Source organism: Haliotis cracherodii, unplaced genomic scaffold (genome assembly GCF_022045235.1).
Source record: "Haliotis cracherodii isolate W230 unplaced genomic scaffold, xgHalCrac1.p SCAF_9, whole genome shotgun sequence".
NCBI classification, from domain to species: Eukaryota; Metazoa; Mollusca; class Gastropoda; order Lepetellida; family Haliotidae; genus Haliotis; species Haliotis cracherodii.
In genome coordinates this window covers 32555582-32699760 of record NW_027266343.1, presented here as the reverse complement: position 1 = coordinate 32699760, position 144179 = coordinate 32555582, and the positions used below count along the sequence as shown (strand labels likewise).

General features: G+C 42.3%; 1 protein-coding gene across 10 annotated transcripts; it reads left to right on the top strand.

Annotated features, from left to right (window-relative positions):
- The first annotated feature begins 25332 nt into the window (after positions 1-25332).
- LOC139452837 (5-hydroxytryptamine receptor 4-like) lies at positions 25333-143427 on the top strand. 10 transcript variants are annotated; one of them, XM_071234463.1, is made up of 4 exons: positions 25333-25403; positions 25620-25749; positions 98167-98227; positions 140525-143427. In XM_071234463.1, the coding sequence occupies exon 4, from the start codon at positions 141301-141303 to the stop codon at positions 142333-142335; it is 1035 nt and encodes a 344-aa protein (XP_071090564.1). In that variant the 5' UTR covers positions 25333-25403; positions 25620-25749; positions 98167-98227; positions 140525-141300; the 3' UTR covers positions 142336-143427. The 10 variants fall into 10 exon arrangements, with proteins under 10 accessions (XP_071090564.1, XP_071090565.1, XP_071090569.1 ...); XM_071234464.1 differs by having other exon boundaries at positions 98167-98232; XM_071234468.1 differs by lacking the exons at positions 25333-25403; positions 25620-25749 and adding an exon at positions 76591-76687 and having other exon boundaries at positions 98167-98232.
- Positions 143428-144179: the final 752 nt, after the last annotated feature.

Here is a 144179-nt window from a genome sequence, read left to right as displayed (position 1 = left end):
GTGTTATCCGCCTATCATTAAAGTCCTAACAAGAGTATTGAGAGAACGGGTTTTATTCACTGCCGCCCTTTATCAATCACGAGTCGGTGGCGCCGCTAGATGGCGTTGTGTGGACGGTTGATGTATGTGTTGCACGTTCAGGGAGTGCTGATGCTGGATTAGAACAAAGACAAAGTCACTTCCACTTTTATTGGTATTAGCAACCGATCAATCAAACTAAAATAGATGTTTTTCTTATTGCAACGACTCTGGTGTGTTATGAAGGACAGCAAGGTTGGAATAAACTCCTTTATTCAAACTGTTTGTCAATGGATCTTGTGATATTAAAGAACGTATTATTAATAAATTGGCCAAATTAAATCATTAGGTACAGAAAGGACAGATATGTACTTGAAGCTTGTCAAACAAATAACCGTTTACTGTTGAAATAAAGTGTAACTTGTCTTCAAGGACTGGTGTCCACTCATGATATATGTCTCCACGTTTTTATTATTGTGACATAGAAACACTGTCTCGAAGATGGATAACGTTCATATTTTATTGCAGTATAGATCTAAACAACATAAATTGGGAAAACTCTTCAAAACTTGCAAGGGTTACACAATTGAGCCCAACCGTGACTACCTTTCAGACACGCTCATCGATATGCTTTCCTAACATAATGCTGAGGTACAGAATATCATCAGGAAAAGCTATTGCCCTTTTCTTACAAATGCCATGGCGCTCATCGTCATCCTGCACAGCGGAACAACAGGACTTGACTTCATTACATGGTGCAGCTTTAAACTACCTCTACTTCTAGTACTCGCATACGTGTTTCTATACTCCACAGAACGGGAGTCGCTGAACACATATGGGCAGGTGGTGAATGGTTGATCACAATAGCCTGTGCTTATGGACAGAATGATGTAGAATGGCTAGCCGCGTTAGTCTCTGTATGTGGACACATGTAGAATGGTTGATCACAGTAGCCTCTACGTATGGACACATGTAGAATGGTTGATCACAGTAGCCTCTACGTATGGACACATGTAGAATGGTTGACCACACTAGCCTCTACATATGGACACATGTAGAATGGTTGATCACAGTGGCCTCTACGTATGGACACATGTAGAATGGTTGACCACAGTAGCCTCGACGTATGGACACATGTAGAATGGTTGATCACAGTAGCCTCTACGTATGGACACATGTAGAATGGTTGACCACACTAGCCTCTACATATGGACACATGTAGAATGGTTGATCACAGTAGCCTCTACGTATGGACACATGTAGAATGGTTGATCACAGTAGTCTCTACATATGGACACATGTAGAATGGTTGATCACAGTAGCCTCTACGTATGGACACATGAAGAATGGTTGATCACAATAGCCTCTACGCATGGACACATGTAGAATGGTTGATCACAGTAGTCTCTACGTATGGACACATGTAGAATGGTCGATCACAGTAGCCTCTACGTATGGAGACATGAAGAATGGTTGATCACAATAGCCTCTACGCATGGACACATGTAGAATGGTTGATCACAGTAGTCTGTGCTTATGGACATGTGTCGAATGGTTAGCAGCATTAGTCTCTACGTATGGACACATGTAGAAAGATTGACCACAGCAGCCTCTGCATATCGATAGGTGTTGATCTCTCTGCAATGAAATTGCATCACAATGCTTTGCAGGCCATTGTGAAGTTACCATGACGTCACAGTCAAATAATCTCACAGACTTCTCTTCTTTGACTCTCATTTGCTGTCAAAAGACACTCGGGTGAGATTCTCTTTATATCAACCTCCACGCTGTAACATTATTCTATTTACCCCCATGACAACCTCTGTACCAAACTGTATGAGAAGAGGGGTGATTTCGATTTACTGATCTCCAGTGTCCCTGTCTGTCGAGTCATATACCATCAGTTCCAGCTTACGGTGTCTACATTTCTCAGTTGCTCCGATACTTCAGCATGGAGTATGCATTCAGTGGAGTTTACAGTCCCAAATATGACATTCACTTGTTAATATGAAGCGCGATGCCACCCCACACTATTACAGTTTCCAGCTTCTCACTCACTGGCATACTTAAATGGTCAGGCTTGGTGACTTGTTTGGCGACCCGACGACGTGGGACAGTGCTCATGATATCAATCACTGGCTTGTCTTGACGTGACTCGTTTGTTAACTTGCCACCGTCATATGGCAGGAGTATTTCTGGATGCGGCATTGGGCAAACAAACAACCACGTACTCTTTATTCAAATTGTGAGAGTGGTGTGTGTTAGGAGCGGAGCAGGACATGCTTACCCTTTTCGAGAACAGACCGCCTCAGTGGTCTAATGGTAGAGCGTCCGCCCGGAGAGCGGAAGGTCCGGGGTTCGATCCCCGACCGCGTCATACCAAAAGACGTTAAAAGATGGTACTTGTTGTTACCCTGTCTGGCGCTCGACATTAAGGGGCTAAAACAAGGAGTGGTCGCCTCGGAGTCAGTATACTGTGTCTGAGTGGGGTATTCATGTTAATCTGCGGCATATTATCTCAGTGAGCTAGCACAATAAATCGGCATCAGTCCGGACTAGTACAAGCAGCCACACACATACATACACGTGCATGCACATCGCTATATAAGTGCAATAATCTTGAACGTTAAACCCCATTTCACCACACCTCACCTTTTCGCGAACACCTGGTTGTCATCACTATTTATCAATGATCCATTCATATAATTTTCATCACTATTTTGACGTTTGGAAACTGGCAGAGTTTGGAAACTCGCAGATAATCGAGACTGGCTGTCCTCCGGCTTTGATCCTTTGTATGATAATCATTATACTTATGTTCATAATATGTAACATAATATGTTTACATTCAAATTGATAATATGGAATCATAATGTTAACTTCAACGTATTTTGTCAAACCACAATGATAAAACATTGCATTCACTCACTCATTCATTCACTAACAGCGTGCCATCCTATTGACGCTCACCGCATCCGTGGTCTAGTGGTAGAGCGTCCGCCCGGAGAGCAGAAGGTCCGGGATTCGATCCCCGACCGCGTCATACCAAAAGACGTTAAAAGATGGTACTTGTTGTTACCCTGTCTGGCGCTCGGCATTAAGGGGCTAAAACAAGGACTGGTCGCCTCGGAGTCAGTATACTGTGTCTGAGTGGGGTATTCATGTTAAACTGCGGCATGGTATCTCAGTGGGCTAGCACTATAAATCGGCATCAGTCCGGACTAGTACAAGCAGCCACACAAACACACACATGTACGTGCACATCGCTATGTAAGTGCAATAATCTTGGACGCGACGTTAAACCCCATTTCACCACACCTCACCTCACATTGACGCCTGTGTAAACAGAAGCGTCTGCCGAGTGGAAACAGTAAATACCAAGTACCTGGATGTACAGTACACATGTCGTGGTTTTTTCAGAAACAATCATGCCTGTTACCCAGTTTTATTCCAATAATTCAACCTCGCTAGCTCTTATTAGGCTCACAGTAAAACCCTTCTACACAATTCCAACCACATAAAAAGGATTTGATTATATTATTTCTTTTCCGAGAAGACCCGTTTCATTGCCGAACGCCGTGACTCAGTGCCGATTTTCTTGGAGTCCTATTTGACTTTTAATTTCAGTGACCAAAAAGAAATTTATCCATATTTCACGAAGGAAATCCTATGGCATTTCCCTTTTGTCGTTTCCACTGTGTTCTCAAAGGAGTTTAGTGGTCCCGACAAACCGCTAAACCCTTCCAGCCTCCCATACATATTAAGGGGAATTTTCAAAGACCAGTGTTGCAGTTCTACAGGCCCCATTTCACTAAATATGGTAACGGATTAGATGCAGTTGTTCAAACGGCTCCAGGAATCGCTTGTCCCCTCTCATACAATCAGTGGGTCATCGATTCCTTAGCGTACCGTTCCTCAACCCACGTGGATTTTCGCCATCAATCAATACAGTTAATCATAAGGAAAGACGTGTTCCTTTGTTGCTAATGAATACAGTGCTGTTTTCAGAGTGCCTAGCTGCGTATTATTCCGACCAAGTCGATGTTTATAGTATGACCGCCTATGCGGTCAGTGCTCCATCCCGGAGCTTCTCTCGGAGTGCTAATACACGGTAATTAACAGATAATTAGGCCAAGATGCGACGGTCGGCTTTGATACAAAAACTTGATTACATCTCTCGGTGTTTACTCCGCATTGAAAGTTGTTTTTTAGGCGTGACCTATGACATTACCAACTCACTTGAAGGTTTCAACCATTTTTAAAATCTCAGATAAAACTTCACATCAATCATCATTAAAATCGCTCCACTGAACTGTCCTATAGTATCGATCATCTCCTCTTATTTTGTTATTGCTCCTTAAGCCTTGATGTGTCCATTATGTTCAATTCAGTCTTGAAGTCTGGAGAGAACACTAGATCATATGTTTATAACCTTCAATGACTACCATATTATGTAAACCATACACCGCCATCAGCCGTGGTTAGAAGGGCAAGAAGATTATATTTCAATGATGATGCTTCAATGAAAGAATAATAACTATTAACATTGTTTTCATTTTCTAAAGACCCATTTATTATATACATTGTTAACTCAAATATGCATATGTGGTAACCTTTAATACTGAAGCATCCCAACAAACATCGGCATTCCAATACGGTCTTAACCTCCATCTTGAAACTGTCACCTACATCAGTACCTCTTAGCAATGATGGCGCCTCGATAACCGTATTAAGTTGCTACTGTTATCTGATCCCAGCATCCTTGAGATGTTTTCATATGAGATACGTGTCTCATTATCAAATCCTATCTGCTTACTTTTGGAAACTGTTTTTGTGAATGTTTTTCATGGATATATGTAGGCGTTCGAGTAGGATCTATTGTTGTAGTTCGTGTTCTGATACTCGTGGAGGAAATCCCCAAATCTTATTTGAGGCTGTTTTTTTCATTGGTTTGTGTTTGTCACACATCACGTGTGGGGATCAGCTTTCCCTTCCTGGGGTCACCTTCCCTTGTCTGGAAGAACTATCGTTACGTTCCTTGGACAAGGACATTTTCTTTCTGTGAACGACACCTTTTGAATTTCCAGAATCTATTTTCCTTCAACATACGTTTGATAGAGAGTGAAAGTCAGTGAAAGTTGTTTAACGCCACGGTCAACACTATTCTATCTATAGCCCGTCAGTCTGTATATAACTGAGACGAGACAAGGCAAACCACTGACTGAAAACATGAGCAGCGACGTCACAGAATCTGATCAACTGATCCATTTTGTTAACACTTGCGACATGCAGATGATACTAGGGACAACTTGGGACAGACATTTTCTGATTGAATCACAGTCGCCAAATTAGATACCACCTTCTCTTTCCGGGAACCAAGAGTATTGGATAGAGTCCTTCCAGGACATTCCCACAGTACCTCAGTTGCACCTGTTCATATACTACTTAACAAACAACAAATAACATAATAATAATTTTACAAAACATTCCGCAGTAATATTTAGATATTAATTTAAGACCTGCCTTGTAACAACCTTCACCCTCCTAGACGTTAAAAGATAAAATTCTGTCTATCCTTGCTGCCCCGGGCTGCAATCAGGACTCTTCATCTCCACGGTTTCATCCCAGGGTTTTTGGATTCGGTTGAGATCTGGAGATCTCGACGGCCAGGGCAAGTCGTTGATGATGGCATTATGTAGGTAGTCTACCGTGACACGAGCTGTGTGCGGTGGGCCGTTGTCCAGCTCCCTCTGGCGGTCAATGATTGAAAGAAGGTGAGGTTGAAGAATTTAATTCTTGTCACGATTTGCTGTCAAATATCCCTGAACCACAACCAAGTCAGATCTCGTGGTGTAGGATATGCCCCCCACACCATGCCTCTACCGCCACCGACGTTGTTGAATTCACATACACAATAGGGAGCAAAACGTTCATTTCGACGACGATAAACACGTTGTCTTCCATCTCGCCAGTGAAGAAGAAATCGTGATTCTTCGCTAAACCACACTCGTCTCCAGTTGCGCAAATTCCAAGGCTGTAAGGCATGGTACTAACATTTTCCAATAACATATTTCCAATGTACATGTATATACCGGATTTGTGTGTAGTCAGGTTCAGTGAACTAGCTGTGCGTTTCTTTTTTTGAAGAGTGTAGATACCATCTTTCCTTACACTAAATGCACCAGTATTGCACACACACCCACATCTATTCTATTTCAACACCGACATATTTTTTTATGAGCCTTGAGCCACGAATAACAGGGGATTCTAGCACATTGGCCATGTCAGATAATAAACCAGTAACATAGCATCCCTCAGCCGGAAGTACACGAACTTACCAGAGACCTATATACGTTGGCATTTCCTGTCATCAAGTACATTCTTCTACCCGACTCCATTGCCCATACGATATGTCAAATCAATCTCCTTCAATTGATGGGTGAAAAATACTCGACGTCGGGGTGAAAATACTTGACAATAACCTAAAACTGTCAGCGGAATTGATGTCAATTTGTGCTCGCATTGACGAGAAACCTTTGCGGAAAGAACGTCGCCATCTTCACGTGGCATCTAGTGGCTTATTGGCTGGCCAGAACGAGACTCCTTTCAAATGGTGTTAACACCAGGAAATGAAAATAAAAGCTCTAATCGGGAGAGGAACTTGTGAAGGTCAAACATTTACACGGTGACAAACGAAAATATGGTGATGCTTTTAACGCTTTTTTCCATAAAAATGATTCTTAACAGAATCGCGTGAAAAAGGTTTACTTTTCGATCTATAGTGTTTTATATTTATCTGCTCATGATATTGATTAAGAAAATGTCAGATGAGAAATCTCATAAAATGCTAATCGAAGGCTTCAGCTGACCTGGTATGCATAAGTAATCAATCCATTGCCCTTGAAAGTCATTGTCCGTTCTCGTCCTCTCAGCTGTCAAAGCGACTGACGGGCCATGGCAATCTGTATTGTACTGATTCAACAGAGGTCATCACGAATGTTAGGCCACGCAGAGGAAACGATGGTCGAGATGCATCTGTCATATTTAAAAAATATTAAGCACCAAAAATCATTACAATACAACAATATCTAAGTTTTCATTACCGAACAGGGCGGTCTGTCTAGTGGACAAGGACTTTTCGATATGAAGAATTGTTTCCCTTTGTCGTAATAAAATCCACTGGTCAAGGGTAAGAACAAGATTCGCCGCTATTGTATTACTGGGTTTCTCAAACATGGTCAAGATCAACGACCTGGGTAAGTTTGGACTTTCTTTCCAGAAAGCTGGCATACTGTGATATATTGTTCGAATGGACACCAACAAGTAAACACAACCAGCTGTCTTACTTGTATGACGTCTTTCATGGAATTAAAAAATATGTTTCATAGCGCAAGGAACACATTCTATTTATGTTGGCCGATCATGTAACTGAGAGTATAGGTGTGAACAACTAACCCATGGGCAGTCTTTGCATTACGCAAACCTCTGGGCAAAAAAGTATACACTTGAAAATTGGATTTGACAAACAAATTGCAAACTTTATCAAAATGTAACTTGGCTGAAAATGGTCGCCGAAACACTGCAAACTTAAGGCCAAAAACACAACTATGATACCCGTATCAAATAAACCAATGTCCAAAAGAAACGATACCACACATTTTTCTAAATATTTTATTATGAAGTGTTAATTTTCGTCTGAAAAGGTACTTTTGTGTATCCTACGTTCCAAACCAAACGTATTCGGTCGATAAAATCGGGAACATTTGATCAATTGAGAAAAAAACGTGCAATTTGCCCAAATGACGTTCCGGCCAGTAAAACGAAATGCACGTGCATATCTTCTGTATAAAACTGCTGACCCGACACGTTGGGATCACAGCAACAAAAAGCACACAAAAGAAATGCCACGTTTGACAGCGATTGAGAGAGAGTGAGAGAGCCTTAGGAATGCTCCAACAGGGAGCTACGCACCGCGACGTCGCCAGAAGGTTAGGATGCGCGCATAACCGTCACCAGGTTAATGCAGCGGTTGCGTCAAACAGGTCGGACAGCAGACAGGCCGAGAACTGGGTGACCACGCCTATTGAAGACCGCCACATCCGGGTACTTCACCTTCGGAACCGCTTCGTAACGGCGACGTTAACGGCACGGACGGCACTGGGACACGTGATAAGTCGACAAACCGTGTACAGGAGACTGCGGGCACATGGTATCCGAGCACGTCGCCCCTACCGCGTTCCTGACATCTCAACATCGACTCAACAGACGGATATGGGCAAGGCGACCTCGACGGTGGCAACGGTGGAACTTGGCACGTGTCATGTTTTCTGACGAAAGCAGATTTTGCATCTTCAGGAACGACGGCCGGCAGCGTGTGTACCGAAGAGAAGGTGAACGTTTGGCACCGAACTGCATCCATCAAGTCAGGCCATATGGAGGCGGAGGTTTAATGGTTTGGGGTGGAATCTGCGGTGACGTCAAAACGAGACTCCTCGTTATTCGAGGAAACCTGAATGCGCAGCGTTATCGTGATGACATCTTACAACCAGTTGTGGTGCCATTCATCCAACAACAGCCCAATGGTATCATTTTCCAGCACGATAATGCGAGGCCTCACACGGCAAGGCTGACCCAGAACTTCCTAGCAAACGCCAACATTCACGTTTTACCATGGCCGGCATGTTCACCGGACATGAACCCAATCGAACACATGTGGGACATTCTCGGCCGCAAAGTCAGGAATCGCCCTGTGCCTCCAGTTAACCTCCAGGAATTGGAACAATGCCTCCTCCATGAATGGCAACGCATCCCCCCCCCCCCCCCCCCCCCCCAAACGTCATCAGACGTCTGACGTCATCAGCCCGTAGTCGTGTACTAGCTTGTATTGACGCTCACGGTGGACATACCCGGTACTAACGTGACTTTGAGACGTGTGTTGTGACATTTTCCACACTTGACTCATCAACTGTGTTCAAATGAAATTTACATTTTGGACCCCCGCGTCTTTGCACCTCTGTCCTCATGATTGTAAAGGATTGATTACAATGAATTTTTGTACACATACTGTGAAAACATTACTCACAAGTCATATACCAATTTGAAATGTCTGTATCGTTTAGTTTTTTTGTAATGTCCTTTCAAACACGTGGTATCGTTTCTTTTGGACATCAGCATCAAACGACCATTTCTTGTTTGTTTCATTTTTAGTCACCATCAAACATGGGTGTATACTTGTCAATTTTAGTTTGATGACGTATGAGAATTTTATTTTTTAACAGTATATGTATGAACAATCTAGGTAGTGAACAAGGGACATATGAAAATTCTACACATGGAATCTACATATGAACACAAAATGTATTAAGTGCATATGTGTAAAGAATCTGTCTGGAGACGTTACATGTTGACGGTGTACCAACGAACGGTCTACGTGTGAACATATCTACGTACGAGCACACTACGTATATTTAAACGATATATATGAAAAAGGTATGTGTGGACAGTATTCCTATGAACAACCTATGTAATTCTACGTATGGACAGTATTCCTATCAACAACCTATGTATAGTCTACGTGTGAACAGTATTCCTATGAACAAACTATGTAAGTCTACGTGTGGACAGTATTCCTATCAACAACCTATGTATAGTCTACATGTGAACAGTATTCCTATGAACAAACTATGTAAGTCTACGTGTGGACAGTATTCCTATGAACAACCTATGTAATTCTACGTGTGGACAGTATTCCTATCAACAACCTATGTATAGTATACGTGTGGACAATATTCCTATGAACAAACTATGTAAGTCTACGTGTGGACAGTATTCCTATGAAAACAAATATGTAAGTCTACGTGTGGACAGTATTCCTATGAACAATCGATGTAAGTCTACGTGTGGACAGTATTCCTATGAACAACCGATGTAAGTCTACGTGTAGACAGTATTCCTATGAACAACCTATGTAAGTCTGCGTGTGGACATTATTCTTTTTTCGTACGTTGCAATGATGGCACTGTAGCTTCACCTCGTATCGTCATGGCACCACATATACCATGCAGTATGATGTATTTGCTGTGTTTTGTAAGAATTATACAACCTATGCCATGCATATATTAGTTATTGTTATGCGATCCTTCGACAGCTGTCAATCGCATAAAACAACACACTGAGGGTTGCATGTGTGTTCCATGGATGCATTGGTAAACTTGCAATATGAGGCCAGTTCATTTTCTGGGAGGAAAGATGTATCAAATCGTGCTTAGCTCTGGAGGGACCGTGTTGGAGGGTTCCTAACTCTCGTTATTCCCTAGTTATGCAATAAGTGGAGGCTGAAGGGGAACACGTGTGGACCAGATGGGGAACGCCGATGTTGCTGCAATATTATTCCTTTCCTTTCCTCAATCCATCATGTTTGAGTCATTACTAATAGGACGGTTGTCTATTTCGGTTTCAAGTAAGTTGTTTTTTTCGGCTAGAAAAAGGGTGAATTCATCAGAAGAAATCACGGAAGCGATTGCACGCTATATTATCGTGTCTATTGACTTGTGTGTAGTTCATTAAATGATTTATGTGTATGTAGAAACGTTTGTTAAAATTAGTTCCATGTTTACTTTACAAAGAGCGCATGGTTCGAGCATTGTGGTATGTTTGTGATCTATTCAAGTCCAAATATTTGGCAAAAGAAAATTTGCATTCACTTACGTCGTCAACGTCAGGGACTTAATGCTTCAAAAACAATTCTGGGCGTCTTCCAAAACTTCGGCTTTGTACTGAAACATCATCTGTATAAATATTTTGTCTCTTCCTGTAGCACTGATGGCCAAATTGTCTGTTCCCTGTGTGAGTTTGTCCCTTAGGTGATAGGATCTGCTGTTCTCTGGTTCGAATCCAAGACTCTCTCGAATTATGATTCTTGGTATGTCCGCACCATACCTGTGCTCGTTGGTTTCACGAAAGTCTTCGACTGGCGATACGTTCAGCTTTTCCCAAAATATAACTGACATGCTGTGATGTAAGGGAAATGCTGTCTGAATGCATGTTTAAAATCACTCCCTCTACCATTAAAACATGGACTTTGGCGGCAATATTAATATTTTCAGTAATATCTGATTGTTATTCTACTTTTCCATTAGTGTTGACATGTGGTCACATGTGAAGGACATTTCTAAATTTGGTGCATCGGTGACAAAAATAATGTCCGATGCAATTCTCTATTTTGACTTGCACCACATGTTCCCGTGTTTTTTCTGGTGAGTAGTTGACTTGCCTTGGCGTTTGTTTGTGAAGGTGCCAACGGTGGGGCTAACCTTTTCGCTAACCTTTCCGCGAACACCTGCTATCATAACTATTTGATAGTGATTCATAAACACGCTCATGATATAGTTGGAGTGAGTGAGTAAATGAGTAAGGTTTTACGCCGCTTTTAGCAATATTCCAGCAATATCAAGGCGGGGGACACCAGAAATGGTCTTCACACATTGTACCCATGTCGGGAATCGAACCCAGGTCTTCGGCGTGACGAGCGAACGCTTTAACCACTAGGCTACCCGACCGCCCCTGATATAGTTGGAATACAATGGACGCTGTTTGTTGCAGACATTTCTTACGAATATGAAAGGGGTTTTGACGCTTTTATAATCACAGTCAAAGAAACTATTGCTGTACAATTGCGACACAATTTCAAGGCGCACCTGCACCTCCCTCCAGCGTAGATGTCTTTGCATTCTTTGACATGATAACACCTAACACTGCAGAGTGTTGAGGCAAATGTAAAGAGCATCACTGGATGCTTATGAACATTTTCTGAATTGATACCCTCTTGTCCCTTTAAAGAAGGTATACATTGCACAACATCGGGTGGAAGAGTAAATGACTAAATGTAGTTTTGTTTTTGCTAAATTTTAATATTTTAAATGCTTGTAGACGTACTGCCTTCGAGCCATATACAATGGCATCTATATTCGGATCAAACGTTACGGTCCTAATCGACACCAGCTTGTATAGGAACAGGTAACTATTGTCATAGTTAAAACACTATTGCGATGCCATTACAAAAGTCAAAACATAGTTGCGATACTCTTACACATGATTTAAACACTTTTGTGTCACCATAGCAATAGTTAAAACATTAGTGTTATACAACAGTCAACATACAACAATATCATTGATGACCGTCACATTATACATATTATCATTATGATCAGTTATCTTTCTTTCTACACTATCCTTGCTACATGTTGTACTAAACAGTACAGTACAGCCACACACACACACACACACACACACACACACACACACACACACACACACACACACACACACGTCGCTATATAAGTGCAATAATCTTGGACGCGACGTTAAACCCAATTTCACCTCACCTTTATTGCATTTAGCGACCTATCAATGTGGATCGAAACGTTGAAACGTCGCTAAATACAACACACCAGAAGTTGTCATCTATAAAGTATGTTTTCTAATTTACTTCCAACTTCTAGAATTCAAATCAAAGTGTTAGTTTTGTGATACTCTTGCAACAGATAAAATACTTGTTTGCTACTATTGCAATAGTTAAAAGAACTGTTGTGATTATCTTACAATACACGTATATACAACGCCATTGCGATACTCTCGCAACAGATATAAACACATGTGCTCTGCTATTGCAATAGTTAAAACACGATTTCGGTACTTGTTAAGCTTTATGGATAACAACTTCTGGATTATTGCATTAGCTGTGTTTCGAATCTTCGACGTTTCGATCCACTTGTGTACTCTTGCCAAAGTTAAAACACCATTGCGATACTCTTGCAATAGTTCAAACACTGTAATGATTCGCTTGTATACTCTTGCAATAGTTAAGACGCTATAACAATACTCTTGAAATAGTTAAAACGCTACTGCGATACTCTTGCAATAGTTAAATCGCTGTTGTGATACTCTTGCAATAATTAAAAAGCTATTGTGATACTCTTGCAATAGTTAAATCGCTGTTGTGATACTCTTGCAATAGTTGAAACGCTATTGTGATATTCTTGCAATAGTTAAATCGCTGTTGTGATACTCTTGCAATAGTTAAAAAGCTATTGTGATATTCTTGCAATAGTTAAAAAGCTATTGTGATACTCTGCAATAGTTAAAACGCTATTGTGATATTCTTGCAATAATTAAGAAAGATGTGATGAGAAAATGTTTGAGGCGGATCAAGGCGGGCGGTAAGTTAAATGTCTCCACAATCTTTCACGAGATAATCTGCACGAATTTACGCACTTTCGCTCGTATGTATATTCAATACGAGTAAACGACAAAAGGTAACAAGTTATGATTTGTTTATAAGCAAGGATAATGCTTTTAACAGAAAATCATTTTGGATTTACGTGTTTTGCCCATATCGGACATTGAATTATCAGGCCATATTGCTGAAATGAGGCGCGAGACAGACACGACACATTGTCAACAAATAGGAGAGTGATCTCATTTCGGTTCGAGCAAATGAAAATTGTACTAAAAACTGTTTATAATGTACACCAAAGTACAATATGGTGGATATTACTGTCCGCTTTGTTATATATTAATCTTATTATCACATGTGTTCATGCATGTTTGCAGTTTTAACATCACAAAAACTCGCAATAGGCCTCTTTATTATTATTGCAATTTACTCGAGCAGTACTATTTTTTTAAACATAAATCTAGTTATTGCCAATGATTTTCGACGGAAAGTCTTTCAAAATGGAATCTGTATGGAATGGACCCAGTACTGAAATCATGGATCCTGGTTGTGAATGGAAGCGGGGGCACGGGTGGCCCAGTCGTCTAAGGCGCCGCGATTCGCTGTGCAGAGTTGCGTCCCTTAGGCCCACCAGAAACCTATGATTGTGGGTTCGAATCCCGGTTCGCCCCGATTATGTTTCTAGGTTTGTCAGCACCATACCCGTGCCCGTGGGTTTCACCGTAGTGGTAAACGTCTGAGACCTGCATCACTTCAGGGCTTTCCTCCCACATTAAGCTGACACGCCGCGATATAACTGGAATACCGTTAAAAGCGGCGTTAAACGAAACTCACTCACTCACTTTGAATGGAAGCAACCCCAGGTGATCACGGTTAGAAGGAAGAGGACATTTATGTGAGAAGAACACTGAATTGCCGGAATATTTTAACAGATTGAAAAAAGTGTATTTCTTAGTTATGAGAAAACTATTTTAGATGTTTTTCACAACATTAGTTATTTAGGAGATAAACACAGCTTTTTTATCTCCATTCTACTATGACGAAATAAAACGCGAACTCTTTGGTGTGTATTGAGTGAAGCGGCATGGGTTGAGTCCAGTGTTTTGAGTGGGTTGTCGATCTGAATTACGGAATCTGCGACGAAAACCTTTCAAGAAAATATGGTGCTGTATATGCTCAAGCAGTTTGTTTGCACCGTAATACGTCACTCGAACATATGACAGGCAATGAAAGCATATAAGTACGGTAACATAAGGTTGGCACCCCTTAAAAAACTAAGCAAACTTTGCAAAGCTTTCGTTCCGCAGCGCACATAACTCAAAAGCGCCACATTCCAATTTCTCTGTTGTCCCCAATATAAACTTCATTTTACATTCTCTTTATAAAATGGTATCGTGTTTTCTTAACGAGTGAGTGAGTTATGTTTAACGCCGCTTTAACAGTATTCCAGTTATATCGCGGCGTGTCAGCTTAATGTGGGAGGAAAGCCCGAAGTGATGCAGGTCTCAGACGTTTATCACTTTGGTGAAACCCACGAGCACGGCTAAGGTGCTAGAAACATAATCGGGTCGAACCGGGATTCAAACCCACAATTAAAGTTTGGCGTGACCAAGAGACGCAACTTTGCTTAGCGAATTGCGGCGCCTAAGCCGACTGGGCCTTAATTCATACAATTCTTGAACGTGTCCGCCTTTTTCTGGAAGATGGATCCGATTGTTTAGCCGTAACCATGGCAATTACAGGTGCTGACTTGGTGCCTCTCAATGTTTTCCAATGTTGTCACATACATATATCTAATACTGGCAATTCATTTAGTTTAATATTTCAGAAGTGTGACAAATGTGAAACAAACTGGAAAAAAACCCTGATTTACTCGAAATTGGGATTTTTTATTTATAGTTTCCTTAAATTTTGAGTTATGTTGGGATGGAATACACAGGTTAAAACTTGAGGGAACGTTTATTGACATTTTCCGCTGTTGTGGGTTGAATACCAGCTTCTAAGCAAGTCTAGATCCGCCCCTGGTGACATACCCAATCACATGTTTCAGATGCCCAAATAAAGTATAATGTCTTATTCGTTACAAAAAAAAACGCTCAATGATGCAGAGATTGGAAATAATTTACTGCTCTGTGTTTATTAACTAGTCTATTATGTTTATTCATTTAATTTTTCCAGGTTTTTGGTTTAACTTAGAGCACCAGAAATACAACGTTGGAAATGTTGTAACTATTGAAAATCAATTTATAGATCTCAACATGATATGCAAATTGCTTGTGCTTTGTTTAGTTTCCATAAAATGACGATGGAAAGTGAATTACAAAATTTGATTTCCTTCCCACGGAGAAATAACATATTATTGTCTGATGCGTGCCCTGCCAGACATGAGCGGTCCAAGGTATACGCATCTCACTCTGCAGCAATGGTATCTTCCTCATTGACCGATATACTATTATTACATCGGATATATGCCTCATATATGCACTCATCATATGCAGTTTGACAAGTAAAACATCACCCAAAACAAAAAATACATATAACCCCCCTCTTTAGATATTTCTCGCAAACTATTATTACTCAAATATCCACTGCCAATTCCTCGCCCGCGCAATCAACTTTCGTTGGCTGTGACGCCATAGCCATTAGCCAATTTAGTGATTGTCCCCCATAACGTCTGAAACGAGGGCGGAAACAAGGGGGCGGGGCCTATCGACCGGAACTGGATCGGTCTATAGTTAAAACACTTTTCAAATGATATTAGTGTTACAGCTAATGCATTATACGAACTTCCTAAACCCCTCTCACAATGTAGATCTCGTTCCATTATTCGACATGCCGCACACGTAACGCGTCCGCCATGCCCAATGTATGCAAGGTTGTGAGTGAGTGAGTGAGTGAGTTGGGGTTAATGCCGCTTTTTACAGTATTCCAGTTATATCACGGCGTGTCAGCTTAATGTGGGAGGAAAGCCCGATGTGATGCAGCTCTCAGACGTTTACCACTTCGGTGAAACCAACGAGCACGGGTATGTTGCTGACAAACCTAGAAACATAATCGGGGCGAACCTGGATTCGAACCCACAATCATAGGTTTCTGGCGTGCCCAAGGGACGCAACTCTGCACAGCGAATCGCGGCGCCTTAGACGACTGGGCCACCCGTGCCCCCTGCAAGGTTGTGGAATAAGGGAAATACCTCTAAAAAATTTCTGATACAACTGTATGGACATATTCTGAATGAATAGCACAGATTGTGTCGTTTGAAACAAAATGAATGGAAATTTTAATGTGAAACAGTACATTCGTCATTCCGTTCTTGTCTCTCAGGATTATTCACAGTGTAGCGGTGTTGTGTGGCGGCGGCAGTGTGAAATATTGATGTTAGAATTTGTCACCAATGAAGCATATTCCAGTTACTGACAAATGTCATGCATCAATTGTTGGATTAATCATTACGTCCCCATTCGATACTGTAATCGGCAATTGGCGAAATGCATCGACGATTGCCTAACAAACATTACGACACATCGCCATACCGCTGAGTGAACGATATTTGGTCTTAGGTGTCTAAATTTGTTAAAAATATGACTGCGAAACAAACTTCCTCGGGTATAACATTGATTTCCGGCACCTCGTTTCACATATAAATTTCATGGTTTCAAACAGTGGTAGAAAATTGTCCCCGCCTCCAGCAAGAATCCTAGAGCAACTGCTCTTTCCTGTCTTGTGCGTTGTTTTGACTTCTATGCCATGAATACATTGTTTGATTGTTTGTTGTTTAACGCCGCACTCAGCAATATTCCAGCTATATAAATAATCGAGTATGGACCAGACAATCCAGTGATTGATATCATGAGCATCAATCCACGCAATTGGGATACGATGACATGCATCAACCAAGTCAGCGGCCATGTATATAAGCCGCGCGTCTTTAAAAACATAATTTCATCAATATGTTTCATACCGGCACCAATGTGTCTTAATGAAGGTCGTGTCGCAATATCCGGCGATACATCGTATCGAAAACCAACTAGTATTGCAGCCTTTTTTATTTAACAAATTCGTACTATAGAGGCTATTGATTAGCACATTGGACAGCGTGTACGTCGTCAAGACCAGGGTTCGATGCTCGATAATGTTATGGATCATGGAGCCAATGTTCCATGAAAGATTGCACAGAAACACTGGTACAATACCAGACTATGGTATCGGTCATGATTTGACAGCGGGAACCGGTGGTCCTTTCGTCTAACACGTCACAATTCGCTGTCTAGAGTTGCGCCAAATATATCTTTCGTGATCCTTGTTCGATGGTTCGAATTCCACGTTCGACCTGATTATGACTGTTGATTTGTTAACACCATGCCTCTTTCCGTGGGTTTACGTGGTAAACATCAAAGACTTACATAATTTAAGGCGTAAACATCAAAGATTTGCATAAAGGAAGGCGTAAACATCAAAGACTTGTATAAATCAAGGCGTACACATCAAAGATTTGCATAAAGTAAGGCGTAAAAATCAAAGACTTGCATAATTTAAGGCGTAAACATCAAGCACTTGCATAAATTAAGGCGTTCCTCTCACATTTGATTAATAAGCCGTGACATGACTTAAATACTTCAATACCGGCGGCCCACTCGTCTTAGGCGCCGCGATTCGCTATGCAGAGTTGCGTCCCTTGGGCACGCCAGAAAAATTATCATTGTTGGTTCGAATCTCTGTTCGTCCCTATTATGTTTCTAGGTTTGTCAGCACCATACCCGTGCTCGTGGATTTCACCGAAGTGGTAAACCTCTGAGACCTGCATCACTTCGGGCTTTCCTGCCACATTTAGCTGACAAGCCGGGATATAACTGGAATACTGTTAAAAGCGGCGTTAAACCCAACGCACTAATTGCCCCTTATTCAACAACTTTCAATTACTGTTAAAAATTCCTTATTTCCGAACACAATTACCTGCATGTGAGGTGTGGTTGTTTCTGGGACCCCTCCTTGCCCTGATCCTGACCTGTTGCCCTGAGTCCTCATGTGTCCTACAGCGGTGTAACAATGGATTAAATAATGAAATACTATTCGAAAAATGAAACTGAAAAATAAATACACATTATATATATTTATTTACTAGCAAACTTTTGAAGGTGAAACTTCTGGGGTGGGTGTGGATTCATAGTCTAATCATATTTGAAAGATTAAATTTTATTAAAACTTCATATCAATGGCACACGGTATTGAACTGTTAATAATGAGCTCTGATTTTGTATGTTATCGTTAATTATTTAAACTAAACTAAACAACCAGGCTTTAATGTCTATACAAGCTATTCACTTGAAAAAGCCCAAACGGCTCCTTAGTTGGTCGGTAACGCCGATCTCTTCCTTGTCGCGATATGAATATTTGCACACATCTCATTATATTTTAATAATTTCTAATTCTGAAACAGGAATTCGGTCGATACGTCGATAGTCATATAGAAAAGTAGAATGTTCCGTTTCAAAGTTCAGCAAGTAAATGATATAGCTACATACGCCTAAAAGAGTATTTTGTTGTCACGTGGTGCATCTGCTGAGAGGAAAGTAAAACATTATAATGCAGGTAGTAGGCGTTTTCACTTCTCTAAAACCAACATGTACAAACCAAGGGTTATAATCGGGGCTTATGAGAACCCTGGCACTGCTTATAAATAAAATAGACAAAGCCCTTTCCATACTCTTTCAAATCTGTGATAAACGTCCATTGTACGATTTCGACAATATGATGAGCATGTGTTTATGGACCTAATCGTGATGGTACCGGGTGTTCGCTAAAAGGGGAGCGTATCCGGTGGCACCCGTCACAAACACATGCACAGTCAAGTCAATTTTTCACCTAAAAAAAACCCCGAAATGCTGACCTCGTGGGGATTCCGGGGGTTAGAACTGGTTCCTAGCAACGTGTGCTGGTTGTAAGAGGCGACTAACCAGATCTGGTGATCAGGCTCCGAGACTTGGTTCATAGCGTGTCCTCGTGCCCCCACGGATTAGATCCTCGCTCACATTATCGATCACTGGATTGTTTGGTTCAGACTGAATTATTTACAGGCCGCAGTCACATAGGTGGAAGAATGCGACGTTAATCAAACAAACAAACAAACAAAATAACGGCTGGTATTTTATGGTATGTTGGTACACTGGGACCCGAAAGCAGCTTTGAGATGTTTGGATTAAATTTTATATTACATGCATTGATGAAGATGGGATCGATGGATCTTATCGATCAGTTCGTTTTATGACATAAATTTGTCTATGTGATAACTGTGATCGAAATAATTGAAATGGTTTCACCTAAATACCCCACACATCAGAGATATCGTAAAGAGAAGATGTTAAGGGTAAAGATAAGTATTTTTGGGAAAACAAATTCAGGAATTAGGAAATAACTCCAAATCATGATCATAAACATGAATACTAATCTTAATTAAAGGAATGCTTTAATAATACATGTAACAAATGCTTTGCCTATGCGTTTATTGTCGGAATCAGATGTTGCAGAAACATTGTTATCAGCCATAAAGCATTAGAATGTCGTGAATATATAATGTATATTAAATGTATACCCAGCGAGAGAAGAGTTGGTAATTAGGCGGAGAGAATGGTTCTGTAGGAGTAGTTTCACTCCAGTTCACATGAAAAATCTAAGAATAATATTATCGATTTTAGATAGATTAATACTCACACACATCCTACCATGTCCGTTGAGACATACACTTTTTTACCCATTTCATTAGAGAGATTTGTTGGTGCGCAATGTCCCAAGACTTTTTCAAACATTAATCCTCATATTAGGAGACGTATCGAGTGCACAAATACTACCAATTAGTATTGTGGAAAATAGTCTTTATTACCAATTTCTTGAATTAGAGTAAACACAGTAATTCGTATGGTGAAAGAGACCGACATTATTTGTTTTAATGAAAGCGAAAATTTGATATGAATACTACTATTAGCGATCACGGTAAAATAAAAAGCTTAATTAGAGGCTAAATTGACAGAAGGTGAATTAGCATGTCCTTCATTAACGTGAATGTCCCCCAATTATTACAAGCACATTGGTGAGTGATTGAGTGCGTTGGAGTTAATGCTGGTTTGTGAGTTAGGTATTTTCTTTAGAATAGAAACCGGGTGTTCGACGTGGCGGCCAACGCGTTACCACTTGGAACACAGACACACACACACACACACACACACACACACACACACACACACACACACACACACACACACATGGTGATGTATTTGGTATGGGTATCATATTAGTGTTTTTCACCTTCAGTTTTCAGCCGAGTAACGTTTTCATAACGTTTGTAATGTTCTGGTCCATCTAGAGAGGATGGGGGCTAGTTGGGGCTGGGGGTTTATGCATGTGCTGGCGACAAGTTCAGCATGAATTATTTGATCGTCGAGATATCTATTAAAATGTTGACTGTGGGCCAATTATTCAGGAAATAGCAATTTATTCCAAAGCAGTTTTCAATTCAAAATTGACTTTGTCTGGTGAATGGATCTTATCCATATTTCTAATACTTCAACAATGTTTTGCCATCAGTATACAAAAAGAGTGCTGATTCCGATAGTGTGTTGACCTACTACATGTCATATCTATACCTACTGTACATAAAAAAGACAAAAGCCGCTTATACCACTTACATTATACGCCGCAAACAACGCTATTCACAAATATTTATGTCCATACGACGAGACATGCGTCTGTATGTTCGAGAGTAACATTATATCCGTGGAGATTCGACTTTGATTTTTTTGTCTTCCATCCGTTGTAAGGATTGACTGAGTGAGTTAAACGCCGCTTTGAACAGTTTGTCATTTCTGTGGGAGGAACGCCCTCGGTCATGTGGGTAAAAAAACAGTGTGAAAAAAAGGGATGACTTCAACTTTCCATTAGTCAACTTTCCCGTTATGCCGAGCAGTGAACCAGCTGTTCCGGCCTTTGGTTTCCACGTGTCATCACTTTTGAAATACAAGCCAAGCATGATCCTTCAACGAAGATCTCAAAGAGCATCACACGACACTTGCTCAAAAGTTTTTTGATCAAGCCTCATTTATCTCATGTATTTTCCTTTATCAAAGTTACAACATCAAACGCTTTAGTGAAGCTGTCAAAAGGTTTTATGGTAGACACTTCCAAATTTGACGCTTCAGTGACAAAATTCATGTCCAATTTTACATTTTCAGACAAACAACCGGCTTGCCTTTGCATGTGTTTGTGACGGGGGCCATCGACTGGGTAGAATACGCCTCTTCGCGAACATCTGGTATCATCACTATTTGATAGTGACTCATAAACTCTTCATAACTGCATATGGTATACAGTAGACTACGGTTATAACGAACACGCTTTTAACGAACTGACGGATATAACGAACTAACGTTTTAGTCCCGACTGTTTGCTGTAGTTATGCTGTATATGTGCTTAAAACGAACTACGGTTATAACGAACTAAAAAAGTAGTCCCTTTGAGTTCGTTATAACCGTAGTTTACTGTAGTCGGAATCGTTTAATGCTTGTGATTATAGAAAGGAATTTGCCGCTTTCATTTAGATGGTAATCACTTTGGTGAAATTCACGAGCAAAGGTGAGGTGTAGAGAAACAAGGGCGAATCTGGGATTCAGTAAAACGATCCTGGCATTCATCGAACTGTAGCGACAGAGACGACTGAGCCACACACATGATGTGGAGGTGTTCCTGGTTGTCTGGAAATCACCACCAAACACGATTGAGATAACATGTTGTGATTTCAAATAACAAACATTTAATTTGTAGTGGCCTCTCTGTGCTCAGGCATGAATTTCTGGTAAAATGTGTAAATACAGGTGACTTGGTATAGGATAGAACACGCCTCCGAGGTTTTTGGAGAGGGACACGCCCTACAAGAGCCGGAACCCCCCGGGCTTTACCCCGAGTTCAGGGTTTTCCATTTTCAACAAATACCGAGGAGGAGTGTTTTGTCCAACTTATGAACCGTCTAACTGCAAAAAATACCAGAAAAAAAAGAAATCATCGACATACCTTATAGTGAAACTATACAGTGTATGAAAGGAATTCGCGCGTGAGAGAAACCACGTGCAGCATGGTTGGTTGTTGGTTTGTTGTTTAACGTCGAACTCAGCAATATTCCAGCTATATGACGGCGGTCTGTAAATAATCGAGTCTGGGCCAGACAATCCAGTGATTGGCATCATGAGCATCGATCCACGCAATTGGGATCGATGACATGCATCGACCAAGTCAGCGAGCCCGACCACCCGATCCCGTTAGTCGCCTTTTACGACAAGCATGGGTTGCTGAAGACCTATTCTATCCCGGAATCTTCACGGGTCGTGCAGCATGGACTAGGTGGAGTCATGACATGATAAACTGAACAACTTCTCATCACCTTTCCCGGAAGCTCAGTGGGTTACAAAACTTAACACGATATGCCAGGTTGCAGGTTCGATACACGTCATTGAATTTTCTTGTTTTTTTTGGCACTTATAGCCAATCATAAAACACAATTGTTTTCCCGTCAAGTGACAAGTTTATGAAACCTTAATTGTAAAACCTAGGTTTGACAATTGAAATGTATTCACCACGTGTCGGGCATTGTTGATATTGCCTGCCTTGGAAGTTCATCAACATTTAGAAGAACCTCCTTCTGTTACTGGGGCGGTCGGGTAGCTTAGTGGTTAAAGCGTTCGCTCGTCACGCCGAAGACCCGGGTTCGATTTCCCACATGGGTACAATGTGTGATTCCCATTTCTGGTGTCCCCCGCTGCGATATTGCTGGAATATTGCTAAAATCGGCGTAAAATCAAACTCACTCACTCACTCCTTCTGTTACTGGAGTGTGATCATCGAATGTTTATAAATATGTCTGTACGCAAAGTATGCCGGGTGAGCTCACACATGGCTTAAACTCGCTTTGGAAATATTTCAACAGGAAACACAAGGAATAATCATAGGTTGGTTTCGAACCGGGTGAATACGTCACCCACAGAACCACGAACGAACAGATATATGTGATAGGGAAATCTGCATGTTTGCAAACATCATTACTCCGTTACAATGATTCGTTAATCCAGATAATATTTATTTCATTGAGAACGGTACGTTCTGGATTAACGAGGTTCCACTGTATCCACCTGTATACACTGTACGTGTTTTATTGTGTGTTGGGGCACGCCAGAAACCTATGATTGTGGGTTCGAATCCCTGGTCGCCCCGATTATGTTTCTAGGTTTGTCAGCAACATACCCGTGCCCGTGGGTTTCACCGAAGTGGTAAACGTCTGAGACCTGCATCACTTCGGGCTTTTCTCCCACATTAAGCTGACACGCCGTGATATAACTGGAATACTGTTAAAAGCGGCGTTAAATCCAAGTCACTCACTCACTATTGTGTGTTGTGATCGAACAAACCTTCCCAGTTCAACTCAATCGTCACCGTCGCGTGAAACCCTTATACGGCCTGGAAAATCTACAATTGGAAAATGACTAAGCTTACCCTTGATAATCCCTGATAGTTCAGTATTAATGAGTACAGTTTGTAGACCGTAAAAATACTCAACTTTAATCACAGTATATGTAATGTATCTTCTTCAATCGATAGAGTGTCAGCTTCCCGTCAGTCCGCGGTGGTTCCACGACTGGTCCAGACGCACTTGGCAGACAGTTGTATTAACTATTCAAAATGTGTTGCCGTATTTTGAAACGGGACCTATAAGGTGGGAAATAAATAAAATATGTCCAGGAATTTCAAGATAGATTTTAGTCTATTCATGATCTGTTAGTAAGATGTATGACATTGAAAATGAACATGTGAAATCTGTTTTTCGTCCGACGTGGCTGCTTTATCATCTTTCTAGCTTCCTCATCCGACGGGTTCAGTTGGGATAAAGCACTGCATTTCTGAAAATCCATCTCAAAACTATGTGGAATCGTTTTGGTGTACTTGGGGGCGTCTTTGACTTTCCATATTTTCACACATCATTAAACTGATATTTTGTCGAGTCAGGTCTTTTCTCCTCGCTGCTGTTGTGGCAGTGAACCGACCCACTGACCCATCACTGCTGTTGGTGTTGTGAACCGACCCACTGACCCATCACTGCTGTTGTTGTGAACCGACCCACTGACCCATCACTGCTGTGGATGAATACATCATTACCCCATCACTGCTGTTGTTGTGAACCAAGCCATTGACCCATCACTACTGTGGATGAATACCTCATGAACCCATCACTGCTGTTGTTGTGAAACGACCCACTGACCCATCACTGCTCTTGTCGATGTAAACCGACCCACTCACCCACCACTGCTGTTGTTGTTATGAACTAATCCACGGACCCATCACTGCTCTTGTCGATGTAAACCGACCCACTCACCCACAACTGCTGTTGCCGTTGTGAACCAACCGACGGACCCATCACTGTCGTTGTTGTTGTGAACCGACCCACTGTCCAATCACTGCTCTTGTCGATTTAAACCGACCCACTCACCCACCACTGCTGTTGTTGTTATGAACCAACCCAAGGACCCATACCTACAGTTCTCGTACCGACACACTGACTCCAATACAGCTGTTTTCCATGTGGATAGACCAACTAACTGACTCACCAAGGCCGTGAACGAATACCGACCACAATAGGCTTGACATGCGTTTTGATGAAATGTATCAAAAGAGAAAAAATCACGGTACATAAAGATGAATTCCAAGGTCCATTGTAAAACATTATCAGCTTTCCAAGCCACTGCCCAGACTAATAGGACCCACTGCGAATTTCTTTCCACATTTGCTCAAATCGATATGATTAATATTGCAAGTGTAATATCCCCCCGCAAAGTAGCGCTCTGATTGTTGCCGATTTTGAACAAAGTGTTGAAGCGAATAATTTGGAATATGTCATTTTGTAATATAATCAGGAATGAAAATATGATCTGTCTGAGGGCTGTACGAGTGTCCTGCACTGTTCAGGAAGATAGTGAAGTAGGAGCACGTGACACGCGCTCTCTCCCGCCTTCAAGTCAAGTACTCTAACTGTCGTCTGCTGTGTTTTCTAAAGGATAACTATCGTTTGGTTTGGCGGCATTGCAGCATCCCATGGATACTGGATCTCTTCTCTGCAGAGGTAAAAGACATTATTTCCAAGTTTAGCACCAAGGTCTAGTTTGATGCTTTCTGCATGTGTGATAGGAGAAGCAGTAGACGAAGCTTGTGATCAGTAATCTGCTCCTCTCATTCCTCAACCCCTGAGCCATCTCTTTCACTCAGCCCGCTCGCCAATCTCGCATGCTCAAAGAGAACTTGCAACTTTCTGGCATTTGTGTTGATTTCTTCCTTTCAGAAACTGCCGGTTGTCAGATCATGCGTGACAGGCGCTGTGTCATCTCGCGCCAACTTTAGGAGCAGACGATTTCCGGCACTGTACAGAAAACAGGGAGAATCCAGTGGAGTAGTACCTGTTTCTGTGGCAGGTAGGACAATACGTTATTTCCACTGTGTTGGTGTTGTATATTATATTTTAACAAGTGTAGATCTGTGAACTAGCGTATCGGTCCACGTCATTGTGTATCATTTGCCTCGAAGCGGGTCTCGGTAATTAGACTAATGACGTTTGTCTTCACATCGCGTATCGATATCTTTTTGCACCCTTCCTTCACAGGAACACGTCCAAAGGTAACAAGCCCTCCTTCAAAGGGTATCAATTTGCTCATTAGCACACGTTTTTTATTGTTTTTTTCTTATCCATGAAGAATAACCCACATTTGCCAATATTTCGGGAATGTATGACTGCGTAAGAACGAGCAAGAATTTCTTATTTGTTCGACAGCATGTTCCATATATTCAACGTTGTACATGGCAGATATTATCGACATGTCAGCTGAGACCCGTGAAGATCCGGGGTAGAAAAGGTCTTCAGCAACCCATGGTTGTCGTAAAAGGCTATTATGCGTGCGGTAAGAGGTGACTAACGGGATTGGGTGGTCAGACTCGCTGACTTGATTGATGCTGTCATCGTATCCCAGTTGCTCGATGGTCATGATGTCAATCACAGGTAGTCTTGTCCAGACTCGATTATTTATAGACCGCCGTCTTATCGCTTGAATATTGCTGAGTGCGGCGTTAAACAACAAACAAACAAACAAACAAACAAACACAGATGTCAGCTGACATGATGGAAAGACATACAACAACAAGTTTAAACAGTGGTTTGATTATACATATTGTGAAAAGGGTGTTTTTCGATTGCCCACAGGAACAATTTATCGTTGTTAAGATGCGTTGTTCAGATATATTTTACATTTTGGATGTGTTTGTATACTTTATTACCAAAATCGATTTTAAAATATTCTTTTCCTGCCAAGTTCATACAATTTTCTGTAATTTTGCATGTTTGTTGTGTCAACAGTATTCCTGCTGTTACACGAGGGCCTGTAAATAATAGAGTCGGGGCCAGATAAACCAGTGGTTGATATTATGAGGACATTCCCGGGTAGTCGGGTTGCGATGACTGGCAATCAAGCAAGGCACCAAGCCTGACAAACAGATCTGATTTAGTCCCCGCTCACGACAAACACGAGGCTAAGGAACATATTCTAACCGGGGTCCCCTAAGGTTCAACTGTATGTAGTCAGCGCTGAGTTTTTGTTGTAAGATATGTGACTCATGCTCCTGAAAGCTATACTGATATCAATGATGATGACATACTAGCTGTACATCGTACTGTGCATTATGGGGATTGTTTGGTCAGATCATCAGTACCCCAGTGTGCGACACAAACACTGGTCCGCTGGTCCGGGTCTAGTATATTTTCTTAAGGACTAGGAAAATTAAGTAAATGCTGGTCCCTTGTGTTATTATGGACACGACCAAAGTAATCTAACTATGTATAACTTTTGAAATCAGCGACTGACTCTGAACAAAACCAGTAGCTTTAACACCCCTGCGCGGTACAGTGATTACCTTCTTGACTGGTTTCTCATTCTAGTTACGCATGCTCCTTTGTTGCATGAACAATCATGATAAAGCATCTGCGTCTTAAAACCTTTCTTGGTCAGCACCATTAGGTCTAGTAGAGATCAAACAAACCCAGGACACGTTTCTATGTGCTGGTCCTTTGGACCACTGACGAATTATGGTCAGTGTCAAACTCTGTGCCCGTCTCAGTCGCACGAATTGACAGAAATGGGGATGATTGGCTGGTCGGGCATCGTCAACTGATGGCTTTGATCGGTGCTCATGCTGTTAGTCACTGGTTTGTCTGGTCAAAACTCGATTATTCACAGGCCGAGGTGGCATAGCTGGAATATTTTCGACTGGAGAATGGAAAACACTTTGTGGTTCGCTTTTAATTTAGGTCAATGGCATTGTGCTTGTCAAACATGAACTAAATCCATTCATTACAAGATTTGTTCAAATGAATTTCGTGTTTATCATGACCCGCCCGACCCTAAAAATGCTGCCGCGCCTAATATTGTTATATATTTTTCACTGTATTGAAGCGACGTTTTCGCTTTTGCAACGTATTCCGACTTTTTGCACCAGGAGCCGCATGTGGCGTGGCCGAAAGAGGTCACGTGGTAGTTAGAATCAAGTTTACAAAGTCAGTTTTAAATAAGTCACGAGAAACAAGACTATTTTTTTCTGGTCTATCATATTGGCAATGGAATTAATACGGAATGAATAGATTAATCTGCGATAGAGCCGACAGGGTGTTTGGTATTCAGCGAGTTTTGAATGGGTTATTGATTTGATATGTATCTTCATGTACACAAACAGCTGAATTGTCAGATTTAACAAATACATTGTATGCTACCACAATGCACGCCAGTCACGAGGTCGGTCTTTACCATCACGCTACCAGATCATTAACTCATTGCTGGACAAATATTCTATCATGTCATCATTTGCATATATAGAAATAGGATGCTCCTAAATACTATACATTTACGAAAATGGCAATAATGTCACAATAAAATCACCTGTCATCGTGGAAATCAATCTAATTGTAATGCATCTCAAATATTCCGAATCACTTAAAGAATCCAGGGGCCGTCCATGTTGGCTGGAGGACAAGGGAGGTGTTGGGACTCCGAAGAAATCTCGTGATAAAGTCTCGTATTCCACGTCTTGAACAATCCATGCGTGCGACACGGACCTTTGTTTCTCCGTGCTGGTGTGGCCCCAGCTGCGTTACGTAAAGGCACCATCAATAATTTACTTCAGTCAAACATGGTGTAACTGATATGTTGTATTTTTGCCATTCAATAATTCATCCCGAACCCTTGCCTGTGTTATTTAGGAGTGGAGCTTGAAGACTTTATGTCCATGTTTGCAGCGTACACGTCTTGTACTTGTCTTGTCTTTGTGTGAATGATTATGCTTATCATGCACAGAGCATTCAATCTCTGTGATTTAACAGATTATATTATTTTTTTATGAATACTTGCACTATCCTTTATTCTTTGCCAAACAACATTACTGTCAGTTGATATCTTGTCCTTTCTACATGGTCAGAAAGTTCTTTATGTTCGATGCCGTTATATCGCAATCGCCCCTTTGGGCTTAAGGGTTCCCATAGGCTCCAGATAACTATGCTGGTCATAAGAGGCGAATAAATGGATCGAGGGGTCAACTTGGTTGATTGAGTCACCAGTTTGTCTGGTTCAAACTCAAATATTTACAGGCCGACGCTGCAATTGGAATAATGTCGAATGCGGCGTTAAACAACAAAGAAACAATTGATGTCTTAAAACAATGACCAAAATAAGTCTTTGATGTTTTTGGAGGTTGAAGATAGCAGATCGGGAGTTGTTTTAAAAAGGCTCCGCTGACGCTAACTGTAAATCATGTTTTAGTTTATTTATAAAAATTGTCGCAATGATTGAAATATATGTCTTAGTGAAAATATAATACGCTTATCATATTCGTCCTTAAAACCTCTCACATAATAATCCGTTGGTTGAATATGAAGTATACATTTCTGTTTGACATAGGGAATGTTTTTGGACGTGGAAGATTTTTGAACACTTCAGAATAGGGCAAATATATGCACACAGTATTTTCATATTTCTTTATAATCATGCGTGTCATTCAGTTTCAAAAGGCATGTCGTCATCCAACATGGACGTGTCAGATGCAGTGTTCTACTGATGAAATGAACGCCATGAAGGAACAATAAGAATACACGGTGTATTCCTAATGCGGCACTTTGAAAACTACGATTATGTTTAAAACGTTAATCAGAATTGCTATATGGAACCTGAGTGGTTTACTATATCGGGTGCTCAGGCTCGGTGACCTGGTTGATTGCGTGTCATCGAAACTCGACTGACGATTGTTGTTCACAATATCAATCACTGGATTGTCTGGTTCAGACTCAATATTTATAGAACGCCATCATATAGCTGGAATAGTTCAACAACAAACATACAAAAATGATTTTCAAATCAACTTCGGATATATCGATGTCGATGTCGAATAATCTGTCATTATAAACCCATTCGCAACCCCCTGGGGTGGTAATATTGGTGGTAGTGTTGATGTGAATAACGAACTTCGGATAATACGAAATGATGTTTATGGTTCCTTGGAATGCTTAATATCCGAAGTTAATGAATGTCATTCCTTTCAGGGAGAACTGACCCCCTCCTGGGCCAACTCCAGCCACAGGCCGACGTAAATCAGCCATAGGAAGGTCACATACGTGGTTAATCACGTGCCCAGTCAGTATCTAAATTAAATCCCTTCTTTTATAACTGGATCCTGTCCAGTCTTGTCGCGTAATTGGCCCGTGTATTGTGTTTGACTTACTGTGGTCAACTTCATTTAGCACCGACTGGCATCTACTGATTGTAGTTAGTACATTTTGACCCTGATTGTTCCTGATCGGACAAATCCTGGATCACACCTGTCTTGGAGTGTCTGAATGTGTGTGTACTCAGATGATTCGTCGCTCTGAAGTAGCTGGGTCCCGCTGGGAATTATTCTTTAGATCTTTAGAGTAACCCGTTGGAGAGATAGTCCAGACGTGCTTGTCGCGTGTGTGGGTTGGTGGGTGAAGTGACTAAGTACAACCTGGTGACGTTATTATTACGCTTTATTGCGGGGTAGCCCAGCGGTTACAGCGTTCGCTCGCCTTCCGGTGACCAGGGTTCGATTCCTGACATTGCTCCAAAGTGGTCCAGATGCCGCATCACGCTGTTCAGAGTTGCGCCGCTTAGCCGTGCATGGATCTCCTGGTCCGATGCAATTTGCCCGCGATTATTATGCTTGGTCTTGTAGAAGCATGCACGTTTCCGTGGGTTTTACCAAAGCGGTAACGTGTATGACCATGAATTCCCACCTGAAACTGTCATTGATATTACTGAATGTCTATCCAAAGGGGCTCTGAACCTGTCTCACTCAATATCATGGAAGATTTCAGTTTCAGTTTATTACATCAATAAGTTCAAGAATCAGCTATCACCAAACTGCTTGAGGAATATTTCAAATGCAACTATTTTTCTATTATCGCTTTACGTTGACCAGAGATTATCATTGAAGTAATTCTATAGTTTATGGCAAGTATTCAAGTCGTTGCCAGTAACTCTGGTGGACAATTCTCCACTGATCGACCCCTTACCGGACAGCGACTATTCCTGTAAATACGTGACTAGCGTCCTTAGAGTGGGGTAGAGAGGGCAAGGTTACACGTATCGTGGACTGTAGATACCACCAAGCCGACACTATATCTGCTCCAGATAACCTGGCGCCAGGGTCTTAGAAGAGTTGCCGACTCAGAGGTACCTGCACAATGAAGACGTTGGCCTGATACGCCCACTGTGGTCAGATGCAGCAGGGTTCAGTTACACCGTTACAATGGTCAATCTCGCCGGCTTCTGGTCAGCTGCGTCACGACGGTGAGCTGGCCTCTGGTATACATCGTTGATGTCCACGGTGCGTGTGTAACAGGAGGTGTCCATCTGATGTTATCGTGTTCAGAATAGGTCCCCAGCAACCTATGTTGGTTGTAAGAGACGACTTAATTGACCGAGTGGTCAATTCTCGGCGCCTTGGAAGATTGCAAATATATGTTGTGTTCGTGAGGACAATGTTTTAATGACCAAAGGCGGATCCAGAGGAGGAGCAGCCCCACTCCCTCTTGAAAGCCAAATCCAGCATGTTGAGAGGCAGTTAAATTATCGGAGAAAGGATTTTGATATTTTGAATTTTAAAATGTGGATCCGCCCTTTGTGAATTTTAATAGAATTAATTACCTTAGGGTATATAGTCTTGGGTGTTATATTGTAGGTTAATGAGGTTAAAGTGTTGAAGTTATAGTTTTCGGTTAGTTTAAGTACGGTTACAGTTTAAATCATTTGTTGTTTAACACCGACCCTGGCAGCCCAATCCCGTTAGTCTTACCACAAGCCTGGGTTTCTGAAGACCTATTCTAACCCGGATTTCCAAGGGTCAGATCATATATTGTGTTGGATTTGTCTGTTTTCATACATGGGGGGTTGAACTTTTGGGGTTTAAGTGCTGCATAAGTTTTCATTTGTGAGTGTAACGTTTTGTGTCAGCTGGATATTGCTGTATTAGTGGGGTAAAAGACGATACACTGGCTGTGGTTTGTAGATCCAGGAAACTCGGCTGTGCACTTGAGAAACACTATTACGAGAGCGTTCAACTCTCCATACGGATGTGCTAGTTCTTCTGGCTCCTCGGCAATTGGCCATAGTTCCCTTGTCAGGAAATGACATTTCTGTGTTTTTAAAGGTTCGTTGAGGTTTAGTCTATCGATTTATCAAGTATGCCCCATTACCGAACTCAAAACCACATGAGCCATCCCTTGTCTTCAACAATAAAACATGACGGTAGGTTTGGACATCTTGAGAATAAAAGCGATACAAAACATTTCCATAATCCTAAGAAATCATTACCATACGCAGAGTCGAGTCCACGATTCCGTTCACATCAGCATAATGTTTGTGAATCACTACCACATAGTAATGATACTAGGTGTCCTCGAGAAGATGAGTGTATCCTTCCAACCCTGTCGACCATCACAAATACAATGTACATGCAAAGACAAGTGAATTGTTCACCTGAAAAAACACAGGAACTTTGGTAAAAGTCAAAATAGGGAATTGCATCTGACATCATTTTTGTCACTGATGTGTCAAATTCTGAAATGTCTTCCACATGTCCACCAGAAAACTTTTTGAAAGCTTTACTATGGCCTTGAGTGTTGTAACTTTGATAAAAGAAGATACATGTATTATGATAAAGGGTGTGAACTTCATATTTCTATCCCTAGGGAGTATATCCAAGCTGCCTGACAATTGGGCGCTAGAGGCTTAACAATCATATCCTAACGGGTAGCCATTTATTGCTGGTGAACAGGTATATTTGAACAAAGTCACTTGCCTAGGGAGACATCACATGTGCTACATGTGCTTCTGTGTGGGGAAGGACCGAAGCCCTAGAAACTTCCAGGAACACAACCACCCATCCAACTCCTCTCCGCAACCAATGTTGCTTGCCTTCCCTGGATTTGTGGCCTTCGCGCTGTGCACAGGCCCAAGTCCAACTCTCCTCATTACTTCACAACCGCGCAACCGTCATGATTTCCACCAAAAAGCGCAGACCGCCTCCGTGGTCTAGTGGTAGAGCGTCCGCCCGGAGAGCGGAAGGTCTGGGGGTTCCATCACCGGCCGCGTCATACCAAAAGACGTTAAAAGATGGTACTTGCTGTTACTCTGTCTGGGACTCGGCATTAAGGGGCTAAAACAAGCACTGGTCGGCTTGAAGTCAGTATACCATGTCTGAGTGGGGTATTCATGTTAAACTGCGGCATGGTATCTCAATGGGCTAGCACTAGAAATCGGCATCAGTCCGGACTAGTACAAGCAGCCACACAAACACACACACGTACATGCACGTCGCTATATAAGTGCAATAATCTTGGACGCGACGTTAAACCCCATTTCACCGCACCTCACCAAAACGTGCAACTGAAAACAACTCCAGAAGAGGAACCTAATTTAGTATGCAATCAGTTATAAAGAGTCGGGTCGATTTTTAGTTTAGGTCGGCAGTAAAGAACTATAAAGGTGTCCTATGTGGCCTAAAATAACAGAACAGGTTTGGAGAAAGCAATAAAAAACAGTCGGTCTTTACTACTTCCTCATCACATTTGGCACGTGCAATGTATAGATGCTTCAAATAGCCACGACGTATAACCGTGCTTCTCTCGGTCTAAAGGGAATCTCGATAGACCTGATTCATGGTCTGGTATTCTCCTTAATGTGTATATGTCTTGTTTACGGTTTTTGTATGCTTGTACTATACCGGTATGCTTGCACTTCTCAGCCAAGGGTACTCCAACCACTCTCTGGATGCACTGGTCATGGCTAATATATGCTTGTAAAAAAAGCAATTCAGCAATGTATTTAAAAAAACTGTTTTGGTAAACCCACATGTGGCTCCAAACTGAATTGATATTCGGTTTGGAAGAAAGGAAAGCGCAGGTGACCACATAAATTATGAGCTAAAGTACAGTTAATGGATATGTACTCTTGGGCTCTCTGAACAAGTCCTGGCTTGTTATCAAAAACAGACCACGGAGCCTCGTTCTGGTACGGTTCCCTTACTGAACTTAATACTGCACGTGCATCACGTTGAGTGAACTACAACACCGTCAGTATGGTAATTATGGATTAATCATAAATAACCCATATTTGCAGACTACCAGCTTCTGTAATGTTCTGCTAATATATGCCACACACTTTTATATATAGACAAGCATGTGCGAGCATTAAAGTTTTAAAATAACTCTAAAATCTTAAAATATCCGCACATTACAGGAATTTCGTATTGTGTATGTGGGATAATTAGTATCTGATCTCATGCGTTAAAAGTGGCAGTCGTAAGCTCATCTCCATCGAGAATTCACTCTGCATTCATATCAAGGGAGCGAGTGAGTCACTACCCCGGTGTACAGTACATACACCCTGTGCACTAAAAAAACCACTCGTCCGATAATAGATGACCAGATGGCTGAAACACGAATAAGTACACACACCGGAAACACCCTGGGCATGTGACTAAGTTCAAATGTACCTCTGTTCACCCACCAGGGAATGGGTACCCGATATGTGAGGTGGATGTAAACACCTTCTAGCGCCCCTGGGCAGCTTGGGGTGTATACTCCCAAGGGAGCTGAAATTGATAACTGGAATGCAGCAACCCATGCTTGCCGTAAAAGGCGACCATGTTTGTCGTAAGAGGCGACTAACGGGATCGGGTGGTCAGGCTCGCTGACTTGGTTGAAACATGTCATCGTATCCCAATTGCGTGGATCGATGCTCATGATGTCAATCACTGTATTGTCTGGTCCAGACTCGATTATTTACAGACCGCCGTCATACAGCTTTGCTGAGTGCGGCGTTAAACAACAAATAAACAAAATAATAACTGGAATGCAAACGGATCTGCATGCCGGGGTACAAAGAGCAGGTACCTAGATACCCATATAAATGTATAATATGATGATAATATAATGTTGCGGACTGCCATAAAACACTATTCACTCACTAAGTACATCGCTGTTGTAAAAATGCTGGAACGTTTCTTAAAGCTGGGTAAAGCCCTAGCTATTCATTCGGGACTGTTAAATATCTTTCACTTGGCGAGTCATGAACATAACGTGATTTGTTCAGACAAGAACCACCCGAGTAGAAGAGGACAAATCAAAGCATCCTTCTACAACCGACAGGGATGGTGCGGTTTAAGTAGCTCAATATGCCCGTATGAGCCCTTAACCGTTCTTTTACATTCCGTGCCTATGTACCAGTAAATGTTGTGTCATATTTCAAATTTGAAAATGTTTTTCAATCAATAGTTATCAGCAGTGATGCCACGCTGCTTCTGGACGTTCTGTTCTGATGATTTGGTACTGTTTATTTTTTAGTAGAAGTGCTGCATCCTCCCGGGATGTCGAGGACAACTGATACGGTGTATTGTTCTGGTGCACGGTTTGGTTTGGTTTGTTGTTTTACGCCGCACTCAGCAATATTCCAGCTATTTGCCGGCGGTCTGTAAATAATCGAGTCTGGACCAGACAATCCAGTGATTTACATCATGAACATCGATCCACGTAATTGGGTTCGATGACATGCATCAACCAAGTCAGCGAGCCTGACCACCCGATCCCGTTAGTCGCCTTTTACGACAAGCAAAGTCGCCTTTTACGGCAAGCATGGGTTGCTGAAGACCTATTCTACCCCGGATCTTCACGGGATGAGACAAGCATGGGTTGCTGAAGACCTATTCTTTCCCGGAATCTTCACGGGTCTCTGGTGCACGGGGATCGGGGTATAGTGCCTAACGGTGTTTAGTTGAGGTAGCCCATGAGGATTCTAGGTTAGACTTGGTCCTCAGAGTTCTGCGTTGGCCGAAAGAGGAGACAAAAGTGATTGGATGGTCAGGCGAGTGACTTCGTTGATGGCGTGTCATCGTATCCCAACGGCGTGGATCGTTGTTCATAATATCAACCACTGGTTTGTCTGGTCCAGACTCGATTATTTACAGAATTCTACAGCTGGAATGTTGCGACCTGCGTTAAACAACACACAGATACACACACGCAGTTTTATAATAATATCAGACACTGGTTTGTCTGGTCCAGACACAATTATTTAAAAGCCGCCGGGTTTGAATCCCAACAAGTGTGTGTGTGTATGTGTGTGTGTGGGGGTGGGGGGGGGTGGGGTGGCATTACCGAATGAGCTCTTTTATGTGCGCTCGATCAACGCAATTGGGATACTGTGACATGCATCAACCAAGTCACATAACGACCCGATCCACTAGTCACCCCTAACGACAAGCATGGGTTGCTGGGAACACGTATTCTAACCCGTAGTTCCCACGGAGCCTATCATATTATAATCACAGCACACACAAAATAATCCACACACATAAAAAAACAAATCCTTTACAGAATCACCTTAGAGTCCATTCAATCGACCAATTAATCAATTTGCGGTGGCCGTTTTACCAAACGTGAACATTTGACGGTATCTTTTGCTGCCTCCAGCAGCGTGCCTTTTGGAACACACACGATGCGTTTAACCTGAACCTGGGTGCAGGATGCGTTAGATGATTTACAGCCAACACTGCTGACAATGACAGCGTTTCCTAATAACCGCCTGTGAGTGTTATGCTGGTAATAAGTATGCGACCTGTATATGATTGAATAATATATTCCTGCAACTGTACGTCAACCTCCTTGCTCCGCTGAGCAAATTGTGTCAGCGGCTGTTGTGCGATAGACGTTATTATCACACCTACCGTGAGTTAACTCGTATTGTCCTCGTGACAGTGTAAGTTATCATGGCAAATACTGACCCGCGTTGTTCATCAACACAAACAGGTAGGAAGGCAATGTGTTGAGGAAGCGCTTCCGATTGATTTTGAATACCGTTTGGCTACTGCAAGTGACCCATTACCTGTGGGGTTTTACTGCACAATTACCAAGGGGATGGGGTGGGGGGGTGGGGGGGGGGGGGGTAGTAGTGAACAGGCGGCAAGGCACACATGCAAGTGAACGTGCATATGTGCACCTAGACGAACACACACACGCACATACACACACGCTCTCAAAGACACGCACACACGGATATTCTTTTTTTCTTTTTGATATTTGTGGTATTATTCCACACATCCACCTCCGTGGTCCAGTGACAGAGCGACCGCCTGGGGAGTGGAAGGTCGATGCCTTGGCGCGTCATACCAAGACACGTTAAAAGATGGTACTTGTTGTTACCCTGGCGCTCGGCATTAAGGGGCTAAAACATGGTCGGCTCGGAGTCAGTATTCTGTGTTTGAGTGGGGTATTCTTGTTAAATGTAGTCATGGTATCTCTATGGGCCAGCCCACAAAAAAAGGCATTACTCCGGACTCGTACAAGCAGCCACACAACACACACACGTGCATGCACGTCGCTATGTAAGTGCAGTAAACTTGGACGCGACGTTAAATCACATTCCACCTCACCTTTCTCTCACCTCACCTCACCTTTCTCTCACCTCACCTCACCTCACCTTCACCTCCCCCATAAACAATACACAGTAAAGATTTACGCATCTCATGTTATATTGTTATATCTATTCACAATGGGCAACAGTTATCACAACTTAGGTCGCCCACTCCCATAGATTTACAATAATACATCATTGATTCAATGACTGGAATGAAAGAAAGAGAAATAGAGAAACATCACAGCTCTCTGAAACCTTTCGTTTCCTTATATATGTTTGTACACTGTTAAGTTTTTGTTGAAATTCGGGAAATTGGCATGGACAAACATCAAGTGAGTTGGGTTGGGTTTAACGCCGCTTTTAACAGTATTCCAGTAATATCATGACATAAGCTTAATGTTGGAGGAAAACCCAAAGTGATGCAGTTCTCAGACGTTTACCACTTTGGTGAAACCCACGAGCACGGGTATGGTGCTGATAAACCTAGAAACATATTCGGGGCGAACCGGGATTCGAACCCACAATCATAGGTTTCTGGCGTGTCCAGGGGACGTAACTCTGCACAGGGAATCGCGGCGCCTAAGAGCCTAAGTTTCTGTGGACCAAGTCTAACCTAGAATCCTCATGGGCTACCTCAACCAAACACCGCTAGGCACTATACCCTGAGATGCATCTTTCATAATCAACAATACTGGGTGTGTCTATTCCTTTCTGGCTACTTAACTTCCAGTTAAAAGCTTATTTTTCCATGGTTGCCACATCGGCAATTTAAGATCCTGGTTTAAACAAATAATACCACGTCATCAATTATTTCACATCTATTGTAAATAACGTACCGGAAAGACATAGATGACACTATCTTAATCGATTCCATTCGTCGTGCACCTATTGACATCGCGCTATTGTGTGAGCAGCAATTGTCGATGACACCAGCACTTTCTTACTTAAGACCGATCTGAAATATTAGCTCATGTCGAGTCCCAAACCAATAGTTGCCCAAGTCGCTTATTGTCCTATATGTTTCAATATATATGGTTTTCTGAGCATGGATTGGGATACCCGAGGTTCATTCAATTTGGCTTAAGTGCCAAGCGACGCCTTGCGTTCATTCAACCGTTGCCATGTCTACATCTACTCGTTGTATTTTCACTACAGCCACGTGGCGAACGTTAGCATCCTCATCCAACACATATGTCAGTGTCATATTCAGCGGACATTATTTGTTCCTCGTTTGTCGATACATCTTCATCACGCTGTAATTGTGTCAAAGGCTTCAGTCCGTGATTGGCGTGCTTCCTCTACTTGCCGTGCACGTGAACCGTTATGTGGACCCGACTTACTAATGTGTACAATTAATATAACATAGTGATTGGACGGGAATAGATTCCCGCTTAAACAGTCCGTTTTATTGATTACCCTTGCACTATTGTTGCAAATACCTGTACTGAATTATCTGATTAAAGAAAGTGCATATGTCTCGATGGCGAGATATCTTTAGTGCTTGTTTCTCCATGGGGATTCCAGTGTTATATATCCAGGAAGTATATGTTCTTTGTTTATAATACCCGTTGTTGTCTCTTATGGCACCTAAGTACTCGCCGCCTAATGCCCCATGGGCCTCTCACTACTTATTGTAGTCTCACCTTTATACTCGCCGTTTTTATTATCTGTGCTTTATGCACACGAAGTCGAGTTTTCAATGACTGGGGGGCGGTCGGGTAGCCTAGTGGTTAAAGCGTTCGCTCGTCACGCCGAAGACCCGGGTTCGATTCTCGACATGGGTACAATGTGTGAAGCCCATTTCTGGTGTCCTCCGCCGTGATATTGCTTGAATATTGCTAAAAGCGGCGTCAAACCACACTCACTCACTCCAATGACTGGACACGGGTAGGTTAATCCCCCTGGTCTACTTCCTGAGATTTGTGCAAATAAAGGCTGAGCGGTACCATGTCGCATGTTGTTGTAAGCCGTTAGTCCGGATTACACACATCACTAAACACAAAATTGTGGCATTTCTGATTTTTATTTACCATTTTATATATCATTATCATATCACAGTCACGCACACAAATACATATATTTATACAATCACTAAATACACCACACTTAATTTTCTAAATCTAGATGAATGGCATGTGAAGCTTATCATGCGACAAATACAGTGTCATTGTTTCCAGCAGCAAGATCACGCTTTATCGATGCCAGGCGGGTGTCGATCTCTCTGTATTTCCTTCTCCTCTTTGGTTTTTTTTCTAGCCTGCTTCGAACTGAATGAGTTTCGTCTCTGTGGAGTTCTGGATGCTGGTGTTTTCAAAAGATATTGATAACAGCTCACCAATACTGCATCTATCAAATCAGCTGAACGGATATCGGTGAAAAGAAATATCAATGAACATCTCAGCTGCTAAGTGCTAGACCGACGTTAATCCTTATCAAAACACTTTGTAACCGACGTTAATCTTTTATCAAAAGACGTTGTAACAACAACGAACATCAAGGAAAATCCTCTGTTCGACTTCCTGGGAAGAGTGTCACATCGAAAGATCGACTTCCTGGTCATACACTTTATCTTAATGGCTCCCAACTTCCCACTAACACAGTCATCGTGTCACCAGTACACAGTTCATGTCCCCAACACTCACTCACGTCGATTCCACAATTAAGGGGAGGTGAAATGGGGTGTAATGTCGCGTCCAAGATTATTGCTCTTATGTAGCGACGTGCATGTGTGTGTGTGGCTGTTTGTGCTAGTCCGGACTGATGCCGATTTATAGTGCTAGCCCACTGAGATACCATGCCGCAGTATAACATGAATACCCCACTCAGACACAGTATACTGACTCCGAGCCGACCAGTCCTTGTTTTAGCCCTTAAATGCCAAGCGCCAGAGAGGGTAACAACAAGTACCATCTTTTAACGTCTTTTGGTATGACGCGGACAGGGATCGATCTCCGGGCGGACGCTCTACCACTAGACCACGGAGGCGGTCACCACAATTAATGTGTGAAACTGACCTGTACTTGGTGTTGATGAAATATTGGCCACTCTCTCTTACTCACTCGCTCGCTCATTCATACCCTCACCCACCGTCCCATCCACCCACTCACTCACTCACTCAATCACTCATATACGCGCACGTACATATTGTCCACCTTTGAATAGTAACTAGATAAGTATGGTTCTGACGCCATTGGTAAGTAATATTCATTGTCTGCCTCGAAATATGCGTTAGATCGGTTATGCCTTTTATCCTGGGTCGCAAGGGTATGCTTATTTCACAAAGGGCATTCTTAAAGTTGTATGAAGCAAATGCACTGCGTTGAAATACATGCAGACGTTTGCAGAAGTAAATTGGCCACGCCCCTGCCCTGAAGATCCCTCGATATTGGGGGAACCTTAGAGATGGGGGAGTGTGGACTACCTTTGGGGTACGGAGAGGGAGGATGACTCCCATTGCAGCATTACGTCATTCCTTTGCAGCGGTGGTAGCAGTAGCAGTAGCAGTAGCAGTAGCAGTAGCAGTAGCAGCAGTAGCAGTAGTAGTAGTAGTGATATTAGAAGCAGTGGAATCCACAGCAGTAGCAGAATTAACAGAAGTAGCTGTAGAAGTAGTAGCAGCAGCATAAGTAGTAGCGGCAGCTTTTGCAGTTCTAGTAATATTAGTAGCAACATGGTAGCAATGATAGCAATGATACTGTTTGTAATCATAGAGTATACCGTATCAGTGCTGGTACTTGTAGTAGTGGGACTGGACATGGATAGGAATCCATGACTGAGGCAGTACTCTTGGCGTGCGACGTCGGTGCTGTGGAGGATTATTATTTTCGGCGTTGAGGAAACGACTTAAGACATGAAGTTGCTGATGTGTGTAGGCAAGATACCGGCCGGGATAAGACAGTAACTATATACCCGTCCATCCATGTCTGCAAGGTCTGTGTGCGAGCTTTGCAGCTGAGTTTAATCCACCAAATATTCAATCTAATTACGTGATGCTTATAGGAATGGGCTACAGAACATACCAGGGACTCCCCTTTCAACAAGTTCAAATTTTCTTGCACATGTAGCTTCACTTAAACTATTCCCCGTCGAGAGGAGTTTGAACTGAAAATATCTTGAAGAAACTGGAATTAAAAAGGAAATTATGTGAAATCTTCTTAGATTGTACAGGTGCAAGATTGTACGTGTATTTCATATACGTATAATTAGGTAAACGCGTCTCTAGATTTGACGGGAGTTTCAGTGGCAGTAAGTTACTCTTGTTCTCAGCATGTAACGGAGGAATTTGCAAAGGCAGCCAAACCTGCATAGCATCATACAGTATGAATTATTGCCCATGTTCTGTCCTTGGGACGTCGCCAGGGGTATGAGGTATAGGCACGCCGTAGATGCGTTGATGGTAATTGTGTCCATTCAATAGTAACGTCGTTCATGACTTTGTCAAACCGGCTACATGCAGTCATCTTAATGATACATTCTTCCCTACAACGCACGTTTACAAGAACCTACAGTCTACAATACAACGCACGTCTACAAGAACATACAGTCTACACCACAACACATGTCTACAAGAACACACTCTACTCTGCAACACACGTCTACAAGAACATGTAGTCTACACGACACCCCACGTCTACAAGAACATACAGTCTACACTACAACACGTTACAAGAGACTGTCTATACTACAACACACGTCTACAAGAACATACAATCTACACTACAACATACGTCTAGAGGAACATACAGTCTACAATACAACGCACGTCTACAAGAACATAAGTCTACACTACAACACATGTCTACAAGAACACACTCTACTCTGCAAGACACGTCTACAAGAAAATACAGTCTACACTACAACACGTTACAAGAACACAGTCTATACTACAACACATGTCTACACGAACATACAATCTATACAACACACGTCTAGAAGAACATAGGTCTATACTACAACACACGTCTGCAAGAACATACAATCTACACTACAACATACGTCTAGAGGAACATACAGTCTACACTGCAAAACATGTCTACAAGAACACACAACCAACCCTACAACACACGTCTATGAGAACTCATAACCTACCTTACAACACACGTCTACGAGAACACATAACCTACCTTACGACACATGTCTACAAGAACACATCCTACCATACAACACATGTCTACAAGAACACAGTCTACCCTACAACACATATCCACAAGAACACACAACCTACCCTACAACACATGTCTACGAGAACACATAACCTTCCTTACAACACATGTCCACAAGAACACACAACCTACCCTACAACACATGTCTACAAGAACACAGCCTACCCTACAACACATGTCTACGAGAACACATAACCTACCTTACAGCACATGTCTACAAGAACACACAACCTACCCTACAAAACACGTCTACGAGAACACATAACCTACCTTACGACACATGTCTACAAGAACACATCCTACCATACAACACATGTCTACAAGAACACAGCCTACCCTACAACACATGTCTACAAGAACACATCCTACCATACAACACATGTCTACAAGAACACAGCCTACCCTACAACACATGTCTACAAGAACACAGCCTATCCTACAACATTTGACTACAAGAACACACAGCCTACAGTCTACACTGCAAAACATGTCTACAAGAACACACAACCAACCCTACAACACACGTCTATGAGAACTCATAACCTACCTTACAACACACGTCTACGAGAACACATAACCTACCTTACGACACATGTCTACAAGAACACATCCTACCATACAACACATGTCTACAAGAACACAGTCTACCCTACAACACATATCCACAAGAACACACAACCTACCCTACAACACATGTCTACGAGAACACATAACCTTCCTTACAACACATGTCCACAAGAACACACAACCTACCCTACAACACATGTCTACAAGAACACAGCCTACCCTACAACACATGTCTACGAGAACACATAACCTACCTTACAACACATGTCTACAAGAACACACAACCTACCCTACAAAACACGTCTACGAGAACACATAACCTACCTTACGACACATGTCTACAAGAACACATCCTACCATACAACACATGTCTACAAGAACACAGCCTACCCTACAACACATGTCTACAAGAACACATCCTACCATACAACACATGTCTACAAGAACACAGCCTACCCTACAACACATGTCTACAAGAACACAGCCTATCCTACAACATTTGACTACAAGAACACACAGTCTACCTTGCAACACACGTCTACGAGAACACATAACCTACCTTACAACACACGTCTACAAGAACACAGCCTACCCTACAACACATGTCTACAAGAACACAGGCCACCATACAACACACGTCTACAAGAACACAGCCTACCCTACAACATATGACTACAAGAACACAGGCTATCATACATCACACGTCTACAAGAACACACAGTCTACCCAACAACGTATGTTTAAAACGACACTGTTGGCACAGAGCACACAGTCTAAACAGAACAGCCAGTCTACCCAGGTCATATAATCATGTCTCACCAAGGCCAAGGGTGCCCAGTCGCCTAGGACACCGTAAATTGTGCCCGTGGGTTTCACCAAAGTGGTAAAATTCTGGGACCTGAACCACTTTCCTCCCACATTAAGCTGACACGCCGTGCGTAATATAACTGGAATACTGTTCAAAGCGGCGTTAAACCCAACTCACTCACTAACTCACCCAAAGTCCATTAACGAGTTTTGCACTGCGAGTACTTCCCCTTAAGCCAATGGGCCACCCTCTCATCTGTGTATAGTTTATATACTAGATCTCGTTGTACAGATGATAAAAGATATGTCACTAGAACAGATGCTTGTCATACGACTGAGGCGAGGTGTAATGGTAAGTGGGGGGCACGGGTGGCCTAGTCGCCTAAGGCGCTGCGATTCACTGTGCAGAGTTGCGTCCCTTGGGCACGCCAGAAACCTATGATTGTGGGTTCGAATCCCGCTCCGCCCCAATTATGTTTCTAGGTTTGTCAGCACCATTACCGTGCTCGTGGGTTTCACCGAAGTGGTAAACGTCTGAGACCTGCATCACTTGGGGCTTTCCTCCCACATCAAGTTGACACTCCGTGATATAACTGGAATACTGTTAAAAGCGGCGTTAAACCCAACTCACACACTGTAATGGTTAGTTCCTGAAAGTGGTTTCGTTTTCTGTTAAAAAAGGAAGATGAAAAGCAAGCGACGTTACAGTACCCAATTTGTAAGATATGTAATAGTACAGGAGTCTTCTCGAGGTGGCCCTGACCTCAATGCTACAGTCACAAGGAAGTCAACTGACTCCAAAGAGAAAGACACAGTGCAAAGTTTCGTACACTTCCATACAAAGTTCAATGAAGGAGTTTTAATTGAGTATATCCGTTCGCAAGTGCAAAGGTTTTATTTGGATAGGATGGGAAGGTTTGTGACTGCCCCTTCGCCAACGCATGTGCCAAGTAAGTACTTATAAGTACTTATTAATCATACACTGGGGTGTTACTGACCTTATTTATTCACAGGTTATATTTCAATAATAGGCGTACAATCACAAATCGCACCAACAGTGTTAGATGATTGGTTTAATGAGCAATATTTCAGCGCGGGATCGAAGTTGTATTTCATAGACGGATCTAAGTCAATCAAATACGTCTATTGTGGTGCCTTGAAACTGCATAATATGCTTGTGATATTGTTAGCTAAGATGCAATATGTGTGATATTCAATAACAGCCAAACTGATTGAGACATCGCGTCACGCTGGCCGGTACATGTATTTCAATACAGTTTGCGTCATTAGATCTATGTCCAACCCTGATACAAATCAACTAATTACCAACGTGGCGTGCTTGCCTGACAGATTTAGCACAAACAGATACTGGTCTTTTTCTTGTTTGCATGATTGTTTCTGAATAATAAAGAAAACAGCCTCCGTGATAGGAGCGGAACGGAGGCCGTGTCATGTTTTGACGCTACTGGTTCGGTTCAGTGTCATTAGTCTTGTTGTTGACGTTCCTGGTCGATATCACTGGCGCCGTGCCAGTACTTTTATTTCCGTGTTGTGTTATTTGCAAGTGTTTTCCTCCAATATGTACACGTTGTTTGAACTGTGCTATATTTGGAATCTATTTTTCGAATTTTATAGTAATAACCAATTGTCTTCAGCGGTGATATCGTAGCGTTATGTATGCTTGGTAGCATTTGGTGTTTTAGTAGACTGGACACAGATAAACTTACTTCTGCTGTAACTGCTAGTACTGCTACTCATACAGTGGCAAGTACTACTACTTAGAAATACACTAACTACTACTACTACTACTACTACTACTACTACTACTACTAATAATAATAATAATAATACTATGAGGGGCAGTCGGTGGCTGGAGATTAAATTGTTCGCTCGTCACGCCGGAGACCCGGGTTCGATTCCCGAAATGGGTACAATGTGTGAAGCCCATTTCTGGTGTCCCCCGCCGTGATATTGCTGGAATATTGCTAAAAGCGGCGTAAAACCATACTCACTCACTCACTCAATAGGGTCAAGCCACTGCACGGGCAAAACTAGTAGTGATACAGAAGATTTTAAGATGCTCGTAAAACCATACTCACACACTCACTCACCTACTCCCTCAACCACTCAACCACTCACTAGTCCAGACCTTATTTTGTTTAACGGATTGTTGGACCAGAAATTCATGTTATAGATCGAAGAAATAAACATTAAAATGATCCAATTTCAAACAGATTTTCCTCCTTCAAATTGTTAAATGTCTTGGCTGCATTAACGACAGTAAATGATTTGGGTTTTGCAACATTTTACTTGTAGTTCCTCAAAGTGATCTTAGCGCTACGACTATCTTATCGTATATGTGCCAGTGTTGAAGTATGGGAGTTAAGATCATCTTAGCGCTAAGATGGCTTTGTGGAACGGGGCCCTAGGTGGCCGAGGCGTCTTTGGATCCGCAGTTTGCTGTGCACAGTTGCGTACCTTACTTATGCCAAGATCCGAAAATCGTGGGTTGAATCCCAAATTCGCCCCCATGATTCTTGGTATGTCAGCACCAAACCAGTGCTAGTGGATTTCCCCAACTTGGTAAATATCTAAATCCTGCATCACTTCAGGGTTAAAATACAGTAAAGTACGGTTATAATGAACTCAAAGGGACTACTAATTTTAGTTCGTTATAACACTAGTTCGTTATAAGCATATATACAGCATAACTACAGCAAATAGTCGGGGCCAAAAAAGTAAGTTCGTTATATCCGTAAGTTCGTTATAACCGTAGTTTACTGTAATCACATTACATGAAGCCCTGTCTTTTTGTAACATGAGTTTACATGTGCCTTATTTTATACAGTAAAGTATTTCTTAACTTGCAAGCTGATACACTATATAACATTACCATTGCGTTAACGAAGTCTCCGCTAATAAATGTTCCAGATTGTTCCTTTCCGATACGGGTTCATAAAAAAACGTGTTAAGAGAAATACCGATCGCAATGACAACCAGAGTCGAATACGTACATTAAAACGACTTCCTTATCCCGAATTACCTGTTATTCAACTTATAGTGGACCCTTGAAGATCAGGGTTAGACTTGGTCTTCACTGACCCTTGTTTGTCGTAAGAAGCGACTAACGGGATCGGGTGGTCTGGCTGGCTGATGCTTGTCATCGCATCCCATTTGGGTAGATCATTGCTCACATGATGTCAATCACTGGATTGTCTTGTCCAGACTAGATTATTTACAGACCGCCGTCATATAGCTTCGATATTGCAGAGTGTGGCGTTAAACAGCAAACAAATAAATATTAAACATATAGTTTGGTCCATTGCTACTGATATATACACAAAACAATACAGGTCGGACGCTGTATACAGGTATACACATCTTACCGAGGCAAGAGAGTTAACTGATCTTAAAAGTCCAGTTTCCACCCTTTCCGAACTAGGGTGGAATTCCTGGGCTCGATCGTAGCGCCACCAGTGGCTATTATGAGTAATGTCCTTTCTATACCTCTCCTATTGACCAATCAGATTCAACCTCTCGTATCACTTGCATTTGCTTCAAACAAAACGGTGGCGCCCAGTCAAGACGATCTGATCGAAAATCAAGATCTATATTGTGATCAAACGAGTCTTACATCGCGAAGTGCATCAAATCACGTGAGCACCTTGATTAAAAACATGAAAAGATTTAGAAAATATCTGTTGACAACGAGTTAGCGGTGCACATGCTTTGCAAATCCTGCAGTCGACCGAAATCTGCATGACACTTTACGAACCGGATTTCGATTTCGGTGTGCGATTTTGATTGGACTATGCATAGATTCGTTAGTCCAGCCAAAATGTAACTCCATAATACCAGCCTAGTACGGCAAGGGTGGAATCTGGACTTTTATAGTCAGTTAACTCACTTGCCTCGGGAAGATGAGGTATACACAGTGTGCACGGTATTATACAAGAGCACTTATTTGACACTGCATTAAACCGCTACATGTACATTATGGCGTCATGACATATGACGTAATTACTTCAAGCATGATTTCTAGTAATTGGTAATAGAACTAATTCACGATCCAATCAGTTGCAGTGTACATTGATATCCACGACCTTTTAACATGTAATAGCAGGCTTGTCAGTGCACATTCGCCGTACCGGACAGGAAAGGAAACAATTATTGACGTAAAATGCAGTGTCGGTAGCCTAGTTAGTTCAAGCGTTCGCTCGTCACGGCGAAAGTCCGGGTTCGATTCCCCACATGAGTACAATTTTTAAAGCCCTTTCCGTGAGATTGCTGGAATACGGCTAAAACCGATGTAAAATCATACTCCCTCGCTCACTCGACTAAAGGGGACTTTTCATGACATTGTATGTTCTTGTTGATTTAGGAATCATTTTTTAATTTAAAGTTTACACGATATAGAGCTTTTCCATTGGACGAGAGGTTGGTCACATGACCGCGATATTGACGTTCATAAGTGTATAAACATCACAATTTGACGTTCATACGTTTTTCACGAGACCGTGTTCTTGAAATGACGTAAACATTGGCGGACTACTTCCACATACTTTGGGAGGACCCCTGGGAATTCCCTAGCACGAATAAATGCAGAAGCGTTGTTTCTCATCATTTAGACCCTTTAGTCTTGAACTTAGCGTGTTAACATACATTGGGATCAGTCACTGAGTTTGATTGCATGTCCGTTCAAGGATATCCTCGCTACAACTTATTTTACAGAACAAAACGAAGAAAAGCACAAGTCATTCAACTACCGTGGTATCAACTCGATCAGTGTCTAGACTATAGCAATATATGAATGTTCCTTAGTATCAGTTTGACATATCTCTACAATCACCCTTCAGTAATCAGCCATCTGATCAGTGATGACTAACACTTGTAATAGCCACAGGTTCATTAAAAACTTCGGAAATCTCTCCCGTCACGTTTATCGTGTCGGCCATCTTGACGTCTTGGACTTGATGTAAATGTATTACGACGCGCTGTTATTGTGACTGACTTACTGAGGTAGTTCTTAACAGACCTTTCACATCTAATGGGGATCCATTTGAGCACATTTGTTTACAGAAACTACAAAAGTTTTTCCCGTAGAGCATGTTGAGCATGCATAAGCTCATGTCACCTCTGGGTTAGAGGAACTATTTTATTACGCGATACAGCTAGTTGTTGTATGGCTGTCAGTGTAAACATGAAGTCACACGTACTAAGTATAAGTGTTTATAGATCAAAGTCTAAGTCCTTTGAGGTAAAATAATGATATACAAATTATAAGCATTGACTTTCACTTTGTGTGAAAGTCAGTTCTTAATTGTTGTTTTGTGTATGTACACAAAAGATCGCGGAATTTCGAGGTGAATGTTGTTTACTGCGTATTCAACAATGTTCCAGCAAAATCACCGCGCTCTGAACCCGACACGCCACCGGTTCACAACACAAGTTACTGTGGTGTACAACGCAAATAACTGTCACGTGAAGATCCGAGTGAGAACTGATTTTCAGCAATCCCTGCTTGTCATAAGAGACGACTAACGGGATCGGATGTCAGACTCGCTGACTTGGTTGATACATGTCATTGCATCCAAGCTTGTAGATCGATGCTCATGACGTTAATCACTGGATTATGTGGCCCAAACTCGATTATTTACAGACCTCCGACACATAACTGGAATATTGCAGAATTCGGCGTTAAACAACAGACAGAAAAAAAGTAGTCAAGTCATATATTCGTATGAGTGAGTGAGTATGGTTTTACGCCGCTTTTAGCAATATCACGGCGGCATATTCGTAGGAAGGCCACTGGCTCATATACAGAGAAAGTGCATGTATACATATTACCTCAGCGGAAGATGAATTCTTACTTAACTTACATAATAGTGTTCCAGTCGTTGCTAAACTTTGTCTCATTTCATAACTTTGAGATAGATATTTACATAAGTCTTTTAGTACCCTTACATCGTTCAAAGACCATAAAATGCATGATGGTCTACAAAATGAGGGAGGGCACATTGAGACCTTTTTATGCAGCTACATGTGACTTTCTAGAGTTATGCAATACTGCTATTATATATATGATATTTTATATGGCTAGATACGGATAGTATATTGGACATACCCCTTTTACACCAAATTTAACACATATAATTATGCTGTATATACTGTGATATATATTAAGTCTCTCGTAACCCATCTACTGCGCCACAAATCGCTGTGGGGTGTAATGCCCCTTAGGCCAGGTTTACACAGTGCCGATTATGGCTCCCGTTTGAGATCAGACAGCGCTACGACACGAAACGTGAAAAAGTCGGATTACTATCCTCAATGATCTGGAATATCCTGTGATTGTCTGAACGCAGACGCATACGTTCGTAACAGTGTCCTATGGATCGGGAAAGGTCCAGAGAGGTCGGCCAAGCACTCCCGACAGTATGGTGCGACTCGGCCGATTTTGTCTAGTCGGATTACAATCGTGACTATGTCGTGAAAGATTCTGCTGTATCGGATCAAAATCGTAACAATGTCCTGTGTTGTCTGGACGGTATCCTGTGGATCGGGATGCTGTCGTTATGAACGGGCATGAATTGTTTATTGCGTTTTCTTGTCGATTAAGTCCAGATTGCGTCGAAATCTTGCCGAATGCGAACCGTCTTTGTCGGTTCAATGTCCGATCACTGTCGGATCTGTCAGATCGCATTCGGGGGAATCGGGACGCTGTCGGGACAGATTCGGTCGATTTGTACCATGCGGAAGAAACAAATCGGATCAGATTCGGACTGAGAACGGGAGAATCGGGACGAAATCGGCTGGAAACGGCTGAATCGGGACGCTTCCTGAAAAAATATCTGATTGTTTGTGAATTTCTCGCCACGAATCACAGGATCTTGATCAGACTTTTGACAAATTTTAATCGGGAAAGGTCAAGGGAATCAAGGACGGCAGTAAAAATCCTGAATGTGTGACTGAGCCCTAAGATTCGACCCCCAGGTTCGATCCCCGGTCGCGTCATACCAAAATACGTTAAAAGATGGTACTTGTTGTTACCCTGCCTGGTGCTCGGCATTTAGGGGCTAAAACAAGGACTGGTCGGCTCGGAGTCAGTATACTGAGTGGGGTATTCATGTTAACACTGCGGCATGGTATCTCAGTGAGCTAGCGCTAGAAATCGACATCGGTCCGGACTAGTACAAGCAGCCACACACACACACACACACACACACACACACACACACACACACACACACGTGCATGCAGGTCGCTACATAAAAGCAGTAATCTTGGACGCGACCTTAAACCCAATTTCACCTCACCTCACCTTTCCCTTTTGAATCAAGCTGACACGCATTAATATAACTAAAAATACCGTTCAGAATAGCCTCAAACCAAACACACACACGTTATCTAATTATTGACGACTGAAAAAGTTATGTATCAAATGATTGATACTTTTTCGAATTCGAATCACATTTTAATTTGAAAATACATAAGTACTACCGCTTTGAAGTGTACCTATTTAAATAATATTTGTCTCTTCTGGATTGTCAATACTTACAAAATCTGCATCAATGTGATTTCATTTGTGAATTAGCTCTGTAAAAAATCACTCAGTAGAGACGAAGTCTGAATCAGAATCACAAAAACCTGTAGTATTGAAAAGTAAACGTGACTCGTTTCTCCACACAGTGATTACTATTGTATTTAGAAGCGTCCGTCGTTCTCTAATTGTTCATTTGGTAGAATTACTTTTTCGCGTGAAAATTATAAACCCTGAAATTATCCAGAGATAGGCTGGTCTGGAAAGGCTGAAATATAGTACAGAATGATGCTACACAGTGCGGCTTCATCAGACGAATCTCACACTCTTTCTCTCTGTCCTGGGAAATCCTTAGCATTAAGTCAGCGATCAGCCAGCCCACCGGCTGCAAGCAGGCGTTAATGTAAGCACGTAACCCAATCACTGCGGCCCTTTCGATTCGCACTTCAATTGGGAAAATATGAATAGCAAGGAGGCTCCGTTTTTTGCATGAAATATGAAGAAAAGCCGAGGCTTAAGGAGGCTCGGCACGAAATGGTCTTAAATTAATGTTTAATAATAATGGCGTGAAATATCACCTTTGGGTTAAAAACGGAAGCTAAAAGAATCGGTTTTCTATGAATTGTACATGCGATACGATGGCCTTGAGAAAATGATGGCATCCCTACAAGACAGGGTTTGTTAAGGAGTCGATTACATTTTACACCAAATCAGAAAATTTAGTTGGCCTTGCAATAACAAATGCAATTCCAATAATAATAGAATCACGTCGTTTCATAATTCCCATCGTCGAATGTGTACACCTTGAATATCGATTAATTGCATTAATACATCACGGAGTGCATGTCAATTAATAGCGATGTAACTTCAGGGTGTCTGTTTTCTCGATAAGGCGCCGACTAAACACTGAACGCGTGCATTTTGAAACATTCTAAGCCTCGTTGTGACAAAGCTGTCAAATAAGCGTTAAGTTAAAATGTCTGTATACAAAATATTGTCAAGCTGAGGAGGAACACGCCGGCTTGAGGCCTCATCTGCTGAGGGTTTTTTGGTGTTCTATTTTAGAGGCAACTCGATGCGTGTCGTCATTTAACTACCCTCGTTAACGCAGGGAAGTTGGCGAGAGGCACGTAGCGCTCCGCTCAAAAGGTATTAACGAATGAAAGGACTTTGCGTTATCATTAAATTGATATTTGATGGTTTCTACTGTTTTACCATAGGGACAGTTTTTATTCCGTACGTTATACCTGAACGTTGACTAAAATATATTAAAACTATGTTTTACGAGCATCTTAAAATCTTCTGTATCACTACTAGTTTTGCCCGTGCAGTGGCTTGACCCTATTGAGTGAGTGAGTGAGTATGGTTTTACGCCGCTTTTAGCAATATTCAAGCAATATCACGGCGGGGGACACCAGAAATGGGCTTCACACATTGTACCCATGTCGGGAATCGAACCCGGGTCTTCGGCGTGACTAGCGAACGCTTTAACCACTAGGCTACCCGACCGCCCCTTGGCCCTATTGTCCTGTGACACTGTACCGTGTGTTGAGGAGAAATGTGGTTTAACGTGGCTTTCAATATTATACAGCAACGTCCATGCGCGCTAGTCCCTGAGATACCATGCCGCAGTTTGACGTGGACACCCCACACAGAACACTGACCCCGGGCCTCCAGTCCTTGTTTTACCCAGCCTTATACAGCAACGCCCATGCGCGCTAGTCCCTGAGATACCATACCGCAGTTTGACGTGGATACCCCACACAGAACACTGACCCCGGGCCATCCAGTCCTTGTTTCACCCCCTTAATGCCGAGTGCCAGGCAGGGTAACAACAAGTACCATCTTGTAACGTCTTTTGGTATCACGCGGGCTCCGGGCAGACGCACTGTCCACTGGACGTAGGGCCCAAGCTTCATTGCGGAAGACACGAGGGCGACTTATGAATGTGACCTGTTCTTGTGGCTGACGTTACGCGTATATCTGGACGCATGGAGTCGAGGCCGTGTCATGAGGCGACACACGTAAAGGTTCATTTTTTAAACATAGCCTCACAGTCCAAATTGTACCGCAAAAAAACAAGCTCTGTTTTTCTCCGACATAATATAAATGAATGTGTCACATGGCCACGCCATGTTTGTCGTATTAATTGGTTGAACTTTTCAAGGAAGTATTCAGTGACAAATTGGCAATGTCCGACATCGACAGTGTGAGTGGATGAAACCTGGTGGTCAGGTCGACTCGTTGTCTTCAGTGCAGTTTGATCGGGTCCATATAGCAGCGATCTGTCTCCATCCAGGTTATGTTCGCTGATTTCCTCCGCCTCATATGCTTGTTTGTTTGTTCGTTGTTTAACGCCGCACTCACCAATATTCCGGCTATATGACGGCGGTCTATAAATAATCGAGTCTGGACAAGACAATCCTGTCATTGACATCATGAGTATCGATCCACGCAATTGGGATACGATGACATGTATCAACTAAGTCTGACCACCCGATCCCGTTAGTCGCCTCTTACGACAAGCATAGTCGCCTTTTACGGCAAGCATGGGTTGCTGTGGACCTATTCTACCCCAGATCTTTACAGGTCCCTCATATGCTAGACTAACATCTAGTGTCTGAAGTGAACATATCGTACAGAAAAAAACAGTTGTTCAATTATCTTAACAAAAGTATAATAAAAGGGAGCCCTGAGACTCTTTTCATTTTCCTGATACTGCAGTAATCTAGACTTGCAAAACATTATATACTTGCATGGGCTGTATTTGATATATATGTATCTGAGTCTTTATGACAGACTACTCATATGCATGCATAGCGTTTAGTTGGTGATTATAACTCTTGGTGATGTGATGGTGATGATTACATTCTGTGGAATCATATTTATTTCTCTTTCGAGAACATTATTTCATATGTATAATCACGTCTTACTATATAATGAGTTTTCGATAAGTGTAAAGGGGCGGTCGGGTAGCCTAGTGGTTAAAGCATTCGCTCGTCACGCCGAAGTCCCGGGTTCGATTCCCGACATGGGTACAATGTGTGAAGCCCATTTCAGGTGACCCCCGTCGTTATATTGCTGAAATATTGCTAAAAGCGGCGTAAAACCATACTCACTCGATAAGTGTAGTTTCAACATATCAATAGTAAATATAACGATGGTGTGTTGCTCTATAACAGATCGAGATAGCAATTCTTAACTGCATTACGTTTCCTCACGCTCTATAACATTTCGACACAGCAGTAGATGTATGTTAGTACGATGCCTCTCGCTCCGTAATACTTCGACACAACAGTAGTTGTATAATAATACGATGCATCTCGTTCTATAACACTTCGATACAACAGTAGTTGTGTAATACGATGCCTCTCGCTCTATAAAAATTCGATACATCAGTAGTTGTGTAATACGATGCCTCTCTCTCTACAACACTTCGACACATCAGTAGTTGTGTAATACGATACCTTTCGCTCTATAACACGTCGACACATCAGTAGTTGTGTAATACAATGCCTCTCGTTCTATAACACTTCGGCACATCAGTAGTTGTATAATACGATGCCATTCGCTCTATAACGCTTTAGAAATTACAGTACTTCCCGTTATACAAGATGCCTCTCGCGCCATAGAAGCCTCGACTCCAGTACTGATCCTGTTCCATCCGGTTTCATTAGTCTCCGCCCTACAAACTAAACTGTAAATATTCTCCTGTCACGTGACTAACAGTTCGTTCAAGCCACCATGAATCATTCTTAAAAACATCGATATACAGGCGCCCATGCGTTTATTTCAGTTTTATTTTCATAAGAAAACAATCTTTAAAAGATAGCTCAACTCTGTGCTGTTTATCACGATCGTTGATGTAATGTGTATGCGTACCCATATAGAGCCCCTTTGAAGTGGAGTTGAGATGGCTTCCCTAACCATTACTAATGGCTGTTTGCGAAGGGGAGCCTGGCGCTAAGTGACAGCCATTGAAATACAATGACAACTGGAAATGAACAAATGCAGAACAGGCAAAATATTGCAAAGCATCTAAAATGTAAATGAATGTTTTAAACTTCAGAACAAAGACAACACGTGCGGTGTTACCGGGGAATAAAAAATGATTATATCCAACAGCGACTAGCAAACGAGCGTTGTTGTAATGTCAACTTATAAATTACCAATTTAAAACACTGTACAGTTTGCTGCGGTCCCCACACTTTTCAAGCGCACCTGTAGAAACCTCATTTAGTTAGATTTATTTCCCCTACTTCCTATAACTCCCTACAGTATGCCTATCTGACGACGCGGTAAGGAGCTGTCGAAAATGCAGATATGCTTTAATTGGAGGTTAAGCATTCGCAGCATTTGTTATCGCCGCAATGCAACATTTTATGCCCGAGGACTACGTAAATGTTAGACAGGGAGGTTCTCAATGACGTTGAAGCTGTGTTAATAGCCTTCGTACATTTTTAGGCATGCCACTTTCCGATCTGAAGACATTTTGCTGCTTGATAAAGGTTTTATTTTAATAGAAAAGAATGTTTTGACTACATTAGGGAGTCACGTAATACGTTCTCATTTGATTTTAAATTAGAAGGTAATGCAATGTTGCAGTGGCGTCCTTATCATACCCGAGACTGCTGTTCTCCCAAACTATTTAAGCATGCTCCATCCCTGACGCCGATAATGAAACTGCTATTTTAACGAACAGAATGTGAATCAAGTGAGTTTTCTTAAGTCGACAGATCTTGAAATTCAAGCATAGCTGGCTACATGAAGCACAACCATTGCCATTAAGTCTCCATCGGCATAATCAGCTGGGGATATTGACGTTTCTGGCCTTCACCAATGCTTCATTTGGCTCGACATGACTGGGTCATTTTCATAACATCCTGTTTTGTTCACAATATCTTTGATTTTCTGCGCATATTTGGTTGCCGTGAGACGGTCGTAGTTGTTTTGGAGCAAACATCGTTTGCGTCTTTACGACAACTACGTCGTCGATGAGATCAACAACAACACCGATATCGGAGAAAGTGAGTTTTCCTTATTCTGACTGTTTATTGTGTAAGATGGGTACTAGCGTTATAACGAGGTGTTTACACTGTCCTGGCATGCCTTCAGTATAGAGCAATTACCCTTGATTCAATGGCCATGGTTCTTGAAGAGACATCAATTGGTTCATGACAACGCAAGGAATGACAGTGAGCATAAACAGTTGTTTATACTACGCAGTGAGAGAAGATGGCACTGATATATCGGAACCCGCTGTTAAAAGAATATACATATTTCTGTAATTTTCTAAGTTGGCTTGTTGCCCAACTCTGAATTACCTTGACTAATCATGTGTGATTCGCGAGTTTGTTCTGGCTTAAGTGACATCTTATTTTAACAGTTATTGCCTCAGTATTTCACATGCAGTTAAAGCAATTACACAAACTATTAATATACTATAAGGAAATACGTACTCGTCGTTTAATTAACCGGTGCAAATGTGCACAATAAATCCACTTAATACCCAATTTATGACATCTGTCTGACAAAAGCATATAAAGGTCTTCCTTTTGCCGAATTTCGTTAATTGGGCCTGTAAAATTCACTAAGAGGCGGGATGAGCACGATGCACTTAAGTAATATATCGCATTGACGTGATGGTCTCGTGTGGACTTGACATGAAGACAGAATCGATGTACGATGTCCCCTGCAATAAGAGTTGATACCATGCGAGTTCCATGCTGCCACGACCCCGACAAATGAGGGCTCTAAACGGGTTGTACATCTTCTGGGAGATTTGCTTGTGTCTAGTAATATCAACACTGGTCGGAAAGATACCTCCTCTAACCCATGCACTTGTCTTAATTACCAGTTACTGCCAGGGAGACACGGCGAGAGGATTAGATGCGTCAGACATATGCCAACACAGAAACTTATAGCCCAGCCGGGAGATATCTTCCATATTGACCGGAGGATTGGGTCTGTATGGAATAACAGTGTCACTGACCAGTGCGATCATAGGAGAACAAGTTCAATTTACGAGTTACGAGGAGATTGAGGGAATTGCAAAATATGTCGCGACCAAACTTCATTTTGCCCTATTTGTATGAGAGTAAGGAACATGATATATCAACACCTGTTCCTATTATAACCCTTCTTTGTTCAGCTGGAGGAAAATCAATTTCAGTACCAGTCTCATACCAGGGCTTTACATGAAGGTGACACTGACGAATACGTCTGGCCAAAAACACAGTAACTAATCTATCTTAGAACCTCATACAATACCCAAAAGAACAGTGCTGTTTCACAAGGTGTAGCAGTTCTGCCAAGACTCATGTAACTTCAATACTTTAACACAGACCGACTGACGTCGTGATGCTATGATCTATTATCTCACCTTACACATAAATGTTATATTCGTTCTGATTGGCTGAGACCCATTCTTTTGTTTTCAGTGTACCCAGCTAACATGTGAGGTACGTTTCTTGTATTCCCCGTTCGAATTGCCGAACTGTCGGCATTAAATTTGAAAGATACCAACCGTATTTTTGTATGTCGAAATAATGATGTTGGGAGCCTTTTTCCGATATTTAGATATTTTCCGAAAGAAATAGATCTGGGGAAATATAACTCCTGATGCGTTTATTTCCTGTCGTCTGCCATTTTGCCTAACTGTGGCATTCTTGCCGATTCGGACAAAGCATGCCAGCATGAGACATACAATTTGGTGTGCGGTAAGATAAATTCGTTGTCCACCGGTCCTTTGGGTGACATTCGATGTTCCCTCTATGTTGTTTATGTTCAATACTCGTCCCTTTGGGCTCGGGAAACAGGAACTAACATAGTGGGTACATCAGCCTATGTGCCCCTGGAGACCGTGGATAACTTATAACTGTTGTCAGCCTTAAGGAAGCTACTATAGATCAAGCTGCTGGTGTCCCAGGTCCCCATTACCGCTTGCTGTTTGTAAGAGTTGACTAAACTACGGATCTAGTGGTCAGGTTGTGTGAGATGACAGGAAGTGTGTCATCGTGGCACGATGACGCGGATCGTCGCTCATGCTTTCAGTCACTGGTTTGCCAAGTCACCATTCGGATACTGTGCGTCAACACTTTAGAACAAGCTACCAACAGAACTTAAGCTCTTACCACCACTCCCGTCATTCAAGGCACATCTAAAGATTTACCTTTTCAAACAGTTCGACCGCCTGTGTGGTCTAATGGTAGAGCGTCCGCCCGGAGAGCGGAAGGTCCGGGGTTCGATCCCCAGCCGCGTCATACCAAAAGACGTTAAAAGATGGTACTTGTTGTTACCCGGTCTGGTGCTCGGCATTAAGGGGCTAAAACAAGGACTGGTCGGCTCGGAGTCAGTATACTGTGAGTGAGTGGGGTATTCATGTTAAACTGCGGCATGGTATCTCACTGATAAGTGCTATAATCTTGGACGCGACGTTAAACCCATTTCACCTCACCTTTCAAACAGTTCTATTCAGTCCAGCTTCAACACCCTTCGCCCCCAAGCGACGTTTTCCTTGCTATAGCATAACCTGCATGAACGTATGTAAAGCCTTGAGCATTAACTTGTTGCATGTAAATCTGGCGAATTTATAAGTGCACGTGTACGCATGACCATGGTTGTATTCTGATACCGTGTTGCGTTCTTTGGTCACGCCAGAAACCTATGATCGTGGGTTCAGATTTCGAATACAGATTTGCCCCGAATATGTTTCGAGGTTTTGCAGCACCAAACCCATGCTCGTGGGTTCACAAAAGCGGTAAACGTCTGAGACCTGCATCACTTCAGGCTTTGCTCCCACATTAATCAGAGACGTCGTGATATAATTGGAATACTGTTCAAAGCGGCGTTAAATTCACTCACTCACCATAAGACTACAGTGCACCAAGAAACAATCAGTATGAACACACCATGCGATATACCTAGAGTACAAACACATACAGGCCACACAAACATGTGTACCGTATCAGCACTTTTCGTTTGCCTCTTGACGGTAAACCATCAATATCCTTAATCGGTTATTGGTTTCAAAATAGTTTTCGGTGAAAACCTTGTTATGATTTGCAGATTTATCACCATATAATTCACAATTCTGATGAATTCTGTCCAGCTCATGTATAGCAGCGTAAATAAATACATGAGCAAGTCATCAATAAACAGAAAATGTCTATTGGCGTAGGGTACATTATGGCCAGCAATCAATCAGTCTTTATTTTCTCGTTAAACACCAACGGCGGTACACGAGCCGATTTTTCAACACCCTGAACGAGAAACTGCACGGCGAGATAGAATATCTGATATCCTTGTCCTGGAGAGTCATGATACTGAAGACAACAAACACGTTTAGATTAACATAGTAAGTGAGTATGGTTTTACGCCGCTTTAAGCACTATTCCAGCAATATCACGGCGGGGGACGCCAGATATGGGCTTCACACATTTTACCCATGGCGGGGATCGAACCCGGGTCTTCGGCGTGACGACTGAACGCATTAACCACTAGGCTACCCGACCGCCCCTGATTAACATAGAAGTTCTGAACGTATAGAGATGAGGCGAGGTGACGGAAATTGGATTTAACTTCGCGTCCAAGATTATTGCACTTCTATTGCGACGTGCATGTTCTTGCGTGTGTGTGTGAGAGTCATCCGGTCCTTGTTTTAGACCCTAAAGGCCGAATAAGTACCATCTTTTAACGTCTTTTAAAGAGCTGGCGGATGCTTTACCACTAGACCAAGGAGTCGGTGCTCTAAATGTTGTGATTCACACTTACATAATCAAGGCCTTTTTAACACAGCGGTCTAAGAGTTGCGCTCCATTCAGGTGCCAGGATCAGGTGATCATTGATTTGAGTTCCCGATGCGGGCAGTTTATAATCCCCTGGCTGTCCGTCGTCACGCCAAAGACCCGGATTCGATTTCCCACATCTGTACAATGTGTGAAGTACATCCACTGCCGTGATATGCTGGAATATTGCTAATAGTGATTGAGTGAGTTGGGTTTAACGCCGCCGCTTTTAACAGTATTCCAGTAATATCGCGGCGTGTTAGCTTAATATGGGAGGAAAGCCCGAAGTGATGCAGGTCTCAGACGTTTACCACTTCGGTGAAATCCACGAGCACGGGTATGTTGCTGACAAACCTAGAAACATCATCGGGGCGAACCGGGATTCGAACCCACAATCATAGGTTTCTGGTGTGCCCAAGGGACGCAACTCTGTACAGCGAATCGCGGCGCCTTAGACGATTGGGCCACCCGTGCCTACCGTAGATGATGAAAGGTGATGAAGCTCTACTCGGTATACGCGAATTTAGGAAAATTAATAAGCAAAGCTGAGCCACGTAGATTTAAAATCACTATCAGAGAAATCTCTGCACCGCAGGTTAATACAGCGTTCTCCTACCGCCAGACAGCGTGCACCAGCTTGCCTCCCATGATGCTCCTCACAGAACCATATCACCCATTCCTCTCTACCCTCTGGTAACCTCATCAATTGGACTCTGTGTTGGAGACATTCGGGTCCATTCGTGTCATTCCGGGACACGCCATATCAGGTTACGGAGATGGTCGAACATTGACGAATGCGGCCAGACCTCCCCAAAACAGTGATTTGGTCCGTAGAGTCTGCTTCTGAGCAGTCATTGTCTGCATCCACGTTTACACAATGCGTATGGGGATATCTCTGGGCCAGTGGGATGTTAGTATATCATAATGCATAGTTGCCCTCAGCAACTTGGTGATGGACGCGACTGAAATGGGAACGCACATCGCTATAATCCCCAAACACCGCCTCGGAACACTAACATTGACTCTTTAAAGTTGCAAACTCTTTGCCACATCCGTATTTGTTCTCATTTATCTCCCGACTTCCCCACGAAACATAAAAGTCGATGTAGCATGCTTTGTAGAGGAAAATTTCTTGTAGGGCAAGAAACAGTGGCCCGTTTCAGCAAAAACCGCCGTTCATTACCATAGCAATTTGCTTGGATGTGATTTTCATTTGTTAAAGATTGCATTTTAAACTGATCGTCAATGAATAGTGATTTTAAAAGGGCCATTACGGGAATATGTGGAGATACATAAAAAATAATAATATTCGGCAGCGTGTGGATGGTGTTTTAATCGTAGTTAATAAAGCTACCTGCGCCACAAAGCGATCTTAGCTACGACTCTCGTACGACTAATATTAAGGTATTGGATTTACGATTGTCTTAGCACTTAAATAGCTTTGTCAAACGGCCCATGTCAATAATGGGAGCAGACCAGTTTCATTAGCTCTTATATATAGTATGGAGACTTCCATCTTCTCGAGGAAAGAGTTTCCACCTGCGTGTATGTAGGGAAGTCTAATTTTTACCTTTGCCATTTCAAGCTTACTGGCCTGTGCATATATCCATATTCCAATCAGAGAACGTTTTCCAAACTTAACTTCCGTGTTCCCAAAACGTGGTCGCTGCTATGGCCACAAAGACCGCCTGTCGAATTTGCGCTGAATTTCTCCAAAACGTCAGCGAGACAAATGTTTTTTTTAAGCGTTTCAAAGTTTTCAATCAACTCACCCAAACACTTTAATTTATAAATATGAGCGCAAATTTCAGTGTTTTTTAACTCGACCGACTAAACGCTTATCGCTGGGACTGAGATGCAGTGTAGGCTTTAGACGACGTTTCATGTTACTGCGAAGTGCAACATTACCTGATACTGTGTGGTCTGTTTGCCTCTATTACGGTAAGAGCGATGTGCGCCAGTAATAAGTATCTCAACTGTATTACTGTCATTTTGTTTGTCTGTCAATGAAGAAATCTCAAATCCTTTCGTTATCTAATCGAACAGATCGTCTGCTGTGGTAGTCATCTTTGTGAAACCATACGAAATGAGAACAGCGATCTGATTGGCTATCTCGTTTTGTCACAAGGGACACAACTCCACGATCGCCACGATGGCGCCACGATCGAGCCAAGAAAAGTGCACTTAAAATGGCACGGGTGGAAACTAAACAACAACAACAACAACAACAGCAACAACAACAATAACAAGAAGAATACATTAATTTTGTAACTTGGTACATTGGTAAACTAGGCATTGATAAAGGCTGGTGTATACTCTTGCCTTGGGAAGATGGGCGACGTCGGGCCTGCTTTGTACTGGCAGGTCAACGAAGGTAGTAGATGTTTCCTTTGAAAAAATGCAATCATGTGGAGGCACGATGACGGAGCGTGTATGAACTGAAAGTTGAGCACACTGTGGACGATCAGGCTTCGAATCCCCGAAAATGACATACTGAGTAAAGGCCAATGTACCTTCACTGTAAAATAACAATCGCAACGCGTCTCCATCATCGTGTCTAGTCACAGCAACTGACTGGGGTCTTAGTCCGCTATCAGGAATGCTAAAACATTGCCGGGTGTCGAGTCTGGCACAGGGAAACCAGTTCTTGTGCAATCACCATCAGTCACGCCACAACAGGCAATCCACAGCGGAGAGGGTCAGATGGCACCCATCCAGTCGTTGGTCACGTTCGCATTCCATTGTACCCACACAATACTCCCATTCGACAACATTGCTATATAGGCCTATTCTGCCCCATAAATCCCACGGGGGATCGGATAAGGTCTATCTCAGCACTTCCGCGTTGGCCTCACACCCCTAGAGCACCATGTACCTGTCAGTTCCACCACAATCTAACTGCACATGTAAATACTCTGTTTCTTTGAATCAACGGTTTTTGTTTTGTATGTCGACTGCGTATCAACATCTGCTAGACGCTTGTCTGTGTTTTTGCCTTCGCTGATGTATATATTCACATGCAACTTGGATGGGCGGCAAGTGCACATTGATTCCTTGCAGTTACTGATGTGATGTGTCATTATATGATAACATACACCTGCACTACATCAAGGTGCAACGCCCGTGCTGTATTTCATCTCTAAATGTCCTGTGTGGGGAAACGGTGGAGTGCCTCAGCTATTTCATAGTACGCTGTTTCTTCACGTTCAAGGTCTCGGGTGTATTCTCTGTAGCAATAATAAACTGTCGGGCCAAAGAAAATATCAAATTGGATTTAATAAAAAAACGATGAACGTTATGAAAACGTTACTAGTATGAAAACAGTCACCGAAACACTGCAAAAAAAGGTCCATAACACATGTATGATACCCTTTCAAAAACATCACCATCGAATAATCATTTCATGTTTGTTTCATTTTTTGGTCCGGCTGTTTATGTTTGAAAATTAGTTAAAGTAACCACGCCCCTCCTCCCCCTTCTTCCCCCGCTCCACATGTAAACTACACCCACGCAGACTCACCACACTCAGCACCCAACATCCACACTCAACACTCCACATCCTAATCCACACTCAACACCCCACACCCCACATCCACATAAAACACCCAAGCCCACACTCAACACTCAACACTCGCACTCCACGCTCCACACCCACGCTCCACATCTTCTCTCCACATCCACATCCAAGTCCACTCTTCACACCAACGCTCCACACTCGCACTCCACATCCACACCCACACTCCACATTCACACCAACGTTCCACACCCACACCACATTCACACCAACGTTCCACATCCACATCCACACCCCACATTCACACCAACGTTCCACACCCACACCACATTCACACCAACGTTCCACATCCACATCCACACCCACACTCCACATTCACACCAACGTTCCACATCCACATTCACACCTACACTCGCGTTCCACATCCACATCCATGCTCCACACTCGCACTCCACACCCACACCCACACTCCACATTCACACCCACGTTCCACATCCACACTCCACGCTCAACACCCAATTACCATTAGCCATTAATTATCCTTACCCCATCATCCAATAGAAAACTGGAGTATCGTTCCTTCCCTTCACACAATCGCACGCACACACACCAACAAGCATGTGCTTTATGGCACGAAACGAAAACTTAGGAAATCCTGGAATTCCTTTCATGAAATAAAGTGACTTAATAAATATTATTTCTTTTTCAGTCTGAAATGAATTAGGTAAAATTGTATCTGATCAAGTAATTAGGAGAAAAGGCGCAATCTACAAACTGATGAAGCTAATATAGCTCAGTTGTACATGTGTGTTCGTGACCAAATCAAACCGGATAAAGACTCCCATCCTCTAGTTCTGTGAGTGATGTATGTCGGGCCCGCTACAGCGTCCCTCCTATGCGTCCGACATCCGTCTTCGCACCACTGCCCTGCATCTATGTCATCTTTTTTGTTTAACACTGTACATTACGTGATCTTTTCTGTTATAAATCGATTCAAGATGAAAGCCCAAAGCGAATGACTGTATTGACACATTGTAACAGCCTATATGTAGACATGTATTTCTCTGAAGATATATATTTAGACATGCATTTGTCTGAAGCAATATGCCAAGTCTATATACGTCTCACGGAGCAGAACGCCATATGACGTTTGATGAAAAAAATGCGTTCCTTTTCGCTAAGGAAATCTCATTGAAATTCAAAGAATACTTTTAGCTTGCGTTGTGTTTTGTTGCCGTGAAATTTTTCCTCTTGGGTTTAATCACGACTCCATGCCGTGCGCTGCGGCGTCATCGATAGGCTGCCGTTACGTCTATTGCTTCCATTTATGGGCTATATTCAGAATAATTTTTCTGAAGGCGTTGACAACGTTGTTGATGTCGAGACCATTCTCCAGCTGGTCAAGACATCGCTCCACGTGGGCGTAACGCTTACGTCAGTCTTGATATAACCACAGAAACAATCACAGTATTGGAAAACAGACCACTTTTTTCTAGTTATTAATAATATTTTTAGCCAAGGAAGTATATTCAGAAAGTAATTTGAACATCAATCTCCCCTAGACATGAAATGTTTTCCTTTCTTTCAACAGCGGAAGAAGCTCCATAAATAGGGGGCCTAAAAGTGACGCTTGCCACATCAGGCTTCCGGCAACTTGAAGGTGCCGATGCTATCTATACACCAATGGTCGTCATCGACCACATAACTTCTCTGTTTATTGTAAACAGTATCAGAAGTAGTAAACATGCATGTGTGCACAAAGGTATATTTGTCCGACATTACCTGGTATGTTTGTTTTTTACCCTCTTGCGTCGTTCTCATGCTTAATGAGATATCAAACAAGTTTGCCTGGCGTTATATGATATAGATTAGTATCATATTTGTATTTTTACTGTTATTACATTAACAATTTCCTTTTGCCAAAACATCAAAGGTACTACATGTTTAAAATAGCTAAACCTGATTGAACAATGATGTAATCAGTATCATAAATAAGTGGACGCCATGTTCATTCACTATTTATTGTGAACATTAAAACTAAAAATAATATAAAATAAATTGGAAATGTCGTTGGAGGTTTATTTGACATGTACGCGTTCCATGCATCCCTGTACGATGGATTAGCCTACTAGTTTATGTGTGCAAGTCACTTCGAATATCCCGGTTTGATTCCACGCCCGCGCTCAATTCATTTTTGGAGCTGACCTGTACTTGATGGAATATGTAAAGTCATTCACTCACTCACTCACTCACTCACTCACTGCACCCACTCACTCCCGTGAAGATTCCGGGGTAGAATAGGTCTTCAGCAACCTATGCATGCCGTAAAAGGCGACTATGCATGTCGTAAGAGGCGACTAACGGGATCGGGTGGTCAGGCTAGCTGACTTGGTTGATGCATGTCATCGATCCCAATTGCATGGATCGATGCTCGTGATGTCAATGACTGGATTCTCTGGTCCAGACTCGATTATTTACAGACCACCGTCATATAGCTGGAATATTGCTGAGTGCGGCGTTACACAACAAACAAACACTCCAAGTTAACTGTCACATTATCGCGTTTCTACTCACTAGTTCGTGTGCGTCCCATTCCCTGTCGTGGATGCTAGTTACAGATTGCCTTCCGAATATGATATTTGATCTTGGGTACCAACTTATACCAAGTGTTCGACAGCTGATCAATACCACAAGACATCTCTATACTTCACTTCCTGGTTTTTGAAGGGTGACACAGTGTAATACAACCAGTGAATGATGTCTGTGACATTTATACAACAAACAAACAAATCGTAAAACCCGAAAAACTTCCTCTCATTTCTCTACTATATTTGGGTAATAATCTTTCAAGTTGACCCAAACCCTGTTCTATATGTAACACACTCCGTCACACACCCATTATATCATACAGTCTGTCACGCTGGCCTACACTCTTTAATATGCATCACAGATACTGCCGTGCCGACTCACGATGTCCGTGCCAGACAACCTTGCAACCTCCCAAATCGCCCTCTTCCTACTGATGAACAATGTCACTGACATTCACACATTATGCAATGTTTATCTGTTATTGTGATTCAGCGTGCGCCAACAAGAACCCCCTCCCCTCGTCCCCCTGTCTGCTCTGCCTGATGTTGCACCAGTACCAATTACCAAAACCTTCAGAGCAAAAAACAGAGCCACACACGAAAACCTCTTCCGCCAGACACTTGGAAGGAAAAACCTTCTGCGATTCAGTCTCCGATTGGCAAGATTGCCTCTGAACTATCAATCAGCGGAACATCACACGTGGAACAGTAATAAGATGATGTTATGTCTAGTTTAATTAGCGTTAAACTAATATAAGATGTTACAAATGTGCACGTGTGTGCAGCATGCATGTGTGCTTCAATGAACCTTTCATACACGCCAATCTTCATACACCCCTGTGTGTTTTTGAAACTGTGTATGTTTCAGATTTTTAGGTGTTAGCGTTTAAACTTGCGTTTCAAAGAATTTGACATTCGCCTAACGGATATTATTTTTACTCCTGAAGAGTATTCCAGATTGTCAGGCTAACCAACGAAAACCAACAGCGAGCTATCAAACTCTAGAATATAAATAACATTTTAAAAAGAAATTGTCACATGGTGTGCATCGTCGTATTAAGAAACCCGCACATTTTTAATGATTACATCTGCGTGATTTATTGTGTGGGCCTGAGTGTGATATACCATTCAATAATAAGCTATAACTTGTGCGCATGCGCATCATGGCAAAAAGTCATCCCGCAATTGACATCTTGAACCGTATATCTAGTATCTTATCATCTGTACACTGTACGACTAAAACATGTCATGTTTATAAATAAATTGTATTGAATCGCCACAAAAGGTTTGAATGTGCATCCTCAATGCCATCCATAGTCCCATTCGTGACCAAGTCGTGTTATTCCGGGACAAGCCGAATAGCGACTCGTGTCCCTCTCGTGGCCATTTTTGCGACCGGGTTCTGTCTTAGCGCAAACGGGCATACCTAAAACAATTGTCAATTCGTTGCGTAATGGTTTACATGTATTTCCCCATATATTATATATATTTCAGATGCAATTTAAAGCGCATCGGGACGTGCGGAATTATACAGTATTATTGAACACATTTAACTGTGTCTTGGGTATATTTTTAGATATAGATTTTTAGACACATATGTAAAATCAAAAATTATTTCTGAGGGATTCTTTGACGATGTACTTGAAATCATACGCGCATTTGATTGGTTTGTCGTATTTTCGCACATAACATTCATCGATAGGGGGACGAGTCTTCTTGCATGTTACGGAAAGGGGCGAGTGGTGACGAATGCCATAGTCCTTTTCTGCCTGCCCGAATGATAGCATTATTTTCAGTAAGTGATCGAGTGTTTCCGTACGCTCGACAGTTTCCCGAGGGTCTCCGAATGAATCATGCTGAACGTTCGGTGTTGGAAAACCGTTCTTAATCTGCCCTGACATGCACGACAACAACCGCATACCACTAGGTAGTTCAACTTCACGATTTATTACAGAGTGTAATAAAAGTTGTTCTGCATTGTCATTCTTTAGCACAACTTCCTTTTTTTCTTCCTCGAAAAACAACCATCGGTAAAATATTTGAAACGCACAGGCGTAAAAAGACGTACTGCTGCATTCCAGTTAAAACATATATGTACTATTTGTTGCAGTCGGAAGACGTTTGTTTGTATGGCAACGTTCTATTATGAGAACAGCTACTTGGGCACTGTTAACTCAACATTGCCATATCGCTTAGCAGTATCACGTGTCAGGAAGTGAAATACATGCTTCCTGGTATCATTTCTGCAAAACAAACTAGGCACATACACGTTTGATATATCCCAAACATGTCACCTGCTCCTTCTGCTGGGATGTCATAGCAACTGTTTATATGTATTTATCATCACAAACTGTCGTCTTCTCGTTGTCGGATGATGTTTTAACTGGTGTCCACTCCAGGCTTTTACTGTGATGGCTAAAAGGGTGTCCTTGACGTTCAATCTGTCCAGTGTCCTTGACGTCCCAACTGCCCCGTGTCCTTGACGTACCGACTGCCAGTGTCCTTGACGTCCAACTTCCCTGGTCCTTGACGTCCAACTGCCAGTGTTCTTGTCGTCCCAACACCCCTTTTCCTTGACGTTCAATCTGTCCAATGTCATTGACGTCCCAACTGTCCCGTGTCTTGACGTACCCACTGCCAGTGTCCTTGACGTCCAACTTCCCTGGTCCTTGACGTCCAACTGCCAGTGTTCTTGACGTCCCAACTGTCCGTGTTCTTGACGTCAAATTGCCGGTGTTCTTGTCGTCCCAACAACCCTTATCCTTGACGTTCAAACAGTCCAGTGTTATTGACGTCCCAACTGCCCGTGTCCTTGACGTACCGACTTCCAGTGTCCTTGACGTCCAACTTCCCTGGTCCTTGACGTCCAACTGCCAGTGTTCTTGTCGTCCCAATACCCCTTTTCCTTGACGTTCAATCTGTCCAGTGTCATTGACGTCCCAACTGTCCCGTTTCCTTGACGTACCCACTGCCAGTGTCCTTGACGTCCAACTTCCCTGGTCCTTGACGTTCAACTGCCAGTGTTCTTGACGTCCCAACTGTCCGTGTTCTTGACGTCAAATTGCCGGTGTTCTTGTCGTCCCAACAACCCTTATCCTTGACGTCCAAACAGTCCAGTGTTATTGACGTCCCAACTGCCCGTGTCCTTGACGTACCGACTTCCAGTGTCCTTGACGTCCAACTTCCCTGTTCCTTGACGTCCAACTGCCAGTGTCCTTGACGTCCAACTTCCCTGTTCCTTGACGTCCAACTGCCAGTGTCCTTGACGTCCAACTTCCCTGGTCCTTGACGTCCAACAGCCCTTGTCCTTGACGTCCAAACTGCCCGTGGCCTCGACGCCCAAACTGTCCATGTGTTTGGCGTCCCAACTGCCCGTGTTCTTGACGTCCAACAGTCCTTGTCCTTGACGTCCAACTGCCCGTGCCCCTGACGTACCGACTGCCAGTGTCCTTTACGTCCAAACTGTCCGTGTCTTTGACGTCCACACTGCCCGTGTTCTTGACGCCCCAACAGTCTTTGTCCTTGACGTCCAACTGCCCGTGCCCCTGACGTACCGACTGCCAGTGTCCTTTACGTCCAAACTGTCCGTGTCTTTGACGTCCACACTGCCCGTGTTCCTGACGTTCAATCTGTCAAGTGTTCTTGAAATCCATTCTAACCGTGTTCTTGACGTTCAATATGCCCGTGTTCTTGTCGTACCTACTACAAGAGATTTTGAATGGCATGGTGTTCCTCACATCCGACCCTACCCTATCTGGCAATACGGACAACATTTTGGTCATCGTTTGATCAGATGTCAGTTGCTATTTTCCACGGTCACAACTACTGCATCTTCCATCGAGTGTGTTACATCTGGGTAGTCACAGACGACAAATACCGGGCAAGACAAGGGAAGCAACTCGTTATCACACTATTCTCATAATGTTAGCGGGAGTTAGTTATAACGTTCAATAAGTTTGCTTCTTTGTTGTTTCGATCGACGTTTTTGCTGCCTGAAACCACGGACCTATTTATACAAGTCCGTGCTGAAACTACCTTCCCATTAACAATTTTGAATTCCTTGTTTAATCTATTTTTTATTCACACATATCTTGTGAATTTGTTCGCAATTATATAGGATCATGAAGTCTCTCTGTTCTGAGTTCGGTCCTTTTAGATTACCACTGATAGAGTGTTCCTGAAATTCCCATAACCAACTCCCCGATTTAAATACGTGATTTTCCCCGCCATACTCGTAAATGTTTCCACGATGATAGCTTTCCTCCCGCATGGACACGCCCTAATATGTCAAACATGAGTTAAACCTCATTCACTAACCCACTTAAAAGTTTAAAGTCGCCGTTGTGCCTGATGTCAGTCTTAACTTAAAACAGGGAAACAAGTTGAGCAACTATGAATGTTTTTATACGATTTCTTTAGATTCAGATCTAACGTCTTCGCTTTGTCAGTAAATCTCGTCGTGTGTCCTTGTGTGTCGCCATGGAGGTATATAAATCAGCAGATGCTTTGGACATTAATCAGATCTGTGTATTTATTGGTACAGTCAGAGACTAAATAGAACACGATTGATCTGAGCAGCTAGAACTCCGTTCTTTGATTAGTTCACAGTGCCCCTGATCAAATATATTTCAGTCACGCAATATCAAATCACAGAAATGCCATCCATGATTACCACATCTCTGGTATCAGCTACACAGGAAATTATGCTGAAATAGAAGTTATCAAAATATTCCGTCAATTTAGCCCTACTCACAGGAGTGGCGATTTATTTGGTTATATCCGAAGGTCATGACGTCATACGATGTCCAACAATACTCACAGTCTACATCAGATCCATATCTACAATCACAGAGACTACGTGTCATAAATTACACGCTGTTATCACAAGACTCGCATCCGCGATGTGTTCCTGCCATAGCTATAACAGATGACTATTTTCGTAACGACTATCCTTACTTTGTCATCTAAGTAAAGCTGAGCCTATTTTATGGCCCTCTGTTACCATTAGATCAACAATGGCTGCCTCTTTACTTCAATAACTGCCTTCTTATTGAGTCTCCTAGTTAGGATTGACCCTTTATCTCGTCAGGATGCACTAACAGTATGATGGATCGCCACAAGAGGAGTCGAATCCAAGGTAGACCACTCTGGAGATACTTCCGCTTTTCAGTGATTCGAGGTATCATGGGTAATCTATAAAATTTGATTTGAGGTCTCTTTATCCGTTGGTGCATTAGCGCCTCCATCAGCGTCGTATCTGATCATTCAGGCTGAACTCCCCTCTGCCATCACCCCTCCCAGCGTCCCCTTCTTCTCACCTCCCCCTCCCCAAGCTCCTTCTCAATTTATCAACATGGCTTCTGTGGATTTACAGTCGCTGAGTAATATGTGGAACACCCTAGTATATTAGTGTCGGTGGGAAATAAATGACGCTAAATTGGCTCTTCTCTACCGCCCACACTACCTCAATTCAAGAGATTGGCAATGAAGACAATCATTTAGTTTGAACCTAAATACTATATTTTGGCGTATCAACAAATACGGTGTTGATTTACTGAGAGTGTTTAGGGCCTAATCACCTGAGCATCCCTGCAATTAGATTGCTCTTATGAAATACGGATACATTTACATGCTTTATTATAATGATTAATATCGCTGCGTATTTGCAGAGGTAATTTCGTTTGTAGGTGATGACAGGTATAAATGTGTCTAGACTCATTGATGAGAATATACTGTGGTAATGATGCTATGGAATACTGCTGAATAATTATAAGCTTATCATATGAATTTATTTGAATATATTTTAGTTATATTCCTTGTGGAAACATCCCTGTTGTTTCAGTATATGATGACATTTGTGTTTGGGCTTTCTAATGACGTACGATGGATATGTTCATTTCATATCAACTATGTTATTCATAAATCAATAAATCGGTTACCTGTCGATGCGCCGCCAAACAAGCTTTTATTTCTGAAATTGTCAAAATGTCAGGAACATGACACGGTAAATATATTAAAGACTATTAACCCTTTGTTGTTGGTGTGTCGGCATGCCTTGTATGAGGGCTTGGGAGTTATTTGATTGTTTGTTGTTTAACGCCTTTTGAAAGGGAAATAAATTAGATGTGCCATCTGGGTGGGGTTGGGGGGTTGAGGGTAGGGGGTGGGGGTTAACCACAAGCTAGGCCAACCCAACGGCATTTAGCTACCATGGTCGTCCTCGACCAGTGATTCGTCGTGAACGCAATTTCAACAATAATCGCTTTGTAAAGAAATGTAGTACATATCATAAAAACATATAGATCAAATCATTCCATAGGCTATTATTAATGCTTTTCGTATGTATATTGAAATACTATGTATATATTATACATATTATATGTGACGCAATATGTGTGATATGGTGACGCATAGTTTATTTACACATTAATTTATATATTGACCTGGCACAATGCGACATGCATGTGTTACAGGTACAATGGGGGCGGTCGGGTAGCCCAGTGGTTTAAGCGTTCGCTCGTCACGCCGAAGACCCGGGTTCGATTCCCGACATGGGTACAATGTGTGAAGCCCATTTCCGGTGTCCGTGATATTGCTGGAATATTGCTAAAAGCGGCGTAAAACCATACTCACTCACTCACTACAGGTACAATGTCACATTGTTGTTCTACGTGTACAAATGTAAGACAATAGGCAGTTGTAGTTGTCGGAATTTCATTTTTTGTGGAGGGCCTCGGTGGCTGAGTAGGTTATGGGATGAAACTCAACCCCAAAAATACTAGAATCTGTACTTTACTAAGAAAGTGTTATCCAAAATATGACATTTGTTACATTTGACCACTTTCTAAATGGCACTGTGTGTTCATAGCTTTCGGCCATGGAAGCTGTGCTTATTTACACTTGTCAGCCGGGTACTCAAAGTACGTGATCAAGACTACCAGCTGTCGGACTTTCATTTTTTGTCGAAGCCTCGGTGGCTGAGCGGGTTAGATAGCTGACTTTAGATCGCTGTGCTGGCGATTAGGTTCCTCATTCTGGCAGTGTGGGTTCGAATCCAAGATGTGACTCAACCCATAAAAAGTACTAGAATTTGTACTTTGCTAAGAAAGTGTTATCCAAGAAATATCATTTGTTACGATAGGCAGTTAACTTGTTACATGTAAATGACACAATCTATGTATATTCATTACACTGTATTATTCACTGTCAAAAGCACTCTGTTCCTGAGGTGAACCGATCAATCGAATTATCGATCGATATATTGCATTAAATCAAAAGTACACATCTATGTTGAACAATTCTATATAAGGTATATATCGATAATATGAATAAGATACTGTTGACGATTAACCGTTCCATTCGAATCGGTACCAACCGATCCAAAGCATACCTTGAATTTGGAGACATGTCGATTTCCACAAGTCCATATATTGTATCTGGCACAGTCAATGCATGAGAACTTTCCTAAACTCTGTGACATCTTCCCAATCGGTTGAAACTGGGGCTTGGCGGCCATTAGATCAGCTATAGCCTGTGTCATCACGTCACGGAGGCACGGGTGGTCCAGTCTTCTAAAGAGCCGAAATTCGCTATGCAGAGTTATGTCCCTTGTTCACTCTAGAATTCCTGTTCGCCCCGATTATGTTTCTAGGTTTATCAGCACCATACCCGTGCTCGTGGGTTTCACCAAAATCGTAACGTCTAAAACCTGCATCTCTCAGAATTGTCCTCCCACGTGAAGCTGAAACGCCGTGATATAACTGAAATACTGTTTAAAGCGGCATTAAAACTCACTCACTCATCATGCCAAACAACGCAAGGGCACCTACATTGTAAGAATGTATATTGTTTATCGCGATAGTAAAATGAACTCACAAGTCACCCCTCCCTCTGTACCGACCATGTCAATGGATCCGTGAAGATCCGGGGTAGAATAGATCTTCAGCAACCCATACTTGCCTAAAAAGGCGACTATGTTTGTCGTAAGAGGTGACTAACGGGATCGGGTGGTCAGGCTCGCTGACATGGTTAATGCATGTCATCGATCCCAATTGCGTGGATCGATGTCAATCACTGGATTGTTTGGTCAATAATCGATTATTTACAGACCGCCGTCATATAGCTGGAATTTTGCTGAGTGCGGCGTTTAACAAACAAACACCCTCTGTTGTCTATATATGGAGCGCCTGCCTGTAGTGGAAGGTCGGTGGTTCGATCCCCTAACCGCGTCATACCAAAAGACGTTGTAAGATGGTACTTGTTGTTACCTGCCTGGCGCTCGGCGTTAGTGAGATATAACAAGGACTGATTGGCTCGGGGTCAGTATAATGTATCTGAGTGGGGTGTCCCTGTGAAACCGCGGCACGGTATCCCTGGCACTATAAACAGGCAAAAGTACGAGCTAGGGACAAGCAGCCACACACACACACACACGTGCATAAATAAATCATTGTTTGTTTGTTGCCTGTCGCCTCACAGGATTCCTGCAGTATGACTTGTAAACAACGAGTCTTGACAAGGAAACAAGCCCTTAGTGAAACAATCCGGAACGCGGCGTGAAACCCCATTTAACCTCACCACGTCGATGTAGCTTTAAACCCGTGTGCCCACATAGTCTGTCGTGGTGTTGACACAGTTCATGCACACTGTCCTGACAGGAAGGCAGAATCCCTCCAAGGCAGAATATTTGCCTTTAATTAGCATGCAATGCTCGTTTATGCGCGTTACAGCACTTAAGGCGGTAGTACGATACTTCAATATGTTTGCGGAGTGTGCCGGACTTTACTCTGGCTTGGCGCTTCTGGTCACATAAACCTGGGTCATTTGTTTAATATAGCGGATTAACGTTATGGAATGACGCTTCTCTTAAGGTCAGTTGTTCTTGTCTTGTTGTTTTTTAATTCGTTCTTGTATATCTCTCTGTCTTTCGTTTCTTCTTACTCGTTTCCCCACTTTTCTTTCCCTCCTTTTTGTCACTCGTTTCGTACTTCGTCTCAGCACACTAACTTTTACCCTTCTTCTGTATTTCTTTCTTTCCGTTCTTCTCTCTCTCCGATGCTTTCACTCTCACACCTCGTCTTCTTTTATTCCGTTCTTTCTGTTCTCTTTCATATTTCCCTTTGTTCTGTTAATGCATTTTCTCTCATTTCTATTCCTCCTTCTCTATCTATCCACTCTACTTCAAGATAACATCGCATGTTCGCCTCTCTCTCTCTCTCTCTCTCTCTCTCTCTCTCTCTCTCTCTCTCTCTCTCTCCGTTCTTTCTTATCGTCCCCCTTGCTATCCCGTATATCCTCATACCTAGTTCTTTTCTTTCGCCCCGTACTTTTCTGCCACCTATTTTTGTCTCTCTTCCTCATCTTTCCTCATCACTATTTCTTTCTTACTCTCATGCTGCTCTTTCGTCTCTTTCCCTCCCTTCTTGTCTGCCGCCTCCTTGCGTCTCTCATCTACCCTTTGTCTCTCTTTATCTCGATCCCCTCCCCCGTTTCCTTCAGACAATTAATTGTTGTAATTATCAGTTAACTATCCGGCGTGTAGTGTTACAATGTCACAGACAGCGTGGTGATTTTCACGGAACACTGCGACGAAATGGCGTCGGATGACTCAAATGTAATTGTATCGAATCCAAGCACACAATTAAATTAAACTTTTATTTAGATTAAAGTGGCACAACAAACAGATAGGTAAGCTTAACAAACGTCTGAACACCTACTCGCCCATACAGGTTTGATCACTCTTCACACACATTTGGCAGTCGGGTTGTTTTGTAAGAGAACCATGTACACCAACACACATGTCTCAGATGTCAGAGTTGGTATTGTTCAAGACCAAAGTGGCAGTCAAGACTTGCCAAATTTCACACGCATTCTACCAAGAGTTTTTCTAGGTCTGAGATATGATACTGGAGTAATGTGATTGGTTATTAGGTATGCTTTTAGCAAACACATACCGTTACAAACAGCCTCGTCCGGGCGTGTTTGTTTCTCGCAGCCTGGCTATCTCACCGGTTTGAATGTACATTTTTTCGTCTTTTTTATATTTCAGCCTACATGTGATACTGTTAGGATTTAGATGTACAAATATTTGACAATGACACATAATCAGCTACAAGTGTTTCGGTTTCAACGAAACCTGTCACTTTTATCCGTACTATTAGCGCGCGTGTGTGAGATTCCATATCGATAAGGAGACAAGAGATTGTGCAATTCGGGAATTGTCAGAAAGAAACAACTCCCAACTGATGCATGCAACAAGACGTACTATTCTTAGCAAGAATGCCTCGCACCCGAGACAGATAAGCATGGAACGCTCATCATTGGACGTGTGGAAAAACAGTCACACAAGCTTATGGTTTTGGCATGATGAATGCTGCTGGCTGAACATGGAAACAGAAAATGTTTTGCCAACTTGTTCTCCCTGGGTATGTAATGTGTGTTGAGAGCGATAGGACGCCACGGAAGTAAATTATGCCTCCTCCATCCCTATCTTAATAGCACCGATCGTTGGCATTACTGCACCGTTAATATCGCTGTGGGACACCGACTGTGTGATTTACTGCCTGACAGGTAAGATTTTTGTATCACGTGACCCACAATAAGTCCGATATCATACGAGAAAAGGCTACATAATAACTTAAAATATCTGACGCGTTTGTTTGTTAAAGTGAAAAGTTTGGTTTCACATTTACGCCCATTTTGAATTCTAAATTTATAATTTACCAATGCAATGTAATAAAAAATAGATACAAAAATCAGTGACATAAAATGATTGGTTATTTCATGTCACTTTAATTAAACCCTAATTACATATAATTAGTTGTGCACATGTCTTTATTTTTAATAATTAATTATATTAGAACTGTGAGCCATTTTATTTTTACGTTAAATTGAACTTTGTTTAAGCTTTGATATGTGTATACCATTATACAGGTTAAACAATCATCATTTATGCTCTTAACATTACCAGTTTAAATTTAGATAATCAATTTCATTTCCAACGTGGCCTTGTCTCCAACACGTGCAGAATGACAGGAGAGATATATCATGTTGCTTGACAACATCTCCATAGATTCTCTGGACATGATCTGGGCCCAATACCGATACAGCATGGCCCCTACACTGATTATTCATTAACCTAACCGTTTCATATGGACAGTTTGCAATTCTTCACCAGACAATCTCACGATCAATGGGCTTCGATCACGCCAGGAGAGGCCAGTATGACGACTCGCTTGACCACCATTCACGATAGCGTCGTTTATAAATTCTAAAAGGATACAGTGTTTCTCGGAACTGTTTATATGACCTATATTGTGATGGAATTCCTTCTGTCTCGCTCCAGCCACTTTCTACGGATGTGCAGCACGTGTAACAAGCTGCCGTATGACCCTCCGCGACAGATATAGGGTGTAAAGAAGCTAAACTGCCACCTTATATAAACCCGGATGAACCGCAGTTGAATTACGTGCCTGCCAATGTTTAGACTGCGATAAGTAAATGTGTCGTTTCCCATGCTGGATGGTATTATATAGAGAAACATTCCCCTATACGGCCCATAACTGCCAGTGTACGTTCTTTACGGAGGTTTCATTATAACAATACAATGTGGTTACTGAGGCTGGTGTATGCATAGCACGGCCAAGGTAAAAATACACAATAAAACCTTCTGATAATGGGTTGTCTTCAAACACAGAACACACGGATATGTATGTATGTATATATATATATATATATATATATATATATATATATATATATATATATATATATATATATATATATATATATATATACACACACACACTCACACAACAAAATGAGGTAAATGTTCACTCGGTGTACATGTAATATATAATAAAATTATAAAGTCCACGTTAGTCCATCATCTTCTTTATATCAGTTTCATTATCAGAAGGTTTTATTGTGTATTTTTACCTTGGCCGTACTATGCATACACCAGACCAGCATCAGTAACCATATTGTATTGTTACAATGAAACCCCCGTAAAGAACGTACACTGTCAGTTATGGGCCGTACAGGGAAATGTTTCTCTATATAATACCATCCAGCATAGGAAACGATATATGATGTAAAGAAGATGATGGACTAACGTGGACTTTATTATTTTATTATATATATATATATATATATATATATATATATATATATATATATATATATAATGTTTTATGTATGTATATATTTATATCATAAAACAGATATATATAATATATTTGTATGTTTTATGATAAATATCACTTCACCTGGCTTGCTCATCTCCTCTGATAATGCCCGACAACGGCGCGTCTCACTGCGTCTGTGCATATTTCATCACCCATCACCAGTAGATATATCAAACCGTTACAGTAGAGAAATTATCTTTGTTAATAATATCCAAACCGTACACGTGAGTATCAGCGACCTTTACTGATAAATGCGGGACTCCAGCTGTGGTCGTATATAACTGATGGTTGTTTGGTGTAGGTGTCGACTGACTTTTGTTTAACGGCGCTTTTAGCATTACTTAGCTATAACTCGCCAAGAATGTACTTCATTAGTTGTAACCATGCGGGGAATCGAACCCGTGTCTTCGGCGTGATGAGAGTGGGCATGTAATACTAGGCTACCAAAACGCCCCTTATTCTGTGGATGAAAATATCCATTAATTTTAAGGTATATTTCACGAATACCGAAAGATTATCTTCGTTCTTAAACCAGTGGTTGATATCGTGAGCATTGTTCTTTGCTATCGGGGTACGATTATACACAATAAGCTCGGTTACACATTGTGATTGTCATCTTATGCTCCGTTCACGTGCACAATAGTTTTTTGCACGTATGTAACTGTACGTAAGTGTCTGTATCTAAATTTTCTATGCGTCCACGTGAAAATATACTTAGATGTGTAAATAAGGAATGTAAATGGTGTAAGGCACACTTACTCATCAGTCTGTTAATGTCTTTCAACATGAAAATGTTGTTTTCCAATCAAAGTCGAATGAGAAGAGAGTTACCTTAAAGAAATCTTCACATGAAGCAACATGTGTTTGATTTAATCTGTTCACAAATTTTTTACTCATTGAAACCAAAAGAAAACACAGTCCGCCCAGTGCTGGATGTCCGCATGAAAGTTTTTATTGCCGTGTAGTAATTCTATCCTCCTAATAGACAAGTCTAGATAGGTGGACAGTACAAGACAGTCTAAGCACTTGAGTCTCTTATAGGGACAAGTTGTTCAATCTTATTATTTACATAATCTAGAAATTATGATTTAAACTAATAATTATTGCCTAAGGGACTTCTGCAAGTCTACACAAGAGTGAAAGACTGAATATTATCGAGGGGGAGCTTATGTACTGACTGGTAGTCAAGAGATAGGTGGATGGAGAATGAACGGGTTGTTTCAGGCCTCAGATAAAAGTCTTGCTCGTCCCTTTTAAGATTTATTTATGAAAGGTTTTTTAATCTCAAATGTCGTTTTTGCACTTAGTCTAGATTCCAAACCCTATGCCATTCATTGTATGTCAGATACACAGTGGAACCTGGCCGTGAACATTATTGATCAGTCTGGTCGTACTTCGAGCCTCAGTGGGTACTAGTAGCAGAGAGAGATACAGTAGAATCAAGTTTACTTATACACAGTTATAGAACCTATCCCTGGCGCTGTGCACAGACTGGCCGGAGGGCAGAAGGTCTAAGGTTCGATTCCCTAGCCGTCATACCAAAATACGTTAAAATATCGCACTTGGCGTTGCCTGCAGGCATTCAGGGGCGAAAACTAGGACTGGTAGACTGAAGGTGATTGTACACCGTGTCTTAGTGTGGTATCCATATAAAACAGGTTCAGGTTATATCAGTAAATTAGTCTATATTACCGGCATTCGCCTGGACTAGTACAGCGGATAAACATATATACGCATAAGCGCATCATACTTTGAACGCGACGTTAAACCCCATTTCAACTCACAAATATATAACCCAAATAAATTAATAAATTACCCCCTCCCTATCAAAGTAAGTTTTGAAAGGGTAATAAAAAAACATGGTCTTACGCCATAAAAGACCCAGTCGTGTAAGGAGTTCAGTGCTTGAGTATTGTAAGGATCGGTAAAAGTCTCAGTTCACCCCGATAAGGATCATTTGTCTGTCAACTCCACACACTGACACTTGGACTCGCTGGAGTGTCAACAGAAAACACGCTGTATGTGCACTCTTGTTTGTTTCTGTTTATACCCAGATGCCCTCCCCATCCTTATCTTCTTATCTTGTCCGCATTGTGAGTAAGGTATGACAGACTTGAGATGCGGAAGCAGCACTAGCCTGTTTAGGTATCTAGCTAATTACCTACAACATGTTGAGAATGTTGGCTGTCAGAGTGTGGGGTCTCACCCTATACTGCCGGTGTGGAGTTTACACTGCAAGGTGGATAGAAACGTAAACGGTCCGACAACCATCGATCAACATCGGAAGCGGCCAGTCAGAGACCGCCACGCACTATCACACTAACACACATACACCTACTCCATCACAAACTCACACTAACACGTACATACACACACACATGCAATCACACACACTCACACACACACATACACACACACATACATTCAATATAACGAATTTATTTTTTAGTCCCGACCATTTGTTGTATAAATGATGACATATATGCTTATAACATATATATATATATACACACACACACACACATACATCCGCAAACACACACACACACACACATATATATATATATATATATATGTATATATATATACTCCATCTCACAGTCACATAGTCAATATAGCGAACACGCTTATAACGAAGTGACCGATATAACGTACTTATTTTTTAGTCCCGACCATTTGTTGTATAAATGATGTATATATGCTTATACCAAACTACGGTTAATACGAACGAGTTCGTTATAACCGTAGTTTACTGTACTAGTATATATACATACACACACTCCATCGCAGTCACACACATACGTACTCACATATACCACAGACACTCGCCATCACACACACACACACGCACGCACGCGCACACACAAACACGCGCACGCACGCACGCGCGCACACACACACACACACACAGAGGCACTTTAACACAACAATTATTCCGTGTCGACTTATAACAATTGTGTTATTCCCGGTACTTGTCTCATAACATATTAAAAAAAACAACGCCGAGAAGTTCTTCACATTCAGATTACTTAAAAAACTCGACATGCCAAACCGTAATAGATTTGCATTGTATTTTAAGATATTTTTATTTTTCTGGATCTGTGTGAGAGGTCAGAAGTACAAATCCCGTTCTGATTCCGCAGCAAACTGCATCCTGAGTTTAATATCACGCCATGATACTCTCCATCTCATCGTGAAAACATCCCGTCACTCACTCCAATTCAACCCCCACTACCTACAGTGGAGATACATCCTTGGATATGATATTATATAATCAGCATCAGTTAAGTAAATGATGCTGGATCTGACATGTTTCTCAAAACTGGCATTTCAGAAATTAACTTTTTGGATGATATGCGTACCCTAATGACTAACGGCCATTAATGATACACCCTATCGACCACTGTCACTGCCACTGAATGATGGTTACATGATTCAAAATGCCGTAAGATAACATACGATAGCTTCTAACGTATGTGATTAAGTCAGAGAACATGTTTCCGCGTTAGCAGTCGGCAATTTTACAGCCATATCACACAACGGCCTGGCAAACCGGTGGTTAACTGTTTTCGACAGTTTTTCTGTTTTATCACGGTATGTGAGCTTAACGTGGACCGAAAGCGCAAAGCGACGTTTTAAATAGTGAACATCAATAGTAGTGTGGTTCCTGGGATGAATAATGGGCCTTTTCCTGGCAAACGTATTAAGGTTATTTGAAATTATCCTCGTCTATGTGAGGATGATTAAAAGATCTGGTCGATAGATTCTTCTCGATTTTTCCTCCCTGCCTCATGGAAATTCCGGGGGAAAATAGGTCTCTTATATCTTTACTCATGACAATATCCTCATGAGTGTCGTCAGACCCGACTTAAACTACTGTTGAAAGGTCACAATGTGTGACCTGGTGCTTGCGTGTCCTAATAGCAGACAGCAGCGATCCTTCAAGCTGTATGCCATTGGTTGTGTCTGGCCCAGAACCTATTGTACGTCGTGACATATTGCTGACTGCGGCATACCACACCATAGATTCACTCTTTCTCCACCCGTGAAGATCCGGGATAGAATTGGTCTTCAGTAACCCCAGCTTGTTGCCAGAAGAGACTTCGTGATGCATATCACCGTATTGCATAGATTGGTGCTCGTGATGTCAATCACTGGATTCTCTGGTCCAAACTCGATTATGTACAAACCGTCATCATATAGCTAGAATACAGCATTAAACAGCGTTAAACAATGAAACAAATAAACACTCGTTCTCTTACGTATTCTTTGTCGCGCTCTCGGAACAGTGACTGATGTAACGTATTCTGTCTCAAAGGCATCTGTGTTTCGAATAACTGCATTATTGTTGCAGCAATATCGAATCATTTCTTCCAACGCAGTCTCATATTGCCCGATAGCCGTTTATCAAGTTTATTGCAATAAAGCTCACCAAACGTCGGCAGCAAGACCGGAGGTAATGTTGCCATGCAGTCTGACGTGTAAACACACAACAAACAAACATGGAGTCTTGACGACGCCTTTACAATGTGTTATTTCACATAAAACGTTCACTCCATACGTCGGAAATTAAAACCATTGTCAATGCGTTTATTTGTCAGAATGAAATACGCTTCAATTGGCTGCCTAGCCTCCGCTAATGCGGTCCGCGCACCCCTGGAGCGAAGCGGTAACCTTCTCAAATTGAACATCGGGAGATCGATAACGGCAAACGCCGCATTATGCTGCGCTAAATACTGATTACAGGCTGACTCAATACTAAATACGTAAAGTTTATTTGACAATCTTATCTTATTGAAAATCATAAAACACTGCATTGACTGCAAGACAAATCAATGCCCTAACGTCAACATGCAAGCTCGCTTGGACTACAGCAGAAATGGAACCTGCATCTCTATTTAAACCGACCAATTGTATTGAAAGATTAGTGCTTCGGAGGTCTTTGTCCAGTTCAATAAAATCAATATGTTCGGATGTTGGAAAGTAAATTGTTGAGTTAAGCTTCGAAGAGGATGAATGCTTCCCCCATTCCGAACATATAGGTCAATGAACGACAGTGGTTGGGTATCGCAGAGGAAGTTCTAAAGAAGAATGCAAGATCTACCGAGACAGTTCTGGCGCAATAGAGTGATTGGTAGGAGTCGTTTAGTGTAATGAGAATGGCATATGACAGCCATAATTTTTTCTTCTGACGAAATAAATGGATGTAGTGGATGTGAGCATTGTGGATTAGTTCAAAGTGTTTAGTATTCATCTTTTGGAAAACCATCTTAACTATTCATGGCATCTCCCGGCATGTCAGAATGCGATGCGTTCCTTTGGTGACACGTACGCCATGTCGCCTTCAATGACAGGCCTGAATGAGCGTTGACAACGTCAGCTGATACCATTCATCTAATACCGTATCAGGAATTATTATCCTGGTGGCAGCTACTCATTATTTGGACTTTCTGTCCTTTCATATTTCTTTATCCTCAAAACTCAAAGGGTTTAGTTTCCCCGTCGAGATTCCAGACACAGACTGGCCTGTGTGCTGGTCGTCGTATAGATAGAAAATTACTGGCGTTAAGAATGAATTCACTCACTCATTCACTCACTCACAGCTTACAGTAGCTACTGTAGATAGAACCACTGAAGTAGGTGTTCTTTATACCAATTGCCCGATGCAATAAGCGTACAACTGGCTATAAAATTTGTTTAACATGTTTGTCAAATTGGCTTCGTGGCTTACGGATCCTGTTTCGCGAACACCTGGTGTCATCTTTTACAGTTGTCCGGGTAGCTTCTTCTCTTTTAGACTTCTGGCTTCCATATTACAGGTCTGTTTCCTGTGACGGTGATACGATCATATCTGAAAGCACTGATGGAAGTCTTCGTTCTTCTGCTATGGTTTACCGGTCGTTTTGTCTTGACTTGTTTTGAGGGAGTTAAGCAGGTCTTATGGGTTCGAATCCTGTTGGCGCCCTGATTGTAGTCCATGGTTTATCGCCCGCATGCCCGTGATCGTAAATTTCTTACTCTAAGACATCAACGAATTTCAATGAATTTGGACGTTTCTCATCAATGCTGACACTTGAAAGCAGCGTTAAACCAAACGTTCTTTCAAAAGAGAGTCACATCTGCCTCGCCATGATAATGCAACGTGCTGCACAACCCAGCTAAAGTTGTTCGTACTTAAATGTTAAATTAAGTAAACAGACATCCCGCCATATGTACTATATATATATCAAGTGTATTCATAAATCAGACCTTCTAGGCCGTGTGTTTTGTCTGTAAAATAATATTACTATTAATGCCGTGGCTCTCAGTCTCGTAACAAACACCTCTTAAAAGCAATAAGCCCCGAGAAGATGAGTTATGTCGAACACTTACTTGAACACATTTACTCTATAAGAGTACTTCTCTCTATAACGTCAACAGCTTGTGGCATACGATACGCAACAAAAACACGCCGTATTACGTATTTGTGGATGGATATGATACGTGAATTATACATTCAAATCTTGCCATCGTTAACAGATACTCATCATCGCCACATAAAACTGTAGCTCTTCCGACTCGTGCGATTAATCATTCGGATTCATCGTCTCCTTCCGTAAGAAGCACCGCAGATCGTTCCGATTGCTACAGTCGCGACATGATTGTATACGAGTTCCAGCCAGTCTGTCAGAACCCGTTGTTACACGGTCCAGGATATCTTACCAGGGATCAAGATGACTGCTTCGTGATCCTAAGAATGTTGACTCTTTCTAAAATAGGCAAGCACAAAAGAACCAGACCCCAGAAAGGTATGCAAACAAGATAGGGTATTCTGGTTGACATCAGATCAAAAAGACAAATTTAAAGTTTGTAATAACATCATTAGCGGGTAATAGGTAACCTTTATTTCTGCTCAATTGCTTTATCTGTTTCTCCAGATCCCATGCAACTGGGATTTACTGCCAATCTAAGAAAAACTTTCGTATTTCCGTATTTGAAGCGATCTGGTGTTTACATGTAGCAAAATAAAATAACTGCCACCCTTTGGCGCCTGATCGTTTCGCTTCAGTCCCATCCCACCCCATGGATGTGTTAAAACCAGGAGTCAGGCAAATATTATCAACATAGTTCACAATTTTCCTTTCTAATGACGCGAAGCGTCTGAGACTGTGCCGTATGGAGATAATGGTGCTCCTAAATCTGTCTCGCGAGATCTCGTGGGTTGTCGCGTAACGCCAAATAGTATCCCAAGCACGTGCCGTACCTGTCTTAAGGTCACGTGCATTTAACGAGAGTAGGTGTTTCAAACCGGGGAGATGAGCAGACAAGCCGGTATAATTTGTCTTATCGTAGATCACAGAATGAATCCTCTATCGACACCCAGGCACCAAGCGATCGGACGCGCGTGACGGAATGCAGTACCGACAGACGTTTGTTTTTGCTAGCAAATCATTAGCATTTAAAGATTCCTCTCAGATAGGAGTTTTTTTCGAACGGCATTTAGACGTTTCTGTCAGTTGCACAAGATCGTTAATTTCAGTACATGCATATGAAGAGATTATCGTAGATCATAAACAGTCTCATTAAGTGAAGACTTGCCTCTATCCGAGTTACGTGTTGCCTTAACGTCAACAGTTGTAAGTTTCAGCTCTCCTCAAAGACTTTCGCGTTGTAAATCAAGTGATGACAGAAATCAACAGCTCTTTGAAAGTTGTAAATAAATACAAACAATCTGACCCAGTAACGTTTGACGTGATTTCCAGTCGTGGCGTTAGAATGCAGAGAACGACGGGGTACTATTTGCGAGATCCACGCTTAATGGGGAAATTGATGGTTCATAAAAGTAAAACACTACGTAATAGTTTCCCTTTTAATTTTTTGTACATTTAAAAAGTTAACAGTCATAAACGAATAAATGTATTTACAAACATGTTTCAACGCGTACATTTTTGACAAACTGGTCATCCTAAGTGTTATTGCTAAAATATATATGTTGCTTTAAACGTCAAGACCTTTATGGGATTGGAAAGAAACACATGATTAACCCTACAAGTGAAGTTCGGTTTCAATCAGTGCCAGGCACCATAAGAGTATCTGCTCTTGGCAACTCCGACATACAATCAGCCAGACACTCTTCTGAACGCCAGATGACATTCGGCCAGGTCAATCCTTCTGAACGCTGTATGACATACCATCAGCCAGGTCGCTCTTTCCGGACGATCTATGACGTTAAGTCAGACTGGCCACTTCTCCTGAACGACATACAACATTCGGCAAGACCACTCGTTCTGAACGCTGTATGATATTATAGTCAGCAATGGCGCTCTTACCGGACGATATAGGACTTTAAATCACACAGGCCACTTGTTCTGAACGTCATACAGCATTCGGCCAGATCACTCGTTCTGAACGTCATACAACATTTGGCCAGATCACTCGTTCTTAACGTCATATGACATTCGGCCAGATCACTCGTTCCTAACGTCATACAGCATTCGGCCAGATCACTCGTTCTTAACGTCATATGACATTCGGCCAGATCACTCGTTCTCAACGTCATATGACATTCGGCCAGATCACTCGTTCTCAACGTCATATGACATTCGGCCAGGTCAATCCTTCTGAACGCTGTATGACAAACCATCAGCCAGGTCGCTCTTTCCGGACGATCTATGACGTTAAGTCAGACTGGCCACTTCTCCTGAACGACATACAACATTCGGCAAGACCACTCGTTCTGAACGCTGTATGATATTATAGTCAGCAATGGCGCTCTTACTGGACGATATAGGACTTGAAATCACACAGGCCACTTGAGGCCACTTGTTCTGAACGTCATACAGCATTCGGCCAGATCACTCGTTCTGAACGTCATACAACATTTGGCCAGATCACTCGTTCTTAACGTCATATGACATTCGGCCAGATCACTCGTTCCTAACGTCATACAGCATTCGGCCAGATCACTCGTTCTTAACGTCATATGACATTCGTCCAGATCACTCGTTCTCAACGTCATATGACATTCGGCCAGATCACTCGTTCTCAACGTCATATGACATTCGGCCAGATCACTCGTTCTCAACGTCAGAGGACATTCGGCCAGATCACTCGTTCTCAACGTCAGATGACATTCGGCCAGATCACTCGTTCTCAACGTCAGAGGACATTCGGCCAGATCACTCGTTCTCAACGTCATATGACATTCGGCCAGATCAATCGTTCTCAACGTCAGATGACATTCGGCCAGATCACTCGTTCTCGACGTCAGATGACATTCGTCCAGATCACACGTTCTCAACGTCAGATGACATTGGGCCAGATCACTCGTGCTCAACGTCAGATGACATTCGGCCAGATCACTCGTTCTCAACGTCAGATGACATTCGGCCAAGTCAATCGTTCTTACCGCCGCAAGACACACAATCAGTCAGATCACGTTTTAACCCCCGATCCCTATTAATGGGCTCCTAAGGACAAACCTTTTTATATTCTGGAGATGACGGACGGAATACTTTTTCAGTCAGCGCTTAAAGACACTCTATCTCTGAAAGTAAGAGACAAACTATTATTACATAATCCCCCCCCCCCCCCCCCCCACACACACACACCCCACATACACCCTCCCGACGAAATATATGGGTCATAAGCAACAAGCAGAACACTATTCTTTCTCCTGATTCCCAAGGGGGTCATTTGTTCTCCGCAGTCCACAGTGCAGTCCACAACGTTGCCGGCAGTCAACAGTATAAACGGTTGTCGACGGGGTATTGTCTTTTGTCCGGGTCACAGGCGTGTACTCCGACCTCCCTGTCGCCCAGGACGCTGCGACCTCGCGGCTGGGGCACGTTTTGAAGCACTGTCATGTGACATCTATAACATATCCATATATAGTCTACACACAATGCAATAGGAACTCGTGATGATGTTGCCATATTACACACACTTTTAACATACGGTACTAAATATAGGCGTATAAAATGTGCTGCTTGTTTCCGGGTGACCTATTTTCAGTTGCCGACCTCAACATTTCGACTGTCGGCATGTTGTTAAATACAGGATGTATTTAAGCTCACCTGGCTTGAAATTCGTGGTCGTTCATAAACCTTTTGCATTTTCGACTTCTACTCGAAATATCGTGATCGATTCACATGAAATTGTGTGTTGATGTTCGTGACTGTAAATAGTGTTCAAGTAAATAAACCAAATTGGAACAGTACTTCAAAATAGCCGCCTTGTCGCAATTTTTTTTAAAACAACAAAGTCAGAAATCTTCTCGAAAACATAAAGGGCCAGAAGCATGAAACTATGTTGTTGAAAAGAGGCAATATCTCATAATTATTTAGTTAAAAGTTTGTTCGAGGGAAATAGAATATGATTGCCAGCCGCATTTTGGAAAATCATAAAAATCATGTGTTAATTGTCGTAAACTACGGAAGCCTTTTAGGGCCATTTGTCTTATTTAAAAATATTTTTCGATACTATCTTGAAATTTCAAGATACAAAGTTGAAATTTCAAGAAAATGATTTGAACTTTCAAGAGACAATCTTGAAATTTCAAGATACTAAGTTGACATTTCAAGATACTAAGTTGAATTTTCAAGTTAACATCCTAAGATGTAAAAATACTTTAGAAGTGAATAATCTTGAAATATCAAGATCCTACGGAAGCCTTTTAGGGCCATTTAGGTTGGGTTTTTTTAAAATTCGAAACTATCTTGAAATTTCAAGATACCAAGTTGAAATTTCAAGAAACTAAGTTAAAATTTCAAGATAGTATCTTGAAATTTCAACTTAGTATCTTGAAGTTTCAACTTCTATATCTTGAAATTTCAACCTAGTATCTTGAAATTTCAAGATAGAATCGAAAAAAAACCACCAAAAAAGCAACTGGCCCTAAAAGGCTTCCGTAGTAAACTGTATCCCTCTCAGAAACAACTACACCAATGAAGTCGAAACTTCACATGTTTCTTCCCATTAACGTGGAATCCGATTTCAATAAGGCCGCGACGGCAACAATAATGTAAAAGCCATTTATGGCCGTTACTGTCTATTTTGTTTATCAAAAGTCTAACGAAATTTGACCTATATGTAGTTGGAGGTAGGGCTCAACATACGTGTTTCTTATCTTGCGATTTTCACAATTGTGCCCTCGTTTTAACCTCTGCACTTTGACCATGCTACAGAATTATCAAAAAGTACATCCCTGGGCAGCAACCAGTAAGAACCTCAGAAACCACTTCACCAATTAAGCTGAAACTGGCATGATTGTTCCCACCTATGATAACACCTGACGGAAACCAATATTCAATATGGCCGCCACTGCAGTTAATGAAAACACACTATTTATGAGCATTTGACCATTTTTCACAATGAAATTTATTTGTGTAGTTTATTGTTCTATTTTTGCAATAGTTTTAATTTCGTCCATGCTTTTATATTCTCTCAAAGTGTTATTGGCTCTGTCAACTTCTCCACGGGAATTGGCAGCGGGGTCTGAACTTTGTGATGTATTGTTCTACTTGTGATGACTACATATTATTGGTGTCATATTAAACTGTTGTTTACATATCCAGGTGAGCTTCTATTCCGTGACACTATTTCTATCTTTGTAAATTGAAATACTGAAACGTATCAAGTAATTGGAATAGCTTATATTATTCAGGCATTAATTCAACAGGCTCGCGATGCATATTAACTGTGTTAGTGAGTGAGTGAACGAGTGAGTATGGTTTTACGCCGCTTTTAGCTTTTAGCAATATTCCAGCAATATCACTGAGGGGGGCACCAGAAATGGGCTTCACTTATTGTACCCATGTCGGGAATCGAACCCGGGTCTTCGACGTGACGAGCGAATGCTTTAACCACTCGGTTGCCGACCGCTCTCTGATGTAGTTAGACGAGCCATTAACCACCAACTTACCCCAACTCTCAACAAGAGTTTAACTCAGTAGCCAGGAAGGGAACGGATGCAATGACATCATTACCTTTAATGGATACAGGCTATTATGTGATCTAGCAGAATTGGTCAAGAGGCTAATTCTCAAATCAAAGAGCATCATTTTCCTAAAAGATTCATACTTGCAACTGTTATAGCATTCAAAAGGAGCCCTTCAAGTACTGCACTTAATCATATTTTAATAAAAACACGTCCAGCTTTTTATGCCTCAGTCCCTCTGTGTGTAGGGTCGCTATATGGATGAAATAATGCCGATGCGATGTTAAATTTTAACACACTCACTCACTCTGCGTGTTGGAGACGGGCGAGGGTGTGTTCTGAATTTTTTTAACGTCTTCGTATTGTTTCATTTTTTAATCTCTCACATGTTTTAAGGGGGCAGTGTGTAAGCCTTGCTGTTAAAGTGCTCGCTCGTCACGCCGAAAACCCGGCCCGATTCACCAAATGGGTACAATGTTTGAAGCCGATTTCGGGTGTCCCTTAACGTCACATTGGTTGAATATCGCTAAAACGGCGTAAATCCATACTCACATATTTTGGTAACTATATAGATATACACAATCAAATAAACAAACAAGAAAATGAAGGCAACATATTCAAGAACTTGAGTCCATCATGAAGACACAAAGAGACACCAAATTTGTATAAAGATTATGAGTATAAAATAAAAATGAGTATAAAGATAAGTACTGTTGTTAGCAAATCGTTGCTTCTACATGATAACGTATGCAGATGGTCTCGTCAGTGGCGGTACTGTCCATTATACTGCAGAATTACGAAACGCCACAGCCAGGTCTTACACAAGCGGATTATACAGACAGTGATTACTGTTTCTGGGACACACTGACTGAGTGTTTCTTAAAGCGAGTGCCAGACACAATTACACTGAAACAGCGACACCATCACCGGTATCGGCATGATTTAATGCCATTATAACACAATTTTGTAATTCTATTCTTCTGTCGGTCTGTGCAAATAGATTTCCTTAACCCAATTCCCCCGGTGACACAAGCGTTTCCTGTTTATCACAGGATTGTAAAATTGTAACACTGTTAAATGGTGGTGGAACTCAACATGCATGATATTTTATATTTTTGAGCTTGTTTTTACCGTTATACTTTGACCACACCACTAAATTCTACACCTTTCCTCAGAAACCACTACACTATGATTCTGAAACGGCTCGGGGCGGTCGGGTAGCCAAGTGGTTAAAGCGTTCGCATGTCATGCCGAAGACCCGGGTTCCATTCCCGACATGGGTACGATGTGTGAAGCCCATTTCTGGTGTCCCCCTTCGTGATATTGCTGGAATATTGCTAAAAGCGGCGTAAAACCATACTCACTTACTCCCTGAAAAGGACTATGCTGGCACAAATGATAACACCCAATTCCAATTTTTCAATATGGCCACCACTGCACCTATATTTTAAAAAATATTTATGACCATTATTTCGCCACTTTGTAAAATTAAATTTGGTATTTGCTTAGTATAGTGTTTGTGTGATTCAACACACGTCTTGTTTTTTTAAAAACAAATTCTAAATCTTGTTTCGAACATGCTCTTTAAATTCTCTCAAGATCTTTGAAGATGCGATACGGCTCGCGGCAGTGGCTGGGAGGGGTTTAACATGTTCAAGGATGGCAAAACGAAAGGGTTTTCAAGCTATCACTTACCCACGAGTACTTGTTAAAGTCACTCTAACGCTCTGATTTTTTTCTTTACAATGTGTCGTCGGAATGTAAAACGGATGGGTCTTCTTAAGATGTGAAACAAATGAGAAAAGGCTTGGTGTTGCGGGGGGAATGTGTTGGACATGTTCAAGAATATCAGGGAAGGAAATGCATCTGAAGCTGTCAGTTGGCTATGGGAGACACGTTAAAGCGTTTAGCTGGTGTATTTATTTGTTCCTCTTTACTCAATGTGAACTAAACACACTAATGCACGACCGGGTGTGCTAGTATGTGAGAGCATTTTACAACAGTATGTCGCCGTGTATCTCCTCAATTAGTACGCTAAACAGTGTAGTGGTGGCGCTGCCAGTACCGGAGCAATGACCTCACTGCCTCGCACAATGGTTCACCCTGTTCCTGAAAGAAGGAGGTCAAACGTGAGACCACTGGAGGTCAATAGTCGTGTAGACATTCACAACAACGGATAGAAAATACATCGAAGATGACACGGTGTTATTTAGTGGTGATATCGGATATACGCGATCCTGGCTGTGAACGTGACTGTTGATGCTGAGGGTCATATGTGGTATGCATTTCATCATTAGAAGGTTCGTATCTAGTCACCATTGGCAACGAGTTGTATCATTAATCATATTTTTTAAATATTGTATCATTACAATCCTCATAACAAACAATAAGTTAGAAGCTAAATCATTACCATGTGACTTTTTGCCTGAGTCTTTTTTTAGCTTAAAATATGGTCGGGATCCTTAAATGGACTCTCCGTATGAGTTTCTGTTGTTGATAAAATACCTTTTTATTGACAATGTTTGAAGAACTATAACATTGGTTTGTTTTCATATATGTGCGACCGCCTCCGTGGTCTAGTGGTAGAGCGTCCGCCCGGAGAGCCGAAGGTCCGGGGTTCGATCCCCGGCCGCGTCATACCAAAAGACGTTTAAAGATGGTACTTGTTGTTACCCTATCTGGCGCTCGGCATTAAGGGGTTTAAACAAGGACTGGTCGGCTCGGAGTCAGTATACTGTGTCTGGGTGAGGTATTCATGTTAAACTGCGGCATGGTATCTCAGTGGGCTAGGACTATAAATCGGCATCAGTCCGGACTAGTACAAGCAGCAACACACACACATACATGCACGTCGCTATATAAGTGCAACAATCTTGGACGCGACGTTCAACCTCGCCTCACCTCACCTCACCTCATATATGTGCAGTTTGTAGTTGAGTGTTTATTTCTGAACTGTAGGCCAAAGGCCCGTAGTGCACGTGCAATGATTATAATGGGTGAATGATACTTGCAAGTTCACGTTCAGACAGTACATGGTGTATAAACGTAGCCAAATGCTGTAGAAGCTGTCTTGTTTGTACTGTGTTGGAGCTATGATCCACCGGCGTGGCCTTTTGGACGAAACAGTGCCTGACATTTTACCAGCTAAATAAATTTAAAAAATGGAATTTACTAGACAAGCAATCACCTATAATGTAGGTCAGGTTTTACAACAACCCTTTCTGGTCCGCTCGAACTGGCATATTTCCCAGATTAGGTTGGTTGGTTGGTTTGTTGTTTTACGCCGCACTCAGCAATATTCCAGCTATATGACGGCGGTCTGTAAATAATGGAGTCTCTACGAGACAATCCAGTGATTGATGTCATGAGTATCGATCCACGGACTTGGGATCGATGACATGTATCAACCAAGTCAGCGAGCCTGACCACCCGATCCCGTTGGTCGCCTTTTACGACAAGCATAGTCGTATTTTAGGGCAAGCATGGGTCGCTGAAGACCTATTCTACCCCGGATCTTCACGGGTCTTCCCAGATTAGGAAATGCTCATAAAATTCATACCAATTGGTTGAGTGTAAAAGTGTTCAATGCTACAGCAGGCTGAGAGATCCATCGCCACACCACATCATTTCATTCATCATTTCGCCACACCACATCATTTCGTTTATTTCATTTGCGTCCACCATAGCAATCGAATATAGTATCTCTAATATGTATTTGAATTTATAAAAACGTTTTTGTATATTATTTATTTCATATGATGCTTTGTGTCTATGAATGTCTGTAACCTCAAAATAAATCACATCTATATAGATACAAACTAATTTGTCATCTCCATAAGTATGTTAAAGCAATTAATTTACTGATTCAATTTGGCAATTAGTTTCAGTGTTTGATTTAATTTGATTTAATTCCCACGTGGCCAATCCCCATTGTGTATACGCCCAAACAAACCTCCATCAATTCGTTTCATTTCTACATCGTGATTAAAATATTAGTGCAACAGCCTTCAAATCCATGCTTGATTTTATCGAAAACATTATTTCGTGCTCAATCTTGTACTAAATGTATTAACAAAACATATGTAACGGACACGGAAGATCAACCATGCTTTGTAAGATCGGTCTGGTAATTACAACAATATGAGGAGGGGAGTGAGCGTGTTTGGCTTTTGTGTAGCTTTTGTGTACCCGCTCAGCAAGCTAACCATGCACGTGGTGCACAGGTATACGTTACCCGCTGTTGTGCAAACAGCGCCCTCCAGCACCATCTCACCTGCGTGCACTGCTGCAGCAGATGGGTTTGATCAGGCCAAGAGTGCGAACTGATTAATCTGGTTGCCTGGTCCATATGCGCAGCTTGCTTTGTTTTTCATATTTAGTAGACAGGATCCCAGTATAGACCTATATGTGAGTAGGAATTTTACACGGGTTAAGCACTATACCAGTCATATCACAGGGAAGACACAAAATGAGCGAGGAATCGAACCCGTTTTGGGGCCTGACGAGCGAACGCTTTAACCACTAAGCTCCCCATTGCAAGACATCTCATCTCAGAGCGTTGGAGAATTTCTAGACCTTAACAAAACGCGAATATACTACTCAAAACAGTTAAGAACCATCCGATTCTTTCACATTACTGTAGATAATCTGTCATGGCGTGACAAAATATCTACCACTCAAAAGGAGTTAAGGACCACCGATTCTTTGAGTTTACTATTGTTAATCTATATCGTCGGACAAAAAATGGGACGAAGTTAAGGATTCTTTCTTATTACAGTAACTAAAGTCAATATTTCATGCCATGATAGATTGACTACAGTAATATGAAACAATTCGTTGGTCCTTAGCGTCTTTTGAGTAGTATATGTTTTAGCTTGGTAACTTAGACTTGACTCTCAACAAGAGAGTTCCTTTCTTTGACGTACAATTAGAGTAGGTGAATTACTACTCGTTAGCATGTCAATAGCCTGTAACTGAATTAGTCCGAGATTAGTAATGTTTTGCGTGGACGTAATACACGGATGTGATTGAGGACCCGCTTCGGAGAAATGTATCGAGCGAGTGTGATCATTTCATAATAAACTTTCGTTAATTTTGCGTGAGCTATTTTGGGCTTATGACTTTGTAAAGGATACTTAGAAATGGTAAATTAATATGCAATTACTCGGGAATATTCTACCTTGTCGCGATTCATAACTGTCATTTGTATTAATGATTTCAGCTCAGTGTAGAGATTGCATTAGCTGTAAAGCACGATGCCATTTGAGCCACTTGGCCACAAGAGTCATTCAAGCATATTCAAAGGTTTTACCTTGAAGAAAAATCGTTTATTCTATTTTTTTCCTTTACATCTTGAACAGTTCTGAGATAGTGGTATAGTTTCATATTCCTGTTCGTCTCAATGCCCTGTTTACAGTGGAGTCGCGTTAATCCGGACTATTGTTACCACTGCAGTGTCCGGATTAACGGGGTTCTAATAAATGAAACATTGGTGTCATAGTTTCGTATTTGTTTGTTTGTTGTATAGCGCCTCGCTCATCAATATTATCCAGCTATATGATTGACAATCATGGTCTGACAATCCAGTGATTGACATCATGAGCATCATCTACTCAATTTGAATATGATACCATGCATAAGCCAAGTCAGCGAGCCTGACCACCGATGCCGTTAATGGGATGATAATTTCTGTTGGCTCCCAGACTATACAGGTTAGAACAAACGATGTACCAATCGAGACTGCAATCAAGATAATGTGCTATGATATTGTGATGCATTTATGAATGTTACTCACGGTGCGATGCAGTAACTACACCCAGCATAGCAATAGCCTTATGAATGAATCACTCGGTTATATGTGATCATCCGGCAGTGTTATGGATGCGTTCTTTCACACATGCTATTAATATTACATGTTTCAATAACGACATAAGTGCATATACTTCCTTCTACACCGTGATAATGTGAAAGGTCACCGTGTGTAAATGTACGATTAATAGTGCTGAGATCACACGTGGCATTAATTACATAGTCGGCGGTCCTGTACCCAGACACCTCTTTTGAATCCCGGAATTCTATTCTCAAAATGGGAACAATGTGTGAAGTCCATTTCCGGTGTCCCCCGCCGTGATATTGCTTGAATATTGCTAAAAACGGCGTAAAACCATACTCACTCACGTTTTTGTTAGATGGCTTTTTTATCTTTTCGTTGAGCAGCTTAAAGTGACTGAATGAGTGAATATGGTTTTACGCCGCAAAAGCTGTATCACTGCATGGGACACCAGAAATGTTTGGAATCGAACCCGGATCTAGGCCTGAACGCTTTAACCACTAGGCCAACCCACCGCCCGTGCATTTTATAGTGGGTACTATTAATGTAATAGCGTGTTAAATTTAGTTTCCTCAAAACTTCATATATGTCCATTTGTTATAACACGTCCGTGTGCGAAATACGCATCAGTCGGAAAGCGCACGTTAAATCTCCAAAGTAAGTAAGTAAGTAAGTAAGTAAGTAACACATGGGGGGGGGGGGGGGGGGGCGGTAGGGTAGCCTAGTGGTTAAAGCGCTCGCTCGTCTCGCCGAAAATCCGGGTTCGATTCCCCACGTGGGTAGTGTGTGTGAAGCCTATTTCTGGTGTCCCCCGTCGTGATATTGCTGGAATGGTGCTAAAGGCGGCGTAAAACCATACTCACTCACACACAATAATACGTGTTTTTCTTACATACGTTTTCCATTAAAATTTTAGTTTTTTTTCACAATTTAAACGATTTCTCCATTTCTGAAACCCTTCCGTATTATCATGAACGCATTGATGAATAAAATACAGAAATTAAGCTCGATTAATGACAAATAATACACGGCGTGTTAAACCCATTAGGTAATATTACTCCGACAGGTCACGTGATGTATCTTTTGTCGCCGTTCAAACAGATGCTCAGTAGCTTGAAGGTCAGCATCATTACATTGGGTAACATGGAAGCCGATATTTAAGTGTGCACAGAGCTATCTCATGCATGCGTATAAGAAAAGGAAGACGTGGTATTCAGATTCAAGTCCGGCGCTGTATAGCTCTACTGCTACCACTGAAATGCCACGGTAGAACGCAACCGGTGTTGAACAACGGCCAATATGACGACTAATCTCCGTTACAGCACTCCACAAGAATACCCCGTGTAAAGGTACTAGAGTTATGCTAATTTAGGTTACCTCTGCCACATGCCTCCACAGCGGTTCTTACGCTAGGCTGGGACTGCACCTCACACGCCCTGAGTTCTTGACAAGTATATTCCTAGCTGTTTTCCAGTTATTATTAGTCGAAGTCGGAGAATAGCCTCACTTTACATTGTCAGAGCGTCCATCCTTCAAGAACTTCCATGAGTGGTATCTAATTCCTCCACGGCTTCCGAGCTGTCGGTGTGTCTGTTTAAGTGCTGTTTCCTGAAGGGAATATTGTCTTTCAAAGGAGTGTTAAGTGTTTCTACACGTCTTTTTATGTGAGCGGAGCTTCAAACCCTACCCAACCCAAAGGATGGCCTCGCGGTGCATATTCTGTATGCAATGGTGTGTATTCCAATGTAGCGTACACACATAATATGACTTCTACAAGCAGAATGGCAATTACCTCATTGGTGTGATGTAGACGGCAGTGTGTTGCCTCTGTCTTGATATGATTTGATAAAACTAGGAAAACATTCGCAGATGGGGAACTATAAAATGCGCCATTTGCTTCCTAATCAACTCAATGCAACACGGAAAGAGAGATTGTGTGTCTTGATTTCAAGTAGCTTTTCTTCTTTCCAGATGCGAAACCCGACATAGTGGCCTCCCCGTTATTGGAGACTGGTGTTTGTAGCACTGTGAGGTAAGGTACGTTCAACTAAAATATGTCAATTTTTTAAGTAGATTTCATGTTAAATGTCAACTTTTCCTTGATGGTCATGTTGTATCCAAGATTGAATGTCTAGATTACGTACTAATTAACCAACGATGCTTTAACTTCAACTGCCGTACTTTACTGCCGAGATATGTAGATTATTCACTGATGTTATTGGTCTTGAAACTATGTATCCCGGCAGAACACCTTCTGCAACATCAAGATGCTGCACCCAGTGAGATGCTGTTACACGGTGCCTGTGTACTAGCCAATGGTGGCACGGTAGCATCCACTGGAACATCCAGGGATGCGTATGTGGCTGTGGCGGAGTTTGTGGATGGTGACGGATGCAGGGTGCACACCCTCTTCTTTAGACCTGAGTATCTACCTGTTTCATTCCCCTATCATGTGGCTCGCGACTTGGGTGGTGTGCAACACTGCCACCACCCTTCCCTGTCCCCTGTCCCCTGCCCCCTGCCCCCTGGTTCTTGTAGCACACAAGTTGCAGTGCTCCCATACAAGGCCATGCTCTTGTTGCTTATGATATAACTATAGGAAACAATGCTCCTTACCCCAGGAATAACATAAACATTGACCCAATATTTGAATATATTGCGGTATGGGTGAGTGTATTTAATTTCAATATTAAATGAAATCTCTTTCGTCCAGGCAGTACCAGTCCCAAGATATAATCTGGATAAGTCAATTCTTTAGATTAACAGATCTTTAGTTCGGAAAGTTCTTTGTATATTTTTAGACTTTCCTTACTTGAGTATACGTCCGTAAATCGATGTTTCCGAACTAACGGGAGTCCACTGTTCAGAGGTGAATATAGTTCAGGTGCATGATGGCTCCATCTCATACATTTAGATCTAGACAGTCAGTAATATGACAAACTATGTTGTAGTAATTAAGTGACAATGCTATTGATTTACGTTATAGCTGACACAACTGCTCTTTTATCAAACAGAACTATTTCAAGGAAAATTCAATTATGTCCTTTGAGGAAATCGACAGAATATTACGACAGTCCCTGTTCCGTTCTATGGTGAATGAAAAAGATTTCTTTAGGTCCGGGTTTATTGATAACGCGTTGGAGAACGGTGTTGCACGTGTCTCGTGACACCGGATCTAGATCTGACAAAGACGATACGCCTTTCTTGCTGCGTATGTGTTAATGTCATCAGCACTGGGGAAGAATGTGGAATGTGCTGAAAATAGCCGAATTATTGAGGAGATATTATCAATGTGTGGACCATCACCCTCATTCTAGCGCTACATATGACATCGTGGCCATAACCAGATGGGCCATGCTGTCAGCGATCTGTTTAGCATGCAATTCGGTCAGTGACCTGAATCTTGTATAGAACCTGTAATAAAATGGGCCCTGGTGACTCCGGACACATGATTTCACGAATCGTACATCGGAACCCTTTTAATCCGGAAACTTAATATTCCAAACAAATACAGAGTTGAATACTCCCCAGGGAGCTGAGAATGAAAATCCAGTGCACACTGATCCATTGACCGGGATAATAATATTGCGTTTTGAGCTTCCTTTAAGTTGTGGACTTGGCATATGTTTTACATTTACGTCTATATGAGTTTACTATTTAGAAAGTTTTGCACTCATTCATTTTTAGCAGTATATCCAGAATCCGTTTGTGGTTTATCAGGACCTCATCATAACTAACAAGAGCATAGATCTACGCAGCTGGGATACGGTGACATCCATTAGCGAGCCTGACCACCCGATCATGATAGTCGCCTCTGATATATATATAAAAGTTCTCAGGCAAAAATATAATAATAATTAAATAAATGGAGTAAGATTGAACACAGTTTTAATATATATATAATATTTTTTATATATTACCTCCACACTAAACTTACCTTCATGCAAAAATGGGGTGGTGGGGTAGCTCAGTGGTTTAAGCGTTCGCTCGTCCCGCCGAAGACCTGGGTTGGATTCAGCCCATTTCTATAGTCCTCCGTCGTGATATTGCTGGAATATTGCTAAAATCAGCGTAAAACCATACTCATCCAATTATGTAAAATAAACCTGGTGGATATATACTGGGGATATCAGGAAACAACACATTGTTAAAAAGCGCACGGGAAAATAAACTATGTAGGCATCACACTATTGGGGAGGTTTCACGTAGCCTATCACTGATGTTCTGTGTTTCGTTTTTTTAAACTTAACAGTCCAAAGTTCAATGACTTAACTTAACGGGGTTTTTTATGTCACTGCTTGTGATTATTATAGTATATTCAGTACATGAATGTAATAATGATATAGAACACACATGGTTTAGAAAAAAACTACCAAATGAATGTTTTCTACCGCTCTTTCAGATACATTTGATAGACTTGATTACATCCTTACAGAAACTCTCCAGCTCACAGGCCTGGCTATACTATGGCCACCATTGCATACTACTCAAACGTCGTTAGGGGCACCCGATTCTTTCATATTTCCATAGCTAATCTGTCATGACAGTTCACGTTTCACGTCAAACACCATGTCATGCAATGACAGATTAACTATTTTAATATGAAAGAATCGGGTCGTCCTCAACTTCTTTTGAGTAGTATATATTTTCACGAATACATGAAATTGTTAGGAATTCCGATTGTTCAACTCTTTATTATATTCAATATGCATCCGCTCTTTCTATTGGCAATCTATTCGTAACATAGCAATAACTTAACTTTTGGAGACAATATGGTAATAGAGCAAACCTCCACCCCCACCCCCACACACCTCATATCCGCCCCGCCCTGCACTTCATCCTGTGCTTCAACAGTTGTGAACTTTGCACATTTGGAATCACGCCTGTTGTGAATGTCTTCTGAACTTTTTGTCAAAGCTCGCACTTTTTAAGATATTATGAGCTTGTTTGTTTCTTTAAATACCTGAGTTGTTGCGCAGCGATGGGCTGTCTAATGAGGTTATTTTGAAGGTGAGCGCTCGGTGGGAGTGCGTCGTTATCGTGAGTAGGACGAGATACATCATGTCAAATTACATAGACTGGGGAGCCAATCTCGTCATCAATGCCGGTAACGGTATGGGTTCATCGCTCCTCTAACTAAACAATGCAGATACGCAGAGTAATCTCGAAATATCAGGATAAACGATGAAATGCCTGTAAATCATAACTGTATTCCTGCCTCAGCATTGCGTTGTCATCGTTACTGTAGGAACTGAACCGACACGTCCATAATCATGGAACTGGAGGAAAATGTAAAATATGATATAAGTTATGTTTTATGGACAAACGCAGCTGTTTGGTTTTCATTGCCGAGAGCATACTGGTACGTTCCGATTGTTTTCGTCGTTACCGCTTCGGCATGTTTCGGGAAGACTTTTTTTGCTGGTAGTGTGTCGAACCAAACCGAGTGGAGGTGAGGAAGTGGGGAGGGGAGTGAGAGAAGGGGATAGAAAGAGAGGGGATAAATACAGAGGAGTAAGAGGAGGGTTGAGAGAAAACGAGCGTGATGGAGGGAGAAAAGGGGGTAGAAAGACAGGGGATAAATACAGAGGAGTAAAAGGAGGTTGGAGAGGAAGAGAGCGTGATGGAGGGAGAAACGGGGGGTAGAAAGACAGGGGATAAATACAGAGGAGTAAGAGGGGGGTGGGGGGAAGAGAGCGCGTGAGACATGGGATAAATACAGAGGAGTAAAAGGGGGTTGGAGAGAAGGAGAGATCACGAGGGAGGCAGAGGGGTGGGATAGAAAGAGACGGGCACAAATTGAAAGGAGGAGGGAAATAGAGAGGAGTTGATAGAAAAAGAGGGGGACAAATAGAGGAGTTAGAGGCGGGTTGTGTTGATGGTCTAGTGATAGCAATTACGCGAAAGGATAACAAAATAATCCACATGCATTTGTACACGCCGCAGGAGAACTTATTTTGATAACATTTAAAATTGCCCGAGCAACCATCTGATGTCATCTAAAATATGCTAAGTTTAAAACACGCCCTATGCTAAGGAACGTTATACCTCTCATCAGTAGTGGACCCGTATCCCAAGCGAGTCGAGCTGGAGCTATGATTTAACATAGGCCTACGGCATTTGTAGCACTATCGTCGCTTTGCGAAACCATCCTGAAGCGGATTCTTCTCGAGGAGAAAGGACAACAAATCCTGTTGTCACTCTTACCATTCCAGTGTTAATTAATTGTGCCAAGTTCAAATGTTCCATAGGTCTCAATTCATTTACTGCCGAGAGGTATATAATTTGTTTGTTTTTTTTGGGGGGGGGGAAACCTTTTCGCTTCTTATAAAATTCATTAAAACGTCAAAACCAGAGAACAACCAGTCTCGATTATCCACCGAAAGAGGCGCAAATGGAAAAGAAAAAGCTCGCGACTCTTTGGGTAGCCTGGTGGATAAAGCCTTTGTTCGTCGGTACACAGGTTCGATACCCACATGGGTAAGATTTGTGAACCCCAAACTTGATGTTGTTGGAATATTGTTCAACGCGGGCGTGTACAATACTCACTTACTGACCAGCCTTCTTAAATTCCATAATTTTCTTGAATACATTGTACTTGTCCTGAGGACGCGTGAAGATCCGGGGTAGAATAGGTCTTCAGCAACCCATGCATGCCGTAAAAGGCGACTATGCTTGTTGTAAAAGGCGACTAACGGGATCGGGTGGTCAGGCTCGCTGACTTGGTTGATACATGTCATCGATCCCAATTGCGAGGATCGATGCTCATGATGTCAATCACTGGATTGTCTGTTCCAGGCTCGATGATTTTACAGACCGCCGTCATAAAGCTGGAATATTGCTGAGTGCAGCGTTAAAAAACAAACAAACAAACAAACAAACTTGGCCTGAGTAAGCAATTGTCCAATGGCGGCATTAATATTCTGTGTGTGTGTGTGTGTGAGTGAATGTGTGTGTCTGTGTGTGTGTGTGTGTGTGTGTGTGTGTGTGTGTGTGTGTGTGTGTGTGTGTGTGTGTGTGTGTGTGTGTGTGTGTGTGACGTGTGTGTGTGTGTGTGTGTGTGTGTGTGTGTGTGTGACGCGTGTGTGTGTGTGTGTGACGCATGTGCGGTAGTATCATTACGTCACATGTTCTTCATCACCTTGTTCAAAAATCTTTTATGAGTTATTGTCAATGCATGTTTGTTTACCTGACCGTTTGTTGAAATCAGAAACTTCATGCACGAGATTGTCCTTCCTGGATAGTATTATTGTGTCAAATATGATGTAAAATTCCGGAATTTTCAAACTGAAGTCATCCAAAAATCAGAAGCCTGCCATGGGGGACATCCATGTACTCGTGTATCACCTACGCATTCTCTACAAAGAGACGGGGCGGTCGGGTAGCCTAGTGGATAAAGCGTTCGCACGTCACACCGAAGACCCGGGCTGGATTCCCGACATGGATACAATGTGTGAAGCCCATTTCTGGTGTCCCCCGCCGTGATATTGCTGGAATATTTTTAAAAGCGGCGTAAAACCATACTTTCTGAAAATACTTTATGAGCAGTTTCACTCAACTTTGGATAGAAAATTAAATTAACAGAGACCTTGGCAATTGAAATGAATTACATCTGATAGGATTTGATAGAAGTATAAATAATTTACCATTTACGATAAAAATTGTGATTAAATTAAATTCCTAAGTTATTTTTGTAAGATGCTTGTCGCTCTTGTACCATAGTTCAATTTCCCACTGGAATTATGTAATCTTGTTTCCATGGAAATTAAAAATTACACAAAAATACAAAATATTTAGTGTCAACGGGCATCCCTTAATCCGCTGATGTGTATGACATTCTTCCTTTCTTAAATTTCCACACCACGGTGATCAAGTGAAACGAGAGGCCTTCCAATCGCCACATAGCTGCGTGCCTTTGTTGCGCTAGAACTCAATGTTCGTGGGATAGGCCCTGGTCCCTGGTTTGTCGGCACCATACGCAGGCTGGGCGAATTCTCCAAAGTCTTAGACGTGCATCACTTCGGGTTTTCCCCCCACGGGAAGCTGAGACACCGTGTAGTTACTGCAACAAGCAGCCTAACATCACTCACTCCACACAAAGCCTACCGTCCTCAGTAATGTTTAATCTTCTAGCCACGGAAATTCCAACGATTAAAGACATTTTAAAACATCACACATAAAAGGGTTCCACTAAACTTCTTATCCACCAGTGTGTGTACAGTTTACGTTGCAAGAAAATAGTATCCGAAAACAGACCGGAACCAACCTAATGTCACTGTCACAAATGAAGTTAGAAAAGTTTCCATTCGGACTCATGCTGAATATTTTTTTTGTAGAAGGTCGAAAGGATGAAACGTCTCCTAACATGCTTTCTGAATGTTCATGATTCTGAAGGAATTCACCTAATGTTCTCGGTAATAATCAGGATCATTGTTCCTGAATTTAATGAGGCTCGGTTAATGTTCTTGGTAGTAGAAAAAAACTCCACTAAACGTTCTTGATTTTTAGAGGATTGATCAATGTATCTAATTTTAAAAAATCTCGGTTAAGTTCTTGTTTTTGTTTTGAAATTTAAAGTCCCTGTCAGATGAGGTTGTCTAACGTTTACGAGGGGGTTCACATATTTTATGTTCTATTAGGCCTCCAATGTTCTTGGAGAACGGGTGTCCCTGTCGTCTGAGGCGCCACAATTTGCTGTGCAGAGTTGCGTCCCTTGGGCACGCCAGGAACCTAATATTGTGGTTTCGAATCCCGGTTCTCCCCGATTATGTTTCTTGGTTTGTCAGCACCCTACCCGTGCTCATGGGTTACACCACAGTTGTAAACGTCTGAGACCTGCATCACTTCGGGCTTTCCTCCCCCATTAAACAGACAGGGCGTGATATAACCGGAATACTGTTAACAGCGGCGTTAAACCCAACTCCCTTGCCCACACACTTGTGTCATTGTTTCGCTAATCGTATAAAAGTACAACAAATATATGAAATTTCACAGGTTATAGTCTAATTACGGAAATGACTGGTATCCAGAATTGTGTTTATGAATACGGTAGTACATCACTGTTGGTCACACATCCGGGTAACCCTGCGGCCCATGGGAAACAGCAGATGTAATAGTGAGTTGGATTTAACACCGCTGTTAACAGTATTCCGGTTATATCACGGCGTGTCAGCTTAATTTCGGAGGAAAGCCCGAAGTGATGCAGGTCCCAGACGTTTACCACTTCGGTGAAACCCACGAGCACGGGTATGGTGCTGACAAACCTAGAAACATAATCGGGGAACCGGGATTCGAACCCACAATCATAGGTTTCTGGCGTGCCCAAGGGACGCAACTCTGCACAGCGAATTTCGGCGCCTTAGACGACTGGGCCACCCGTGCCCAGATGTAATGGAAAGTTGAACATACGTTTATTATTTCCTGTGTCTTATATCCAGGTTAACCGATGAAAAGAAAACGTTGTAAAGTATATAATTATTTAATGTCATTATGTCAATATTGCTGTTATATCGATGTAGTTTAAAGTTGTCCTGGAATATTGCGAAAACGGCATAAAACCACATTCACTCATTTGTTACTTTAAGCCGCTCAATGAATAGTTGTGTGGGCATATAACCAGAAAGAGAAGTCCCTGATGGGAGTGATAGCTTTCAATCAGCGTTTTGGTTTTGTTTGTTTATCACCGCACTCAACAATATCCCATCTGTATGACGGCGGTCTGTAAATAATCGACTCTGGACCAGACAATCCAGCGATTGACATCATAAGCATCGATCTACGCAATAGGGATACGATGACATGTATCAACCATGTCAGCTAGCCTAACCACCCGATCCCGACAAGCATGGGCTGCTGAAGACAAATTCCAACCCGGATATACCTGGGGTGGATCACCTGCTGGTCCTATCCGACTGTTACAATTGATTTCGTTATGCGTAGAGTCTAAGGTATGGCTACTCGATGTGAATAGTGTTTTCCCTGGCATCTCTATGTGAATATCGCTTGCTCTGGAATCATGATGTGAATATTGCTTTGCCTGGCAACTCGAGGTGAATTCGCGTGCCCAAACATATCGAGGTGAATACTGTTTTCCTGGCATCTCGATGTGAATATCGTCTTCTCTGGAATCACGATGTGAATATTGCGTTCCCTGGCATCTCGCTGTGAATATTTTGTTCCTCGCACCACGAAGAGAATATTTCGTTCCCTGGCAATCCGAGGTGAATATTGCGTTGCCTGGCAACTCGGTGTGAATACTGCGTTGCCTCGCATCTCGTTCCCTGCGACCCGAAGTGAATATTGCTCTGCCTGACAACACGGAACTGGGATCCGCTAGTCGTAAAGTAAAGATTACCCTTTGTCTATCGGCACATTATTCCTGCTCGTAAGTTTCAAATGATAAACTCAAACGACCTGCACATCACATGGTCTTTCACCAACATTAGCCTGCCACGCCGTGACATATCTGAAACGTTCAAAGTCGACTTAAAACAACTTTCTCACTTACTTTGAACAACTACATTATATAGGTTGTTTTGCGGTTAACCTTTGGAAACGCATCTGTCTTGTAAGTTTGCAGCCACTATTTCATCTGTAAGTGTGAGGCTGGAATTACTTCACTCATCACATGAAAGCTTTTCTCATCTGTTTTGTCGGTGGAGAGATGAAAGGATGGGGACATCAGCTCCGTCTTTCATCTTGATTTCCATTGTCAGGAACATTGCAGCTTCTGGGATGTCGCAATGTGAACATTATTAGGCGACAGTCATGCAGGTTTCGCTCTGTCAGTTGTATTGTCAGCAAGAAGCCAGCAATCTGCTCTGTTTCGTGTCACTCATTGTGACAAACGACGGAACCGGAAGTCTAACCGGAAGTAAATGTCCTTCAGATGTGCCATAGCACATTCAGAGAGTTGCTTTACAAGAGACAAGAGTTAAGTATTTGAACGCTTGCAAGATATCAAACTCTTCAATCGGAATTGACGTTTCAAAGCTTTTAGCCTTTCCAGATGGCTGAGCAGACGGAACGGTTTGATCATCAACTCTAAAGAAGCCGTTATTGCCCAGAATGTCCACGTAATTAGAAAGCATTTCTTACTGGAGTCTTATTGTCAGCGTTTGGTTACGAACAGAACGTCATATTTCTAGACCGCCTCAGTGGTCTAGTGGTAGAGCGTCCGCCCGGAGAGCGGAAGATTGAGGATTCGATCCCCGGCCTCGTCATACCAAAAGCCGTTATGAGATTGTAGTTCTTGTTGTGTATTAAGGGGCTAACAAAAGGACTGGCCGGCTCGGAGTCAGTATACAGTGTCTGACTGGTGTATTCATGTTAAACTGCGGCAAAGTATCACAGTAGGCCAGCACTTTAAAGTCGGCATTATTCAGGACACACACGCATGCACGTCGCAATGTAAGTGCCATAACCTTCGACGCGACGCCAAACCCCATTTCACCCCATATCAACATGGTAGTATGTCCCAGGATTCCGAGCACCCCTAGCTTGTCGTAAGAGGCTAGTCGCGTGATCAGACTCGGTGACTTGACTGATTGTTGGTCGTCGTGCCCCAGTAGTGTGGCAGATGTTCATTGTCTCAGCCACTGGTTTGTCTGTCCCGTCGTGTCCCTCTGGAATATTGCTAACTGGTGTAAAACATCCAATCACCCTTTCTTCTCATGGAAATTGTGGGAAGAATACCTAATAATAAGGATTCTTACAGAAAATATACTTATTATCAGTGTCTTGTCTCAAGTTGTGTCTGTAGAGAGGATAACTATATAACTATCTGCACACCCATGCACGAGGTGTAAAGCAGGGGTTACTGGGAACCTCTTCTGCCCCGGTATAGACGCAGGGTGTCAAGCATGTTGCACTGACGACCTATTCTGCTCCGGTATAGACGCAGGCTGTCAAGCATGTTGCACTGACGACCTATTCTGCTCCGGTATAGACGCAGGCTGTCAAGCATGTTGCACTGACGACCTATTCTGCTCCGGTATAGACGCAGGGTGTCAAGCATGTTGCACTGACGACCTATTCTGCTCCAGTATAGACGCAGGGTGTCAATCATGGGTTACTGGGAACCTATTCTGCCCCGGTATAGACGCAGGGTGTCAATCATGGGTTACTGGGAACCTATTCTGCCCCGGTATAGACGCAGGGTGCCAAGCATGGGTTACTGGGAACCTATTCTGCCCCGGTATAGACGCAGGGTGTCAAGCATGTGGCACTGATGACCTATTCTGCCCCGGTATATCCACAAGGTGTCAGAGACAGGATACTTGGGACGTATTCTACTCCTGTATGAGGATCAAGCATGGGATACTTGGGACCTATTCTGCACTGGAATAATCGCGAGGCGTCAAGCATGATGTATAGTCTGTCTTACAGACGCTGATACAAATATATCAACTAGAGCCCATGCAAGTCTATAATGTTTGGCAAGTCTAGATTACTGCAGTATCAGGCACTGGGCTCCCTTTTCATTATATTTTTATTAAGATAACTTAACAACTGTTTTTTCTGTACGATATGTTCATTTTCAGAGACTATATGTTAGTCTAGCATGAGGTACTGTGAACCAAGTTTGCCCTGGAACACACGCGGGTTGTTGTTTTGTTCTTGTGAAGTACACAAGCCCTTGCCACGGATGTAGGGAATGATTCCTTGGTGTCTGTCGCATCTGCACTCAGTCGGTCGTCGCACCTGTGCCAGCGACAGCATGCGCTCCACGGGGACGTTTATTGCAGTGCCACACTTTTTTGATGGCATTGCTCGGGATTTTAGTAGCCGAGTCCCAGACACAAATAACTTGCATTGTGGCAAGTAAGTCCTCCTTTATTGGTCACATCAAAGCTTTCGAGATGGCAGACTTGCCGTGAGGGTGGATGTGCTAATTACCCTGTCTTGTGGACAGGCCAACTCGGGAATGACAGACTTACTCAAGTGTTAGCCGCTTTGTCTCTCATTCAACGATTTGTCTCCCTTTGATCTCAGCAGGGGGCGCTGTATAGGCAAATCATTTGACAGGGAAAATACCTAAGAGAAACAATGATTGTCCAGAACAGACGTTTGATAGGTTGTTATGCGTGTTTGTTTCGTCTCGAAGGAAGATAAGGATCGGGGATAGCAATAGAATTGTGATTATTCAGCTAAGCACGTGCTATGCTTCTGATTCGCTTTGACAAGGAGGTCATAACTTAGAAGACCTCAGGAAATGTCCGAGAATGAATGAAGAGTTCGACTATAATAAAGTATTTCTGTTATGGTTCATGACCATTTTTATGTCCACTTGTCAACAACACCCAATAATATTAAATCAAGGGACTCCAAAGAGTAATCAAACAAGTCTCAGTCATAGTTTAAAGAGGACTAGGTTGGTGGGGTAGGCTAGTGGTTAAAGCGTTCAAAGTCACGCTGAAGACCGGGTTCGATTCCCACATAGTATATGTGAAGTCCATTACTGTCCCCGCCCTAATAATGGTGGAATAGTGCCAAATGCGGAGTAAAGACATACTCAATCAGTTAAATAGGACTAGGTTCTCGGAGGATTACATTACCAGGAAGTTTGATTCAGATCTTTCAAACACCACTTTCCTTCATTGCCAAATCAAATTCTAGGAACGTGTTAACAGTGTGTTAGTTTCACATAAAACACTAATTACGACGTCTAGACCTTGACTGGGAATGATTTCCAGACCGTGAACATCGTTCCTCTTTAAATTAAACGTTTGTGTGTAAAGCAAGATGTTCAAAGTTACTGATAATTTCAAAGAAAATATACCGATGTGTACTTGATGTCTGGCAAGAACGCAAACCATGTGTAAAGATAACGTTTTCTGTGTGTCAGGAACCCTGTCTTGTCACCAGCATATGTGTTACTCTACCAACCACTCATATCAGTGAATATAGACATGCCAATCAATATACCAAAGCGTGTCAGTTTTCTAATATGATTGTTCTCATACCAGCTGAAGGCTCTCTCAGTAGTCTAGACTTCTAATCAATTTTTTTGCATATTAAATGTTTCTTGCATAGAGAGAGGGCACATGTTAGAAATATTACTTCTTCATATGGTGTTGCGGGTCGATCAAATCATTACAGTTAGCAGTTCTCGGTGCCGTATTACAGGAAGTGACATATATCTGAGTTCTTAATATAAGTAAGGCCACTCACACTGACTATTTGTTTGACGTAGCTGCGCCTGATCTAATGAGTGAGTTTAACGCTGCATTTAACAATATTCTATTTATATCACGGCGTGTTAGCTTCATGTGGGAGGAAAAAGTGATGCAGGTCTTAGGCGGTTACCACTTTTGTGCACGGGTATGGTTCTGACAAACATAGAAACATAATCGGCGTGAACCGGGATTCGAACCCACAATCATAATTTTTACAAATGGTAATTGTGTATTTAAATATTTGGCATGAGTTTGTTATTATATTGCAACAGTATTCCGACGAACAAAAAATATATTTTACGGCCTATATTTAACCGGGTTATTCGGCAATAACTTATGCAGAGAACGAATGAGGGATATACATTATTTACAGCGGGTCCTGGGATGGCGCCCTGGCTGATATAATATGTATATTCAAATTCAATTTATTTGTCCGAAATATATTCAAATTCATATTTTCCATTCCTGAAACTTTGTTAAAAAGAACGAAAAGACGACAAATCCAAATATCATTGCAAAAAAAAAGTCACATATTGTTCACTGCAGATGTTCACAAAATAGATGAACGTTGTATTCCCCGTCAATAACGCCCGCCGAACATAAAGGATGTAACAGAAAGGATATCTTATTCATGTGTATCTGTATTTATATTCATGAGTACGTTGGTGTTATATTGGACAGGGGTACGGGCCGCCACGATACGCAGGTTCGAATCTCGTATTGGCCCTTATTACAATTTTGTGGTTTGTCAGCACCAGAGCATGTGTTTGGGTTTCACCATATTAGTAAAAATCTAGTACAGTAAACTACGGTTATAACGAACTCGAAGGGACCACTAACTTTAGTTTGTTATACCCGTAGTTCGTTATAAGCATATATACAGCATAACTATAGCAAATAGTCGGGACAAAAAAAATCAGTTCGTTATATCCGTCAGTTCGTTATAAGCGTGTTCGTTATAAAGGTACTTTACTGTATATTAAAGTGTGCATCACTTCAGTCCTTCCACAAGCGTCCCTTGGGCACACTTAATTCTGTTGCGGTGATAGGGTGGCCCTGTCGTCTTAGGCGAGGCAATTCGGTGTGCAGTGTTGCGTCCCCTTGGCACACACAAAATTATGATTGTGGGTTTGAATCCCGGTTCGCCCCGAATATGGTTCTAGGTTTGTCAGCACCATACCCCTGCTCGTGGGTGTCACCAAAGTGTTAAACGTCTGAGACCTGCATCACTTCGGGCTTTCCTCCCACATAAAGCTGACACGCCGTGATATAACTGGAATACTGTTAAAAGTGGCGTTAAATTCAACTCACTCACTCACCCTCCACAAGCATTACGGTGAAACCCGTGATGTAAATTACATAAGGTTTGAAACAACGGCAAGGAAAACCAAATGTACTCCACAGAACATTTTTAAAGTATTTGAAATATTCAGGTTAAACGTTACGACGGGCCCAATGTATGGTAACTTTGTGACCGACGTCCTCCGTCTGTGATAAAACGTTGTGTCTCAACTGAAGCCTGAGGCATTTGTGGTTACCTTTCAAGAGATAGTGAAGGTTTGGACAGGGAGACGCTTAAATGAGGGCATAAAGTGATTAATATGGGGTTTACCCGGCCCCCTGGGTTTTGATGAACGGCACTTTAAGTCCATTGGTGGATTAACTGTTCTCCGGGACATGGACGTGTGGACGTAGATGAAGGACACATGACAAAATATCTGTCACCTGTCGAAGTTTGTTCCAATTGTGTGTGGCTGGGGAAGGACAAGCAGCTCCAGTGGCCAGTGTAACCGCCAGTTTAGTACTGTGTCAGCACTCTCCAGCCTTATCACGATTATCTGAGCATTTCTCCCGTACCTCTCGATGGTGATGTGTACTGATGAGGGGGCCATACTGTACAGTGGCAGCTGCAGATGCTGCTGGGTTCAAGTAGAGCAGGAAACTGGCCACTACATCATCAGGTTGGATAAGAATTATAAGACCAGGATAGAGGAAAATACCGATGTTGTTCATTTTGGCCAATAAGATCTGTAAAGTTTATGAAATTAAACATTATGAATTATCCGTATCAGATGCGGTCAGGTCATATTGTCATAGGTGTGTGTGTAGGTGTGCGTGCGTGCGTGCGTGCGTGCGTGCGTGCGTGCGTGCGTATGCTTGTACTTTAGTGCTCGGCCACCGAAATACCATGCCTCAGTTTAACATGATACCCCACACAGACACAGTCTACTGACTCCGAGCAGACCAGTTCTTGTTTTATCCCCTCAATGCCGAGCGCCAGGCAGGGTAACAACAAGTACCATCTTTTAACGTCTTTTGGTATGACGCGGCTGAGTATCAAACCACCGACCTTCCGCTCTCCGGGCAGACGCTTTACCACAAGACCACGAATTGTATTGTATTTGCAGTGGAACATGGTCAACTCGAAGTAACGTGAATGAAAGAATTATCCGTACTTCGAGACAAGCGGAGTGCCGAAATTAGGACATGTTATAGATATGGATTGTGCTAGGGCAATATCTTAACGTCCTAAGCGAAATGTGGACACAGAGAGTTCGTCTTTTCACTCAGTCTGTATATTAATATCGGTACTTTGACGGATTTCTACATACAGACGGCCAGTGCGATCGATATTACAAACTGGTAACCACATTTCTAAATTGGAACATTGATAAAGGAGAAGAAAATTATCCCTTTCTCCATCTAATTATATGTTTGTTTAATAGGTTGTCAGCTTAGACAGGGTCACTTTGATCTTTATGTAGATGGAACGTCTGGTGATAGAAGACCACGACGGCAAGAGTCGGTAATATGAACTTGATTTGCAAAAATAGAAACCGAGTTAGCCAAATTAAGTTACACACATGCCAAATATAGAAGTCATTTGAACATGTTCTGACAATTCACTGTAGATTGAGATGAGTGATGACACTCCTGGAGTTTATATTCAGCACACGCCTCCCCTGTCGATTTGAACAACATCCACACTCCTCAACGGGCACTTTCTCACAGACATATGAAAATAATCAATCAGTCTCACTGCATTAATAACCAATAGGCTTTAGAAAGTGAAACGATTTTAGACGCCTGCAAGTGATTCGATTGAGTTAGGATTTATTTCAGTTAACCTGGCACTCCCTGGGTCTATTAAGCCTCCACACTTGCACAATCCGTTTCACCATATATACCAGATTGTTATGCTTTATTGATAAGGGGTGGGTAATTGCCAGGCTTGTACACTCTTGTCAAAGAGATTGGACACGTTTGGCACATGTGATCATCTTCGTTGTTTGATTGGGCACGAGTGGGAAGTAAAAGATACCTGTTTTTCCCCAAAAGTCAGGATGAAAGTCTATAATTAATAGATAAGGTTTCTTCTTGACAGCAATACTTGGGGAAAACACATTACGTTGGAACACGTCATCGTCTAGATTTCAGTTATTCATCACCAGCGCTGTCCATACTCGTTAGCCATTTTGTCCATCCGATGCTCATTTGACAATGTCAACCAAGATCTCATGTGTACAGTTGGCAATAACCGTAGCTGGTCAGGTTTCCCGGTGTGCTTGCCACGGCAAAGAAAATGAGCCAGTATTGGAGTGAGTGAGTTGCGTGTAACATCCCCGAGACTGATTCTTGTTTTGTCAGCATAATGGTTTCGTTTGCCAAGGTTGACGCCAATCGTTGACTGTTACCATTTCGGAGTGAGTGAATATGGTTTTCCGCCGCTTTTAGCAATATTCCAGCAATATCACGACTGGGGACACCAGAAAATGGGTTTCACACATTGTATCCATGTCGGAAATCGAACCCGGGTTTTTGGCGTGACGTGCGAACGCTTTAACCACTAGGCTACCCGACCGCCCCTACCATTTCGGAACTGGTATGTTGCCGAGCGAGATCATAAAATGGGGTTCAAACCCTGCAATCGCTATAAGGACATGGATAATAAAGACTTGAATATCTGTATTGGAGAAACGAGAACCATCATTTAGTAACAATCACTATAAATAATACCTCATTCCTGGCTGTCCCTCTTGAATATCGTGTCTGTCCCTGTTGATAATCGTATCTAAATTTACGGCGCATGGAGATGCATACCCTGTGGAGATTATGGGTTAGAATTGGTCCCCATGCTGGTCGTAAGAGGTGACTTAATGTATCGGGTCGTCAGGCTTGGTGAACTGGTTGATGGCGTGTCATCGTACCCCGACGGCGTAACCCGATGCTCATCATGTTAATCACTGGATTGTCTAGGTCCAGACTTGATTATGTAAGAACGCTGTCATATAGCTGGAATATTGTTGATTGCGGCGTTACACAACAAACAAACAAACAAACTCATGTATATCATATCTGTTCCTTGACTGAAATTCGGGAGTGGTCGGACGGCGCTGGGCGTTGATTATCCCCTCCCGGCCCGGACTCGACAAATTTATAGGCCGCCGTGATATTGAACGGATATCTTTTACTGCGACGTAAAAACATACATTCTTGCGCTGTATTTTGAAACCTCTCGGGACGGAATATGTCTCAAATGTCCCATGCTTGTTATAAAACCCCGTAAAAATGCATAACACGGTTACAGTGTGCGACCTTGCGTGTCATCATGACGTCGTGGATCGCCATTCATGCTATCAACCACCCGACCATTCCAAGGCCGCCGTGACATAAATGTAATATTACTGATAGCGGCGTAAAACAGTATTCATCTTTTGACACTCAACCTTCAACAAAACGTGTAGGCTCTATCCATCACCGAATACATATGGAAAGCTGCAGATTCGATTATTTACAGATAAATATTGCTGGAATAGTGCGGAATGCGGCGTTAAACAACCAACAAACGGACATGGTGGCCATTTGTAACACAGATACGTGTGTACTGTGTGTCTGTGTCTGTATCGGTGTCGGTGTGTGTGTCAGTGTGTGTTAAAAATTTTCAACTGAGTACATTCAAGGAAGGACCGGAAGAACCACGACGCTTCCGATGCCTAGGTGTTGTAAGGGATTCAAAGGATGATCGTGTAGATGTTGTGTTGACAACTTCTGTCAATCGTTGTTACGTGCCACAGTGCTCGCAGTGAGAAGTCCGTCGAGCCCATATGTCCATTCATTGACCATAGAAGTAGCTTCCAGTTTCCAGACTCAGTGTTTCCGCAAGAACTAAAATGCTTTTGATAACGAGAATGGCGTTCATTGATGCTGGTTAGAATGGTCAGTTATTTTTAGTTATGTTTTCACAATGTCTTTCATGCTAACCCTGATCGTTTTTCAACTGTCATATGGGCTACTTAGTCAAGTTTAGCTATTGAATGATGCAATGCTATGTGTGTTGACGACAGGTGGCTGGTGTCATGTTGCACTCAACACAGAACAGACAGCAGCCCTATTTAACACACGGATGAGCTATAGACCAGCATATTGTTCCCGATACAAGGTTATGTATATGATTTAATAATCATAATTCTACAAAGGGAACACACGAGTTTCAGAGGAACCAACACTAATCCCCGCATCAGCACCTCACACTCCACACTCCACGCTCCACGCTCCACTCTCCACTCTCCACACTCAACACTCAACACTCAACAATCCACAATCCACACTCCACACTCCGGACTCCACATTCCACACTCCACAGTCAACAATCCACACTCAACAATCCACACTCCACACTCCGGACTCCACATTCCACACTCCACAGTCAACACTCCACACTCAACAATCCACACTCAACACTCCACTCTCCGGACTCCACATTCAAAACTACACAGTCAACACTCCACACTCTACATTCCACACTCCACATTCCACATCTCAAACCCTGCACTCGTTTTTTCTCCATACGCCAAACACCATACTCAATTTTTAATACTCTACATTCGATATGGCATACTCCATACACCGTTCCTAAATGTATTCTATACCCATACACCGCTCTCCATACTCCTTACACCATATTCCATACTCCGTACACCATACTCCTGAGTTCACAATACACACCAAGCTCCATACTCCATAAACCAAACACCGTCTTCTTTACATTATACCACATATTCCATTTCCATACTATAGTTACCATACTCTATGCACCATTGTATGTCCCATAGTCCTTGCCCCAGATTAATAATGATAAGAATCATGTCAGACAATAGATTCCCCAACCCTCACTCATCCTTCAATCCCTTATATTTACCAATTATAATGGGGCGGGCGTGGTTTGATTAACGTGGAGGGTGTTCATGATATACTTGCATTGTGCACTTTTGCACACATTTATTCGTCTAATGATCCTCTTGTGGAGCATGGCAATACTCATGATAAAAACAAGACATTCCGCAGTGTTCTTAAACTTAACGTCAATGTTGATTTTGTTGATGGTTCTGTACTGCTGGACGGTACAGAAATAAGTGTCAACCAAGCGAAGGGCCATATCGAACCGGCCCAGAATCATGTCAGGCAATAGATGTCACCACTTTTGGCGTGGTTTGATTATCGTGGAGGCTCTTCGTGATAGAATTATATTGTGCACTTTTCAACACATTTATTTGTCGGATGATCCTTTTGTGATCAACCAAACGAAGTTTCATATCAATCGGCCCAGACCTAGTTTTTCAAGGAGAGGCTATCTGACCGACCACTGCATCGAGTGTACGTGCAGTGTGATGAGAAGATCAGCAACCCTGCAGAGTCCTTCGTTTGGATGTAGTCGGCTGGCCTGAAAAGTGAAAAAGAGGGCCTCCTGTTTTGCTGCTCAGGACCAGTCACTTCCAACTCGAAACCGTCAATGTGTGATTTAGCATGAAATTGTAAATATGAAATGTCGATTATGCAATGAATTCAATGAGACTGTCCAACACATTGTCACTGGATGCCCAGCTTTATCTCAAACGACATGATGGAGTGGCATGATCATTTTATAACTGTCTTCTCCATGCTTGTGGTTTTGACGCAGAGGCCCATCCATGGTACGACCCAGAAAATGTAGAGGGCGTAATGGAAAATGATGAATATAACATTCTTTGGAATAGACCCGTATACAGCCTCATACTTATTCAGGCCAACAAATCTGATCTTGTCTTTTTTTATAAATACAATGAAATCATTGATATCATTGAATTCTCTGTCCCTTTTGACACACATGTGACAATATTCAGGAATAACATGGCATATATGCGCACTCCGCTTTCGAAATGTCACGCTTGCATCCCAAGTACCAAGTTGTCCGACTCTTTATTGTTCTGCCCCACTGCCTTAGGTTTGGTACCTCCCAATCTGTCGACTGACATTGGATGAGTACCTGGGTTTGCTGCCAGGAATACAGCCCTTCTGACAATCTGGGTAATGCAGGAGGCTGCAGTGTTTGAGAATCTTCACATTTTCCGAAACCTTTTGGACGGGTTCGACCAGGCAGTGCTTCCTGGGATAAGTCCCATTCGCCAATCAGGACGTCCTCCAATTGTCAACCTGTGTATCCATTGAGAGATGTGAATCAATAACCGACCCTAAATCTTCTACTGTTCCTGACAATGGAATGGTTTCCTAGATGTTTTGTGCCAACTAACATTGCCTCAGCTGTGTCATCGTCCAGCTTCAGTTTGCTCTCCGTCATCCAAGGCTTCATGTGTGAAGCGCAGTCTGTGGTTCTGTGCTTCACATACGGAGCACACCCACATGCAACACTACAGCCCCAGTAGCAGGTAGAGAGACCTGACTTCACACACTGAGCACACCCACGTGCAACACTACAGCCCCAGTAGCAGGTAGAGAGACCTGACTTCACACACTGAGCACACCCACATACAACACTACAGCCCCAGTAGCAGGTAGAGAGACCCGACTTCACACACGGAGCACACCCACGTGCAACACTACAGCCCCAGTAGCAGGTAGACAGACCCGACTTCACACACGGAGCACACCCACGTGCAACACTACAGCCCCAGTAGCAGGTAGACAGACCCGACTTCACACACGGAGCACACCCACATGCAACACATACAGCCCCAGTAGCAGGTAGACAGACCCGACTTCACACACTGAGCACACCCACATGCAACACTACAGCCCCAGTAGCAGGTAGAGAGACCTGACTTCACACACGGAGCACACCCACATGCAACACTACAGCCCCAGTAGCAGGTAGAGAGACCCGACTTCACACACGGAGCACACCCACATGCAACACTACAGCCCAGTAGCAGGTAGAGAGACCTGACTTCACACACTGAGCACACCCACATGCAACACTACAGCCCAAGTAGCAGGTAGACAGACCCGACTTCACACACTGAGCACACCCACATGCAACACTACAGCCCAGTAGCAGGTAGAGAGTTAACAAGCCAATCTCGACTTCTGACCAGGGGGGGGCATCCATGTCGTTTGTATGGAGGTGGAGGTGGGGGTTGTGGCAAATCTATTTTACCTCCAGCTCTATCACGCCCTGTAACACGCCCTGTAAGAGGCGACTAACGGGATCGGGTGGTCAGGCTCGCTGACTTGGTTGATGCAAACCATCGATCCCAATTGCATGGATCGATGTTCATGATATTAATCTCTGGATTGTATGGTCCAGACTCAATTATTTACAAACCGCCGCCATATATCTGGAATAATGCTGAGTGCGGCGTTAAACAACAAACCGACCAACCAATTACTTTTCGCATAATACTCATGAATGGTATGCGTGTTTACACTGTTGTTCAGTCATACCAAGATACCAGTCAGTTATACGAATATACCAGTTATTTATGGGACGATTCCAGTCAGTTATACGAATATACCAGTTATTTATGGGACGATTCCAGTCAGTTATACGAATATACCAGTAATTTATGGGACGATTCCAGTCAGTTATACGAAGATACAATTCAGGTATTGGAATATTTCAGTTACATATGGAGAGATTCCAGTGACTTATAGAAATAAACCAATCAGATATAGAAAGATAGGAAACTTAATGAGTTGGTCATTGGTATTTAAACAGATTCTGAATTTATCTATATTCATTAAAATTAAGGATTAATATTGTCGCTTGTAACAAATTAAGATACTTGACATGTGTTTAAGTATTATGACGATGTTTGTTTGTTTCTTTTTACTAAACACTGAGAGTTGTTTTCTTTCCACACTGCAGGTGAAAAATCATATGTAGCTAAGATAAACAAAAACAGATATGAGCGTTCCTCGTCCAGTGACGTAGCATTTCAGGGCGGGTGTCTTGATGAATGTCGATGGAAGTAGACGTTTCTCGCTTTGTTGAAACAACGGCCGAGGATAGGTGTTGACATGCCATGGGTCTTAATCGGAGCGGATCCTCAAAGATGAGTGTCGCAAGTCTGCACAGCAAATCGCGATGCAGTAAACCTCTGCATTATTAGCCATTGGCATGAAATGGTCCCAGATGCTCCTTTTCACCAGACTTTCTTTCCCTCACTTTCTCATAAATTTACAACATTTGAGTCAAGAAAAGATCAAGTTTTCTTTAAAATCCGGACAATGCTAATAAGCTGGGAATTTAATATATAAACCGGACATATCCAAACTTAGTTAAAATCGTTTTTTGTGGCATGTCTCAAATACTTACCACAATATTGAGAACCATTTTCGTAAGTTTGTAACCTTACAGAAGTCTGCTAATGCTCTATCTTTTCTCCATCAACCTTAACCTGCAATTGGCTTCAGCTGACGTGTGATGGTCCACTGACACCTCATCTTGCCTTGTGAATACATTCTACCAGACACAGCCTATCTGCACTTAAAGCATAGCTCATATCTGAAGACCATGCACGACCTAGTGTATTACCAAAGGCCTTATTAATGCTGGAGATAAGACTTGGAGTCATAGGAATAGGCCTTGGATTCCTGTTGTCAAAGGAAGGGATTTACGGTTGATATGCACGGGTCTGTGGAACCGACTGTGGTCAATATATACAGGGATTTATCCACTGCGCTTTATAGCTATTTACATCCATTTCTTTTTCTGACAGCGGTTCCATAAGAAATAAGCCGACAGATCTGCGTATGATGTTGAAAGTGTTCTGACATTTGTTCTTTGAAATCGAACTTTGATAAAAATTGGTTTAAGATTGGCTCTGGCATAAGTTTGTCTTCTCCAAATATCCATATGAAACAAAGAATGCCCACACATAGAGTCTTATGTTACCTTGCTATTTGCTCCTCAGAAATATAAACCGTATGACTTGATGCTTGAAATATGTCTGGATTTACATAGGCTTCCTTTAGCCCCTTAATGCCGTTTACAACAGTATTTCACTTAGATCACTGGAGTGCCAGATTGATGGTTCATGTCATGCAGTTCCCAGACGCTTGCCGCTTTGGTGAAACCCACAAACGAGGGTATGGTTCTGACAAACCCTGAAACATTACCAAGGCGAATCTGGGGTTCGACACTACGATCATAACATTCTGACACGCCTAAGGGACGCAACTAAGCACAGCGACTGACAGTGCCATAGATGACTCGGCCACCCGTACCAACGAGCACCACGGTGTGAATAAAGCTTTATGAGGTGGTATTCACGGTAGGAATAAAGCTTTATGGGGTGGTATTCACAGTGTGAATAAAGCTTTATGAGGTGGTATTCTCGGTGTGAACAAGGCTTTATGAGGTGGTATTCACCGTGTGAACAAGGCTTTATGAGGGAGTATTCATGGTGTGAACAAGGCGTTATGATGTGGTATTCACGGTGTGAACAAGGCTTTATGAGGTGGTATTCACGGTGTGAAGTAGGCTTTAGGAGGTGGTATTCATGGTGTGAACAAGGCTTTATGAGGTGGTATTCATGGTGTGAACAAGGCTTTATGAGGGGGTATTCACGGTGTGAACAAGGCTTTATTGAAGTGGAATTCATGGTGTGAAGTAGGCTTTATGATGTGGTATTCATGGTGTGAATAAGGCTTCATGAGGTGGTATTCATGGTGTGAAGTAGGCTTTATGAGGTGATATTCGCGGTGTGAAGTAGGCTTTATGAAGTGATGTTCTCCGTGTGAACAAGGCTTTATGAGGTGGTATTCACGGTGTGAACAAGGCTTTATGAAGTGGTATTCACGGGCAACAACCAATAGTATGATGTTGTGACATGTATGTAACGCCCAACATGGTGGACACACCAGACACCACACCATCATTTATCGTTTCATCAGTTCCCTTTGGTCAGTTTTAGAAATTACTTCTATCAGCGTGGTCTTTTTTAATGAAACCCTTTAAATATGTCCAACCAGGTTACATCGACTAACTCTTGCTATCTCTTTTATGCATGGCTGGGTCATTATATCATGTGTAGTCCATGCTTAGTAGCCCCGCTGTGCTGGAGCAGGTGTATTGTTGACGGCAGCCATTCGGCCATTAGAACTCGAGCTCTACTTTGCCTTGCCTTTAGGCCTCCACATATCACACTTATTGGTCCATTACGCCCTAACACGCAGACCGGACTAACCGGAAGCGGAAGTACACGGGAGGACCTGAAAACATGTTTTCTTCCTTCGATGTGAGAGAGCGGTCACGTTCAAAGACTTCCGGTTACAACATTTCTATCCACATAACGTCAGTCTTCGCCTAGTTTGTTAGAAAACAGGAAAATATGTTCTTAAGACTTTTGCCCGCCGTTTGTGTTTGTAACATGAGGAGTGCGGTGTCACGCATGGCCGCATTAACCAGATACACGTGTTGTTTTGAGACACCGTTGCTCAGCTGTGTGACGTGCAAGTCGAGTGTTGTTAAACGCCAGCTCAGTCTACCTGACAGGCAACCTTGATCGACGTGGATGCATAGAGGTACGTTTAAACAGTTTCGTAAGCGGAAGTTTTGGGAGTCAGGTAGTAATGAGAGTTGAACTGAGTATTTGTAAGGAAGTGAAAATGTCTGTGTGTATTTCTGCTTGTGTTTGTTTATGTCTGTTTGCGTTGCGTTTGTGTCTGTTTCAGTGTGTGTGTTTGTGTCCGTGTGTGTGCGTGTGTTTGTGCTATGGTTGTTTGTGTCTGTGTGTGTATTTTGTGTTGGTAGTTTGTGTATGTCTATTTGTGTTTCTTCGTGTGTGTGTGCGTGCGTGCGTGCGTGCTTACGTGCGTGTGTGTGTGTGTGTGTGTGTGTGTGTGTGTGTGTGTGTGTGTGTGTGTGTGTGTGTGTGTGTGTGAATATCAAATGTTGAAATTATCATTTTACGGAGTACCAATATGTGAACATTACTCGATGTCTATAAATTTCACCTTATATGTCGACCTACAAGCTCACAAAACTTCCCACATCTTAAATCCTTGGTATCTAATGCCTCGGTAGTAAGGACGTACCATTAACTTTTTCACGATCATGATACTCATGATCCTTGTTTTAAAAAATGCTTACTCCGAATTGAATGTAAACATAAACCATAAAATATTTTTTACAGACGTCTTAATCATTAGTCATGACATATAGCCAGGCTTGCAAACTAACACTCTAAAACGTACGACTAATGTGATACTGACTCAGGCGTATCGGAATGCAGCGGGGACACGCTTACCCATCCAAGACGCCGGGATAATTTTACAGTTAATCCAAGCATAACACATCCCGTTTGTCCCTGCATCATTGATTCGACCATGTTTCTTCCCTACGTTGAACAAAACACTTAACGCCGTAGTCTCATCTAATAAACTATGTTCATTATATCCGCCGCGTACACTGAAGTGTGACTGAGCGTGGTCGTTTCATTAACTTCCGTGTTATGCAACAGCTAATGTTAGGAGGCGCCGTCCGTATCACCGTCGCTCTCGTGAGGATGTGACACAATCGCGTAGAGTAGCTGGCTGTGTTTTCTCAAACTTCATTGGCTGATTTTGATTCTAGATTGTTTTCAACACCATTTGTACTAAGTGGTGTGTATTTGTTAACCTTTTAGGAATATGCTTCGAATTTCATACGCATCTTTTACACGTCGTTAAATGACGGGTTGTCATATGACTGAATGAAGAAATGTCACGTCTTTCACTATTAGCGTGGCATTTCCACTACAAAGTGAAAGTCGTAAAAACAAGAACATTGTCTTGACTTGCTGCATTAACTTTAACAGCCATTGTTTCAAAGTGTTTGAATTATGCATAAAGAATTATGTATACATGACACGCGGGAGAGTCATGAAGACATCCCAGGAATTGTTTACGTTGTGGAAGAATTATGAGGAGGTCTGACCATGAATTTACTCCTCCAATATTACGAACAGTTGAAACAATAGCGGTTGACCTGTGAATAACAAATAAGCTGAAAGTATACACATTGAAGTATCAGTCGACGTCGTTAGAAGATATGTGGTCTTTATTTAAGGTATAAATTACCTTGACAACATAAATAGTGGTATATCTACCAGTTGTAGTGGTTGTAGCAGCACTTGTGATAGTAGTGGTAGTTATAGTAGCAATAATAGTAGTAGTAGCAGCAGAATTAGTTCTTTTTTGCATGTTGTTTAATGCCGCATCCAGCAATACTCCAGCGATATCACGACGGTATATAAATATTCAAGTCCAGACCAGATAATCCAGTGACCAACATCATGAGCATCGATTTACGTCATTGGTATACGAGGACATACACTAACCAAGTCAGCCTGACCAACCGATCCCGTTAGTCGCAGTTCCTGAAGACCCGGATCTTCACGGGTTAGCAGTAAGACCTATGGTAGTAATAGCAGTGGTGGTAATTGTAGTAATATTATTGTTACCATACTTATATCATTATTTTAAGTTTTATTATTACTGTTAATTTATCGTTATCATCGTCGTTATATTTATAAATCAGTTCACGTACAGCAGCAGTATTCATACTACGAAACAGGTATGGTGAGGTGAAATTGGGTTTATCGTCGCGTCCAAGATTATTGCATTTATATTTTTTATATTGCGACGTGCATGCACGTGTGTGTGTGTGTGTGTGTGCTCGTACTAGTTCGGACTGATGCCGATTTATGATGTTAGTCTACTGAGATAGCATGCCGCAGTTTAACATGAATACCCCACACAGTATACTGAATCCGAGCCGACCAGTCCTTGTTTAAGCCCCTTAATGCCGAGCACTAGACAGAGAAACAAAAACACCACCTTTCAACGTCTTTCGGTAAGACGTGGCCAGGGATCGAACCCCGAACCTTCTGCTCTCCGGGCGTACGCTTTACCACCAGACCACGGAAGCGGTCTATTACACCAGAATATGGGTGTGAATTAATGAGTACAAAACTTAAACTACCGGCCGAAAAAATATATTTCTTCGGAAACATCGGTAATTACCTCTCGAGTAAGTGGTTACGATACAATCTAGCCAGTTCTAAACCCCATCAAGTGGCAAGATATGGACGCCTCGATAAATATAAATTAAACATTTTCGCACTTTAGATGATTGGCTTTACATGTAGTTCAAAGGAGAACAGCAAAAGGGAACAAATACTTCTGTGGGCAAAGACCCGGAGAATGTACTCTTACATCAACACATACATGTATGTATATGCCAGTGAGATAAAGGTAGGTTGGCTCTCAAAATAGCACATGTTACACGCAAGGCTTGCTTCGTTTTGGATCTACACATGCGCACTGAGAGAAGCTTCATCAGGATAAACTACGGACCACACGTGGTGTGAGGAGCTTGCGAGGGGCGGGGCTTCTGAGAAAACTTGATTTGATTGGATTTTGTAATAGTTTAAGTAATGAGAACCACATAATTTCAGATATGCCGTATTGCTAAAGATGAAAGGCGGCCTTGGAAATAATCACACTTATAAGATGATAATAAAGATATGAAAGATTACATGATGCAGACAGGCATCGGGGGTCAGGCTCGCTGACATGGTTGATGCATGTCATCGTATTCCAATTGCGTATATCGATGCTCATGGTATCAATCACTGGATTGTCGCGTCCAGACGTGATTGTTTCCAGACTGCCATGATATAGCTGGAATATTGATTATTACGGCGTTGAACAACAAACAAATATGCAGACATTCCCATCTCATCTATTTGTCTTGTATCTTCCACGTTTATGCTGTGGTAAGTGAATATGGTTGAACTCGAAATTGCGAAGCCATAAATGACTCGGTCACCCGTGCCCCTTCGCTGCTGTAGAAATTTATTTAAACGACTTCTAAAACCTTCATAACCTTCTGGGGAACAATCCACGAGTTATCACCTGTCTTTAAGGAACATGTTGCAAAATGATAAGGCGTCTTGTTACTTGAGGGGCGGTCGGGTAGCCTAGTGGTTAAAGCGTTCGCTCGTCATGCCGAAGACCCGGGTTCGATTCCCGACATGGGTACAATGTGTGAAGCCCATTTCTGGTATCCCCCGCCGTTATATTGCTGGAATATTGCTAAAAGCGGCGTAAAACCCTACTCACTCACTTGTTACTTAATTTCGGCCAGAAGCTCTTGGGTAGCTCTCTGGTCAAAGCGTTCGCTCGTCATGGATAAGACCCAGTTTGATTCCGTATATTACTGCTTGATTAATTGGCAGTGTAATGGTACACCCAAACCTCTATAACGATAATGGTTCCATAATATAAGGATGGTGGCATTGAAGGTTCGGTACACCTCAATAGTTTTGCATATTAGTTTATAGACGGTTCAGTCTGATATCTTTCAGGTTGATGTAGTTGGTATATCCTTAAAGCGCCGACGTAAAACAATACTCAGTAAGCTCTCACACTATACTATCGGACCTAGGAATCCCAACGCGACAGCAAATCGCTAAAAAGTAACCCTTAGTATTGGTTGTCTGATTTGCCCTTCAAAACAAAGCCCCTGACTGAATTCCATGTAATGCGTCTAAGGATCTCCACTAAATGTAATTTACAGAAATATTAGGTTCATCCATCACTGGGTAAATTAAATAGATACTCATGTCGACTTCAGATGGAACAGATTTCAGAAACTTAGCTTTCTTTATTCACCATACAATGAATGTTTTGACAATTATCTTATGAATTGGACGGAGGTGTATAATTGGATAATACAGCATGGGCCGATGGCATACATCTGTGCTGTATTAAGGGAAAATGAACTGAGAAGGGAGACTAGACTAACATCTAGTCTCTGAAATGAACATATCGTACTTAAAAACAGTTATTCAGTTATCGTAATAAAAATAAAATATAAGGGAGCCCAGTGACTCTCTTCATTTTCTGATACTGCAGTAATCTAGACTTGCTAAACATTATAGACTTGCATGGGCTGTATTTGATATATATTTGTATCAGGGTCTGTAAGACAGACTGAAGGGTGACTGCAACCCACAGAAACTTTAAATGTATACAAACTGTATAAACTGCAATACTTGTAGCAAATAAGGCCAATACCAACTACTTTTTTAATACTTTTTTTTCAAAAGCATCTTTGTATTTATTTTTGTATCGTTAAACATAGTTGAAACTTTCACGAACACCTCGTTTTCTGAGACACCCACCGCGCTAATGTCTTTGAGCCTTTTCGATTCATCTCTTATCGACTTAATCGAACTGTAACGCCGACATAGTTTGCGGTGGCTCCTTCATGCATTGTATGTTGCTGGTCAACGTCCAGGAAATGTTTTACCGTTATACGTATAAATAGAATTGTGTACATATCAAATATACTCGCCGTCGCTCATGCATCTCACGGCGTGAATGTATGTCAAGGTAAGCAGATTTACTGTTATTTACACCGCGAAAATAAAAAGGAAGTTTGTGCTTTAGAACTCTCGTCTGAAGGTTTTTTTGCGTTTCATCCGCCGGTGCCAATCGTTTTACCCGGAAGCCATTGTATTCCTATTTGGTATATCCGCGACTCCAGACATCGTATTTTCGCCAATAAAGGGTAACTGCTGTTATATATTGTTAAGGAAAATGAGCATTTGGTACAGGAATCGTTTGTGTTTATTGTCGCCCCCAACTCCTCCCGCCCCTCACTTACCACGCTAAGTTAAATCAATCAACCAATGACGGCCTTGTGGAGCGAGTTGCCGTGCTAATCAGCGTGAGTGCTTTCTTCATTTATGTAATTGAGCGAATCAAGTTCTCCCCAGACCAGAAACACAGGCAACTAAAAGACATGAGAAAAGCCAGACGCGGTCCTTTAGCGAATTAGCTTTCCATCTTGGCTACTTCGCTTCTCATTTAGGCGGACATCAGTTTAACGAGCTATTGACGAGATACATCTATTCTGCTGCTAACCTGCGAGATGTAACAGCCAATACAATCGAGACAGGTCTTCTCCATGCGAAACTATTTGACCCTTGTAGATAAAGTTACAACATTGCGCAAATCACAGAACTGGGTTTGCCGCATCAGTATTCTGATAAGTATAGGGTAACAGTATTAGACTAGTCACACAATTAAACAAGACGTAGTTCTATGGTAGTATTAATATCCAGATAGTAGTATTAATACGCATATAGTCTACGGTATCGTCACAGTATCCGGCTACTCACTACACACGAGAGTCACATGGTTTGTTCATTCACAATGTCAGGGTAGTCACATCGCGAGGCCATTCGTAACCCCAAGGTAGAGATTGTGCTAGGCCATTCATAACACAGTGTAGTCACAGCGCTAGGTCATTCGTAACGCCTATGTAGTAGAAGCGCTAGGTCATTCATAACGCCAGGGTAATGACAACGCTAGGTCTTTGTAACGTCAATGTAGTAGAGGTTCGTGGTCACTCATAGCGTAACTGTAGTCACAGGGTTAGGTCGTTCATAGCGTCCAGGTAGTGACAGCGCTTGTTTATTCGTAACGTCAATGTATTGATAGCGTTAGGTCATTCACAACCTCAAAGTAGTCGCAGCTCAAGGTCATTCACAATGCCAAGGGACCGCCTCCGTGGCCTAATGGTAGAGCGTTCGCCCGGAGAGCCGAAAGTCGGGGATCGATCCCCGACTGTGTCACATCAAAGGTCTTTAAAAGATGGTAATTGTTGTTACCCTGCCTGGCGCCCGGCATAAAGGGGCTAAAACAAGGGCTGGACACACACACACACACACACACACACACACACACACACACACACACAGATGCAGGTACGTCGCTATATGAGTGCAATAATGTTGAACGCGACGTGAAACACTATTTCACCTCACCTCACAACGTCAAAGTAGTCTCAGCGTCAGGTCATTCAGAACTTTTAGTTAGTCACAGCGCGAGGTCATCCACAACGTCAAGGTAATCACAGCGCGAGGTCATTCATAACGTCAATATAGTCACAGCGCGAGGTCATTCAGAACGTCAAGGTAGTCTCGGCGTCAGGTCATACAGAACACCTCGGTAGTCACAGCGCTTGGTCATTCATAACGTCAAGGTAGCCACAGCGCTAGGTCATTCATAACATCAATATAGTCACAGCGCGAGGTCATTCAGAACGTCAAAGTAGTCACAGCGCTAGGCCATTCAGAACATCTAGGTAGTCACAGCGCAAGGTCATTTACAATGTCAAGGTAGTCACAACACGAGGTATTCATAACATCAATATAGTCACAGCGCTAGGTCATTCAGAACGTCAAGGTAGTCACAGCGCTAGGTCATGCAGAACGTCAAGGTAGTCACAGCGCTAGGTCATTCACAACGTCAAGGTAGTCACAGCGCTAGGTCATTCACAATGTCAAGGTAGTCACATCGCAAGGTATTCCCAATGTCAAGGTAGTCACAGCGCGAGGTCATTCACAACGTCAAAGTAGTCATAGCGCTAGGTCATTCAGAACATCTAGGTAGTCATAGTGCAAGGTCATTTACAATGTCAAGGTAATCACAACACGAGGTATTCATAACATCAATATAGTCACAGCGCTAGGTCATTCAGAACGTCAAGGTAGTCACAGCGCTAGGTCATTCAGAACATCTAGGCATTCACAGCGCTAGGTCATTCAGAATATCAAGAATGTCGGCGCGAGGTCATTCAGAACGTCAAAATAGTCACAGCGTTAGGTCATTCAGAACGTCAAGGTAGTCACAGCGCTAGGTCATTCAGAAAATCTAGGTATTCACAGCGCGAGGTCATTCACAATGTCAAGGTAGTCACATCGCGAGGTCATTCATAACGTCAATATATTCACAGCGCGAGGTCATTCACAATGTCAAGGTAGTCACATCGCGAGGTCATTCATAACGCCAATATAGTCACAGCGCGAGGTCATTCACAATCTCAAGGTAGTCACATCGCGAGGTCATTCATAACGTCAATATAGTCACAGCGCGAGGTCATTCACAATGTCAAGGTAGTCACATCGCGAGGTCATTCATAACATCAATATAGTCACAGCGCGAGGTCATTCACAATGTCAAGGTAGTCACATCGCGAGGTCATTCATAACGTCAAATTGGTCACAGCGCGAGGTCATTCACGATGTCAAGGTAGTCACAACGCGATGTATTCATAACTTCATACATGTGCCCAGATCGTTCATATCTACGTGTATGCCTCCTGTACATGGCCGAGGGAGCACATATATATGTTACAGTGTAGCACTAGCCAGCTGCAAGACTGAGGCATGTATTCCAGTGACAGCCACTCTTGTCCGACACCGATTCTGCCAATGACAGATGAGACTTACTGTAACACGGAAATAGCGGAAATATTAGGTCTGTAACAACACGAGCAACCCTAGCCAAACAAGAATTTCAAAAAACCCATAGTTCATTCGGTAACGAGGACAAACCTAAGTTCAATGGGTGTTCTTTTATTTCATCATCATTTCATGACTAATAGCAGAGAGCATTTACCTCACGTGATGCATGTTGATTGTTGACAAGCACAACACAGAGGATGGATTTTATTTGTGCTAAAATGCATATTGATGTTTTTGAAACGTGTGTTTTCCCTTGTGTTCGCGACAAGCAGTGAGACAGCTGTGACCTTGACAAGGAGCACCGAGTCACCTCTCCACGTTCTGAACTTTCTACCTGTATTTTGATTGTCATAACGAAGATCAGATCGATATTATCTGCTTGTTCTGTTTATTTTTGAGTAATTTCTCGTTTCAGTATCGATAATTACGAGAAAGTTTACGGGACAGTCACCAGACAGGATGTATCTTTGATCATGAAATCAATTTTCCACAATCACATAAAGATTTGAGACCCACGTTTTTAATACGATGGAATGTGTGTGGGCGTTCTTTTCCAAAAGATATGATTATTTATTTATCTTTTTGTGAGATAACGGAAACCTAGTTTGAAACAAACATCGTTGTCTTGTGTTGACTACGCTATTGCATGGATGAATACTAGTTTCTCTTCTAACCAAGGCTCGTCTGATAAACGCTGCTTGTTCTTCAAATACCACAGTTGAACTAAAGAACTAGGTCGTCCAACAAAGCTACAACTACCGTCACTCCCATTCCATAGACTTGGACTACTTGAGGTCGCTTTGTGAAAAGAGAAAGACCGAGTTGCTCTCGGGTCTTAATTCATGCATAGTAACGTGTTGTTCGAGTTGATTCCATTGATGGATTCCATACCACTGTTTTCGCTACGTATTACCAATAGGATTCATTATATATGGGATGTTTTTTTATGGTACGTCTGACATGTTTATCTTACTCGACTCTGATTGGTGGATTTACACCAACTGTTTTATTTTTTAATATTTGCAAAATGGTCTTTGGTAGCGTTTATCATATGAATGGTTTCATGACGCCATTCATGGTTCATGACGTCACTACAACTTCGTGTGTTATCGGTAACATTAGACCGCCTTCGTTGTCTAATGGTAGAGCGTCCGCCCGGAGAGCGGAAGGTCCGGGGTTCGATCAACAGCTGCGTCATACCAAAAGACGTTAAAAATGGTACTTGTTTTTACCCATGTCTGGCGCTCGGCATTAAGGGGCTAAAACAAGGACTGGTCGGCTCGGAGTCAGTATACTGTGTCTGAGTGGGGTATTCATGTTAAACTGCGGCATGGTATCTCAATGTGCTAGCACTATAAATCGGCATCAGTCCGGACTAGTACAAGCAGCCGCACATACACGTACATGCACGTCCCAATGTAAGTGCAATAATCTTGGACGCGACGTTAAACCTCATTTCACCTTACCTCACCGGTAACATTAGGCCGCCATAGACAACGTTGTTTTTATATCACCACAAAGCTACTGTCATAAAAGAGGATGGGGTCGAATGCTCATCAAAAGAAGTTAAAGGCCACCCGATTCTTTCATATTACAAGAGTTAATCTGACATGGCAAGACAGATTAACTGTAGTATTATGAAAGAATTCGGTGGTGCTTAACTTGTTGCGAGTAGTATATACAGACTAATCTACCCTGTGTTCAACATAATTGATTGTCGGTCCTAAAGAATTCCCGTTCTGAGATAAAAACCAGCTCATTCGAGACAGGATCTTTGACATTGCTCGTAGCTATTCTCCAAGCATACCATCGGGTAAACGATATCTGTGTGGGTGGGTAGTTTATCTAATTGACAAGTTTATGCTTGATCGGGTGGAGGAACCGGGTGGGCGGGTGTTTGGCCGTTCTGAATGCATACGTCTTTCATTACATCCGTCTTGTACACACGAGCCGTAACTTACCTGGAACGCATGAGCGGTCGATGGTGTGTTTAATTAGTGTGTGAATTCGGTTAAACGTCTCTTCAAATGGAATACATTCATATCCAGCATCCAGCTTAATATGATGGAAAAGCCGAAAACGTACAGGTCGCGGTCGTCAAACCTGCATCTTTGGTAAACCCTTAGAAGGTTTAGACGGTGCAGACAGACCATGGTTTGATGATTATGGTAAATCTGGGATTCGAACCCACGACTATGATCCTGGGTGTCCATTGACGAAGCGAATTGGCCTCATATCTAACTGTTTCCGTTTGTAAAATTATTTCAACCAGCTATATCCCTTGCTGCGTGAATAAGACCGTATACTATATGTAGGTCTATGTGTTTTCACGTATGAAGTCAAACAAAGGACCGTTCGGTTCTCCGTTGACGTGAGTAAGAAGTCAGTTTATCCATTCCTTCCCGTCTACGTTTTTTTCCGACACACAATTCAATTTCCAGGTAGCATCGATTTCCGTGGTAATCAATAATAGATTATGAATTTCTCACGATGAAGTTGAATGGCTAAATATAGAATAAATCCACCTTAGCGGTCGATTCAAAACAGCCGTTTGAGTGAGTTGCTACGATCACTTACAGGATTCCGATAGACAAGGGTGTATACTTGAGTGTTGAATTATCGATAGGATGTGTAGTGTGGGTTGTACCGCCGTGGAAGGAAGTCTGTAGTTGTGTTGGACAAGCGCATCACCAGTGGGACTGGGCTGAGGACGGTGGCAGCTACAGCAGCCGTTACTGGACACTGCGGAGGGTCACGACATCGGCGACGGTTGTAGCAGTAAAGGTATTTGTCGATGTTGCTGTTGATGACGTTGGGGACAGAGGTTGGACGTATAGCAGTTGTGTTTATATGCTGTGCTTGATGAAATCCATGTTCACAAGACTTGATTCAGATTGCTGAAGTTTGTGTGAGTTAGTGTGAGTGTGGTTGTGTCTGTCTCCTTGGAGTAAGTATTGGGGGGGGGGGGGGGTGAGGGATGGGGTGGACGGGAGGGATATGGTTTGTATACTCCCAAGGAATCTGGGAATACAAGTGGAATTCACACTGACCCCGCACAGCGAGGTAATATTGTGCAAAGTTTGCTTTTTATTATCTTTTTAGTAGTAGTAGTAGTAGTAGTAGTAGTAGTAGTAGTAGTAGTAATAGTAGTATTTTTTTATATTATTATTATTATTATTATTTACAGATTAAAATATAAAATGCAGCAAATAGGGTTTGTGTGATCCTGGCACAGTCAGGCTGGTTAGGCTCATCATCAGCTAAGGGCCCTTGCCCCCTCTACACGCAGCCCAGACAGCGATTGGGACTTCTCCCAGGAAGCGCTGCCTAGTCAAACCGACCCAGAACTTTTCGGAGAATGTGAAGACTCCACAACACTTCAGCCTTCTGCATTACCAGGATTGTCAGAAATGCTGTATTCCTGTAAGCAAACCCGGGTACTCTCCCAATGTCAGTCAACAGATTTGGAGGTACCAAACCTAAGGCACCGAGAACAATGGGGACTCGGATAACTTGGTACATGGGATGAAAGCGTGACATTTCGAAAGCGAGGTCCGCATATTTGCCATGGTTTTCCTCAGTCTTGTTAATCACATTAGTGTCAAAGGGGACAGAAAATTCAATGATATAAATTATCTCATTGGATTTATCAAAAAGGACAAGATTAGGTTTGTTGGCCTGGATACGTCTAAGGCTGTAAATGGGCCTATTCCAAAGAATGTTGTATATATCATTTTCCATGACGCCTTCTACATATTCCTGGTCGTACCATTGGTGGACATCTGTGTCGAAACCACAAGCATGGCGAAGACAGTAATAAAATGATCGAGCTACACCATCATGTCGTTTGTGACACTGTGTGTGTGTCAAAGCTTGGTATCCACTGACAATGTGTTTGTCAGTCTCATTAAATTCACTGCATTGTCTTCATTTCATATTCACATGCATATTTGATGCAAAATCACACATTGATGGTTTCGAGTGGAGAGTGACTGGCCCTGAGCAGGACACAGAAAACCTTCTGTTTCACCTTCCAGGCCAGACGGCTTCATCCAAACGAAGGACTCTTCAGGTTTGCTTCTCTACACACTGCACATAAACTCTATGCAGTGGTCGTGCTGAGTCTGGGTCGATTCGATATGGCCCTTCGCTTGGTTGACACTCTTTTCTGTACTGTCCAACAGTACAGAACCATCAACCAAATCAACATTGACATTAAGTTTAAGAACACTGCGGCGTGTCTTGTTTTAATCATGAGTATTGACATGTTCCACAAGAGGATCATGAGACGAATAAATGTGTGCAAAAGTGCACAATGCAAATGTATCATGAAGACCCTCTACCTAAATCAAACCACCCCCCGCCCCATTATGATAGGTAAATATAAGCGATTGAAGGATGAGGTGAGGTGAAATGGGGTTTAACGTCGCGTCCAAGATTATTGCACTTATATAGCGACATGCATGTACGTGTGTGTGTGGCTGCTTGTACTAGTCCGGACTGATGCCGATTTATTGAGCTAGCTCACTTAGATACTACGCCACAGTTTAACATGAATACCCGACTCAGACACAGCATACTGACCCCGAGCCGACCAGTCCTTGTTTAGCCCCTTAATGCCGAGCGCCAGACAGGGTAACAACAAGTACCATCTTTTAACGTCTTTTGGTATGACGCGGCCGGGGATCGAACCCCGGACCTTCCGCTCTCCGGGCGGACGCTCTACCACTAGACCACGGAGGCTGTCCGATTGAGGGATGAGTGAGGGTGGTGGGATGTATAGTCTGACATGATTCTTATTATTATTAATCTGGAGTATGGTATATGGGGCATACAATGGTGTATCGAGTATGGTATCTATAGTATGGAAATGGTATATGTGGTATACTGTAAAGAATATGGTGTTTGGTTTATGGAGTTTGGTGTGTATTGTGGATTGAGGATTATGGAGTATAACGTTTGGACTATTGTATATGGAGTGTGGAGCGCGGTGTATGGAGTATGGTGTGTAGAATGGAATATGTGAATGATGTATGGAGTATACCATATGGTGTTTAGTATATTGATTCTTAAGTATAGTGTATGACGTATGGAGAGAAAAAACAAGTGCATGGTTTGACATGTGTAGTGTGAGATGCTGATGGGAGGGGGGGGGGGGGGGTATTGTTGGTTCCTCTTGTTTTCCCTTTGTAGAATTATAATTATTAAATCATATACATAACTTTGCATCGGGAACAATATGCTGGTCTATAGCTCATCCGTGTGTTAAATAGGGCTGCTGTTTGGTCTGTTGTTTGAGTGCAAAACACACAGTGACATTTTCGAGTGGGAAGTGACAGGCCTAGACTAACATTTAGTCTCTGAAATCTTATGTTACACAATATCAAACTTGACTCTAAAAATAAAAAAAAATCCCTATTCTGATTTCTGTGAAATAGAACTACATGTAGCTTGAGCTGGCTAGACTTGCTTTTGTATGCGTTTCTAGATTTATTTTTTTCATAAAAAAAATAATCCACGGTCATGGTGCAAGACTATGACAGATCCCCAGCAGCAAACAGAAATATTTCTGTTTCGCTTTTCAGGCCAGTCGACTAAACCCGCGAAGGACTCGACAGTGCCTACAGTGCCTAATCCCCAGAGCAATGTCGTGGTATGGCTAAAACTGTTAGTGCCCAAATACTCTGATTTCACAAATGTGCTGACCGAGTGGTTCGCAGTGTGCGACATTCAGTTTGACATCTCAACTATGGGATTATTTTACACAGGGAGACAGCTGTGTAACATGATTAATTCCTTTGTCAGTGTATAAACGTACCACATGAATAAGTTATGGAGCATATGCTACTGTTTTACCTGCATCTCTGTGGCAATTTGTCAAACAAGGAGCTCGATTTGCGTTTGTTATTCCGTGCTACCGTCAACATTATTAACTACACACACTACATGAGGTAGAGGACCGTACCTACAGGTATGCCTGCCTTGCCCCGTGGAGCGATCGCTTTCTGCTTGTCTCTCATGCGTGTACGTGGTACCTGTCGTGTTTCCTCCCAGACAAGTGGGATGTTTGTGTGATTTGTTGACCATTGTTGTGATATATGTAATATGCAAGTGTATTTTAACCTACGCTTGGATACGTGTGGAAGTCTATTGCTGACCTGGACTTAGGCAATTGGCTGTTTTAGTGCCTTGTTGACTCCACTAAGATATTTGTAATATTTTAGTGTATCCTTAACCTTCACTGAGGCAGGGGCGGCGGGGTAGCCCAGTGGTTAAAGCGTTCGCTTGTTACGCCGAAGGACCGGGTTCTATTCCCAACATGGGTACAATGTGTGAAGCCCATTTCTAGTGTCCCCTCTGTGGCGAAAAGACATAAAACCGCTCACTCATTCACTACATTCACAAGTGTGGTGTTGAAGTCTATTGTTGACCTGTACCCGAGGCAACTGGCTGTTTTGATGTATTGTTAAGCTCCACTGGGGCACGTGCTGAGAGTGTCTACTGGCTTCTGCGTCTGGACCAGACAATTCAGTCATTGCTATAGTGAGCATCGATCTACGTTAGTGGGACACGATGACATGCTATCAGCTGAGACACCGAGCCTGACCACACGATCCATATATTCGCCTGTAATGACAAGCATAGGTTGCCGGCGACCAGTATTCTTACCCTGAATCGACTTGACTCATAAGGTAATAAACTTCATCCACTAATTCATGATATGCTTTTATATGTGTGTATGTTTCCCAACCAGATAATGATGATGGTTGATGATGATCATCATCATTATCATGAAAATTGTGGTTGTGATGAATATTATTAATAGTAGTATAGTTGACGTATTGACCATATTTAATATTATATATTCTGCTATGTTAATTATTCATGATAGCTTTACCTGAATCAATGTTTTTTTATTGCAGTGAAAAAATGTGCTTTATTTTAATCAATGATTGATGGATTGGCCCAAATCAATTAATATCAAATGACAACGAGCATAACACATATTTAGATTAAGCATACATAATTCATGCCTAATGTATTTAGTTATATTTTATATTGAGATCGTATTTCGTGGAGCTGTTATAATACTGTCACTGTCTTTTCAACCCACAAAAGAATACTTCATGAAGAAAATGTTATTCGTGCATTGTCAAGGTTCCTACATATTTTGAACACAGAACATAATATATAAACTCTTGTCAACGATCCTATCGTTTTGCTGGTAGTTGTGACAGGTGTGTTTCAACGGCTGTGCCCATTCTCATTGTCTATTGATGTATACAAGTTTAAAAATATTGTATATCAGAACCATGTTTCATTGTTAGTTACGTGTAGCATCTGCCACTTGTCATCTGATTACTGGTCTTACTGGGAGAGGGGAGGGTCGACTTTTCCATTTAACAGTGACACCGGATTGAAATGTAACTCTATGACGGCGGTTTGTGAAAAATATAGTCTAGAACAGCCAAACCTGTGATTGACGTCATACGCATTGATCTACGCAACTGGGATACGATGACATGCATCAACAAAGTCGGCGAGTCCGATCCCCCGATCCCGTTAGTCGATTCTTACGACAAAAATGGGTTGCTGAAGATGAATTCGAACCCAGGCCTTCACGGGGGTAGGGTGGGGTGTCGGCTTAACCCTACGACACTTTCGGCTCCATTTCAAATTAAGCTGAGTAACCGGGATTTTAATGTTCAAAGCAGTTAAACCCAACTCACCCACACACTCTTTTTGTACTTTCCGCTAGTCGCTGGGCGTATGTACCGTTATATGTGCATTGAATGTGGTCCAGCTTTATAACTCGTCGAAGGGGAACTTCCCTGACATCGAGCTGACTGGCATTTGAAGGGTCACATTTCCGTATGAAGTGCCCGTAACCTCTCACTTTTCCAATACTGGAGAGATCAGAAACATGGATTACCTTTCCCGACCTCATTCGAGAGGTGTGTCACCCGGTGCCTCTCTTTGGATATATATTTTTTATGAATGGTGTTGCTTGTCTGGTGTCGGTTATTGATACATATCGCATGATGAGGAAAAGTCCTGATTTGGAATATACGAGTAACCTCACATCTTTACAGATACAGAGAGGTTTGTTTGTTTGTTTGTTGTTTGACGCCGCACTCAACTATATTCCAGCTACATGACCGTGGTCCGGAAATAATCGAGTCTGGACCAGGCAATCCAGTGATTGATATCCTAAGTACCGATCTACGCAATTGTGATACGATGACATGCATCAAGCAAGTCAGCGAGCCTGACCACCCGATCCCGGTAGACAGGAAGCAGACTTGCCTGACTATATCCGTACATGTTGTCGTAATAAATAGAGACACTGTATCTTAACCAACACAGGTTGTTGTGATATTAGACATTTTTTCTGGAATGTGTTTGTTACTATTGTTTAGCTGTAGGGAGAAAGGGCAAAGTTTTGGGGATGCTGTAAGATTGGTTCCATTCTCTTGAAACTATTATGTACACGTGACCACAGTGCAGTAATAACGTTATGAGCAATAAGGTGAGGTGAGGTGAAATGCAAGATTATTGCACTTATATAGCGACGTGCATGTACGTGTGTGTGTTTGTGTGGCTGCTTGTACTAGTCCGGACTGATGCCGATTTATTGTGCTAGCTCACTGAGATACCATGCCGCAGTTTAACATGAATACCCCACTCAGACACAGTATACTGACTCCGAGTCGACCAGTCCTTGCTTTAGCCCCTTAATGCCGAGCGCCAGACAGGGTAACAACAAGTACCACCTTTTAACGTCTTTTGGTATGACGCGGTCGGGGATAGAACCCCGGACCTTCCGCTCTCCGGGCGGACGCTCTACCACTAGACCACGTAGGCGGTCTATGAGCAATTAGTCCACAGGGTGTACTACATAGCTATGACATAATTGGCCACCCGCAAATACCCAGGTAGAAAAGGTCTTCAGTAACCCATGATGGTCGTAAGAGACGACTAACGGGATCGGGTGGTCAGGCACGCTGACTTGGTTGATGCATGTCATCGTGTCCCAATTGCGTAGATCGATGCTCATGATGTCAGTCACTGGATTGTCTTGTCCGTACTCGATTATTTACGCCGTCGTGCAGTTGGAATATTGCTGAGTGTGACGTTAAACAACAAACAAAATTGACATTTTACTCTACTGATATCATATAGTACATGTTTAAAAATTTCAATGTAACATTTAAAGAAATAAGGAACATATGAAAATGAAACGTATACTGTTCGGAATCCATCCAAAGTATACATTAACCTTATCAAACTTCTCCATCAAGTCATGGGACATCATGCCTTCTGTTACCTTATCAAAAACCATATCATATTCAGACCTTTATAAATACGCTGTACTTTTGTTTCCCACTGCGTAGGTGTTTGCAACAACATGGTGGGTGGATGAGGGGGATGGATGAGGGGGGTGGGGGGGGGGTGGGGGGGGGGGGGGGGGTGGGGGTAATCAATTAACAATGAAGCCAATTAACATGTTGATTTCCACGTACTTTACAGATTTAAAGCAGATATACCGTAGAAGGCCTGTCCATAAGCTCTTAAGATACGGAAGGGAATACAATGCGGCAGTTCAAAGGGTCGGGTTATGTTTTTGTTTATGCGACTGGTGCTTTGACTGGAATCCGGTTGTTTTAATGCATGACTGCACTATTTGTGTTTTGGTTAGTTATTTGTGGCAGTCTATTACGCAAAACGGCGATTTCAACATTGTATGAGCCCTGTAAAGTTCCTATGAAGATGGTCATCTACGCAGGTAGATTCATTAACCTTTAAGCATGGGTATTTATAGATTAAATGAAAGTAACAATGTTATCAATAGGAGGAAATGCAACTCTTTTGATGGGAGCACCTGATACGGCAAGCTATTTACGTAGTAACCAGGCGATTCCAAAGGTAAGCCCGCGGTGCTTAGTTTCTTATAGAATGAAACGTTCCCACGCAAGGATTTCAGCCATCTAGTAATAACGAGTAAACTCTCGTTCAATCTTATTGACATCTTGTACTAGCGTCTGTGATGGAGGGGATCTTTCAGGACGGATTAACGGGCCATGACATTAGCTATTCTGAAATCAATCTCCATGTTTGTGTTATTCCGACACATCTAAATCTCTATTACATAACTCCATATCTTGTGGCGGAGTCGGGGACGGCGTTGTAAACACGACGTCACCGACAGAGGCTTGGCGCGTCTGATGCCAACACCTGACAGGCCGTTCTTGGTGTTATTGATCTTCAAGGCAGGTAGAGGTTGTCTGACCGGTCGACAACCATTCATAGTCGGCTCTGACTTCGACCAGTGTATTGACCGTGTCTCTCTCTCTTAATGTACTGTTCTTTTTTTCAGACTTTACATCAGTTTCGAGAGTTATTTTTGATTTCAAAGAGGTTTTTGTTAAACTAAAGCCTTGTCATCTGTGCGTACCAACTATGTAGTAAGTGCATCAACTTAAGTAAAAAGCTTCGTCAGCATTATATTTTGTTTTTCGATGAATGGATCTTGAAGTACATGTTTTTTGATGTGTTTTTGTTTCATTTCAGGTTATAATGGTCTACTTGTAAAGGTGTGTCGTCAACGCTGCTGCATGCCCAAATATGGAAGACAGAGAACACCAAAGCGCCGGGGACCCGCCCCCGGAACACGGAATGGTGTTTTGACTCTCGTGGATACCTCGTGTGACACCAGTGCACAGAAGCTGCCACTTCACGAAGAGCTCTGCTGAATACTAGTGTCTTGAAGTCACAAGATTTATCTGCTGCGTGTGTCGGCGACGCAAACGTGCTGGGACCTTAACGGATGTTGGTCAAATATTAAAAAGTTTCATTTCCGGATTGTGCAGTGTAGTGAAAGCTGTGTATAGAAATCTGCCGCGGAGATAAAGACATCCCGGGAGCCGTCGTTCAGTGTGGATCAGTCTGCTGGTTGTGGCGTTAGATTCAACGTAAGCTCTAGTGTATATTTATAGTATAGACAGGTCGTATTTAGACTGTAACTGTCGCATTACTGGAAACAAAACTAAAGGGGGTTTGTTAGCCTAAGCTAACACGATTAACTGGCTTGGATCAAAAGTCAAGGGGATCTTGTTAGCTGCGTTACTCTACATTACGCATACGCGACTCGGTAAACGGAGGAGGTGATATCCTAGTTGAGGAAGTGCCTTGATATGGTCGGGGCGGAGAAGTGCAATAATGATTTTATGGACTTGTACTTAAAGTTGTGAGGACGTTGTGACTTTGCCCTAGGACCTGTGAAACACCTTCATTGAAATATACAGCAGATGTGTCACTTATAAATAAAAACAACGATACTGGATAAAATGTCAAACATAACCTGTGATGAGATCATGGCGGACAAAGCCGGTCCGCCACCCATGTTCGACGCCGTTGGACGCTACACCATCGCTACCATCTTGGTGTTCATCCCGGTGATGACAATAGCCGGAAACGCCATTACCATCGTCGCTGTTGTCACCCACCGTCGCCTCCGGAACATAACTAACGCGTTTGTCGTCTCGTTGGCAGTGGCGGATATGAGTGTTGCCTTATGCGTGATGCCGTTTGGGATATACCAACAGCTTACCAACAAGGAATGGATGCTGGGAAATACGTTTTGTACCATTGTCACCAGCATGGACGTGATGTTGTGCACTGTCTCCATATTCCACCTCTCATGCATGGCCATAGACCGTTACCTCGCAATCTGCCGGCCATTCCTTCACGAACGCATGACATGGCGGGTGGTCGCGGTCATGCTGTTCATATGCTGGGTCGTTCCCATCTTCATCTCGTTTGTTCCCATCATGAACAAATGGAATCAGATCGGGATCGAGGAGTTCTTGGAATGTGCAGCCCCTCCAGAACTAAACGCGTGTCCCTTCTTTGTGAACATACCCTTCGCTCTCATCTGCTCAGCTATAGCGTTTTACATTCCCGTTGTTTTCATGGGCGTGTGTAACTGGAAGATCTACCTGGCGGCACGACGACAAGCCATGCAGATCCGGAGTCTTGATACGTCTCTCCATAAACATCACAAAGGGAAGGGGAAATTTAAACAGGAGACAAAAGCAGCCAAGACGCTGAGTATCATCATGGGATGTTTTAGTGTCTGCTGGTTCCCTTTTTTCATCTTTAACATCTTTGATCCCATCATAGGATACAAAATCCCCTACACCCCCTGGGCAGTGGCCCTGTGGCTAGGATACCTCAACTCAATGATGAACCCGTTTCTTTACTATAAATTCAATAGGAACTTCAAGTTCGCCTTCAGGAGAATATTCACGTGCAAGATCTGCCGCGGTATAAGCGAATATGAAGAAAGCGTTATAACGGGGAATACACAGGTGTCGGAATGACATGAGGACTCGCGTGACAGGCATCGGACATCAGACTTTAGTACCAGTGAGTTTGTCGAAGTAAGTACCAGTAACTCAAGGGTATGACAGCCGAGGCACCACACGCCACATCTCGCGCTGCCGGAAGTTCACGTGGACCACGCGCCACACAACACGTGAACCGCCATGTTTGTCCGATGTCCTCTCACGTGAAAGGACGAGACTCCACACATGTCAAAAAACTAAACCTGTGGATATGTTATCGCACGGGTATGACCTCTTATGTCGCAGGGTGAAGACACTTACTGAACATTCAATTGTACCTTGTGATCACGTGACTTATAGACACTTGCCAATAAAACACGTGCTTGAGCACGAGCAGATTGCATTCCATGACATCGAGCCTAATCTCGAATCGGTGATACTCAGACTTTATTATAATATAGTCGTGAACTACGATCACGAATAATTCTTACAATATACCGAATGTGCCATCTCGGAGATACCACATAGCGCATTCGGATCACCTCGGCTGATAACGTTTGTAGTCCTGTTTACCACACGGAGACCGATATCTCCCGATGAGTTCCAAGTGCATGTAGATTATTTGAGTTCTCTCCCCTGTGTACTGGGTAGTTGTGATTTAATAACCGTTAGTGTGTTCTTAAGAATGGCTTCTACTAATTCTTTTTTTTATGAAAGAACTATGATTATTGTGTGTCATTTATAATCCTGACATCCTTTATAAGGAGTCGATAGAATTCAGACCCTGCCCAATTATTGTCTGGGTGGGGGGTACACCAAGGGGAGAGAACTCCTAGCACCTGTCATGGTTTATTCATGGATTTGCCAGCACACATGTCGACAGACAACTTATGTGATGTGTTAATATATGAAAAGCTTGATTTCGAAGTTTACAAGTTGTTTGTTTAACAAATAATCTAACACTATTTTTGGTATTTCACTTTGGTAGTTTATTCACAAACGAAGATAACTTTGATAATGTTCTACAGGTTATTTTGTGAGCATGAGCTTCCCTAGCCCCGCCCCACCCCCACCCCCACCCCCCACCCCCACCCCAGTCACTAACGGTACCGCTCTGACCTTGTGTAATAACACTACAATAAAGTTCTGTCAGTTGTTGAGTCGTGTCTTGTCCTCTGACCTGCGCCATCATCTTCAAACGTCGGATTCCGGGGCAGATACCAGAACCCCATGTGTTTCTTAGCAACGTTTTTTAAGGCTATCGGGTGGTTTTTGGGGTTGTTTTTTTGTCTGGTGAGTGTGAGAGGTTAAATGTTATTTTATGCCACAGTCAACAACATTTCAGTTATGTCCCGTCTGCATGTAAACAATCGTGTCAGTGCCAAACTAGAGATTGTTTGTATGCCATCATATCCAGATGGCGATGAGCGCTGGTCATGCGCTGAAAATTGGTTTGCTGGTCTGGACTCGGTTCTTTGCAAGCTGTCATGAAACAGCTGTTTTATCTCTTGACGTTTCATTCATTACCGCGCATTCTCCTAATCTGGACAATGGTATGTACTTACGTCAAACTCAAACTCATTAACATTCTGCACGTAAACAAATACACACTAAGTTCAGATGGTTCCTGTTCATACAAAACAAATTGGACAAATACCCTCTCTAGATTTCCGATTTGTCATGATATTTATCTATATTTTTATTAGAGTACACATGCACAGGTAATTTGAAAAAGAAGAAATATACGTGTACTCTTCACCTGTGTGAGAATAATATATATCGTCAACGCCAGAAAATAATCTCGGTTATGTGCCAAAACAGATTCCATTGGGCGTGAAATGCAAAGTTGTGATGAAAAGTACTAGTATATGAATGGATCA

Bases quoted from the DNA above. Each gene is read 5' to 3' on its own strand.
- LOC139452837 (XM_071234463.1), top strand. From the start codon at position 141,301: ATGTCAAACATAACCTGTGATGAGATCATGGCGGACAAAGCCGGTCCG.